The following is a 144,179-nucleotide window of genomic DNA, read 5'->3' as shown; positions in this document are numbered from 1 at the left end:
TTATCCTTTTTGTATACGCTGAAGATATCTCAAGTTCATTCATTACAGTATTTGATATTCTGCAGTGCCATTTCTGCTTCTGTTGCCTTTAACTTTGATCCGTTTTAAATTTCCCTGTAGTCCTTCATTGTTTTTGTTTTAGAGGTTCTTCTCTACTTACTGATTTCTGCTCTAGTTTTACTGACTTCATTCTTTTTTTCGTAATGCTACTCAAGACACCTGTGTTTTTTTTTTTTTTTTTTTTTAATTTCTTCAGGAGACTGAAATAGCTAATTTTCAGGGCTGTCAGGTTTTAACTCTTCATGGTAGTGTTCTTTCTTTGGTACTGCAATTCCCTGTTATTTCCCTGAACAAGTCCACTTAATTTCTTATTTCTTGGGCAACGATGTCTAAACATATTTATATTATCAATAGTTAGGACTTGTATATTCCTGCTGACTCCACTCCATTTTTACAATGGCCAGATTCTCTTCTTCCATGATTAGGTTTTAGTTCAGTTTTGCACATAGCTTTGAGTTTACTTCTGCTTTCAGCAGCTATTTCTCTATTACCTCTCTCTTCTAAGAATAAATCAGTCTACTGCTTAAATCTCTAATTATGAACAGATGGAGTATCTTCAGTTTCCTGACAATTCACTTCTATTAGCTTTTACTGACATCTTTCACACCCTACTTAGAGACATTAAATATTGTATTTCTTGTTACATGGTGTCTGAAGTATGAATCAATGTGGAATCCTGGGAAGAAGGATATGAGAGTGTGCTATGATAACCTGAAAGTGCAGCACCCCTGAAAAAGATGGTTCCTGACTTTTCTGGCTGACAGAGATAACATCTCTACAACATCCTGTCTCAGGTGAAGGATCATGAAGTACTTTCCTATCTTTTGTCATAAGCAATCAAATTGTCCTGCCTTGTAATTTAATTCTTCCACATTTAAGCAATAGGTTATCTACCAGTTTGAGTTTGATGTTTTGTGTGTGTTCTTCTTGTGGCTTCCTAGGGACTTTACAGAGGAGTCAGAATGCTGTTTCAGAGCTAGCTAGCCAATTTGCATTAAAAAAAAAAAAAAAGTAAATGTCTCAAAGTCAGTGAAAAGATAGAGTTGAATATACAGTGTGATTTCATTCACATGAAAATGCACACAAAAAAGGCTAGAACAAAACAGGATGAAGAGTTTTATTCTTGAATCTTTCATGTATTTTATAATGGATATGTATGATATAATAGAAAAAGTAAATACACTTTCATTTTAAATATATAGGCATCCTCCTAAGGATTTCTTCTTGAACCAAATGATTCTTAGTGGGAGTTGGGGGAAACTAGAAATGTTGCTTGGGATTATTTGGGTTTATTTATAGACTTTTCTTCCCCGCAGCATTTATTGGGCTGAATATTAAGCTTTGATTAAAGTTGTTAACTAAGTAAACGTAATTATAAGGTTTCTCATGTGTGATTATTGTGGAGATGAGAATTTTTATCAAATACCTTATAATACTCATGGCATTTATGAGGTTTCTCTCCTATGTGGACTCTTTGATGAATTCGAAGAGCTGAGCTATGACTGAAACCCTTGCCGCACTTAGTGCATTGATAAGGCTTCTCTCCTGTGTGGACTCTCTGATGAATGTGAAGATTAGAGCTGTGACTAAAGCCCTTTCCACAATCATCACATTTATAGGGTTTTTCTCCTGTGTGGACTCGCTGGTGAATGAGAAGGTGGGAACGCTGACTGAATCCCTTACCACACTGTTCACATTTATAGGGTTTCTCTCCAGTATGTACTCTTTGATGAGTATGAAGCTTCGAACTCTTGCTGAAGCCCTTCCCACATTCATGACAAGTATAGGGTTTCTCCCCAGTATGGACCCTCTGATGAATACGAAGATCAGAGCTATGACTAAAGTCCTTGCCACAGTTGTCACATTTATAAGGCTTCTCTCCTGTATGTACTCTCTGATGAATTTGGAGATTTGAGCGCTGGGTAAAGCCCTTACCACAGTTATCACATTTATAGGACTTCTCTCCCGTGTGGACTAACTGATGAATCCGAAGATTTGAGCTCTGACTGAAGCCCTTGCCACACTCATCACACTTATATGGTTTCTCTCCTGTGTGGACTCTCTGATGAACATGAAGTACTGAACTCCGACTAAAAGTCTTACCACACTGATCGCACTTAAAAGGCTTCTCTCCTATGTGAAGTCTCTGGTGAATCTGAAGTAATGAATTTCTACTGAGGTCCTTATTACACTCAAATTTATAAAGTTTCTCTTCTGTGTGGACTCTTTGATGACTGTGAAGACTAGAGATCTGACTGAAGCTCTTACCACACACGTGGCATATGTAAGAGACCTCCCCTGTGTAGGCCCTCTGATGAAAGTGAATACCTAAGCTTTGCCTGAAGTTACTGTCAACTTCATCACATCCATACAGCTTCTTAGCTATGTGAATTCTTGGATGTCTGTATAGGTCTGATCTTTGAGAGAAGCATGCTGTGCTGACAGAGCACTGAAAGAACTTTTCTCCACATTGATTTCTCTTGTGGAGAACACACTGTGAGTTCCAATAATAAATTTCTTTACATTTATTACATCCACAGTTTTCCTCTTCCACAGAGTTTTTCAGTAGGTCATGTTGACATAGTTCCTCAGTGTACTCTGGAAGGGCTTCTACTGTTGGGACATAAGAATGCTGAACTATGAGCTTTTGTTCTTTTTCCACAGAGAGATTTTTCCTAGATATGCCAAGATGCCATCTGCTTTTTTGAAAGCCATGTAAATCATTCATATAGATTTCTCTAGCATAGTCTTCATGGGTATGTTTTGTTTCTAAGGACTGCCAAGGTATAAACTTTGTATGTTTTAAGTTCCTGGGACTGTTGCCTTCAAAAGTTAATTCACAGTTCCCATTCCATGGTACTTGGGTGGAGAGTATTAACCATTCCTGATGGTGGGAAAGATCTTGTTGCTTTAGGTCTTTCAAATCTATTCCTTGGACGGTTTCCACATAGTTTCTATTCTCATATATCTGAGTGCTGGCATTCCTCCAGCCTTGCCAGCAGGGAAGATTTTCATGTTTTAAGTATCTGAATCTTTCTTCTTGGGGTTTGTAGCTCTCTTTCCAGTTTCCTAGAATAAGCAGATAATCCATTGGTGAGATAAATGTGGCTTTTAAAAATTTCCAAGTATCTCAAGCATTGCCTTCCAGAATTACAGGAATAAATGTGTGGGTGGGAATGGGAAAGGATTAATGCTTAGGCTGCTCCATATTTCGTCTGAAATTATGCGTTTGTTCATTCATATATATATATTCATTCATTCACTTATTCAGACATGCTGTCAATGTATCTTGAGCATCTGCTACTTATCAAGTACTGTTAGAAATAAACAAGTAAGGCTGACTGTTTCATGGAAATCATCTTAAAAACAGATTTAATTAGATTACTCTGTTTGGAACATTATTTTAAGAAATAAAATATTCTTTCTATATTTTTGTTCTAGCAGAGTGTGACCAGTTGTGTGAAAAAATGGCTGCATTAACTCTGTACCTCTGGGTGTTCCCCTTTCATGCTGACTTTAGCTTGGCTATACAATTTGTTTTAATGGGACAATAGCAAAAGTGATAGAAACAGAGACTTGAAAGTGTTTGCGTACTTAGAACTTGCCCTCTTTTTGCTAGTTTTGAAAATTCTATGACCACCACCATGAAAACAAGCCTGGGCTAGCCTGCTTGAAGAGTGACATATGGTCAACACATTCCCATTATCCCCACTGCTACCAACCAACTCCCAGACATCTATGTCTGACTGTCCAGCCTCATCACACACCATCCAGCCCCAATCAGATCACTCTATGATAGAAGAGTATTATGATAGAAGATCCATCTAATAATTAGAATCATGAAAAATAATGTTTGAGTCACTAAGTTTGGGGTAGAGTTTGTTATATAGCAAAAGCTAACTTGTATAAATAGTATGAAGAGAGCACAAATTTAGGACCACACAAAATTGATGTGTAGAGGTCTGCATTTTAAGTGTAATCCAGAAAATAAGAATAAAAATCACAAATACCTATTAATTACATAGTCTAGGTGTCTTGGGAGATGTCTTGCTCTATCTTCTGTCATCTGATTTATGACCCATTTTTGAGGGTCATATTCCTTCTATACAATACAATACCTAGACAAAGAACCAAAATACTCAACAAAACTGGTTCCAGAAGATACTAATTCTGTTAGCTAAGAGCTGGGATAACTTTACCTACTGACATGACATTTGTGTAGTTCTCCCACATGACCTCTCTATAGAGCTTTTTTTGAGAAGAATCCAGGAATTTCCATTCCTCCCAAGTAAAAATAACAGTCACATCTTCAAATGTTACTGCCATCTGGTCAAAGATCAGGTTTTCCAAGAAGAGACCTAAGGGAAAAGATGGACAAGGAAACAGCCATTCAGCAGGTAACATAAATGACAAATGAAATCAAAAAAGAAAGAACTTCAGTAATGAAGAAAAATAAGTAAGAGGAGACTTAATAATAGGGATGGCTAAATAATGTATCAAGTCACTGAAGCCCATCACAGTCATAAGAAACATATAATAGCATCTGCCTGCTAACCACTGGGCTAAGGACTTCACATATATTTCATAATCCTCACAGCAACTCTCTATTATAGATACTATTATTATCCCGATTTTTAAAAAATGAGTAAGTAATGGTTGAAAAAGATTAAGTCAATTGATCCCCCAACCCTTTTTATTCTGGAAATGTTCATCTTCCTGCTCCAATCTGGGCTGGCTGTTCTTTAGTGCTCCATTTTCAAGATCATATACTTCTTTTTCCCTTTTGTGATTTACTCCATTAATTTGAAGGTATATGCCCAAATGAGTTGTCAAGCTGATGAATGCTAATTCCATGGCCACTGAAAAGAAAAAGGTGAGAAACAAAGTTTTCTTCAGGACACACATTTGGTTTAAAGGAGAATGTCCAAGCTTGCTTAGTGTCCTTATCATCACTCACAAGTGGCTGGGTATCAAATTCAAGAGTGAAAAGAATTTTTCTCAGAATTGCCTCACTGTTTATATGCCTTCATTGTTGTTTCTAAGACCTTTTTTTCTTTAATTCTCATTCCTTTCTGAGCAACTTTTTCTTTGCTCTCTGTAAATATTTTAGGGTCCTCTTTTGACTGGCTCTCTGCCTCCAATGGTATGGATGCATCTTCAGCTTCTCTGAAGTTCAAAGGGTTAATCAAATCCTTCTTGTGCCATGGAGCATTCCAGGTTGTAAAGTCTTTAGCCCTATGAGGTTCTTACCACTGTTCTGCCTCTTGCTTTCCAAGTTGTGTGTGTGTGTGTGTGTGTGTGTGTTTTAGGAAGTTAGTTATTTTAGTAGTATTTAGTAGTTTATTTATGCATTGAGAGAGTGTACACACAGGGATCTGTGGGGATGCAGAGGAAAAGGGAGAGAAAATAACAAGACTCCAGGCCAAGTGTGGAGCCTGAGGTGAGGCTAGATCCCACCACCCCAAGATCATGACCTGAGCTGAAATCAAGAGCCAGATGCCCAACTGCCTGAGGCACCCAGGCACTCCTTCCAAGTTTTTGTTGAAATTCCTTACTTGCTGATGGCTCCTTACTTCATCACTGAAGATTCTGACAGTTTTTAGTTTCTTATTACCATCATGAAGTTTTAGAAAAAAGAGATAAATATATGTATTCAAACTGCCCCCAAATTATTCTTTTAGTGGAGTGAACACCTCATAAATAGGTTATTTGACTAACTGATTTCATTTTTTGATGACATTCTCAATTCTAAAGTTCAATTAAGAATGTTTAGTAAATACTATGAATAAAGGAAATCAGTAGATTTCATGGAGGAAAACTAGAATATCATGACTAACAAATCATTATAATCATAGCAGTTAAAAATTATCAAGAAGTTATGTGAAAAGGGCTGTTATTTATTATCACAATAATCCTCTAAGGTATAATTATCAATACTAAAGGAATAAGGAAACCAACATTTAGCAAGATTAAGTAACTTGGACAAGGTCATGCATTTACAAAATAGTGGCCTACCTACTAAGTCAAGTCAGAGAAGTCAAAAACAACTTGGTAAAGGATTGTAAATCAAGATTTCCATGTTTATCCCTATTGTGTTAGCAAAAGGACAACAGGAAGATGTACTGAAATATTCAAGGATTCAAAATATACCACCCACATACTGCTTTCCAAATAAACTACATGAAAATCCATGTGTAAACAATGAAGTACTAACCAAAATGACAATTCAAGAAGGAGAAAATTCAATGCTATTTTTAAATGTTTATAAATGTTAAAAATTCAGAATATCATAAGTCTATTTTAACACATACAAATGAAATTATAAATAAAATCAGAAAAGAAAAATGGGATTTTTAGATTCCCAGATGATAAGACTGAAAACTGGAGTCAGAACAGAAAATAAATGAACTCACTGGTTCCTTATTTTGTAAAAAGTACAGAAAAAAATAAAACTCAGCCTGTTGTTATTTTTTAAATATTTAAGAATTTCTTTACAAGTTATACTAGAGGGGCACCTTTGTGGCTCAGTCAGTTAAGTGGCTAACTCTTAATTTTAGCTCAGGTCATGACCCCTGGGTCCTGGGATGAATCCTTACCTCAGGCTTACATGCTCAGTGAGGAGCCAGCTTGAGGATTCTCTCCTCCAACCCTTTCCCTCTCTCTTTCCCTCTACCTGTCCCCTTGCTTGTCTGTGTTCTCTCTCTCTCAAATAAATAAATCTTAAAATATATACTAGAGATTGAGTCCAGTTGCTCTCCCAAAAATAAATTCATAAAATTTTAAAATAATTCTGAAGTAATATAAGTAAAAACTGAAAGCCTACCCTCCCCAAATAACTTGAGAAGTAACCAGGATAGTTTTTACTGTCCTTTCTGACTATTCTTCATGCATACCCACAAACATACATACCCCACTGACATTTTTTTCTTAACTAAGACATGATAATTCTGGTTTGCATTTTTTCACATAATACATAATGTACAACTTCACATTTCAGTACATATGTCTATTTTATTTGTGGTGGTTTTAAAATACATCCACAAATATTTGATTCCCTTCCCTTCAAGAAGTGTAGCCAGTTCCCCACCCTTCAAGCATGGGCTAGACTTAAGGACTTACTTCTAAGGAATTTTTTATAAAAAACAGAAGGGGAAGAAGTAATGCTGTGCAACTTTCAAAACTAGCTCTTAAAGGCACTGCAGCTTCCACCTCGCCCATTTTCTTAGATCACTCTCTTTTGGAGAAACTGCCTTCCATGTGGTAAGAATACTTAGGAGTCCTGTGAAGACACCATGTGGCAAGGAACTGAGGCCTTCTGTCCTCTGAGAAATGAAGCATCCTGCCAACAGTCACATGAGTGAAGCATCTTAGCAGAGGATTCTCCAGCCCCCTGAAGCCTGCCAGTATCTGCAGTCCGGCTGACAGCTTGCCTCATGAGAGACCCTGAGCTAGAACCACACAGCTACACTGCTCCCAGCTTCCTGGGAGATAATGAGATATTATTATGAGTGACATAATAAATTTGTGTTATTTTATTAAACTAAATGTAACTTACTATGCAATAAATATTGTTCTAGCAAACATTCTATTAGAGTTTAATTACTATTACAAATTGTTTTAGAAAACAGAAAGTGAAAGCTGCTAGCTATATGGCTAGTGTAATCTTGACTCCAAGACCAGATAAAGACAATACAAAAAAGTTAGAATCTAATCCCATTTGTGAATTTTATAAATCTATAATAATCCTAAATAAAATATTAGATAATTGAATTCAGAAGTACTTTAAAATATGCATCATGGTCAAGCATCATTATAGGAAGGAAGGACAGTTCAATAAGAGAAAATCTATCAATATTATTTATTAATAGACTACAGAAGAAAACCATAAGAGAAATCAAGTGATAAAGTTCATAATGTTCAACACCTTTATATGGTCTTTTCTTTTTAAGGATTTATCTTTATTTATTTGAGAGAGAGAGAGAGAGCATGAGAGGGGAGAAGGCCAGAGGGAGAAACAAGGAGCTGGGAGCCTGATGCGGGACTCATGACGTGAGCTGAAGGCAGTCACTTAAACAACTAAACCACCCAGGTGCCCCCCTTTATATGGTCTTTAAAAACTTTTAGCAAAGTAGGAATAAAAAACCCTCTTAATTGGTAAAGGTTACATATTAGGAACCTATATCAAACATTAAACTGAATGGACAAACTTTGTGTTTCTTTTATTATGGTAAACAAGTTAAGAGTGATTCCAGTCACCACTGCTTTCAACATAGTATCAAAGGTCTGATAAACACTGTAAGAAAATGAAATGAGGCATAAGGATTAGAAGTAAATCAAAAAATGTAACTATTTGCATATACTATGGCAATCTACCTAGAAAAACCAAGAGTACATAGATAAACCTTAGAGCTCAGTAAAATTACCAGATACAATAAAGCATAACAACCACTAGAAAATGGGGAACACCACTCACCAAAAGCAAAACAAAAACCAAAAAAAACCACTATCTTAACCAAGAATATACAGAACTCTTGGAAGATAATATTTAAATTCGAGTACGCAGAAAGAAGACTTAAATAAAAGGAAAGACGTACTTCCATGTTCTTGGATGGGTTGAATTAAATTCAGTATACCACCCCATCAAATTCCAACTGGATTTTTTTGAGGAACGTAATATACTTTTCCCCTAAAATTTACAGGGAAAGAAAAGAAGAATATAATATAGAGACTTAAGTAAACCAAGCAGGAAGACTTGCGCTGCCAAACAGTGACACACCGCCAAACTACAACAGTAAAATCAGAACTGACAAATAAACCAGTAGAACAGCATGGAAGATTCAGACTGTGCTTGTTTATATACGACACATTAATAATGAAGATGGCATTAAAAATAAAAGTTAAGAATGGATTATTTACTAAATGGTGTTGTGAAAACTTGAGTAACTATATGAGAAAAAATAAAAGTGAATTCCAACTTAGTATCCTATACATTGTAGACACTAAATGGATTAAACACTTAAAGTGGGGGGAACCTGGGTGGCTCAGTTGGTTAGGCATCTGCCTTCAGCTCAGGTCATGATCCTGGAGTCCTGGGGTAGAGCCCCACATCAGGATCCCTGCTCAGCAGGGAGCCTGCTTCTCCCTCTCCCTCTCCCTCTGCCTACTGCTCCCCCTGATTGTGCTGTTTCCCAAATAAATAAAATACTATTTTTAAAAGGGAAAGGTATAGAGTAAACAAAAGAACATGGAGCTGAAAAACATTTACCATTCTGAAATGAATCCAGGTGCCAGTTTGTTGGAAGAAAAATAGATATATTACCAGCTAGCTAACTAATGGAGAAAAAAGGAGTGAGAATAAGTAGAAAAAAAGTTAGAACTGACATTAGGGAAATGGCAACAGGTAAAAATTCAACTGAATGTTACGTGGGCACTTTCCACAGCTCTTTAAAAATAAATCTTAATAGGAAGGTTTTTTTTTTCCCTAGAAAACCATTCAATATGTCATAAAGAGAAAAAACCTGAACTGGTCAGTTTTATGAAAGAAATTATCAAAGAACTATAACCTTCAAAAATAACCAACCCAAAGATTTTCTTACATAAATTCTTTCAAATTTTCAAGGAACAGACTTGGAGTTATTAAATTGTTCCAAACATATAGAAAAACTATCAAAATCTTTAAAACATTCAGGAAAACACTGAGGCAGTAAAAGTCAGAAAACTATATATCTATAACTATATTATTGAATATTGGCACAAACTTCAAGAGCAAATAAAGAAAAATATAAAGCTAATAAAATCCAGCAACACCATTATTTATACTGTCACAGAACTAATTACTCCAAAATGTGGTGGCTTCACACAAAAATAATTATTTTTCACAACTTCTCAGGGTCAGAAATTCAGGAATGGCCTGGGCAGTTCTAACTCAGATCCCTCATGAGATTGTTGAGTAGTGGCTTGAGTGGGCTGGAGGATTCACTTCCAGGGTGGCTCATTCACATGGCTGGTAGGCTGGTTGTGACTGTTGATGGAAGTTATCCATTTCTTTGCACTTGGTTATGTGGCCAGGGCTACCTCTCAACATGGAGGCAAGCAAAAGCTGTATCCTTTCTATGACTTAGCTTTGGAAGTCACATAGCATCACTTACACTGTACTCCACTGGTTGAGGTGATCACAAACCCCAGTCAGATTTGAGAAGTGGGGACATAGATCCTACTTATTGGTGGGAAGATTAAGTCACTTTGTAAGACAAGCATTAAAAGTCAGATATGTTATAGGCATGGCCATCTTTGGAAAATGCAAATGCAATCTGCCATAATACACCAAAGCATATTATAGCATGATGGAGTGGTGGTTTATTCCAAAAAGTAAAGAAAGATCCAAATGAAGAAATCCATTAACTATAAACTATCATAATAATGTCAAATAAGAAAAGCTATATATTTTAATCACTGCCAAAAAAGTACTTCTTAAAATGCAACATGGGTCCTTCATTTAAAACTACAAACAAAGCAAGTTAGCAAAACAAAGACCATGCAACCATATCTCAAATCCAAAAGTAAGACATTAAAAGCATTCCCGTTAAGACTGGAAACTCAACAAAGATACTGCAAATTCACTATTTTTAAACCACGAATGAAAGCACTTGACAATACAAGTAGACAATTATAAAGGGTATGGTTGTACATAGGAAACCCAAGAAAACCAACTGAAAATCATTAGTAATTATAAGCAAAGTCAATGTCCCAGAAATTTTTTTTAAAAGATTTTATTTATTTATTTGACAGACAGAAATCACAAGTAGGCCAGAGAGGCAGATAGAGAGGGAACGGGAAGCAGGCTCCCTACTGAGCAGTGAGCCCGATGCGGGCCTCGATCCCAGGACCCTGAGATCATGACCTGAGCTGAAGGCAGAGGTTTTAAACCATTGAGCCACCCAGGCATCCAATGTCCCAGAAATTTTAATACTAGATTTGTACCCTAGAGAAACTTACACATGTATACCAGAAGATATGTACAATAACATTTTCAGCATAACTGCTGTAATAACGAAACACTAGGGGCGCCTGGGTGGCTCAGTGGGTTAAGGCTCTGCCTTCGGCTCGGGTCATGATCCCAGGGTCCTGGGATCGAGCACCGAATCAGGCTCTCTGCTAGGCAGGGAGCCTGCTTCCCCCCACCCTCTACCTGCCTCTCTGCCTACTTGTGATCTCTGTCTGTCAAATAAATAAATAAAATCTTTAAAAAAAAAATAACAAAACACTAGAAGCAATACAAGAGGCCCAACAACAGGATGGATAAATAAGTTGTTTGTCATTCTGTGAAACAGTACATAGCTGTGAAAAAAGCTATAGGTACATACAAAAAAGCTATAGCTACATTTGTATAGCTACAAATCAAGAAGCCAATCACAGTGATTCCATTTATATAAAACTAAGGAATAATAAACATTTAAGATAGCAGTTGCCTCTTTAGGAAAAGGAGGGAATGAAATTGTGGGGTCAGCAGGAGGGTGCTTTTCAAAATATTTGGTGGTCTAGAGGGTAGGTGCTCATGTTATTTTAAATTATGCATAATATTTTAGTATATTCTTTTGCATGCATGTAATGTATCACAAGTTCAAATTAACTGAGCATGTAAAATACAATTAACGTAATTTAGAAAATTCAGGCATATACTCATTAAAAAGTATTTTAACTGACTGAACCACCCAGGAGCCACTTTTAAAAGGTATTTTTTTTTAAATTTTTTTTTTAAGATTTTATTTATTTATTTGACAGAGAGAAATCACAAGTAGTCGGAGAGGCAGGCAGAGAGAGAGGGAAGCAGGCTCCCTGCTGAGCAGAGAGCCCGATGCAGGACCCGATCCCAGGACCCTGAGATCATGACCCGAGCCGAAGGCAGCGGCTTAACCCACTGAGCCACCCAGGCGCCCTAAAAGGTATTTTTAAAATGACATGTACAGGGGTGCCCATGTGGCTCAGTCAGGGTTAAACGTCTGCCTTTGGCTCGGGTCACGATCTCAGGGTCCTGGGATAGAGCCCTGCATCAGGCTCCCTGCTCAGCGGGGAGTCTGCTTTTCTCTTGACCCCCACCCATGCTTGCTCGCTCTCTCAAATAAATAAAAATAAATAAACTTTTAAAATAACATTTACAATAGCAACTAAAAAATATATATTCTGGGGTGCCTGGGTGGCTCAGATGGTTGCAAGTCTGCCTTCAGCTCAGGTCATGATCTCGAGGTCCCGGGATTGAGCCTCACATTAGGCTCCCAGCTCAGTGGGGTATCTGTTTCTCCCTCCCCCTCTGCCTCTCCTCCTCCTTGTACCTCTCTGCCTTTTTCTCAAATAAATGAATCAATCTTTAAATCTATTTTTAAATCTTTTAAATATTTTTAAATTTTTAAATCTATTTTTAAATCTTTAAATCTTTAAATATATGTGTGTGTACATATATATATAGAGAGAGAGAGAGAGATTCCTACGTACTTAACAAAAACACTTAGAACACAGATAAATGTAGCTTTTGAACTTAGAAAACACTCCTCAATCTTTGGTAGGAAAAATAAACATAATTTTGTTATCACTAAACTTACTTACATTTTCAAAGATACAACAGGTTTGGGGGAGGATATTTTCAAGTACTTTTGTGAGAAAAAGGAAAAGTGTTAAAAAGAAATAACACAAGGAGACTAACCCAATGGTATATTAAAACTCTGTAGCTCTTAAAAAAAAGAACTCTGTAGCTCTAATTATAACACCATGTGGCTGACACATGAAATAGAGAAATAGAGAAGATCAATATAAAGGAATAGAAATCTGAAAGTGGACCTAAATATAGCAGTGAATTCTAAACATGGTAAAGGTAATAGTAAATTTGCGAGGATAAGATAGCTTATATAATTAATGATGCTGGAACATCTGACTAGCCATCGTCCAAAAAAAAAAGGAAAAAAAAAGGGTAGATTCCCTGCCTCAATTCTTATGTCTTAGTTGAACTAGAGAGAGTTATATCAGATATACATTATATTTTAACAATAACTAACATAATAGCAACCATTGTTAGTGATTCTGTTTGTCAGGCACTGTGCTGGTTTTTACATGTTTGCATCTCAACCCTAGAAAGTTCTATTTCCCCACTTCAGAATTGAGAAACTGGTTATGTAATGCAGTCTAGTTCACATAACTCAGAAGTGTAGAAGCAATAAAACAAGGTTAGATAATGGGTCCAGAGCCTGTATTTTGACTATTAAGCTAGACTAAAAAAAATACTGAAAAGTTAATATATTCGGTTCAGTTAATTCAGTTATATTCAGTTAATATAATCTAAAACTTATAAGAAACTTTTAATTTTTTTTCTTCCCACAATGAGCCATCTTCCTTTTCTTTATTCCTAAATGTGGAAAAGGAAAGGCTAAATTCCTCTGCATTGCCCATTAAGCATACTACATATAAAGGAACAAAATTAAATACACTTGGATAGCAGTATAAGAATTGAGAGATGGCCCTCTGCCTGCTGCTCTGCCTACTTGTGCTCTCTAACTCTCTGTCAAATAAATTAAAAAAAAAAAAAGAGAGAGAATTGAGAGATGGGTTCACGAAACAGGACAGCCCCAAAAGTGGTCTGTATATACATTTGTGTATGTGTGTGGGTATGTTAAAAAATTTAGTAATTTGATATATAAATATGTAGCACCACAATCAATGGAGAAAGTAAATGCTACTAGAAAAATAAGTGGGAGGAAAAATGTTTCACTTCTGTCATTTCTCACACCAAAATAAATATATGATAGGTTTCAGAGTTAAACTTTTAAAATATTTGAAACTGTAAAAAACAGCTGAGAAAACAAAAGTCATTATGTAATATGTTTGGGGGTGAAGAAGAGCTCCCAAAGCATAATATTATATAAATAAAAAGAAATAAGATTTCGCTTTATACAAATGTGAAACTCATATAAACAAAGAAGTCCTTAAAAGCAAAAGTCAAGCAACTAGAGAAATACAGCCTTTAATAAATGGTTTATATCTTTTATATACAAGGAAAATCTTTTATCAAATAGAAACAAAAAATTTAGTAGGAAAAAAAGTAATGCATATCAAGAGACATACAATACTTATGTCAAAGAAGGAATGCAAATAACCAGTAAATGTATGTAAAAAATGGTCAACCTTACTAAAGAATAAAGGGATGCAATTCAAGGCAAAATCTTAAAGATAATACTCAAAGGTGGTAAAGGTTCTGAAAGATAGTATCTTTCCTCAAATGGTTATAAAAGTTCATGTGGTATTTCTAAAAAAAAAACTTAAGTTTTTCAAAAGTCTAAAACATGTTTATATTCCTTAACTCTGTTATCCTGTTTCTCAGAGCATACCTTGAGGATATAAAGAGATACACTAAATAAATTATATATAAGAATATTTTTTAAAAATTTTAAAGATTATTTATTTGACAGAGAGAGAGCATAAGCAGGGGGAATGGCAGGCAGAGGGAGAGGGAGAAGTAGGCTCCCTGCTGAGCTAGGAGCCCAGTAAGAGACTCAATCCCATGACCCTGGGATCATGACCTGAGCTGAAGGCAGATGCTTAACTGACTTAACTAAGCCATCCAGGCGCCCTAAAAATATTTAATAGAAAACTTTATGATAGCAAAATATTGAGAATTACTTAAGTTTTTCCCCCCCAAAAGAAGATTAATATAAAGTACATATGGCTGGAATAAAGCCCATATATCTGGAATGGAATGATACATAATTTGAATGGAATACTAAGTAGTCATTAAAACTTGGGCTACTGGGGCACCTGGGTGGCTCAGTGGGTTAAAACCTCAGGTCATGATCCCAGGGTCCTGGGATGGAGCCCGGCATCAGGCTCTCTGCTCAGCAAAGAGCCTGCTTCCTCCTCTCTCTGCCTGCCTCTCTGCCTACTTGTGATTTCTGTCTGTGATATAAATAAAATCTTAAAAAAAAAAAAAAAATTGGGCTACTGGGGCACCTGGGTGGCTCAGTGAGTTAAGCCTCTGCCTTTGGCTCAGGTCATGATCTTAGGGTCCTGGGATCGAGCCCCGCATCTGGCTCTCTGCTTGATGGGGAGCCTGCTTCCCCCACCTCTCTGGGTACTGCTCTGCCTACCTCTGATCTCTCTCTTTGTCAAATAAATAAATAAAATCTTAAAAAGATAAAAATTCAGGCTACCAAAAAATATGTGGAAAAACTGTTAATTATATTTATATATAATATATATTTAACAATGAAAAAATTATACATATAAAAGCTATCCATACATTCAACGAATATTCAATGAGGGCTTACTATATGCTAGGCATAGTTCTATGAACTGGAAATGTTCTCTGCCCTCATGGAGCTTATTTATCATGTTCAATTTTTTTAATATATAATCTCTCTACATGCATATATGTTAGATTACCTATGTGTCTATATTTGTATGTGTACATATATGTATGTATATGTGTCTATACAGATTATGTATGTATATCAAATATTAGATAAAAGACTGTAAGTAAATAGATCCAAACGTTGGTAATGGCTCCCTCTTTTGAAGTGCAGAAGACTGAGTGGTGCACAACAATAAGTAACCAATCAAACATCAAGAGCCTTCCACAATGTGGCCTGACCTTATACATGCATATTTAAATGCTCTACAATTAGTTACAAACTCAGTTTTCTTATTTTCCCCTCAATTCCTGCCTGAGACTAAATGATCATCTTCCAGTCTAGAATATCTTCCTATTCATGATTTTTCAAACCTGAGTTTCTGTTTCTTTTAAATGCCATTCACTGTGACACTATTTAATGTATGATAACTTGAGAAATTATTATTAACCTCATATGGCTTACCTCCCCAATGTTAAGAAAAGACATTCTTATATATTTCTCTATCTCAGAGCATCAAGAACAGTACATATTATACAACAGACCTGGATGACCTGCTGAATAAACGAGTAAATGTTGGAAAAAGAGACTGGGTGGGAGTCGGGGAAATGCTGTGTACGAGGCTTGGAAGCTTCTCAGGCAAGTGAGGAATATTTTCTATTCTGTCTGGTCCATCCATCCCCACTGCTGCTCCCTCTTAACTCCCACCACCCATGGAGAATTCAGGGGGCATTTTATAAATGAGAAAAGGCAATCCTACTCACCTGGGATCAGACTATGAGGAAAGTAGTGAACAATCCTTCCTCTTTCATGTTCCTCTTTTGGGGAAGGGTGGAGTTTTGAGGAGTTTGAGCTGAGAGAAAAGAAAGGATAAAGTCTGGGCATATCCTGCAGTCCCCAAACTCCCTACAATCCCCATATACTGTTCTGTTTCAAGGGCTAGATAGGAGAGTTACGAGAACTGGCACCAAGGACTTTATTTCTGAACCTTTAAAAACTTCAAAGGTACAATTTTAGTTTGGGCATGAAAACAGAATTTGATCTTACCAAGATCCCTCCAGGGATGCAGATGCTCTGCGTGTAATTTAACCCGAGTCCCAAGGCTTTCGTAGTTAATTATTAACAAGTATATAAAATAATAGAAATGCGACACTTAGTTTCTTTCTAAAAGTATTTTTCTTGTTTTGTTCAATCATCATTGTTAAGTAGAAAGATAGTTCCATTGCTTTCCTGTACTAATTACAATAGAAATACTGGATTTACTATCAAGAGTATTAGAACCTTAAAGAAGGGTCCCAGATCCAGCATTCCAAGGACCTGATCAGTCTCAAGTCTATTACTAACCACTTGTAGAACCTGGAAAATGGTTTCTTCTAGACCTCCTAGGGCCTCACTTTCCTCACCTGTAAAATGGGGGCATGAGCCTTTGCTACCCCGGTTCTGCCTTGGTGATCACAGGTCCCTGGGGAAAATGATAAACAGTTAAGAGCCCTCTTTCTCTAGAGAGAAAAAAACAAAACAAAAACAAAAACAAAAAACGATTCATGGACGTTTCAAGAGCAGCACAGGTTCGGGCTCCCCCAAGGCGGGCTGCCCGAGTGTTTTTGCATTCAGACACACAAACCGTGCTCTAGGAGCGGGATCTGCCCATCTGCCCGCGCCAGGGCCACGGGTCTGCGCGGCCTCCGCTTCCGCGGCGAAGACGCGCGCGGCCTCCGTCCCACTTCCAGACCCCCGACCCGAGCTCCGCCCCAACACTTTCCAACCCTGAGCACCCCGGCGCCGAGGTCCAAACTACCTCTGTCCTCCTCTCCCCTTCCCCATATTCGGTTTTAACTTGAGGAGTGCGGCCGTGAAGGACCCACCTACACTGGTGTCTTCGGGATTTCTAAGCCAGAGCCGCTTCTCGGCCCCTCACCCTCCCTTTTCTGCCACTCTTTCTTCAGCCACAGCTCTCCCCGCCCTTGTCCGCTTCTGGCGTGGTGCTCCCGAGAGTCCGCGTCACTTATGGAGCCTCTGAGGGGGATGGGACCGGCCAAAATTGACCGTCTATACAAACAATGGCCGCAGCCCCGCTAGATCGAAATGGAAGCCCCGGGTCTCAGCACACACACTCGGACCGTTTCCATGGAGACGAGAGGGGCGGGGCGGAAAGGAGAGCGCCGGAGAACGTGGCTCCTGATTGGCCGGAAGCCTCCGGGCGCAGTCCGGCTCTCAGCCGCCAGCTTGCCTGCCTAAAGACCTGTACCCTCCGCTATCTGAGAAGAGGCTGGGGTGCAGCCACCCCAATGCTAACGAAGCTTTTAGGTCCCCCTGGGAAAGGGACAGGGCTGGGGATTCTGGCCGGTCTCGGAGAATTATGGGACCCGTAGAACCCGCGAGTGGGGACCCCCCCCCCCACGCACAGGAAACCTGGGGGAAACCATTGCTGTCACTTCGCCTTTGCGGGCGAGGGATGTTTGAGCCCGCTTTCCCACGCCTTTGGCCGAATAGTCCCCCCACTAGCTCTGGTCCTAGCATTGTCCCTAAACTCGAGGTTGGAGTCGCGCCGCCGGTAAGAGGACCTTTCAAATTCCAGGTTGCTGTTTCCCGGGACCCTCTTGGCTCCTGCTGACTCGGTGGCAGGGTCGCGCTTTCCTCCTAGCCCTTTTCTTGCCAAGTACTGGACTTCTCTGGAGACTGCAGGCCGAGAGGAGAAAGACAAGGTGGGATCGAGGCGGCACCATAGGAAAGAGCCCCAGAAAGAGATCCAACCACTTGCTCTTCTATTATCTTGTTCAGTGTTCTCTTAGGAAAACGTTTTCCATTACCTTAAAGCACTTTTTCTCAAACTTAGGCTGGATCAGTAGTATTCGACTCATAGGTAGGGAACACTTTTTTAGAGTAGTCTTTAAAAGCAAGGGACTCCTTGGATTCTATTCTGACAATACCACCCACTTATGATGTGATCTTGTCTGCATGACAGCCTTTTGGTGTAATCTTTAAAATAGGCACAATAATAGTAACTATTTTACAAGTTTGTTGTTAGAATTAACTGAGTTAATGTCCTCGAAATGTTTAAACCGGTCCCTGGCACATAGGAAGTTATATATATTAACTGTGTTTATAGTTCAATGTTTGGCAGAAGTAGGTGGTCCAGAGCCTACCCCTCTGGCTTCCACCAGGAAATGAACACCTGAATTTGTATGACTCCCAAGATCACATTTTGGAAATAACTGTGTGGACCCCTCCCTGGCTTACACATTCAGAGTCTATATATGGACAGTGTTTAAAGAGAGGTTTTGCTTTAAAAAAAAAAAAAAAAGAGGTTTTGCTGTCTAACAGAACTGACTTTAAAAATGGTTGTGTTAGGGGGCGCCTGCGTGGCTCAGTGGGTTAAAGCCTCTGCCTTCAGCTCAGGTCATGATCCCATGGTCCTGGAATCGAGCCCCAAATCAGGGTCTCTGCTCAGCAGGGAGCCTGCTTCCTCCTCTCTCTCTCTGCCTGCCTCTCAGCCTACTTATGATCTCTGCCTGTCAAATAAATAAATAAAATCTTAAAAAAAAAAAAAATGGTTGTGTTGGGGCGCCTGGGTGGCTCAGTGCATTAAGCATCTGCCTTCGGCTCAGGTCATGATCTCAGGGTCCTCGAATCTGGCTCTCTGCTCAGCGGGGAGCCTTCCTCCTTCTCTCTCTCTGTTTGCTTCTCTGCCTACTTGTGATCTCTCTCTCTGTCAAATAAATAAACTCTTAAAAAAAATGGTTGTGTTACCCATTAGGTGATTTGGGGCAAGTTATTTAATGTTTTACCCCCACAGTTTTCTCATCTGTAAGATGAAGATTTTAGTATGGTTAAATTGCTCTAGTTAAGATCCTGAATGCACACATTTTACAGAGAGAGCATGAGCAGGAGGGGCAGAGGGAGAGGGAGAGAGAATATCAAGCCGACTCTGCACTGAACACAGAGCCTGATGTAGGGTTTGAGGTGGGACTCTTCATGGGGCTAGATCTTATGACCCTGAGATCATGATCTGAGTCAAACCAAGAGTCAGATGTTTGCTTAACCCACTTCACCACCCAGACGTCCCTATAGTCTTATTTCTAAAATGTACTTTGAGACTAACAGACTAAACTGTTGTATATCAGAGGATCTCAGAGATGTGACCAGGTCCCCTGGATTTTAAGCTTTTTTTGAACTTACTCTGAGAAGAAAGTGGAACCAGAGTTTTTTTTCAAACAACTGGAATCTTTAAGGCCTTTCATCCAAAACAAATGTCTTCATCATGTTAAGGTTGGCAAATACTGGGGAAAAATCAGAGCTTTTTCATATAAAAGATAGTGAATGGGTCTCCCATTTTATAAGGTCATTCACAGAAAAGTGCAATAAAAAATAAAATAAAAATCAAAACTCTCTACTAAAGTTAGATGTGGATCATGGGGGAGAATTGTAATGAGCTCTTCTATTCCCTATGATTTCTGATGTCTGCTTCTCCTAAACCAGAGAACTGAGACTTACGGAAAGAAGTTCAGAGCACTGGTTTAGAAACCTGATGTTGGATCTCTCTCATCCCCTTCTTCATGGGCTAGATAAGAATGTGGAAAACAACATCAGAGTCTAGGTGTGCAGCCTTGAAAGTGGAGTTTCTTGAAAAGAGCCTAGACTCCAGTTCTATGGAACTCTTAGGAGATCTGTATAAATTTACTGGGGTTCTTTGACTCCCAGGAGGCCAAGAAAAAGCTGAAGCTGACTGTCTCCTGTGCTGAGTCTGAGAGATTGTAAGTAGACTAGAAAGCAAGAGGGTTTTATCCAGGTGCCTCAGTAGGAAAATGGCAGGATTCATGCTTTTTACTCAATAGCCAGCTGCCTTAAAGGTTGCCTTGCCTCTTTGTCTTCCCCTGTCTATGGGAGTACTACCACTTAAAATAGTCCATTAACCAGACTTGAACCTCAATGAAATGACCAAACAAATATACAATACGTGTGTGTATAAATATATTTTCAGGGGCACCTGGGTGGCTCAGTGGGTTAAGGCCTCTGCCTTTGGCTCAGGTCATGATCCCAGGGTCCTGGGATTGAGCCCTAAATCGGGCTCTCTGCTCAGTAAGGAGCCTGCTTCCTCCACTCTCTCTCTCTGCCTGCCTCTCTGCCTACTTGTGATCTCTGTGTGTGTGTCAAATAAATAAATAAAATCTTTAAAATAAATAAAATCTATATATATAAAGATTTAATTAATTTATTTATTTCTTATTTATTTATATATATATACTTTTAAAAATAGAAATTTAAAATTAAAAATGTCTAAATCTGAATCTATTTACTTATATATTCCTAATTCATCAATTTAGCAAGTGAATTGAAATGGTCACTTTTGAGACCCAAGAAGTAGCCTAGATAACTTACATACCCCAAAGCATAGAGGAAAAGAAAGAGATAGAAATAATTTTTTAAAAATGTTAATAGGTTTAAAGGATAGATCTATGAGACCTAATATGCAGACACAGAAGTCCCAGGAGGAAAAAAAAAAAAAAAGAATGGATAGAACTGAAAAAATGAATGAATAACAAAATAATAGAAAAAGTTTCTGGACTGAAAAAAAATTTAAAGGTTTGAGTCTGTAGATCTAAAAAACTCAGTATACTTCCGTCTGGATTAATGAGTAAAGACTCATACTAAGCATATACAGATGTCATTCCTACATGCTAAGAAAAAAAAGAAAATTCATAAGCTTTCAGGCAGAAAGTCCAGTTATCTGAAAAGAAAAAATATTAGACTCCTCATTTGTAATGTTGGAAGCTAGAAAGCAGCAGCTATTGACTGGTAAAATAAAGGGACTGCAGTCCATCAGCTAAAAGATACTCACCTGTCCTCATGAAATAAATATTTGAGGATTTGCAAGAATTCAGAGTCTGTATCATCCAGGTCTCTTCCATCTGAAGAAACAGTTCAAGAAAGGGTTCTAAGCAAATAACAAATAAACTAAAGACAGAGATAAGTCAGAAAAATTATGGGAAAGGAAACAGAGAAATCCATGATGTAAATTTAATGATGAACCCAAAGTAATATAAAGAATGCAATAAATTTTCAGTCCATGTGCTAAAGGTGAATGGACTGAATTTTCTTATATAAAACAGAGATATACTGGGTCAAGCAACAAATCCAGACATGTGCTGATTATAAGAAACACCTGTGAGGTTGATCAGTAAGCTTCCAAGGAAACAAAAAGCAGAAATTGCAAAAAACTAATTCAAAGTTCAGAACTGGCGATGGATTTTATACGTAGAAACAAGGCCAAATTTAGGAACAAGTATCATAGCATCAAATCTGCTAAATACATAGGGCAAAAATGTACAAATCTGAGAAATTGTTAAATACAGTCCTGTGGAGAAAATTCAATACATTTGTGTTGGAATTACATCTAGGAGACAAAAGATAAGGTCCTACAGAAATTGAATAGTATAAAAATCTTGATTTAAGAGTTATATAGAAACTTATATCCTTAGTATAGAGAACATATTTTTGTGTCCGTAGGAAATTAACAAAAATGAATTAGGAGCTTTGCCATCCTCATCCACATATAATATATGTGCTTTCAATTGCCTTTATTATCTCCCCACCCTCTCAGTTTAGTTTTATGAAGAATGGTGTCTCTCCTTCCAGCGGCAATGGCATGAGGAGACATCTTTAAGTTTTTTTTTTTTCTAAGATGCTTTCTTGCTAGCACTTGTTAAATAGACTTGCATTTTCCACTTATTATTGAGCGTTTTAAGACAAAGAAGCCCTGAAAAATTAAATTTTAGCAAAATAGGGAAACAACAAAGGTGAACTTTCTTTAGTGATAATGCAGAAAAGGGCAAGCGATGCTCTTCCTCCCAGAGGTTGCTTTCTGTGGTAAACCAAAAGGGAAAAGAAACAAAAAAGATGGCACTAAGTTGTATAATACGTAAGCGTTTATATAAAATTAAATATGCCAGGCATATGTAAATTAAATGAAAAGGCGGGGGTCTAATTCACTTTATTAAGCCACAGTTAGGGACCCTCAGCTTCTCAAACTGTTTACACTACAGTCTCCTCTATTTTTCATAGAATGAATATGTTCTTTCATGGTTTATAAGCATGTTAGAAATGGTTTTGGAATGCAAACCTTTAATACTCATTGTTTCTATTAAGATGTATGCACTTGTGAATTTCGGATGTTTTATTTCCAGCTAGAGAGGGCCTTGAAGACTGCCAGGCCCGAAGTAGATGCTCAGTAATTACATGGTTTACTGCATGGATGAGTAAGGCGATGCAGCTTATTGGGAATCAGCCTGTCTGGGAAAGGTCCTACGCAGCCAGGTCCAGCTCCCAGACCCTCACCTTCGCACGTGTTCTCCATTAGGGGGAAAGCAAGAAAGCTGTTCGCCCACAGGTGCGCGGAGCTCCGAGAGCTGAGTGCAGGGCGTGCCCGAGAACCCGAAGCCCCGCTCCAGCCAATGGGAAGAGCGGCTCCGGGCCGGCTCAAAGAGGGTCCCTTAGCCAGCGAGTCTGGCGCGGTGCTCGGCGTATTTACTCCTGGCGCTGCGGAGTTGGGAGCTTGGGCGTAAGACCAAGGTGAGGTCGCGTTTCGCCTCAAGCAGCAGGTACTTGTTGAGGCGTTTCTTTCCCTTCCTTTTTGGCTCGTGGCTTTCAGTGCTGGGATTTAACTTTTGTCCTCGGACGCCCTCTGTGACCCACGGTATGGAATGACCCTCTTCTTCTCTGGGGGTGTTTTGCTTGCTCTAAATTAGGTTAGGTCCGGTGACGTTCTCCCCAGCGTCCACATCCTTACGGAGGACGAGGAAGGGAATGGAGACCCTGACCAGAGGTCCAAGAAGAGGAGTTGTGAGGACTCTGGATGGAAAACGCTGCGGGCATGCTGGGGCTGGTGGACACGTGCGAACGTGGGTAGAGAGACCACTTTGGGTTGCGACTTAGGGTGGTCCATAACTCGCGTGCATACCCGCCCTGAAGGCAGGTGGTAGGATTATCCTCACTTTTACCAAACCGCTGAAATTCAGGCACACGTCTCACCTTCCTGCCTGGCACCAGGTGTTTAGTCTTCAGTCTGAGAATGTTCTCCCCACCTGGGCTCAGCCGTCGTTCCTCCACTCTGTGCCTTCTCTCAGCGACTCTTCCTAGAAGACAAACAGCCAAAAACTTTATAGACCCTGTGCTCCACGCTGCCAGTTTCTCTCTGAACTAGCAAAGTTCGAGAAAGAATTGCTCATGTTTGCTTCATGTACTTCATGTCACTTCTACCCACGGTAGTGAGGCTTTAAATAACTCCCAGTCCTGTCCCTAAGCAGCGACCTAAACTTGCCCCCGATACAGTTGTTCCCAGTGAGCTCCCACCTGCAGAATTCAAGTACGGTCAACAGGCATTCATTTCTTAATCTTTTTGGGATTTGACACATTGATAATGCCGCCTTTTTTTTCTTTTTGGTTTTCCACTTAAGGAGTATATTCTAAAATTGTCACAAATTGTCATAAACCCAAAATACAACCAAGGTTAGTATTTTGGTATCTTTTCTTTGTCTGCTTTTATGTAGAGTTTTTTTTTTTAAACTAGTTTTAATCAAGTGTGTGCCATATTTATTAAAAAAATCTTTTAAGTAGGCTCCACACACAGCCTGGAGCCAAACGTGAGGCCTGAACTCTCTATCCTAAGATGGAGACCTGAGCTGAGATCAAGAGATGGTCACTTAACTGACTGAGCCACCCAGGTGCCCTAGCATGTGCCATATTTTTAATGCATCTGTTTCATTAATCAAAGTTGAATTTTAATTTGACAGTTATTTACTATTTTAAAAAATACCTTTATGCAGAAAACTTTATTCTTTTTTCTAAAGATTTTATTTGTTGATTTGACAGAGATCACAAGCAGACAGAGAGGCAGGCAGAGAGAGAGAGAGGGAAGCAGGCTCCCTGCTGAGCAGAGAGCCTGATATGGAACTCGATCCCAGGACTCTGAGATCATGACCTGAGCCAAAGGCAGCGGTTTAACCCACTGAGCCACCCAGGCACCCAGAAAACTTTGTTCTATATTTGGGATTATTTCCATTGGATAGTTTCCCAGAGGGAGAATACTGATCAAAAAGTCATGCATGTTTGTAAAGTTCTTTGTAGGTGGACACGCAGCTTTCCAAGAGTGTCAGTATCTGCTCCACTCCACTCTCATCATCATGTTGTATTGTTTTTTTTACAGCTAAATACTTTTGCCATTTTGATAATTGTGAAGTGATATCATCTGGTTTGTATTAGTTTTGATCTCACCAGATTGAACATTTTCTGAAATACTTGATAGCCATTTACCTCTTTCCTTCTCTGTATGAATAGGCTTTTAGCAATAACTTGCTTTTATTGCTTTTCTAATCTATTTGTATTATGTCTTTCTGAAAATATGAATCTTTTTAAAATCATTTTTTAGTGTGAACTATAATTGATATAGAAGTCTGCATTAAAGAAATGTGCAGCTTAGTGAGTGATTACCAAATGATCATCCATATAAACCAATACAAAGTCAAGGAAAAGAACATTGCCAGTGCCCACGCACCCCAGGGGCATCTCCCTGATCATGAATACCTCCCTCCCTACAGAGGTGCTGTTACTTTTATAGGTAGTTACCTCCGTACTAGCCCATTTAAAAAGTATGGCTTTATCACTTATACATGCATCCATAAAGAGTATAGTTTGGCTTTCTTTTTTCAGTTTTGATCTCTTTATAAAGTTTATTAAGTCACCTCTACACCCAACATGGGGCTCAGACTCATAAGATCAAGAGTTGCATGCTCTTTCAACTGAGCCAGCCAGGTACCCCTAATTTTGATCTTTTTGTAAATGGAATTCTATGGTATATAATTTTCTTGGGTTTCTTTCTTGGCTTCTTTCACTGATAATGTTTGTGAGATTCATCCTAGCAGGTAGCTTCATATCCTCTCTTTTCATTGCTGTGTAGGATTTCATTGTATGAATTTACCACAATTTACTTACTGGTTCTATCATAGGTGGGCTCTTAGGTCTTTTCAAGTACTTGGGAATTACAAACAATGCTGCTATGGCTTTTCTTAGATGTCTCTTAGTATTTGTGCACACATTTCTGTTGGGTGTATTCTGAGGACTGTCATTGTTAGGCTGTAAGGGATGTGTATCTCCAATTAAAATAAGCATTTTAAAAAAGATTTTGTTTATTTATTTGATACAGAGAGAGACACAGCAAGAGAGTGAACACAAGCAGGGGAAGTGGGAAAGGGAGAAGCAGACTCCCTGCAGAGCAGGGAGCCTGACGTGGAGCTTGATCCCAGGACCCTGGGATCATGACCTGATCTAAAGGCAGACGCTTAATGACTGAGCCACCCAGCTGTCTAAAAAATAAGCATTTTATTATAAAATAGTTCTAGATTTGCAGAAAGAGTTCTTATGTACTCCTTACCCAATTTCTCCTAGTTTAACATCTTGTCTTACTGTAGTAGATTTAAAACCACTAAGGCAATTAAGAAAATCAGCTAAGTCACCCTTAATTCACATTTCACTAGTGTTTCCAAGTTCTTTTTCTGTTCTTGGATCTTTTCCAGAATATCTATTACATTTGGTCATCTTGTCTCCTCTGGTCTGTGACAGTTTCTCAGCCCTCCCACTCCCTCCTGCCATTTTTTTTTTCTTTTAAGATTTTATTTGAATTCAAGTTAACATATATTTTTATGTTTTTATTTAGTATTAGTTTCAGAGGGAGAATTTAGTGATTCATCAGGAGCATATAACACCCAGTTTTCATTACATCACTTGCCCTTCTTAATGCCTATTACCAAGTTACCCCATCGCCCACCCACTTCCCCTCCAGCAGCCCTGTTTATTCCCTATACTTGAGTCTCTTATAGTTTACCTCCCTCTCTATATTCTATTTTTCTTTCCCTCCCTATGTTCATCTGTTTTAAGTTTCACATGAGTGAAATCATATGGTATTTGTCTTTCTCTGACTGCACTTAGCATAATACACTCTGGGTCCTTTAGTTCTATCCACATCCTTGCAAATGGCAGGATTTCATTCTTTTTGATGGCTGAGTAATATTCTATTGTATGTGTGTCTGCAGACACACACACACACACACACATCACATCACATCACATCACATCTTCTTTACCCATTCATCCATCAATGAACATTTAGGCTCTTTCCATATTTTGGCTGTTGTGAACATTGCTTCTATAAACATGGGGGTGCATGTACCCCTTTAAATCACTATTTTTTGTCCTTTGGATAAATAATGCAATTTGCTGGGACATAGGGTAGTTCTATTTTAATTTTTTGAGGACCCTCCATACTGTTTTCCAGAGTGGTTAAACCAGTTTGCATTCCTACCCACAGTGTAAGAGAGTTCCCCTTTCTCTGCATCCTCACCAACATCTGTTTTTTCCTGAGTTGTTAATTTTAGCCATTTTGACAGGTGTGTAGTTGTAGCTCATTGTGGTTTTGATTTGTATTTCCCTGATGAGTGATATTGAGCATTTTTTTGTGTGTCTGTTGGACATTTTTTAAAAATTTATTTTTAGATAGAGCATGAAAACATGTGTGTGCTCCACATGTGAGTGAGCAAGGACAGGGGCAGAGGGAGAGGGAAAGGGAGAGAGAATCTGAAGGAGCCTCTCGGCTGAGGGTGGAGCCCAGCCTGGAGCTCAATCTCAGGACCCTGATTTTATGACCTGAACCAAAATTGAGAGTCTGAGGCTTAACTGATGGAGCCACCCAAGTACTCCTCTGTTAGCCTTTTGTATGCTGCTTTGGAAAAGTGTCTGTTCATGTCTTCTGCCCATTTCTTGACTGGGTTTTTTGGGGTTTTTTGGGTGTTGAGTTTTATAAGTTCTTTATAGATTTTGGATATTAGTCCTTTATCTGATATGTCATTGCAAATACCTTCTCCCATTCTGTCGGTTGTCTTTTAGTTTTGTTGTTTCCTTTGCTATGCAGAAGCTTTTTATCTTAATGCAGTCCCAGTAGTTTATTTTTGCCTTTGGAGACCTGTCTAGCCAAAAGTTGCCATGTCCAAGGTCATAAAGGTTGCTGCCTCTGTTCTCTTCTAGGATTTTGATGGATTCTTGTCTCACATTTAGGTCTTTAGTCCATTTTGAGTTTATTTTTGTGTATGGCATAAGTGGTTTCATCCTTCTGCATGTGGCTGTCCAATTTTTCCAACACCATTTGTTGAAGAAACTGTCTTTTCTCCATTGGATGTTTTTTCCTACTTTGTCGAAGATTAGGTAACCATATAGTTGGGGGTCCATTTCTGGGTTCTCTATTCTGTTCCATTGATCTTTGTGTCTGTTTTTGTTCTAGCACCATACTATCTTGATGATTACAGCTTTGTTAAAGTCTGGAATTGTGATATCCAGGTCTCGTTTGGTTTTGTGTTGTTGTTGTTTTTGCTCAACATTCTTTTGGCTGTTTGGGGTCCTTTCTGGTTCCATCAAATTTTAGGATTGTTTGTTGCAGCTCTATGGAAAATGCTGGTGGTATTTTGATAGGGATTGCATTGAATGTATAGACTGCTTTGGGTAGTATAAATATTTTAACAATATTCTCCCAAACCATGAGTGTCAAATGCTTTTCCGTTTCGTTGTGTCTTCCTCAATTTCTTTCATAAGTGTTCTATAGTTTTCAGAATACAGATTTTTTTTTAAAGATTTTATTTATTTATTTGACAGAGAGAAATCACAAGTAGGCAGAGAGGCAGGCAGAGAGAGAGAGAGAGAGGGAAGCAGGCTCCCTGCCGAGCAGAGAGCCCGATGCGGGACTCGATCCCAGGACCCTGAGATCATGACCTGAGCCGAAGGCAGCGGCTTAACCCACTGAGCCACCCAGGCGCCCCCAGAATACAGATTCTTTACCTCTTTGGTTAGTTTGGTTCCTAGATATCTTACCAGTTTTGGTGCAATTGTAAATAGGATTGATTCCTTGATTTCTCTTTGTGCTGCCTCCTGCTTTTTGTTGTTGTTGTTGTTGTTGTTAGATAATCCTAACAATTTTGAGAAGTATGGGTCAGGTATTTTGTAGTATGTCTTTTTGGGTGTGTCTTGATGTCTTCTTTATGTATAGATTGGGATTGGGGTTCAGGGGAGGACTAGGACAGTGGGGACATACCATTCTCATCACATCATTATCATTGGTACATACAATTAACAATGATGTGTGACTGATAACCTTGATCGCCAGGCAGAGACCATATTTATTAGGTCTCCCCACTTAACAGATTGCTAAGCACAGTCCACACTCCTGAGGAGGAGTGGAATAAGGTTAAGATCTACTTCCTGAAAGAGGGAAAATCTATATAACATATTTGGAATTCTTCTGTAAGAGAGAGTTTTCCCTTTCCCCCCATTTATTCATTCAGTTATTTATCTATGTCCTATGAATGTCCTATGTCCTATGAATTTATGAATTTATCTATGTCCCATGAATATTTGCTTTCTGCTTTGGGTTATGATAAAACAGTATGTTATTTTGGCCAGTGGGAACTCTTCCACTTGCCCATGTCTTTTTGACCCACCCTGTCCTTTTTCCTTTCTGGCAGTATAAGTTCTAGCTTATCTGATGTATTCTCAGCTCCAGCCCTAGCATCTGCAGTTTCTCCAATAAGCCCTGATTCCTCTTCTTGTAGAAGAGTATTAGAACAAATACCTGAGTCAGATTGGATATCTACAGTTTTATTAAATGTCAACAGTTCTGAAGTGGTTTTTACTGATTTATATTCCAACTCTATTTGCCAAATTTCCTATAAAATTTTTTGCTATTTTTCTTTTGATTTCCCACTGGTTTTTGATTTCTTATGGACAAAATGTTTTAATTTCAACATTAGGAGATAACACTATCTCCTAACAGCTGTCCAGATTCTCATTTTCCTTATTGTGCCCAAGCTGGAAAATCCCTCCACTCCTAAGGTGTAAATGAATATTCACTATTTTTCCCCATTTGGTTTGAAGTATCAATGGCTTACTGATTTACTCTGAGCTTTACTCTGTAAGGACACTAATTTTTTTCTGAATGACTTACTAGTTATCCTAATAATCTGCACTGAAATATTTCCCTTTTCAATTACAGTATTCCTTCTGTCATACATAAAATCTTATTAGATTGTCTTTTCCTGAGTTATCTATCCTGCTAATTTGCTTGTTTGTTATGGTAGCATCCTAGAGAGGGACTAATTCAGTTACATATTCAGCAATAGAGGGTAAGGCTTTGGAAGTGGTTTCAGCCTGGGACAGTTTGCTGCCCTGGAGACATCTGGCAATTTCTGAAGACACTTTCCCACAGATGTAGGAGATCGAAAGTTCTAATGGCATCTAGTGGGTAGGTGCCAGCAATGCTGCTGCTAAACATTCTGCAGTGCGTAAAAGTGCCCGTCAAAGAATTATCTGGCCTACAATTTTAGTAGTCCTAAGTTTGAAAAACTGTTACAGAAGATTCCATCAGAGCTACCAAGAAAGAAAATCAGGCAATAGTGGATGAAAAGGGTGGGAATATCCCATTTTTTTATATTAAAATGTCACTTCATCTCAGACCTTTTTTCTATCCTTTCTAGAAAAGAAACCCTCCTTCCTTTGTGTTTTAGAGTCCTGCTAGTGCTCAGAAGATTTCCATTACATATTTAGAGATCCTCCTCTTCCCAAAGCCAACTGTTCAGTGCAGAGTTCAGTATCAGAACATGGTCACACAGATTGCATTTAACCCTAAATTCCTTGTGCCTAGAAAAATAAAGTGAAATTAAAAAGCAGTGGTACCTAATAGAAAGAGAATGAATGAGCTTTGTAGTTTGATTGGCTACTTGACAAATCCGTAACCTGGGCAAGTTTCAGGACTATTTTAAGACTACAGAAAATGTTCATAAAGAACCTATATACACTGTGGATCCTTATCAAATGTGGTCATCATTAACATGTGCTGAATGAATATTTTGAACAAATGTGCTTTAATTATAAGGGGCAAACATTTACATCAATAAATTTGCAAATTGAAATAAATTCTCAGGGCGCCTGGGTGGCTCAGTGGGTTAAAGCCTCTGCCTTCCGCTCAGGTCATGATCTCAGGGTCCTGGGATCGAGCCCCGCATTGGGCTTTCTGCTCAGCAGGGAGCCTGCTTCCTCCTCTCTCTCTGCCTGCCTCTCTGCCTACTTGTGATCTCTGTCAAATAAATAAATAAAATTAAAAACAAACAAACATTAAAAAAGAAATAAATTCTCTTAGACCATGGATTCCCATTTTAGTTCAGAACATGTTGGAATTTAGGAATGCCTTCACAGAAGAAGAGCAACACCAGACAGACAGCATCTGTTTTCCTCTTCCCAAAAATATAAACAAAGGAAGACCATAGAACAAAAAGAATAGTTCCTTCCAGAATAGCATAAAACCTTTGGGAAGGAGGCCAGAGTATATGGTACTTTCTGTCAGAATTGTAGACCTCCTGGAGTAGTAGAAACCCAATAGGATTCAAAACCTTACAGATCTTGGCTTACAGAGACACCCAGAAAGGGAAGAGGGAATTTGAAGAAAGTGTGGGTTTATGAAAGCAAAGGGGAAAGAGAACATCAAGAAGTAAGACATTGTGAAAACAACAGTTAGTGTAGTATGGCACCCTGTAAGTTAAGTGTGTACATTAACTTCTAATCTTTGCAGAAGTAGGGACTGTTTTCTTATACATATGACAGTTGAGTCCCAAAATAAATACCTGCTGGGTTTTGCAACAGGGTGGTAATTGGTATCAGTTATCTCCATGGAATTCTGGTTGCAAAAGTGAGATTGCGGTGGACTGTGGAGGATTAATAGGTTATGTATAGAAGACTCTGAAGAAGTTTGAGCATGAAGCAGCAGATGTGGAGTAAAGAACATTTATGTAAGACTAGATTTGCACATGTTTATATGTCAGTGAGAAGGACTGAGTGGTTAGGGAGAAGCCTTTTGGTCCTTGAGAAATTACAATTGAGGTCCTTTGAAGATTCCTCAAATGTATTCCTTTTTGTTTCTTTTAAAAATCTTACTATGGAAGCTGTTTTGGTCACATCCTAATCTAGAATCTAGAATATTTCTGCAATATAGTTAAAACACACACACACACACACACACACACACACGCACAAAACCAAGATCCTAAAATAGCTGATTGCTCCCTAATTACTGTAGGATAAAGTCCTGATTTACTATGTAATTTTGAGACAATTCACTTTCTGCTTAAGAAGTAAAATCCCCCTTCTGTACATTTTTATTTCCTTCCTCTTCCTTCTCCAGGCCCATTAGCAAGATTAGAGGAAGGATTTTGGAGGACAGAAAGATCTCTAGAGTTCTGTCTGTACCACTTACTAGCTCTCTCTAGCCAGTTGCTCAAGAGATGAGACACTTGAGGACACCACTTACACCATGTAAGTGATTAACTGAAAGTGCCTGTGCTGAATAAGAAACTGAGTAAGGCTCTTAAGCGGCTGATAAATAAGAGGAAAACAGGCCTCAAAATAAGAGGATTTGATTGTATTTGAAGAACTGTCGCAGTAGGAGGGAGGGCAAGAAATTGTTATCTGGAAGGTATTAGGAGAGAATATGTTAAAGGTGCCTGCGGGTTAAGTCTGAGTAGTCCTTGCTGATACAGTCAGGAGTGAGAGCATCAGAATGAAAAGTTGGAGTGGAACATGGTCACAGGAGCTGCTGTGAGAGAATGTCAGTGATGTGAGAGAATGCAGTTTTGGGTGAGCTTTAACACAGAACACATCCAGAACGTGTAGTACTGGTGAGTGAGTGTGAAAGGAGCTTGTGACCTGGGAATGCCGACCCTCAGTGGCTGTGTATGGATTTGTGACTAGCGATGACAGGACAGAAAGAGGTAGATGGTGGCATATTCCAGTTGTGCTTCAAAAGTAATGGTGTGTTTGTTGGTGGGGGGGGGGGCATAACAATGTTTTATGGGTTGAGGTATGGGTGAGTTTGGGGAGAGAAGGCATGGGAGGGCTGCCAGTCTGTGCTGGGTGATAGATTAACTCTACCTTGTTTCATCCATACCGCAGTTCTCTGGGGGTGATTCTGATCTCCTCTCTTCAGGAGAGTCAGCTGAGGCTCGGAGAGATGAATTGCCTTCATTTCTTATGGCTCATAAGTGGTGGGACTGGGGGTAACTTTGGGAAAGTGGAAGAAAGCTACACTGATCTGTATTAGAGGAATGTTTTTACGACAGTAGTACAGGGGCCAGTATGTACTGAGCCTAACACTGGGGCTTTCACCGTGTGTTTGCAGAATTCATCTATATTTTTAAAGGCATTTCATTTTCTAATTTTTTCTATCAGTCCTGTTATTCATATTTTTAATGAACTTGCTCTTTATTTTTTAATTACCTTTAGCTCTTTTTTATTAACATACATGTATTATTTCAGGAGTACAGGTCTATGATTTATCAGTCTCACACAACACCCAGTGCTGACCACAACACCTACCCTCCCCAATGTCCATCCAGCCACTCCATCCCCGCCCCCCACAGCAACCCTCTGTTTCCTGAGTTTGAGTCTCTTATGCTTTTTCTTTAAGGATTTATTTTTATTTTAGTGTGCAGGGGTGGGGGAGCAGAGGGAGAGGAACAGAGCCTTAAGCAGACTCTACACTGAGCGTGGAGCCCTACACGGGGCTCCATCTCCCAAACCTGAGATAATTACCTGAGCAGAAACCAAGAGTCAGACCCTCAACTGACTGTACCACTCAGGTGTTCCACTCATATTCTTCTGACTGTTTTTTTCTCACTGAAGCCTGACTATTGATCCATAGCAAGATGACAGATGGGTCGTCATCTTCCTTCTTTCACGATTTTGGACTGCTGTTGTATTTGGAGGAGCTAAACAAAGAGGAATTGAATAAGTTCAAGTTACTTTTAAAGAATGAGACCGTGGAGCCCAGGGGCTGCCAGATACCCTGGGCTGAGGTGAAGAAGGCCAAGCGAAAGGACCTGGCTAGTTTGATGAAAAAATATTATCCGGGGGAGCGAGCCTGGAATGTGGCTCTCAAAATCTTTGGCAAGATGAACCTGAAGGATCTGTGTGAGAGAGCAACAGCAGAGATCAACTCTGAATGATGCTGGGGACTGATCTGGGGCTGGGGGAAGGATGTGCTTCCTGAGGCCCATCAACAAGGTTCTATAAAAGGGACTTGGGGATTACACCATTGTTGGATCATTTGAGAAACCCTGAGGAGACTGGAGGGTTCTGAGTACTATTACTCAGTCTGACTCCTTTAGCTGGGGGTAATTCATCCATCTTGTACCAGTTAGAATGATTAAAGCAATTGAATAATAAGAATTGTCCCATCTAGTGTTCCTTTGCCTGAACTGCAAATAGTCAAAGGCTGCATTAAATTTTAAATAACTTAGAATAGGATTTAAAATCTTTGCTAAAGTATGAGGAATGGGTAAAATATCAAGGGGCATAAGCCATGTTGATTTTTTTTTTTTTTTGCATTCCTAAGTATGAAATATTACAGACCTCAAAAATTTCTTTCTTATATTCTTTACAAGGCCTTACACCTACAAAGTTGTATTCATTATTTCCCAGGAGCCTCACCATATTCCTGGAAGGTCCAGGTAGACAGGAGACAGACTTAGACTAGAGTGACAGGATGGTGGGAGGGCCTGGCAAGAGGTCCTGCTCCAGTGGTGCTGATACCACATCACTTTTCCCTTAGCTAAGCTGTGGAGTCTGAAGCTCTCTTGGTTCCTATTTTCTTAAGCCCAGATGTCATAGAATTGGACCAGCGAGGACCATTCTAGCCCCTGTTCTAGCTGTCACTAAAGCCCCCCTTGTCTTTTGGTAAATCTGATCCTGTTGGAACCTGTCACAGGGACAGCCCAGACCATGGGACCAGATGATGCCAGGACACAAGAGGAACAAGATGGTCAGGAGACAGTGCAGGGTGAGTAGATGCGTCCTCTGTTTTCAGATTTGGAAATAAGTATACTCTGAATCTCCGTCACCTATTCCACCCATCCCCCCTGGTAACCATCAGTTTGTTCTCTATAGCTAAGAGTCTGTTTCTTGGTTTTCCTTTTTTTTTCTTTTTCCATTTATTTTGTTTCTTAAATTCCACATAGGAGTGAAACCATGTGGTATTTGTCTCTCTGACTTATTTCACTTAGCATTATATTCTCTAGATCCATCCATGTTGTTGCAGATGACCAATTTTCATTCTTCTTACGGCTGAGTAATATTCCATAGTACATACACCACTTATTTATCCATTCATCTATCAATAAACATTTGGGAGCTTCTATGTCTGGCAATTGTAAGTACTGTTACAATAAACATAGGGATGCACGTATCTTTTTGAATTAGTGTTTTCTATTCTGTGGCAAATACCCAGTGGTGGAATTACTAGATCATATGTTAATTCTATTTTTAATTTTTGGAGGAACCTGCATGCTGTTTTCCATTGTGGCTGCACCAGTTTGCATTCCCACCAGCAGTGCATGAAGGTTTCTTTTTCTCCGTATCTTCAGCAATATCTGTTGTTTCCTGTGTTGTTAATTTGAGCCATTCTGACTTGTGTGAAGTGATAACGCAGTATAGTTTTGATTTGCATTTCCCTGATGTTGAGTGATATTGAGCATCTTTTCTTGTATCTGTTGGCCATCTGTAGGTGTTCTTTGGAGATTCCATTTTTTAAAAAAGTTGTTTTTAAAGATTTTATTTATTTATTTGACAGAGAGAGCTCACAAGTAGGCAGAGAGGTAGGCATAGAGAGAGGGGGGGAAGCAGGCTCCCCACTGAGCAGAGATCCCGATAGAGGGCTCTACCCCAGGTCCCTGAGACCAGGACCTGAGCGAAAGGCAGAGGCTTCACCCACAGAGCCACCCAGGCGCCCCCCAAATTTTATTATTAACATATAATGTATTATTTGCCCCAGGGGTACAGGTCTATGAATCGTCAGGTTTAAACATTTCACAGTACTCACCATAGCATAACCTCCCCAATGTCCATAACCTAGCCACCCTATCCCTGCCCCCCACCCTCCAGCAAAGCTCAATTTGTTTTGTGAGATTAAGAGTCTTATGATTTTTCTCCCTTCCGATCCTATCTTTTTTCATTTTTTCCATCCCTACTCCTCACAACCCCTGACTTTGCTTCTCAAATTCCTCATATCAGGGAGATCATGTGATAATTGTCTTTCTCTGATTGACTTATTTCACTCAGCTTAATACCCTCTAGTTCCATCCATGTTGTTGCAAATGGCAAGATTTCATTTCTTTTGATGGCTGCGTAGTATTCGTGTGTGTGTGTGTGTGTGTCTGTGTGTACATACACCACATCTTCTTTATCCATTCATCTGTTGATGGACATCTAGATTCGTTCCATAATTTGGCTATTGTGGACATTGTTGCTATAAACATTGGGGTGCATGTGCCTCTTCAGATCACTACATCGGTATCTTTAGGGTAAATACCCAGTAGTGCAATTCCTGGGTCATAGGGTAGCTCTATTTTCAACTGTTTGAGGAACCTCCACGCTGTTTTCCAGAATGGCTGCACCAGCTTGCATTCCCACCAACAGCATAGGAGGGTTCCCCTCTCTCCATGTTCTTGCCAGCATCTGTCATTTCCTGACCTGTTGATTTTAGCCATTCTGACTGGCGTGAGGTAGTATCTAATTGTGGTTTTGATTTGTATTTCCCTGATGCTGAGTGATGTGGAGCACTTTTTCATGTACATGTCTTCCCATTTTTTTAAGATTTTATTTATTTATTTGACAGATAGAGATCACAAGTAGGCAGAGAGGCAGGCAGAGAGAGAGGAGGAAGCAGGTTCCCCGCTGAACAGAGAGCCCAATGTGGGGCTCGATTCCAGGACCCTGAGATCATGACCTGAGCCGAAGGCAGAGGCTTTAACCCACTGAGCCACCCAGGTGCCCCTGTTTTGTTTTTTAAATTTCACATATGAGTGAAATCATATGGTATTTGTATTAAGAGAACATATTTGTAGAGTGAATCTAATTTTTACTTTCTACTCCAAAGTCATCCTTCTGCATGTTCAGTTTTGTTTTTTCAGTTTCTTATGCAGGTTTTCTGTTTGTTTTACTTACATTCTTATCTAAACCAGCTGCACTTGGGGTGCCTAAGTGGTTTAGTCAGTTGAACAACTGCCTTCGGCTCGGGTCATGACCCCTGGTCTTGGGACCAAGGCCCACATCCGGCTCCTTGCTGAGCAGGAAGCCCACTTCTCCCCTGCCTGCCATTCTCCCCTGCTTGTGCTTGCTCTCTCCGTGTATTTCCCTCTCTCTGTGTCAAATAAATTAAAAATTTTATAAAAATATTAAATAAACCAGCTGCACTTTGATTTGAGCCGAGTAGAGTATTCTTAACACTATAATTTTGTAATTCATAGAATTTGCCTTGATCATATATATCTTTGGGTTCTTGTTTTGTTTTTCCCTGCTATATTCTGACTTAGGTGATGGAACAGAATACAGAATCCAAATAAAGGAAAAATTTTGTATCATGTGGGATAAGAAGTCTTTGTTTGGAGAACCTGAAGATTTCCATCTTGGAGTTGCTCAGGAACATCAAGAACTGTTGGAACATCTATTCGACGTGGATGTGAAAACTGGTGAGCAGCCCCAGACTGTCGTGCTCCAGGGGGCTGCTGGAGTTGGGAAAACAACCTTGGTGAGAAAAGCAATAGTAGATTGGGCCCAGGGCAATCTCTATCAGCAGAGGTTTAGCTATGTTTTTTATTTCAATGCAAGAGAAATCAACCAGTTGAGAGAACAAAGCTTTGTTCAAATGGTATCAAAGGACTGGCCCAGCAGGGAAGGTCCTATTGAAAGGATAATGTCTGAGCCAAGTAGTCTCCTTTTTATTATTGATAGTTTTGATGAACTGAACTTTGCCTTTGAGGAACCTGAATTTGTGCTATGTGAAGACTGGACCCAGGTACACCCAGTGTCCTTCCTTATGAGTAGTCTGCTGAGGAAAGTGATGCTCCCTGAGTCATCTTTATTGGTGACAACGAGACCTACAGCTTGTAAGAAACTAAAGCCTTTGTTGAAGAACCAGCGTTCTGTAGAGCTGCTGGGTATGTCCGAGAGTGCAAGAAAGGAGTATATTTATCAGTTTTTTGAAGACAAGAAGAGGGCCTTCCAGGTATTCAACTCACTAAGAAGCAATGAGAAGCTTTTCAGCATGTGCAAAGTCCCCCTGGTGTGCTGCGCCATCTGCACCTATCTGGATCAGCAGATGGAGATGGGTGGTGATGTCTCATTAACCTGCAAAACAACCACCACTCTGTTCACCTGCTATATCTCTAGCTTCTTTGCACCAGTAGATGGAAGCTGTACTAGTCTACCCAACCAATCCCAACTGAGGAGCCTGTGCCACTTGGCTGCCAAAGGAGTGTGGACTCTGACATCTGTGTTCTACAGGGAAGATCTCAGAAAGCATGGGTTAACTAAATCGGATGTGTCGATTTTCCTGGACAGGAATATCCTTCAAAAGGACACGGAGTATGAAAATTGCTATGTGTTTACCCACCTGCATGTTCAGGAGTTTCTTGCAGCTATGTTCTATGTATTGAAAGACAACTGGGAGACCAGGGACCGTTCCCTTCAGTCATTTGAAGATGTGAAGCTATTGCTTGAAGCCAACAGTGGCCAAGATCCCCATTTGACACAGATGAAATGCTTTTTGTTTGGCCTTTTGAATGAAGATCTAGTGAAACAACTGGAGACAACTTTGAACTGTACAATGTCACTGGAGATAAAAGGGAAGATCCTTCAGTGGCTGGAGATCCTGGGGAAGAGTGAACATTTTCCAACACAGTTAGAATTTCTGGAGTTGTTTCTCTGTCTGTATGAGACTCAAGATGAAGCATTTATAAGCCAGGCAATGAAACCTTTCCAAAAGGCTGTTATTGATGTTTGTGAGAAAATCCACTTGCTTGTGTCTTCATTCTGCCTTAAGCACTGCCAATGCTTACGGGCCGTTAAACTGTCTGTAACTGTGTCATGTGAGACAATGTTAAACTCAAGCCGCCCAGCTGCACTTTGGTAAGTGCCCTCTCCTGGGAGTGATGGAAGGAAATTTCACCAGAGAGAGGGGAGGGGACTTGTTTAGCTGAGGTCCCAGAGCCAGGATTACCTTCAGAGTTGCCCCACCTTGAGGCAAGGAGGCCAAACACCAAAACCCATATTGACCAGTTGTGGCTACTGATGGGAAAAGGACAAAAACTTGCCTGAAATGACTGTCTTGGTCTGAGGGCAATCTCAAAAAAGGGGCGTGGCTGACAGCAATTACCTGGCAACCCTCTTAATCTTAACAACTAGAAATAATCTTTAGTCCTCAGGGAGGCATGTGACCTAGCACAGAGTTGGATCCACTGTGGAACATATATTTAACTTTTAAAAGAATGCACTCTAGAAGGACTAGAGACCAGGAATTTCTTGCTGAAGCTAGTTGACACAGGGCATCTGTCTGGGCTCTGTTCCTCTGTAAGCTACCGACCTAGCTCACCTTCCCCATTGCCTAGACAGAGGTCATCCTTTGCTTTGTAGTTCATGAAAGGTCTCAGCCCTTTAACATGTAACAGGAGAGTCTGATTTGGATAAGAAATAGTAGGAGTTGAATGAATATTTTGAAAGAATAAATGAATCATTAGCATTTGAAGCCTATTTTACCTTCTTCCCTTCCATGAGTTCCTTTTCTGACTCTATCCGTCTATGTCTAAGGGAAGAATTGAATTATGGGATTATCTCTAGATTTAACTGAAATTGAGGGCTTACTATGTGACATATAGTTGTATAGCACATGGGATATTTAACCAATTATCCTATTTGATGCTGGTCAAAAGCATATCTCTATTTTTGGGATTACAAAACTGCGATTCACAGTAGTTCACCTATAAAGTAAGTGTACCATTATTGATTCAAGCACACATCAGACAGTAGCTAGCTTCTGCTTGACACATACCCAACAGTGTTCTGAGTCTCAACTCAATGCATCTCAACAATCCCAGGAAGATGCTGTTATTTCCATTTTACTAGTAAAAACCCTGAGGTATCAAGAAGATATCAACTTGACTAGAGGTCAAACTGATTGTTAAGTCCTTGGTTTTCTAACTTGACCCACGTTGCCTCACTACCATTACGTACAGTTGCAGAACCATGTCTCTTATAAGGACCTACATATTTCTTTTCTGCTGTGGGAGTAGAATCATAGGCTGGGATGCTGTGATCTTTACTGTCCTTGGGGTATTGTAAATAATCTTGTCTGTTTTCTCAATTCTGACTTAGTGGTTCTGATCAGAGCTGTGATTTGAACCCAGTGCATTAGAGTGTATTTTATGCCTAATAATATTAGGAAGGCATTCTGGCTATTATATTGCTAGTCCTCATGCTGCCTTCCCCTCACCTGTGTCCTAGTGTAACCTAATATTAGAGCTGGCATTGTTGCTAAATTAAGTCTGAGAACCCAGTGCTTTAAGAGGCACATTACAGGTGGGTTAGTGTCTTCTATAATATAACAATGTTGTAAATTTAACAGCATCTCTCCTGTTCACCATTATATCCTATGGCATTTCTACATAGTAAGCACTTAAATGTTTGAATGATTTATCACCTAGTTTTGTCAAATTTAAGACTTCAGGTGATATAGAGACAGAACCCTGCAATGTTATTCAATCCAAGGTAAGTAAGATAGGAGAGTCAGTATTTATTGAGTAGTGATGGAGATCAGGATATGCCACCCCTAAATATGCCACTTTTCCATAAGAAGTGTTTTTTAAAGAGGTTATTTATTTATTTGTCAGAGAGAGAGAGTGCACAAGCAGGCAGAGTGGCAGACAGAGGCAGAGAGAGAAGCCGGCTCCCCACTGAGCAAGGAGCCTGATGTGGGACTTGATTCCAGGACCCTGGGATCATGACCTGAGCCAAAGGCAGTGGCTTAACCAAATGAGCCACTTAGGCATCCCTATAAGTATTTTGAGCTGAAGGCATATGAGTTCCTGAAATGCCTCACCTGCCTAGAAGCAGAGCCTCCAAAAAGAACTCAACTGTCTTAAATCCCCTCCCTGGAAGCAATTTCTCTACTTTCTTCTTAGAGACAGAAGTTGACCCCATAACCAGACAGACACTGTCATAAACTATCATGTCTCATCTTTTTTCTTTAGGGTACATTTATCTTTCCAACAAGTCATTTGTTTTTCTACAAGTGACTTTTCTCCCCCTGCTTTTTTCCTGCTAAATTAACTATATAAACTCCAAATTCTACCTAACCCTTTAAGTTACTCCTCACAAATTTCACCCATGTGTATCCACAACGCACATGCTAATATAACTGGGATGCTGTTCTCTTATTAATCTGTCATTTGTCAGTCCAATTTACAGGGCCCCTCTAGAAGGTAGGAGGGCACAAGGAAAATGATACTTCTTCCCTCTCCTACAGGAGCTGTTTGTATAAAGCAACATGCTAGATTTTTATATATTTTAATATGAATAAGGGCAGCTATCAGTTGTAAGCATTTACAGCGGAAAACATTTGCCAAGCGTTTTCTATAGATTGTCCTACTGAATCTTCACAGTAATCCTAAGAAATAGATACCATTATCTTCATTGTTCAAAGAGCAGCAGTGGAGACATACTAACATAAGTTAGTAGCACTGCCAGAATCACCCATGTTAGCGAATGGCAGAGTTGGGGCTCAGGACTGTTTTGTTCCAGAGCTTACGCTTATAAGGCGATCTGTTTTGCTCCTTATTAACCTTTGTTTATAACAAGCTTATTGAAAGTATGCCTAATACTTACAAATCTAGAGTGCTTTTGTGTGTGCACTTAACTTGACTATTAGATCCTCACAATCCCATGAAGGGAGACAGAATTCCCATTTCACAGATGAAGAAAGCTCAAAGTTCATAGCACTGATGTGATTTACCTAAAGTCAGGTATCTAGTACACTGGAGAACTGCAGCTCGTAAACTGTGGTTCTTAACCTCCACCCCTGTGTCTGGATCTCTACCCACTACTCCTATACTCACTCTTTGTGGTCTTAGATTATTTTTCTTCTTGATACTGGCTTTTTGGACATTTGAAGACCTCTGTCATCCTTCCTAAGTCTCATCCTCCAAAACAAAGTCTCTCTAGTGTAACTTTGTGTGTTGAAGGGGTGAGGGAGTTTTTGAGCAAACAAAGCCTCTTGGAGTGCCAAGAGGAAGACTGTTGGGGGACTGTGCCCATGCCAGGCTGGCAATGGTGCACTTGCCATTTCCAGAATAGCTTACTTCCACCTGATACCATCTTCTGAGATTTGCATGGGCTGAAAGAGCTACACCTGTCTTTTTTTTTTTCCTTGATTGTTTAGGCAAAGGGATGATGGTCACATTACTCATTGTTGGCAAGATCTCTGTTCTGTGCTTCATACAAATGAGCACTTGAGAGAACTGGAACTGTGTCATAGCAACCTCGGTGAATTAGCCATGAAGACTTTTTATCAAGAACTGAGGCATCCAAACTGTAAACTACAAAAACTATTGTAAGTTCGGCATGAGAACACTTTGTGGAGTTATTTCAACTTCTTTCTTTGGCCCACCTCTTGCTGCTACTTATTAGGTAGATCCAGTAATAAATACTTAAAATCCTCTGTGTAGAATACTCTAAGAACACCACAGTGGAAATCTCTGGGGATGTGGGGGCATAACTAGCTTCTTCTGGGAAAGATTGCATGGAGTGTAGCAGTTGTCGACATCTGGGTTTTGAGGCTTGGTAAGGAATTTCCTAGATGAAGAACAACAAAGAGATAAGGCATTCTAGGCAGTTCAACAGCAATTTCAAAGGTGAGTTCTGGAGCATACTGTTTTATTTTTCTATTGAGTAGTTTACTTTTAATAAAATACACAGATGTATCTCATTTTTGTTTTATTTTGTTTTCTGTTTTTTTTTTTTTGATGATTGTTTACACCTAGTGAGCAGTATTCAAAATAAGATAGAAAACATATCACCTGAAATTTCCTTCTACTCACTTCTGTTCAGTTTTCTTACCCTATCCAGTCTCAGGAGCAACCCCTTTCTAACCTTTTATTGCTATAGGTTAGCTTGTTCTGTTCCTGTAAATGATTGAGATTGTTTCATATGGCCAGTATGTACTTGTTGTGTCAGTATTCTTTTGCTCAACATGTTACTTAAAAAAATTTACCCATGTAGGTAGTTGTATGCTTCAGTAGTTCATTATTGATACACCTGCCATTGTATGATAGACCGACTCCAGCATTCTCTTTTGAATAGACCCCTGGGCTGTTTCCAGTTTGGTGCCATTATGAAATAAGGCTGCTAGGACTATCTTCAGACACATTTTTTTTCTGTGTGACACAGGTTTTCATCTCTTGGGCTAGTATTTCAGAATGGAATTGTTAGTTCACAGATGGGTGTTAACTTGTTGGGAAATTGCCAACTAGCTCTTGAGAGTGGTTATACTATTTTTCAGGTTTACCAGCAGTATAGGAAAGTCCCTGCTGCTCCTCATCCTTGCCAACATTTGCTATTTCAGTCGTTATTATGCCTTAATTTGATTCTACAGACCCTGTCACTTATTTACATGGGCTGGTTTACACATCTTTCCCCTTGTCCACTGACTACTGGGAGCTGGAACTGATCCTACTTATGCCTGTACTCAGTGGCCATCCATTAGTGCTCATAACTTTTGCGTAATCAGTGCTCAGGAATATGTACTGAGTGCTGAATAAATCATTAGTACTGGAAATTGATGTTCTTTTTTGAGGTGGGCAGGCTTCCCCCTAAGTATTTTCCTTGGAACCTCCATGTTTTTAGTGAGATTGTCCTTAGGTTCCAAGTAATCAGATTTGGCCTGGTTTTGCATGTGGATATGTAGGTGACTGTGCAGAAGTCCTGATTAAGGGGTTCCAGGAAATCCTCTTCCTTTGCCCCCAGACATCTCCCCTACATTTCCCTTTCCATGAATGTCACCAGTCTAAACCCCTAACAAGAGCTATTGCTTTCTTTTGGGCTAAATGGATTCCTCTTCTAGAATGTGAGGGCTCCATGGGGGACGACACCATGAAGGCAGCTTAGTCTTTCCCACCATAGAGTGGCCTTCCTTTCTCAAGTCCCTTTTCCTTAACACATGAAATTGCATTTTCAGTTTGCATTTAATAAGTACATTAGGCATTTTAAAAAATATTTTATTTATTTATTTATTTGACAGAGATCACAAGTAGGCAGAGAGACAGAAGGAAGCAGTCTCCCTGCCAAGCAAAGAACCCGATATGGGGCTCGATCCCAGAACTCTGGGAGTCATGACCTGAGCTGAAGGCAGCGGCTTTAACCCACTGAGCCACCCAGGTGCCCCTACATTAGGCATTTTTATCAGATGATGATGGCTAGTGCTGTAAATAGGTGAAAGTTTTGTTTTCTTATGCCTGGCCTGAAGGAGGGTGAGGGTGAGGGGTAGGTGGTAGACAAAAGGGGGGAGAGGTGATATTACAAAGGGATTTTTTGAACAGTTAGCAGTGTGAACATACTGGGCATTGTGGGCTAGCAGAGGCACTTAAAAAAGATCAGATATAGCTAACAGTGCCTGAGTAGCAGATAACTAGGAAGAAAGATGGGTGTATTTAATTTAGCTTTGGGCTATCTCTGTACAGAGTCCATGAGATGACAGCATATTTTGCAATAATATGTTTTGCTAATGATGCACATCAAACACTTGATATTAACTATGAACTCACCTTGGGTTATTTAAAGGATTAAATATTGTGCACTGGGGTGACTGGGTGGCTCAGTGGTTTAAAACCTCTGCCTTCGGCTCAGGTCATGGTCTTAGGGTCCTGGGATGGAGCCCCACATCGGGCTCTCTGCTCAGCGGGGAGCCTGCTTCTTCCTCTCTCTCTGCCTGTTTCTCTGCCTACTTGTGATCTCCATCTGTCAAATAAATAAAATCTTTAAAATAAATATTGTGAACTAATGCTGTAATTGAAATATTTGGAATATCCCCCCATTATTCCAGTAGTTTCTATTGAAATTGAGATCAGAAACTACCCTTCTGCTTTTCCTGATGTTACCACCTTCTTTTTCTCCAAGGTCAAAATAAGTTGAGAATATCAGTTGTCAGGATGTAATGGACATCTAAGTTGTAACCCAGCTGTTTTACTAAGAAACTTTATAACCATCCGTGAAATAAGAGAAACTCCAAGTAAGATAAGAAATAACAGGACTATTTAGATATCAAAGAGTTGGATTTGAAGATCAAGGGAATACTGTAAATAGGACAGAGATAATTTTGTAATTCCTCCTGCATATTTTTCCTCTGAAGGTTGAGATTTCTTTCTTTCCCTGGTGGTTGTCAGGATATTGCTAATTCTTTGATTGACAACCAGAATCTGATGCACCTTGACCTGAAAGGGAGTGATATAGGGGACAATGGAGTAAAGTCATTATGCGAAGCCTTGAAACACCCAGAGTGTAAACTACAGAATCTGAGGTAAGTTGTGAGTTATTTTTGTTGTAACTGAGATTTTTATCCATCCAAACAGACATTTACAGCCCTGATTTGCTGTTCATCAGGCCAGCTTCAATTTATTTTCACAATATGGAATAGCAGAAATCAGTAGATTCAGGGTGATTTCCTCCTGATTGGACTTTTAACTGGTCCCATCCCCATACTGAAGACTGCCCCCCTCCCCGCATTGTACAGTTCCATCTCTCCATTTCCTAAATTTAAAAAACCTAGAATTTATAAGGATTTAAAATTTTTCATATTTAAGTGCAGCCATATGTGTATTCATTGCATCTTTGAATGCTTTCAGGAAAGAATGCACTAATGGTAAGGGGTGGGGGCAGTGATAAGCAGACTCAGTCTAACTTTTTTTTTTAATTTAATTCATGCAAGACAGAGAGGGAGGCAGAGGCAGAAGCAGGCTCCCTGTGGAGCAGGAAGCTCCATGGGATCCCAGGACCCCGGGATCATGACCCAAGACAAAGGCATGCATTTAACCAACTGAGCCACCCAGGTGTTTCCCCTGCCCTCCCCCCACCCCTTTTTATCACTCTATACCACGGACTGGGTGGCTTAAGCAGAAAAATTTATTCCTCGGTTTGGAGCCTGGAAGTTGAAGATCAAGGTGCAGGCAGGATGCATTTCTGGTGAGACTTCTCTCTTAGGCTTGTAGATAGGCCCCTTTCTCACAGTGCCTTCACGTGCCTTTTGTGTGTGTGTGCCCATTCCTGGTGCCTCTCTTGTAAGGACACCAGTCCTGTTGAATCAGGAGTCCCCACTTATGACCTCAGTTAACCTTAATTATCTCCTTAAAGGCCTTGTCTCCAAATACAGTCACATTGGGAGTTCAGCCTTCAACATGAATTTTGGGGAACACAGTTCGGTCCGTAACACTTTTTCAGGGCAAGTTGGGGTTTTCAGCCTTAGGCTGTATCCTAAGTCATCCACTGAGGTCTAATTCGGGACTGAGGAGGGAGCTTCTCTTTCCTACCTATGTACACCCTTATTTTGATGAAGAGAACCAATTCCTGAGGAACTAAGTTGGTAAGTGCTTGATTCAAAGAAGTAACTAGAGCAACTCCCAAGTTCCTAGAACCTGCTGCCCCCTGCCTCCTCTTACTAAGAGCTGGTATCAGGCCCTGCCTTCTCCCAGGACAAGTGGTCTCTAAATATAGGAGTCTCTAAAAGTGTGGACTCTACATGCACTTCTTCCTTTCTTCTTCTCCCCTCCTTTACTTATTTTTTTTTTAAAGTTTGTATTTATTTATTTGACAGAGAGGGACACAGCAGGAGAGGGAGAAGCAGGCTTCCTGCTAAGCAGGGAGTGGGGATGCCGGCTGGATCCCAGGACGCTGGGATCATGATCTGAGCTGAAGGCAGATGCTTAACAACTGAGCCACCTAGGCGCCCCTCCCTACTTTATTTTTGAAACTATTATTTTTTTTTTTTTTGTACAATAGAATGTTTAATTACCAAATTTATAAGCAAGAATATTTTTCAAGAGAAGAATGGCATGTGATACAAAATTTTTGATTCACTTCTTGTTTTTACTCTCAAGGACTGGGTTCCTCATAAAACATGAACTGACTCCCATGTATAAGTAAGTGGTCTGCTACTGTGGGAATCACAACTTGTGCTCCTGACTTCTGCCCATTTGTTTCAGAAGTCAGAGTGGTAGGACACAATGCCCTTCAGTCCACCTTCCATGTTGTATGTAGTTGGAGGAAATGTCTCCTAGTTTAAAAAAAGATTATCATTTAAAAATATTTTTTAGGGGGGCACCTGGGTGGCTTGGTCAGTTAAGTATTCGACTATTGATTTTCCTCAGGTCATGATCTCAGGGTGGTAGGATCAAGCCCTTCAGCAGGGGGTCTTAAGGATTTTTCTCTTTTTCCTCCCCTATATGCATGCTTTTGCTCACTCACAAATAATAAATACATATTTTCATAGGGAATAGGGGAGGTGGGGATAGAAGAGACAAGCCTCCTACCCCTCCACTTCCTGATTATCAGAGCCATGTCCTAGTTAAAGAACTCACTCCAGAGGGAAGCTGGTCTTCAGAATGGGTCACAAAGCCTGGGAGACAACACCCTCTAGCTGGTGAGTGGTGGTCATAGCTCTTCTCTGAGGAGGGTCCTCTGCTCTTCTGCACTGTTTTCCAGCTTGGAATCCTGCAACCTAACTACAGTTTGCTGTCTAAATATCTCTAAGGCTCTCCTCAGAAGCCAGAGCCTGAGATTTCTGAATTTGTCGACCAATCACCTATTGGATGATGGAATCAAGCTGTTGTGTGAGGCCTTAGGACATCCCAAGTGTCACCTAGAGAGACTGTCGTGAGTTTTGCTAATTTGTTTTCCTGGGTTCCTTTGCGCGGTCCTGGTGTGGCTTAGTGAAGAGCTGATAGGGCAAACCGCATGGGCCTTGACACCACTTGGCTCATTTGTCAAGCCTGGATGAACTCTACATGAAGGCTATCTTTGCTTCCTCTTCTATTTGGCTTTTAAATGCTACTTTTCTTCATGACTGCTTATTTTTACTGTTTTCCTCCTTTTCTTCTCTGTACATAGCTGCAGTGGCATTTTGATTCTATGGTAGAAGTATAGGGGGTGTAAATACCAGCTAGTGTCCCTACAAAGGAGAGGAGAAACAGGAACTTTGTGATTTGACTGCTCCCTTCCTGTGTTTCTCCTTCAGCCTAGAAAGCTGTGGCCTCACAGTAGCTGGTTGTGAGGATCTTTCTTTGGCTGTCATCAACAACAAAAGGTTGACACATTTGTGCTTGGCGGACAATATCTTGGGAGATGATGGAATAAAATTTGTGACTGATGCTTTGAAAAACCCACAGTGCAATCTCCAGAGCCTCGTGTAAGAATCTACTAGTGTTCATTCTTCCATGTATATTACATTTTGAAATATATTTTATTTTTTAAAAGATTTTATTATAAAACACGATTGGGGGAGGGGCAGAGGGCAAGGGACAGACTCCCCACTTAGCGGGAAGCCTGATGCAGAGCTCCAATCCCAGGACCCCAATATCATGCCCTAAGTAGAAGGCAGACACTTCACTGACTGAGCCACCCAGGCACCTCCTAGCCACTTGGTTGTCATGGGACATTTCTATCACTGCAGAAAATTCTATTGAACAGTGCTATGTGAGATCTGACAAATGAGGAATTCAGTACTTCACAAATCAAGAACACAATGGCAGTTCAACTGAAAGGTCTCACATTTATTACTAAACCAACTTAGTGAGGTAAAGGCATAGTAACAGAGAAAAATCATTTCCCTCATAAAACATGTCTATTGGCCAGGTAGGAGGGAAGTTAACAGAGTGATAGGATAGGAACATGTGGTGGGGGGAGGAACATGTGAGCTTCATGCTCACGTTAACAGAGTGATAGGATAGGAACATGTGGGGGGGAGGAACATGTGAGCTTCATGCAGCTTCAATACGTGTGCCATCTCATGAAGTGTGATGCCTTACAGACCCAGCTTGGTTCTTCTCCAGTGACGCCTCTTGGAGTTGTACCTTATTTTATTACCAGTTTTCATCTGAATCCACTGGGGAATGGGACGATTCTGCTTTTGTTTCTTGGCCAGGAATCGCTTGATTCTGAAAGTCTTGTGAGAAGACATGGCGAGGAATAGTCAACCACACACCAGGATGGTAGCAAAAAGGAAGAAAAAGCTGAAATATATTTTAAAAGGGAGAATGTTATGAACATATTCTGTCCCTTGCTTTTTCCCATCTGTTATCCATAATGATAAGATGACAAGGATGATAGTTTCAATAACTGCCATTTATTCTGTCCTTACTCTGTGCTGGGCCCTGTGCTAAATTGGTTTAATCTGTACAAAAATACCTGATGGTGTCAAATTGGCCACCTGAGTTCTAAGTGCCTTACTGGACAGTAGGAAATAGGAGGCTTAGAAAGATTATGTAGCTTGCCTAATGCTCACAAGAAGATGATGGATTCAGGACTAAAGTCTGCCTGTCCAGCTCCATATTCTGGACTTAGAAGAGAGATCTATACATATGTATATGAGCACCATTAAAGAGAAATGCAGCATCCCATGGTATGGCTGGATCACAGTGTGATTATTTTCTTCATGGCTCTTAGACAATTTTAGACATGGAACTGATGAGCCAAAATTCTTATTTTGTTAGATACGGTTAAATTTTCTCCATATTATTCATATTTCCTCAGCAGTCTAGAGGCCTACATTTTAAGATCTTCACTGGGTATCTACTTTTTTTTTTTTTTACCAATATTATTTTCTTTAAAGATTTTATGTCTTAGAGCGCACAAGCCAGGGGAAGCGGCAGGTGGAGGGAGGAGAAGCAGACTCTCTGCTTAGCAAGGAGCCCAATGTGGGGATGGCCCAGGACCATTATTTGAATGGATGGCAGATATTTAACTGACTGAGCCACCCAGGAGCCCCTTATCAATATTACTTAGATAATTGAAGATAACTAAAAATAATTTGTTGAGTATCTTTTCAGATGTTTTTGGCCTTTATTATTCTAGGAATTATCTCTTCATGGATTTAATTTTCCTCTAGATGTTTTCTGTTATGTATGTTATATAATATGGTTATTAATAAGCACATAGACCTTATAGTCATTATTTTTTATATGTTGCAAATAATTTACCTAGCATGGTACATCAATTCCTAACTTTCTTATGGTCATTTTTAGAATACAGAAGTTTAAAATTTTTTGAAGTCAAAATCCTCCTCATGACCTCTCAGTTTTGTCATAATTGGAAATACCTTTTTTCAAAAAAAAAAAAAAACTGTCACACACTTTATGGTTTAATTTTTGAAATGTTAAATTATTCCTAATTCGTTATAAGGCTTAAACTTATTTCCCCTATATGTCAGGTCTGCCTTCCCAAGTTATTTATGGTATAATAGATCTTTTCCCTACTGATTAGAAATGCCACTTTTATTATGTACAAAAATACTTTTCTGTGCTTACTCCCATTCTGTTCCAAATGCCTGCTCTTTTGCTCCATGTAGCTACTTCTGCAATTGGGCCCTATATTTGTGCCCAGTGTAAAGAGGCTAACATTTCATTTATAGTAAGAAACATTCTGAAAAACAAGGGTGGAGGGTATTTGATGAGATGAGTGTTGGCAAATAGATATAAGGGACCAGAGCATGAAATCTTCCCAAAGATAAGAACCTCTGGGCAGTAGCAGTGATTCCATCTTCACTCACACTGTCCTTCCTACAGGCTGAGGCGTTGCCACTTCACTTCGCTTAGTGGTGAACATCTCTCATCCGCTCTCCTGTGCAACAGGAGCCTGACACACTTGGATCTGGGGTCAAACTGGCTACAGGATGATGGAGTAAAGCTTCTGTGTGATGCCTTTCAGCATCCAAGCTGTCACCTTCAGGAGCTGGCGTAGGTCTTTTGTGACCTTTCTTTGGGTGCTTTGACTACTGTGAGGGTAGGGGAGATGAGGAAAGAAGGATGAGCTGAGTGTGTGTCAGAGAGAAGAATAAACACCTGATTCCTTCTCTCTCACCCTGCTTGAGACAAGTGGGGAAGTATGTTCATCAGATTTTTCTTAAACAGTTAATACATTAATTCAACCTCCCTCAGGGAAGGAGGACCAGAGACAACAGACTGAACAGCCATTTTATATATTTTTTTGGTTGTACCCCAGTGAGTCTACTGTGTGTCCTCTACCTTACATCCATGAGGCAGAAACTGTGCCCTACTAATTTTTCTTTCAGGTTTATAACTAGGTCAATTTTAAAAAAACAGGAAGGGAATTTTTTTCTTTTTGGAAAGAGTATGTATGCATGATTGGGGAGGCTAGGACAGAGGCAGGGGTAAAGAATCTCAAGCAGACTCCATGCCACAAGCAGAGCCATACATGGGGCTTGATCTCAGGACCCTGAGATGGTAACCTGAGCCAAAATCAAGAGTCGGATGCTTAATGGACTGAGCCACCTAGGTGCCCACTAGGAAGGGAATTTCTAAAAATGTTCAACAAGCCACTCATTAAGCAACTGTTTTTATTACTATGTTCTCTTATTCTGTGGGTGGGTATTTACATGTGTGGTATGTGTATATGTAATTGTTATTACTGTATAGATAGGACTTGGAGGTTTCCTTTTCATAGAATAGTATTTCAGAAATATTTAAATACTTATATGCTGTTAACTTATTGGACAAAGCCAGTTACAACGTATTCCACGTATTCTTATAAGACAAAAGTCTCAAGGAGCAAGGAGCGGGACAGAGGCTACTGAGTTACCTAAGCCTTAAAAGATGAAGAGGATTTTGTGGTGTGCAGATACCCTTGGCAGAAGGTAGGAAGAGAGCAGGGACCTGAAGCTAGGTGTGGCAGATTTGGAAGGAAAAAAAAAAAAAAAAAAGATGGGTATGCTTGATGAGTAGGATGGGGATGAAATATGGAAAGTGAACACTTGAGGGCAGATTCTGCATGCTCTCGAATGCCCTATTGAAAGAAATAACTTCTATGTAGTCTGCTGCTTCTTGGAAAACAGCACTTTAAGATAGATTCTTGGAAAGTATTTTTATTCAAAAATATATTAGAAACTAAAAGCACAGAGATCTGTGGGTTCCTTGGGTAAACTTCTATTTTGTTTGTTTGTTTGTTTGTTTGTTTTGAGAGAAAAAAAGTGTTTATACCCTTGATTTGGAAACTTGGTGTGTATAAGTTATTTGTGGGAGAAAGCAGCTTTACCCACTGTTTTGTTTTCAGCTCGTTAAGAAATCCCATGTGTTTCTGCTGGTAACGTTAGACATTCCTCTATGTGTCCTGGATTGTGGGGAGAAAAGGGTCAGGAAAAAGGCTTAGATACCTCAGCTTCTCTCCTAGGAATAATTTAATTAAGCTTCACAACTGACAGTCTCACCTGTTTTGTATTTCTTGCAGATTGTTGGGCTGTGCTCTTACTAGTACGTGTTGTCTGGATCTGGCTTCTGCTATTCTGAACAACACACACCTGCGGAGCCTGGACCTTGGACACAATGACCTGCAGGATTATGGAGTAAAAGTTCTGTCTGAGGCTTTGAGACATCCAAACTGCAATATTGAGAGACTTGGGTAAGTTCATTTTTCCCTTAGAAAATGATACCTATTTGGTGGCCTGCATGGCTAGAAGAAATTTAGTACATGAGAAAGGATGATAAATGGGACAGAAGGTAAGTTACTCTCAGAAATGAGAATCTGAATTTCAAATATGTGGATCACTGTGTATTATGTGCTGTTAGTATTGCAGCCATAATTCACAATTCATTGTGTCCTCCTTAGTGCCCTGGACAGAGTATGTATTAGTATGTATTAAGTAAATGGTACCTGCTTTAAGGTCTTCCATGTTCTATCATCCTTCAGATATTCCATCTCTCTTTGAATTTTCTAATTAAAGTGAAGATTTGGGGGTACCTGGGTAGCTCAGTTGCTTAACAGCCTGACTCTTGATTTCTGCTCAGGTCATGATCTCAGGGTCTTGACACCAAGCCCACATAAGGCTCCACTCAGGGTGTATGCATGAGCCTGCTTAAGATTCTCTCTATCTCTCCCTCTTCCCTTCCCTTGCCCTCACTTCCCACCCCAGCTTGTGCTAGATCTCACATGTGCACTCTTTCTCGAAAAAAAAGAATTTGCTCATGGTTTTTAATCTGGAGAAATGCTATCTTTGCTGGTTTGTTTGTTTTGTTTTTAAGATTTTATTTATCTTAGAGGGAGAGCATGAGCAGGAGAGGGGCAGATGTGAGAGAGAGGGAGAAGTGGGGGAGAATCCCAAGCAGACTCCAGGCATTGAGCCTGACACAGGGCTTGAGCTCACAACCCTAAGATCATGGCCTGAGCTGAAATCAAGAGTTCGATACTTAACTGAGTCACATAGATACTCCACTATTTATGCTCTTAAGAAGCCTGTGGTCTAATAAAACCTTATCCTATGTTTTGAGTACTTTTTATGTTTAATCATATATTGTTTAGATGTTTTTAAAATCTTGAATGGATATTGTCTAGTATATTTTTACTTAAATAGTGTGATTTATTGATCTCTGGGTCAAGAATTTTGCTCCATATGTGGGAAACCCAAATATTCTATGTATCCCTGATTCTTACAAGAAAATGCTACTTTGCTTTACCTATGTGTCCATTGACTGCTTATATATTTTGATCTCAACAATGATGATACTGTAGCTGTTGGGTCTGGAATTTATTTTTATTTTTATTTTTTTAAAGATTTTATTTATTTATTTGACAGACAGAGACCACAACTAGGCAGAAAGGCAGAAAAAGAGGAGGAAGCTGGCTCCCTGCTGAGCAGAAAGCCCGATGCAGGGCTCCATCCCAGGATTCTGGGATCATGACCTAAGCTGAAAGCAGAGGCTTTAACCCACTGAGCCACCCAGGTGCCCCTGGGTCTGGAATTTAGTTTTATCCTGCTTATAAACCTAGTAAACTAGCCTATCCGTATTTCCTGGATACTGGCAGGAAACACAGAATCCCATCAGAGACTGAGGACTTTATTACTCCTTGCATGGCAGCATAAGCACTAATGTTTCTATGTCCATTTCTTTTGCTACCCAAATCCCACTGGGTGGATGTGGACAGCATGGATGGACACCTGCACATGGTAGTGGGTTGCATCCTAGGAGAGAAACATGGAACTTGGGAGACCCATCATTTTATAGCAGGCACTAAGCAAGCCTGCTCTTTGTCCTGGAGGGAGACATTACCTCATCCTTCAACGCTGCTCACAGCATACACACTCTAGAAATGACCCATATGAAGAATTGTCAGGGTCTTTCAAAAGACCTGAAATATTCATCTCTCCTTTTTCTGCACAGTATAGTCTTGGTTAACTTTCACATGGATATGCCATTCCACTGGCCACTCTCAATCTGACCAACAGAAGCTGGGGCCAAATCTGATTAATTTGTCTCCTACACAGTTTGATTAGGGCCACTATCATTAGCACTCCAAGCATACAATGAGGTCAAATTGCAGTGTTGATTTCAGCTATACCCTCAGCATTCTGTACTCAGCCAACTAAATGAGACTCAGAGAGGACCAATTGGCCTTGTTATCTATTACAACTCATGAAAGGGGGTTTGGGTTGACCTGCTGATCTTGATATCATTGTAATAAAGAGGGGAGCAAAAATTGGCCCAAACCAGTCCCATCCCCAAAAAAGATGGTGGTCCATATCTTCACATAAAACAAACATATAGCTGGAGCAAATAATCCTAAAATTTGTATGGAATCAGAAGAGACCCCGAATCGCTAAGGAAATGTTGAAAAACAAAAATAAAACTGGTGGCATCATGTTACCTGATTTCAAGCTTTACTACAAAGCTGTGATCACCAAGACAGCATGGTACTGGCATTAAAATAGACACATAGACCAGTGGAACAGAGTAGAGAGCCCAGATATGGACCCTCAACTCTATGGTCAATTAATCTTCGACAAAACAGGAAAAAATATACAGTGGGAAAAAGACAGTCTCTTCAATAAATGGTGCTGGGAAAACTGGACAGCTATATGTAGAAGAATGAAATTCAACCATTCTCTTACACTGTACACAAAGATAAACTCAAAATGGATAAAAGACCTCAACGTGAGACAGGAATCCATCAGACTCCTAGAGGAGAACATAGGCAGTAATCTCTTCGATATCAGCCACAGCAAATTCTTTCAAGATATGTCTCCAAAGGCAAAGGAAACAAAAGCAAAAATAAACTTTTGGGACTTCATCAAAATCAAAAGCTTCTGCACAGCCAAGGAAGCAGTCCGGAAAACAAAGAGGCAACCCACGGAATGGGAGAAGATATTTGCAAATGACAGTACGGACAAAAGGTTGATATCCAGGATCTGTAATGAACTCCTCAAACTCAACACACACAAAACAGACAATCATATCACAAAATGGGCAGAAGATATGAACAGACACTTCTCCAATGAAGACATACAAATGGCTATCAGACACATGAAAAAATGTTCATCATCACTAGCCATCGGGGAGATTCAAATTAAAATTACATTGAGATATCACCTTACACCAGTTAGAATGGCCAAAATTAGCAAGACAGGAAACAACATGTGTTGGAGAGGATGTGGAGAAAGGGGAACCCTCTTACACTGTTGGTGGGAATGCAAGTTGGTGCAGCCTCTTTGGAGAACAGTGTGGAGATTTCTCAAGAAATTAAAAATAGAACTTCCCTATGACCCTGTCATTGCACTCCTGGGTATTTACCCCAAAGATACAGATGTAGTGAAAAGAAGGGCCATCTGTACCCCAATGTTTATAGCAGCAATGGCCACGGTCGCCAAACTGTGGAAGAACCAAGATGCCCTTCAACGGATGAATGGATAAGGAAGATGTGGTCCATATACACTATGGAGTATTATGCCTCCATCAGAAAGGATGAATACCCAACTTTTGTAGCAACATGGATGGGACTGGAAGAGATTATGCTGAGTGAAATAAGTCAAGCAGAGAGAGTCAATTATCATATGGTTTACTTATTTGTGTAGTATAACAAATAGCATGGAGGACATGGGGAGTTAGAGAGGAGAAGGGAGTTGGGGGAAATTGGAAGAGGAGGTGAACCATGAGAGACTATGGACTCTGAAAAACAATCTGAGGGTTTTGAAGTTGGGGGGGGTGGGAGGTCGGGGTACCAGGTGGTGGATATTAGAGAGGGCACGGATTGCATGGAGCACTGGGTGTGGTGCAAAAAAAATGAATACTGTTATGCTGAAAATAAAATAAATTAAAAAAATATATAACCTGAAGAAACACAGCTCACTCCAGTGTGGAATCTGTTCTTCTATTGATTTGGGTCACCATTACAGTGGTTTGGTTATGTCAGGTAGGTAGGCAGTGTCACTAAGTAGTTACAGATGCCTTGTTAGCCATACATGGCATAACTCAGAGCTGTACTGGCATCAGGTGAAGCTTGTGAATTTGTACCAGTCAGACTGAAACAAAGTTGTACTGATTATGTTTGTACCCCTGTGATAGGGGTCCAGGTCTAGGGCTGCCATCGATGACATCAGACAGAGCAGAATAGTTAGGACCTGCCATTCCACTTGAGATTTTCTATTTTCATACCATGTGGACAAACTTGGCTACTTAAACAGACCACATCATTTTGCCAGGCAGTAGTGTTGGGTCTAGAGAAGGAAAGGTAGTCATTAATTGTTCTTCCTACTCCCTGCACCTTAAGGTTCTGAGATGTTCCTTCCCTGGGTATTGGGGTCACTGCCCTTCCCCACAGTCATGAAATCAGTGTGTCCCATCCCATTGCCTATAACTTGGCTTTTTCTCCAGTCATCCCCTATAGATCTGCCCTATGTTCATCTGTTTTGTTTCTTAAATTCCACATGAGTGAAATCCTATGGTATTTGTCTGTCTTTGACTGACTTATTTCCCTTAGCATATTACTCTCTAGCTCCATTTACATTGTTGCAAAGGGTTAAATAATATTCTGTGGGGGGAGGGGGATGTGTCTTTATGTATATATGTGTATCACATCTTCATTACCCATTCTTTAGTTGATGGACACTTGGGTTCTTTCCATAATTTCACTATTGTTGATAATGCTGCCATAAACACCAAGGCGCATATATCCCTTTGAATCAGTATTTTGGTGTCTTTCGAGTAAATACCTAGTAGTCCAATTGATGGATTGTGAGATTTAAAAAAAAAAAAAAAGAGAGAGAAAGGCAAATATAAAACAACCCTTAATGATAGAGAACAAACCAAGGAATGATGGAGGGAGGTGGGCTAGATGGGTGATGGGTATTAGGAAGGCACTTGTGATGAGCACTAGGTGTTGTATGCAAGTGATGAATCACTAAATTCTACACTTGAAACAAATACTACACTGTAAGTTAACTGAAATTTAAATAAAAACTTTAAAAAATGGTTATACACAGACAAAAAAATAAAGATCTGCCAAGTTCATATTTTAAACATTTTCACTATGAAATATAAAATACATACAAACAAGCAAATAAAACTGTTTAAAAAAAAAATCATGTGCATAACCTCACCCAAGGTCAATAAATTGAATTCGCCCAGGAAAGTAAATTCCCCTCTCCTCCCTTATAAATTGCTTCTTCCTTTCTCCCCAAGAAGTAAACATTATCCTGATGTTTGTGGCCATCATTTATTTATCCGTACAGGGACTGCAAGTGTATATAGCCCTAAGCAATATGTTGTTGAATTTTGCCAGGTTTTGCATTTTATATACAGGGAATCCTACTCTATATTCTTTTGTGGTTTTTTTTTTTTTTTTGCTCATTGTTATGCGTTTGTCATCCAGTTGTTACATGTAGTTGTAGTTAGTTCATTTTTATCACAGTAAAGTATTCCAGTGAATGACTGTACCACAAACTATGTAATAACCATTCTATTATAGGTGGACTTTTGTATTGTTTTCATTTATTTTTTGACCAGTGCTGTTGATGAATATTTCAGTAATGAATTCTAAGGCACATATGTATACATTTATCTAGGGTAAATAGGGATAGATTTATTATATAATGGGGAAAAGATCTTTAAATTTACCAGATATTATCAAAAAGACTGTACTAATTTATTCTGCCCCGGTGGTGTGTGATAGTTCCTGTTCTCTGTTCTTGCCATTTTGTCTGATTTTATTTTTAAAGTTTAGGTAATTAGGTGTGTGTTTTAGCATCTTTGGTTTCAATATGTGTCTGGTTAGAGGTTTGATACTTTTTCAGATGCTTAAAAGCCATTTGTATTTCCTCTTTTGTCAAGTTATTTTTCCATGTGTTTTGTTCATCTATTTGGTGAGGCATTTTTGGCCTTACTGATTTGTAGGTTTTTTTTTTCCCCTCCAGTATACTCTGGCTATGAGCCCTTGTCACTTACATATGTGACAATAACTTGGGCTTTTCTTTCCACGCTGTATGGTGTCTTTTATGGAACTGAAGAACTTAATTGTTAACATCAGATTATTCTTTTATTGTTAGTGCTTTTTGTAATTGTTCAGGACATTTTTCTGACACTGGGAAATTCTAAATTTGAATTCAGGATTCTGAAGACCTTCTTCTATTTTCTAAATGTAAAAGGCAACTTATGAAGCATTTGAGTTTTTTTTTTTTTAAGATTTTATTTATTTATTTGATAGAGATCAGTAGGCAGAGAGGCAGGCAGAGAGAGATGGAGAAGCAGGCACCTTGCTTGTGGAGCAGAGAGCCCAATGCGGGGCTCAATCCCAGGACCCCGAGATCATGACCTGAGCCGAGGGCAGAGGCCTAACCCACTGAGCTACCCGGGCGCCCCAGCATTTGAGATTTTAAAATATGGTTGGAGGTCAGTCTGGTTTAATATTTTTTCTATGTGGATACATCTTTTCTGGAAAAATTTAATGACTCTCTTTCTTTCCTCACTGTTTGGCAGGGTCACCTTTGTTATAAATCAGTACATTGGTGCATGGGTCTGTTGCTGGGTTCTCCCTTCGCATTTCCAAACAAAAGTTTAAATATTGGCTTACCAACTTACACACACATGCATGTGAGCCTCCCCATGTATCCATGCCTACACATAAAGGTGGCATTTTGATTGGAATTGTATTGAACCTATCAATTATGATAGATCCTTATTTACTTAGCTATATCAATAAAGCTTAGTAATTTTTCCTGTAGTGGCCCTCTATTTTGCTGTTTAACTTTATTTCTAAGTACTTGTTATATTGCAATAGTATTTGGAAAAGGGTATTTTTTTTTTAACGGTTTAATTATTTGACAGAGAGCACAAACAGGAGGAGTGGCAGGCAGAGGCAGAGGGAGAAGCAGTCTCCCCACTGAGCAAGGAGCCCTATGCAGGGCTCCATCCTAGGACCCTGTGATTATGACCTGAGGCAACGGCAGATGCTTAACCCACTGAGCCACCCAGGTTCCCCAGAAATGGGTATTTTTGTTATTTTTTCATTTTATTTATTCCTTACAGATAGAAACACAGTTGGGTTTTTGTATATTAATTTCACATCCAGTAACTTATCACATCCTGCAGTTAATTATAATTGCTTATTCGTATTTGTTTGGATCTTCTAGGTAGAGTCCTCTCTTTTGAGAATAACAGGGTTTTGGTGTTTTTTTCCCCCTTTTCTATTCTTTTCCTTTTTCCTTCTTACTGCCTTAGTATCTTGTAAGACATGTGATAGAATGTCTGGAGATACTGGGCTTCCCTGTGTTATTTTCAGTGTCAAAAGCAAAATTTGTCAAAATTTCAGTGCTTCTCTTTTATTAATTTAAGAAGGTTCCTATCTTTAGTTTGCTAAGAATTTTTTATTTTCTTTCTGAATTATGAATACATGTTGAGATTTATGAAATGTGTCAATTGTGGTAAATCACACTGATGTTTATTATATATATTAGAATGGGGGTGGGAGGCTCAAAACCAACTTGGTCATGGTATCTCATATACTTCGTGCACTTCATTTTGTTGATAGAGGACTATTTTAACATCTGTGTTTATAATGGAGATTAAGTTATAATTTTCTTATGCAGTTCCCATCAAGTTTTGGTATCTAGATTACAGTATTTTCAAAAAATGAGTTTGTGAGTAATCCTTCTTTCTTTTTCTGAGGAGGGTTTGTGTAAGATTAGAATCATTTCTTCCTTGAACTTTGTAGAAATTTCTGATGAAGCTATATGATCTGGAATTTCCTTTGTGTGGAGATTTGACTTGTGATTCAATTTTTAAAATGATCACACATTTATGTAAGTTTCCTCTTACTGAGCAATTTTTGGTAAAATCATTCCTATGATTTTATCCATTTCAGCTAAATTTTTAAATCTCTTGGCAAGTGTCTGATATTTTATTGTCTGCTCGACTTCTGGTCATCTCCAGTGATTTAAACATCTGCTGATATCTCTTTTCCTGATATTGGCAGTTTCAGCTTTTTCTCATTTTACTTTTCAAAGAATACAACATTGATTTTCTCTATGTATATATTTTTTCCTTAATTATTTGATCTTATTTCTCCTTTTGATTTTATTTTACCTTTAAAAAATTTTTTTTACGTATTTACCAGAGAGAGTGCACATGCATGCATGTGCACCCTGGAGAGCACAAGCAGGGGAAATGGCAGGCAGAGGAAGAAGCAGGCCCTCTGCTGAGCAAGGAACCAGGTGTAGGACTTGATCTTAGGACCCTGGGGCTGTGACCCTAGCCAAAGATGCTTAACCAACTGAGCCACCCAAGCATCCCTATTTTACTGTTCTTAAATTCTTGAGCTGGATGCTTAGCTCATAAATATTTCCTCCTTTTCCAACACAAAGGTATGACTTTTCCTTTAAATCACTGCATTAACTCCATCCTGTAATTGATATTAAATGTAGCATTTGTTATTTTTGAGTCTTAAATATGTAACTTCCCTCATGATTTTTTTTCTTCAATCCATTGTTATTTTAAAGTGTATTCCTTAATTTTCAAACATGAAAGGGGTTTCTTGTCATCTTTTCATATTTAATCTCTAGGATTGTGTTCTAAGAACATATTTTGCATGATTACAGTTTTTTAAAAATTGTTATTTGCTTCACAACCCAGTATATAGTCCATTTTTTAGACATGTACCATAACACACTTAATATGAAGAGTTGTTGGTTGCTGTATTGTATGAGTTAAGATTGCTAATTCTGCTATTTAAATCATCTATATTTTTAGTGATTTTTTATAACTGTAGAGTTGTCTTTCAGTTTGTCATTCTGTTAGTTTTAGTTTTCTATATTTTGAGAACATTATAAGTGACTGCAAATATAGAATGATTGTTTCCTGATGAATTCTTGAAATCTTTTATGTCTCATAGTGCTTTTTACCCTATGGTTTATTTTGAGTGATATTTATCTTACGTCATAAATAGTGGGAGTGTTGCTCTACCACATTAATGCCAGTTCTATCTAGGCAGTAATTTAATTTTTTTTAATACTCTGCACCTATATAGGCACTCAGTTGTTGAATGGCTCAATAAACATAGGTGAAAATTAAATTTAGTTGGTTAGGGACATCATCATGTGTAAAAGTTTGAATTTAACATACTTCCTCAGTTCATGGTTTATGCAAGGATCCTCCAATGACTACTGGTTGGCTAGTTGGTTAATTTATCTTCTTTAAACTAGTCTCCTTCCCATGTATAGGCAGCTGGTCTACTGTGTTTGAAATATGCCATAGAATTGTGAGTATCTTTGTAAAAGATGTAATGTTTTTTGGTGTATTCATTTTTACTTGCATAAATGGTGTGGTGCTAAGAGACCTCATTATATACCCTGCTTTTGAAATACTCAATATCATATTTTAAAAGTCCACTTATATATCTATATGTTTTTAAATTTTATTTATTTATTTTACAGAGGGAGAGCAATCACAAGTAGGCAGAGCAGCAGGCACAGAGATGGGGAAGCAGGCTCCCCGCTGAGCAGAAAGGCTGATGCAGGGCTGATCCCAAGACCCTGAGATCATGACCTGGGCAGAAGTCCACCTGAGCCACTCAGGTGCCCCAGTGTATCTATATTTTTAATGAGGATAAAAGATTCAACTGTTTCAGCTTTTCTTAGTCTGCTTCCCTATTTATTCCCTGGACTATAATTATGAACTTGTAATTTATGATTTAGGAAGGAATATATTCAGTCTATAAATATCTAGTAATAATGAATATTGTAAGTATTTAACAGTCTTTGAATCATTTGTCTAATTGTGCCCCCTCTTTTTTTTTTTTTTTTCTTTTTTAAGCTTCTGAAGTCGTCCTACACTCCCAGCTCACAGACGTCTTATGTGCTTGCTGTCTGGAGTAGAATTAATTTTATCTTTAGTCTCTCTTCCCTTCAGGTTGGAATATTGTGGTTTGACCTCCCTGTGTTGTCAGGATCTCTCCTCTGTTCTTAGAAGCAACCAAAACCTGATAAAAATAAACCTGAGACAGAATACTTTAGGGCACGAAGGAGTGATGAAGTTATGTGAAGTCTTGAGGTCTCCTGAATGTAAACTGAAAGTTCTAGGGTAAGTCTTCACTGGCTTCTCAGGGTAAAAGTTTCTTGTAACCAGGGATTGGGGAAGCTACTTATTTATTGCAGGCCTAAGGATCAACCTGATCGTGGATCCCTATGTATTTTGGAGGCCCTTACTTGTTTTTCTCCTATAGGACATTCAATTTTGAGACATACTATAGCAAAGTAGTAATAGCCGAGAACTGTAAAGCCAGACTACCTGAGTTTGAAATCTAGCTGAAACTTAATAGATACTTGAACTTATACTAGTTTCCAATCTGTGTTTTGGTTTCCTTATCTATAAAAATGGGTGAAATAATATCTACCCATGGTTTATTGTGAGGATCGATCAGCCAAGTCAGTAAGGCAGTAGAGGTGTCCCCCTACTATCTGAAGGTAGAGTGTTCCTATGAAACCTTTCACAAGCCAAAATGGTATAAATCTGATGCAGTTACCATTAATTTATATGGAAAAATTTTTGAGCATTCCTGGACCCAAAAAAATAACCTCTTCTAGGCTTTTCTGATACCTTAGGACATATGCACAAAATAAATTGATTTGAAGCACAGATACCCACAGGCACAGTTAAAAGCTATGATGGCTTGGTGCTGAGGTGCACTATAGGTCCCAGGGAAGGAGATTGGAGAGGCTGCTATTGCTGCTTGGGTTCCTGCTGCCTCTGTAATGGCTTGCTGCAACCCAAATGCCAAATGCTATTTTTGCTTTTTACCTATGTGTGTGTGTGTTTAAAGCAAAAATCTTTTAACTTCCTTCAGTTATCAAAAACAGGTGCTAATGTAGCTCTCTCATAAAGGTGATATGGTATAGCCATGACCTTTGCAAAAGCAGAGGTATGGTATCTATATTGAGAACTGTGCATATAACACCTAACAGTGTTATATGTTAGCTATTGTCCTCATTAGTAGTACTGTTTTGCTTGAGTAGAAAAAAGCTCTTGGGGAGGATTCTCTTAAATTTTAACCTATTTCTATTTCTGCTCTATATTCCATTTTCGTTCGCCTGCTATGTTCCCTTGGTATATCACTCACAGGTGATATACCTGTGTATATTCCTTGCCCCATTCCCCATGTTTGTCTCTACATCAACAGTCTTTCTCTGAAAAACAAATTCTTCAGAGAAATTACAGGACTGTGGGAAAACTGAGTACAAGAAGAGATATTCCCTTGTTTTCTCAGGGTGTGCAAAGAGGCGTTTGATGAGGAATCCCGGAAACTTCTGGAAGCTGTGCAAGTTAGCAACCCACACCTTATCATTAAGCATGACTATACTGATCACAATGACGAAGATGGTTCCTGGTGGCGCTGTACCTGATTTAAAGAACCTAATGTTCTTTTAAAAAGTGAAATAAAGGCCTCAGAGTGACAAGGTTTGGGGGCTCTTAGCTTTAGATGCTTTGTGCCCAGTTGGTGTTTGATGTCTGTTAGATGTAGGTGAGTCATTTCTCTGTAAAGTATCTGTTCTACTTCACATGGGGTTTGAGAGGCTAAAATAAAATGAAAAACATAAGCTCTGTGAAAGGTATAACATGTTTTTAATTGAATGTAGAGCTTAAGAATTCAGATGTGAGAAGCCTAGAAATGAGACTGGAGCACCAGGCCAGGGTAGATTATGTCAGAGCATCTGATTTCCTCTCTCTCCCTTGCCCAGATGGCTTCCTTCACAGCCTCACCATCTCTGGCATGTTTTACTGGCAAGTTTTGTGTTCCTGGAACCACTGGGTCTAAATCACTCGGGTGTTTCTTAGAATCCAGATTCTTGGGCCCCACATCAGACTTACTGAATCAAAATACCTGGATGAAGGTCCTAGGAACTGGCATTTTAAATTATTTCCCAGGCAGCTTTTAGGTACATTACTATTTGAGAATGGCTGGTTTTTCAATTGAAATGGGAGTCTACTTCCTCAGTGAACATTATCTGTAGCCTGTTGTGAAGATATAAGTAGATATAGGATTATTGGGATTAGACCTATTCCTCCATTTCACATTTGACAATCCCAAATGTGAAATCTGACACAGTAACATTTTCTGTGAAAGACTGTTTAAACCTTTTCAGAGCATCACCGAGGAAGGTGATTTTACTATTTTCTCTTATAAGGCTATAAAACTTTAATAGTAGAAGATAGCACTGCAAGGAAATTCAGTCATATTATTTATGAATATATATGCATAAATATGAATATTTGAAAATTCCAAAATTGAATTTAAATATATCATGAATTAGGGGGGCCTTCCTGGCTCAACTGATACAGCATGTCACTCTTGATCTCCAGGTTGTGAGTCTGAACCCCATGTTGGGTGTAGAGATAACTTAAATATAACGTTTTAAATATACACTGTAAATATAATATGACTTACAACAGAAGTACAAAAAGACAAATATTAGGAATGTTGTAATTTATGTTATTGATTGATGGAGGAAGGCTAAATAATCACTTCAGCATATGTTGATAAGGCATTTAACAAAACTGTTTTTTGGTCAGGTACTTATTTCAAAACATAAGGAATTTTTACCATGTACTACTAACAGTATACTAGAACCACAGTCATCTGAATTTTGGAAACACACCTGGTGTCACTGCTGTCAGATAATCCATGGGCCAGGATTGGGGAGTGAAGGCAGATGGGGCTGGGGCCAACCTTGTGCAAGTGCAAGGTCAGACACTGTCTTTAAAGTATTTATAGTCATTTATGGATATTTTGCATTAATGTTGACTTAAAAGATATTCCACTAAAATGTTTATCTTGATTCTTGTGTCTTTCCCTATCTCCTTAAAGTTGTGCATCCCCCAAGTTACCCCCCTCATCCTAAATCCAGCCCTGGAGAATAGAGTTTGCAATTTCAAATAGTGTAGTTACAGGGTCAAAAAGGATAGTCAAAGATTGAAATAGGGTGATCAAAATAAACTTTGGCTTTGTTGGATTTTTTTTTTTATTCTTTACATTTTCTTTTTTAAGTAAGTTTATTTCATAAATTCTTATTTGTTATTATTTGAATTTATTCTCACAGTATGCTAACTCCTTAAGTTAGATTCTTACTGATTTCTAGCCTTTTTATTATAAGTATTAAAGTATAAATTTCCCTTTATTTATATTTTAGCTGAATTCCTATGCTTGAATACGGAGTTAATTTCAGTAGCCTTCATGTCCAAATGTTTTCTTACAGTGGGATTTTTTTTCTGTGATCCATATGTCAAATAGAAGTATTTGTAATTTCCAGACTTTAAGGGTTTTTAAAGTTCTATTTGTTGGGGTGCCTGGGTGGCTCATTTAAGTGTCTGCTTTCTGCTCGGGTCATGATCCTGGGGTCCTGGGGTTCTGGGATCTAGCCCGGCATCACAGTGGGTTCCCTGATCAGCAGGAGGCCTGCTTCTCCTTCCCCTCCCCCTTTGGGATTATCTTTTAATCATACGGAATATTTGCACTGCTAGCTCACAAGAATCATTTACATTGCTATCAGTTTTCTACAAAATAATCTCTATACCCTTCGTTGTGAATCTCCTGATCAAATACCAAATCAAGAATCAACTGTTAAATTTTTTAATATGCCTCAGTTTATCTTTTTAAGAGCTTATTTGAGGGGGAAATTAATTTGAACTATGTAGCATCAAACAAAGTGGCTGGAAGGGCTCCACCCAAAAACAGGAGGAAGTCTTTTAATAAAGATGTGAAAGCAAAAATATTATTTGAATGGCAATAACTTAAGCATTATAAGCTTTCTTGGAAAAGGCCAGTTGGCTATTTGTGATTGGTTGTCCTTAGGTTTCAATTCAACCTTGAGACACTTACAGATTTATGTTTTGATTTGCTTGGATATTGTCATGAACATGTTATGAAGGCGCACACAGGAGTCTTTCCACAGTCTTAAAGTTAACATAATTATAAAGCAGGTTCAGGATTCCAAACTCAGTGACATTTCACCATGTGATTAACGGGCCTCCTATAAGGCACACAAAGTAATGCACAAGACAAGTCCTACAACAAACTAAACAGGACAGGGGGTAGGAGGTTAACAAATCAAATGTGAAATCATCACATTGTTAAGTCCTTGGCCCCATGTAAGTGGGTTCTCAGGACTCAGTGCTTATGTTCAAAGGTGAAGGATCCCTGTTCTTTGCAAAGATCAATCAGGCAGAGCCTTCTGTAGTTGCTGCCTTTGAGAAGTAATCAGGCATAAAGCAGTCATTGCTTGGAGAGTCTTAACAGTTTGCTGCAAAAAATCCCACTTTGTTAAAGGATTAACAAAGACAGTCTTGGGCCCCCACTTTTCTGTGGGTTATAAGTTGAGTGTGTCATCAACTGGTGCTGGTCTTGGTGGTATCTGGTCCCTGCTGAAATGCCCTAGGTGTTTGTGTCACTGCTTAACACAAACCACTGCTCAATATGAGTGATGGCATCTTGCTTGCTATAGTAGGCTGCTATGATATCAGAAGCATTATGATTTTCATACTTGAGTAACCTTTGACATGGAGGCTAAAAGATATTTATGTCTCACTATCACCTCTGAATCTTGGTCTAGGAGCTAATGAACTTTAGGGAGGGAGGTGTAGAAAAAGGACAACAGTCTTCACCCAACCATACTACTGTTGTTTATAATATATTTCAGTCTTCAAGCTTCCTGTCTCACAGCTCTAGACATTTCCTAAGAAAACCTTTGGAATTTTCTAAGCGGGAAGATCAATGGGCTTATCTTTTGTCATACTATTTGGTCTTCTGTTCTCAGTTCCTGAAATTGCCTCAGAGCTATAAAAATGAAATGGGTGTCTTGTTATTCATAACGAGCCTCTTCCAATGACAAGTTTATGTTAATGAGGTGACCTTTGGAAATCCCCAGAGGATGAGGGCCAGGCTGCCTGGGGAGCCAACCTTGATTTGAAGGTTAGAATTTTCAGTCACAGCACCTGATGGGGGTGGTGCTGGTGGAGTGGGGGGGCCTGTTGTAGGTTGAATCCCCCCAGTAGCCAGTAATTTAATCAATCATGCCTATGTAACGGAGCCTCCATAAAAACCCAAGAGTGTTTGTAGAACTTTCAGGATGGTGAACCAGCACATTTGAACCCGCTAGTCCCCAAACTCCATGGGACAGAAGCTCCTGCTTTTAGGGACCTTGCCCTACATATATCTTCATCTGGCTATTCATATACTTCTGTTGTATTGTAATAATCCAGTAATAGTGATGTCAAGAACAAAGGTAGAAAAATTAAACTTCCTTACAACTTACAGCCCATTGACAAGTAATTGGTACAGGCAGAGTGATCTTCCTCATTGCTTAGCTGCCTCAATGTTAATACTTTGTAGAGGCAAAAGGCAACCATAGCTTGACGCTTGACATTAGCTTGACCTCCAGGATCCCATAAAAATCCCTTTGGAAACTTCCTTTATCTCTACCTTGTCCCCTCACTCCCAAGATATGTTAGCAGTCATCCTTCAAGCATATGGCCCACTGATAAACTTCTGAAGGGTCTCATGATTAGTTTTACTAAATAGTAATAAATGACCTTTTCCTAACAACAGCTAGCCCTCCAAGGTCCCAGAAACCTTGTTATCACCAATCACCTCCTTACTTGAAAGTATATAATCAGCCATTCCTCACAACCCATTGCTGCTCTTTCTGCCCACAGTTCCTGTCTTTGGGATTTAATAAAAACACCCTTTTTGCACCAAAGATGTGTCAAGAATTCTTTCTTGACTCTTCAGTCCCGAACCCCAGCATTTCATATCCATAAGTATATTAATTTCCTGAGTCTGTGAACCACTCTAGCAAGTTAATCGAACCTAAGGAGGGGGTGTTACCAAATAGTATTTGATGTTACCAAACTATCACAGGCACTAACCCAGAAAAGGAATGAGTGAGACTCGGCCTGCTGCTACACCCAGCTGGTCCCTTACAGGGAATCTCAAGCTGGCTGCACACATCGAAAGCATGGTTCCTGGCTGGGTTTGCCAACACTGTTGCTGAACAAACTCTGATAAACTTGTCCTAAGATAAGTCAGTAACTCAAGAAACAAGGGTTAAGAAGAGAAAGGGAGAAATTTATTTTGGGTGGCAGCACCTGAGGGAGGTGACAGGCTTAAGCTGTAACAACTACCTCTCCAACAGAAAGATAGACACCTAGAGTTTTGCAGACACTTTTGGGGTTGGGGTGTACCTGAAAGAGAGCAGGCAGAGAGCACATGATCAGGGGTGGGGGTCAGTATATGTTCAGCCCATGATCTTGGGCAGTGAAGGGGACATGTGGCATGTGATCCTCTAGGCATGCTATTACTATCGGGTTTTCTGGTCTGGCCATTGGAATGTTCCAGTTATTGTCAGTACCTCAGAAAGTGCAATAAGAAATAATTGTTGGGGTCTGTAGTTGAGGAAGAGGGGTCGCTAACAGACTAATTTATGTTGGAAGTGTAGATTAATAACCTGGACTTCGAATTGGCATCTGATATCGGGGCAGTCTTGTGGGACTCAGTTCTTATTAACCTGTGGAATGTGACGCTATTTCTAGGTAGGTAGTGTCCAAATTGAGTGAATTTATAGGATATTCAGTCAATGTCTCAGGATAATTAATAAGTGGCGTGGGAAAAACACATGGTACCTTAACATGGTCAATATACTTTTTTTTCCTTTATATTTTATTTATTTGATAGAGATAGCAAGAGAGGGAACACAAGCAGAAGGAGTGGGAGAGGGAGAAGCAGGCTTCCCGCTGAGCAGGGATCCTGATGCAGGGCTTGATCCCAGAACTCTTTCCGGGATCATGACCTGAGCCGAAGACAGATGCTTAATGACTAAGCCACCCAGACACCCCAGTATACTTCTTTAGGAGTGAAAGAAAGGGAAAACTAGATTGAAAAGATATGTTCTTTCCAGGCTAATTAGTATATGTCATTTCCTGTCTAGTCTCTCGGCTTCTCCCTTATTGCATTCTACTCTGTCTTCTACACCAAAGTAGCTTTCTTTTTTTTTTTTAAAAAAAGATTTTATTTATTTATTTGACAGACAGAGATCACAAGGAGGCAGAGAGGCAGGCAGAGAGAGAGGAGGAAGCAGGCTCACTGCTGAGCAGAGAGCCCGATGTGGAGCTCGATCCCAGGACCCCGGGATCATGACCCGAGCCGAAGGCAGAGGCTTTAACCCACTGAGCCGCCCAGGCGCCCCCAAAGTAGCTTTCTTTAAAAACAAAACAGAAAACTATTCTCAAGTCTCTTTTCCCTCTCCTTCCACCTCTACTACTTTACATTCAGTTTCAGCTCTTGACCCCCAAATAGTGTAAACCATTGACAATGTTATTTCAAACAGAATACTGTGTTCAGCTTATGATTTTGTCCCCACTGCCTTTTGCACATATCATTCCCGCTAATATTTTTGTCTTCACTCCTTCATTTTTTAAATCATAGGTCCTTTACCAGAAGATAAGTTCTAAGAATAGATTAAAAGGAGGAAACTAGCCGGTTCCATTATACCAATAGAAGGAAGAACTCATATATTGTCAATATTTTTGTCTTTCAGATGTAATTGTTTAATTAAACAGCCTTCTTTCCTATTTGTCTTCACCGCAGAATCTTCGATACCTAGGACAGTGCCTGCCCTATCAGAAGAGCCCAATAAGTATTTGCTGAATAAATGAAAGGGTATGTGAATCATGTGAGGGCTGGATCAAATTATCCTTATTGAAAAGGCAGCATAAAAGGCAGCCACTTGGGTGGCTCAGTCAGTTAAATGTCTGATTCTTGGTTTTGGCTCAAGTCATGATTTCAGGGGTCCTATAATTGAGCCCTGCACTGGGTTCTCAGCTTGAAGATTCCTTCTCTCTGCCTCTCCCCGCCACTCACACACTCATGCACTCTCTCCAAAATAAATTTTTTTTTAAAGATTTTATGTATTTATTTGACAGAGAAGACAAGTAAGCAGAGAGGCAGGCAGAGAGAGAGGAAGGGAAGCAGGCTCCCTGCCAAGCAGAGAGCCCAATGCAGGACTCGATCCCAGGACCCTGAGATCATGACCTGAGCTGAAGGCAGTGGCGTAACCCACTGAGCCACCCAGGCGCCCTCCAAAATAAATTTTTAACAATAACAAAAAACAGTGTTTTTGTTCCACTTTCCAATATGTCATTCTCCCTTCTCACCAAACAACAAAGTGATTTCTTCTCAATTCCCTCAATGTCGCAAGTTTTTCACCACCAGTCCTTTGCACTGGTGATCTGCTCTGTCCCCTCGGCTCTTCCACAGAACTGACTCAAGGATCTTTGCACTGCAGTTTAAATATCCCTTGTCAAGGATTTGGTTAAGTACTGTTATCTGAAATATCACTGCCTGCCCCCTTTTACTAACAGAGCATAGGTGTTTTTTTTCCTACAGCTTCTCAAAGATTTTCTTATTGTCTGTTTTCATTAACACAGTGTAAGTTCAGCAAGAGCAGGAACTATGGCTCTTTCCTTAACTGTTGTATTTCCAGCCCACAGCACAGTGTCACCCAGTGTGGGCTCTGAACGAACAAACGAATGAATGAATGAAAGCAAAAATATCCCACTACTCCTGAAGGCAGCTGTATTACTTGCCAACTTACTAGCAACTCAGTGAAATTGTGACTCCCACAGTTTGGGAATGCCCAGCTTTTTGGAAACTCCTGGATTTGCAGCCCCTGAATTCCAACTCTGGTAGGGAGGAGGGCACTTATTTCCAGTTGGCTTTTGTGAATCACTAAGTGCAGTGAATCTGCCCTCAGGTCCTGGGACAAAGCCTGGAAGGCCCAGGAGATTCCTGCGGAGTGTCTGCTGTTGTGGTGGAGAGGGGAGAAGGCGAGCTCAGCAGGGTAGGGAAGGCAGAGCAGAGTGCACAGATGAGACAGGGGCCTGGTACTGTTGGAGGGCGTAGCTTTTGGTGGTTCAGGGCGCGGGGGCCGTCCTGATCAGGCTTGCAGGGGGCAGGACTTGCAGCCTGTGTAGTCCACTCCTGGAGCTTGTGTCGCTGAGATAGACACCCTCAGAACCTGGCTTGGGGTGCGCAGTTCACAGCATGGATGTTCTTGGAAAGGAAGGACCTCAACCTTGGCCTCCAAAGACCAAGAAAACAGGACCCTGGACAGCGCTTAGAATCCACAAAGGCAGGGCTTGCGTTACTTTGGATCTTTTCCACTGGGGCAATTTTGCCACTCATAATAAAGCTGAGATCCCAATCTGTGGGGCCACTATCCTAAAGTTGGGCAGAAATGGATTTCCCAAAAATGGACACCTGTTATTCACCGAAATAATATAAATTTCTTTGAAACAAAAGGAACATAAAAAAAAACAGTCTTTTGGTCATATTATTTGAATAAATCAGGGGATACTAATAGATATGAAAAGTACAAAGGTGGTAGCCAGGGGCTGGAGGGAATGTGGAGTTAATGGGTACAGTCTCAGTTTTGCTAAGATGAAAATAATTCTAAGATTGGTTTCACAATGTGAATATATTCAATGCTACTGTAAAGAGAAACTCTTTTAAGGTTTTTATTTATTTCTTGGGCAGACAGAGATCACAAGTAGGCAGACACCCAGAAGGGTGGGTGGGGGGGAAGCAGGCTCCCCATTAAGCAGAGAGCCCGATGTGGGGCTTGACCCCAGAACCCTGGGATCATGAGCTGAGCCAAAGGCAGAGGCTTTAACCCACTGAGCCACTGGGCACCCCAAGAGAAACTCTTATTTTCATTTACTTCAAATGCAATATTCTGAATACTACACTACTTCTGACACTTCTGGTCACCACATGGGTACGCATCCAGCAATTCTCCAACACCATTGGGTGTCCTACAATTCAACTCAGTTCTGACACTGTCCACCTGGAGAGAGCCTCAGATCCCACAGGTTAAAAGCTCAGTCCTGTACCACTGCTCCCCACCCCACCAGATTGTGCTTCTGATCCACCAGCTATGAAACAGAGGTTCCCCAGACCCTCTTTTCAGGTGTGATTAACATGTTAGAATGGCTCACAAAACTGAGGAAAACATTTTACATATTAGAGTACCAGTTTGTTACAAAATGATGTAACTCAGAAACAACCAGATGGAAGACATGCTGAGGGCAAGGAATGCGGAAAGGGGGCAGAGCTTACATGCTCTTCCTGAGTAAGATTGCCACTCTCCCTAGCACCCCTCATTCACCAGCCTGGAGGCTCTCCAAACCCAGGATTTTTGTGGAGGCTTCATTATATATGTGTGATTGATTAAATCACTGGCCTTGGTGATTGAACTCAATCTCCAATCTCTATCCTCTCCAGAGAGGTGGGGGTGGGTGGGGCTGGAAGTTCCAACCCTCTAAGCAAGAGGTTGGTTCCCTTGGCAACCAGCTACCATCCTCGGGTGCTTTCCAAAAGTTGCACATTAACATAAACTTAGGTGGGGTTGTATGGGGAGGACACTCCTTTCACCGTTGAGGTCCTGGAGCTATTTCAGGAATCCATGACAAAAGACCAAATTTTAAAAGATGCTCCCATTGTTCTTACTCTCCTGGAAATGCCAAGGATTTTAAGAGCTATGAAAGAGAAATCTTGGACCAACACCAAAATATAGAATAAACCACAATATCACAACTACTCAACTATATACCTAAAAATGTGGCAAATTTTATGTGTTTTTACCACAACATTAAAAATTACCAAGGGGAAAAAAAAACTGGTGCCCAAGCTTCAGAGTGACTGGGAAGCTCCCTCCTCACTGTCAAGGAGCTTGTGGCATAGTATAGAGCCACAGGATCACTCTATGTGTCTGGATGGCTGGCCCAGAAGTCAGTCCCTGGAGAGACTGGAAACAGATTCAGGGTCCTATTCCACAGGCATTGGTGCTGCTTCTAGAGCTAGTCCCCCGACCTTCCCATTAGGAAGGATGGGGATCTCATTCAGTTGACTCTCCTTTCTACCCGGAGAAAATGGGGACATTCATGGCAGTTCCTTTCTGTTCTCCAACTCTTCCTTTGCAGAGATTATTATTGTTACTAGAGAAGAGTGCTTTTCTTTTCCTAGAAATTTCATCTTCATTCCCTGATAGTAGATAGATTTCTTTCTTTTTTTTTTTTTTTTGTTCATCTTAAAGCTTCTCTACCTACTAAATCCCATACTGCAGCCTGTGCGATATTCCATAAGGAATGCCTCTGCACCCCCTTGCCTGGCTCTCCTTACTTTGATGTACCCATCCCTGTCCAGCAGTATTCACATCTTCATTAATTATTAAGATCTGCTATAGTTTGCTGCCAGTAGGTTGTAAAGGAGTGAAAAATAGTATTAGCATTCTTTTTCATTGACACCTGGGGGACAGCTATAAACATAAAATACTCAACCATTACCATTTTGCAATTTCAAATAAAATAATTATTACTTTAAAATATTTCAAAATGAGGGGTACCTGGGTAGCTCAGTCTGTTGAGCATCCAACTCTTGATCTCAGCTTAGGTCTTGATCTCAGGGTTATGCTACACAGTGGGCGTGGAACCTACTTAAAAAAAAAATTCAAAATAAGTATCCCAGACCATGAGTGTCAGAACTTAAAACAACCATGTATGTTAGACCTCTTCATTGTAATTTATCAGGGAAGAAATTCAGTGGCCTGGGGATCCCACGTGCAACCAGCAGTTTTGTTGCGACTGAGCCCTTAAGCTATGGGGTTTGTGCTAACTGGGCAATTAGTGTCAGAAGTTAAGTCAAGTCGTAGGATATCCCATTCATGTGAAAGAATTGAGAACTCGTGTTAGAAAATGACACACCATCTCCCCTTGATTACTACAATAGCCTCCTAGCCAACTACAAATTTAGGAATTCCCACAACCCCCTCAGTTTCCATAATTCAGTAGAAAGACCTACAGAACTCAGTAAAGTGCTTTACTTATGATTCTTTATTATGAAGGATGCAAATAAACAACCAAATGAAGGGGTACATAAGGCATATTCAGGGAGTAGGTCTGCGGCTTCCTTACCCCCTCCAGGCAAGTGACTGTCCCAGCACATCCACGTGTTCACCAAACAGGAAGTTCCCTGAACTCTGTTGTTAAGTGTTTTCATATGAGCTTTCACTGCAGGGGCATAGTTAATTAAATCATTGGCCATGGTGATTGAACCCAATCTTCAGGCCCTTTTCCCCTCTCCAGAGTCACGTTCTAACTCTCTAACCACATGGCTCTTTCATTTAGTGACCAGCCACCATCCTGAAACTATTTAGGGGCCCCTCTAGGATTTACCCCATTAGCATAAACTCAGATATGGTGGAAAGGGTTTATGAGTAACAAAAGATATTTCTATTGCTTAGGAAATTCCAAGGGTTTTAGACAAAGATTAAGTATGTTTTTTATTGTACCCCAGGCCACCCCCTAGTCTTTGATCTCATGGATCCCTTATAGCAAAAAGATCATATCTGTCTGAACGTAAGAGATAACAGCAGCATTTGGAAGAGTCAATGTGGGTAGAGATAAGAGGTTTCTAACACAATTTCCCAATACATCTGACCATCAATATAAGTATTATAATTTTACCAACAATGTAGATATAAGACCGTATTTCATTATGATAAACATAATCTGAAAAATAAAAGTCAAAAGATATCAGCCTATTACTAGAGTTCCATTCAGTCCAGGCCATCATATTGTATGGAAATATATCCCAGGATGAGGCCACTCATGTTCATAGGCTTCCATTTGATCTCTGCAGTTTCCAAAAGCAGGTGTGGCTTCAGCACCATAGCACTACACAGCTTCACTCTTTCAGGCATCTGGTATAACTGAGCTAAGAGATAGTATCATCTCCTGTTTTGAGCCTCTTTCTAAGTGTTAATGAATTCGAGATTCCCTCATTATATAACTTATTTGTTTATTTATTTATTTATTAGTCTAGCAGCTACTCCCCTCAGTCTACTCCCTAGAGTAGGGTTATACAGGTACAGAACGAGTGGGCTATTTTTACTATTACACATAGCTACATTCACTGTTAATCACGGTTTTCACAAATAGGGTAAAGGTATACTCCATCAGGTCCTTAGGAATTCTGACATAAGGATTTAAATACAGTTTCTTATTTAGGAATCATCCCTGCTTCTGGAGCTTATAGCTGCAGCCTTGGTCCTGTGACCATTAGGTAAGAAAAAGAAAATTGAGGTGATAAGGGAAAGAAAGAAAAATTATAGTCATTAGTCATCTTCCCATGGGAAGAGGAATAATCATGCCATCATACTCTTCCAGTACTCTTCCCCAGATCCACCGGGGTGGGGGGGGTAGTCTGTTTAGTGAGGACAATACCTTGTCTTCCTTATGTTGAGTATGAGCACGTACTCATGAAGGTGTGTAAGCCAGCCTTCACATCTTTATCTCTCCCCGTTTCAGATGAACAATGTTTAATGCCCATTCCAATTCTCTATCAGACTATTAGTATGAGGAAGATACTTCCCTACTTGTTTATGTGCTATAAAGCATGTTCCTTGTTCTGAAGAAATATGACTTGGTGATCCAAACCGGTGCAGTTTCTTCTGTCATGGTTATTTTATTGTACTTTGAATATTTCTATCTTCCACTGGGTAAGCAAAGTCTATTTCGAAGTCAATATCTATTCTTATTAAGACCCGTTGGCGGGGCGCCTGGGTGGCTCAGTTGGTTATGCAGCTGCCTTCGGCTCTGGTCATGATTCCTGGGTCGTGGGATAAAGCCTCACATTGGGATCCCTGCTCAGCAGAGAGCCTGCTTCTCTCTCTCCCTCTGCCTGCCACTCTCCTTCTTTACTAAATAAAATCTTTAAAAAAAAGTGTGTGTGTGGGGCGCCTGGGTGGTTCAGTGGGTTAAAGCCTCTGCCTTTGGTTCGGGTTGTGGTTCCAGGGTCCCAGGGTTGAGCCCACATCACATCGGGCTCTCTGCTCGGCGGGAGGCCTGCCTCTCTCTCTCTGCCTGCCTCTCTGCCTACTCATGATGTCTGTCAAATAAATAAGAAAATCTTAAAAAAATAAATAAATAAAGACCTTGGCTACCAGAATCATTTTCACTTGCCAACTGTGTTCTCCCAGGGAATTTGCCATATATCATCTGTAATCTTTTGTTGGCAGAAAGAATGGTTGTTCATGGCATTTTGTACTCCAGAGCTGCAAGAGGAGTATGTCTAGATTCAGGGCATATCTGCAGAGCTCCAGTGTCCGTGTATTTCATACATGCAGGTAGCCTCATCAAACAAGTACACAGGACTACCCATTAGTGAATTCCAAGCACCTTGTGAACCTGCAAATTGGTTCTTCCGATGGGCATCAACATGTTCTACGGTAATGCATCCCTCAAATTCTCAGTCATTTCAATAGGGCCATGCCTCATAAGGGCATCTCTCTTATTTTACAATTTTTTTTTATTTATTAGGTAATCTCTACCCCAACATGGAGTTCAAACTCATGACTCCAAGATCAAGAGTTACATGCTCTACCTACTGAGCCAACCAGGTGCTAGATACCCTTGGTAAATCTTCCATTGCTTTTTCACCTGACCATATGGCCAGGCCAATGGACACCATCCATGAGTCAGTATCATTGTTCAGTTCTTCAATCACCGCTGAAAAAGCAGCATGTAATTCAGCCAACCACACTGATTTGTTTTTACCCTCCTCAAAAACAATTTTTAGTCTTCTAAAGAGGATGCTGTCCATTTACCTTGGAACTGCCATCCAAAAACCAAGCAGCTCCTTTTTGGTCAGTTGAGAACTGTTTACAGGGCACTGTTAATAGAAGAGAATCTTGCAGCTCCTCATGTGGTCCCAAAATCAGTCCCAGGGGGAAAAGTCTGCTTGTCTTGCTTGTGAATCTACTGGGTAACTTGCTGCATTCCTCTGATGGCATATTCCTCTACAAACCATTTCCATTTTGTTATAGAAGTCTTCTGGGCACTGCCCCTCCCTATTAGTGTGTTTCTGTGACCTCACCCTATTATCAGTGTTATTTCTGGTTGAAAGATTATTTTTCATTTAAAAAATTTAAAATTATGGTTAAATGCACTTAATGTGAAGTCTACCATCTTAACCATTTTTAAGTGTACCGTTCAGTAGTGTTAAGTATAATTGTGCAACCAATCCCTGGAATTTTTTCATCTTGCAAAATTGAAGCTCTGTACCAATTAAACAACAACTCATTTTCCCCTCCCTCCAGTCCCTAGCAACCACTGCTCTACTTTCTCTTCCTATGAACTTGACCATTCTAGATACCTCGCATAAGTGGAATCATTACTCAGTACTTATCTCTTTTGTGACTGGCGTGTTTCACATAGCATAATGTCCTCAGGCTTCATCCATGTTGTAGGTAGTGTCAGAATTTCCTTCCTTTTTCAGGCTAATATTACATGTACGTATATACTACATTTTGTTTATCCACTCATCTGTGCATGGATAGTTGAGTTGCTTCTACCTCTTGGCTATTTTGTGAATGTTGCTACGAACATGGGTGTACAAATATCAGAGACCCCACTTTCAATTCTTTTGGATATATACCCAGAAGTAGATTGGAGATCATATGATAATTCTTTTTTTTTTTTCCCCTGAAGAACCACCATACTGCTTCCCTAGTGGCTGCACCATTTTACATTACTACCAGCAGTATACAAGTGTTCCAATTTCCCCATGTCCCTGGCAACATCTGTTCTTTTCTGGGCGTTTGTTTGTTTTGGTTCTTAGATAGTAAGCATCCTAATGGGTGTGAGGTTATATGAGTATTTATATACTTCAGTCACAGCGGCAGTTTCAATCAATGTCTAAGAGCAAGCTAGTAACTGCCCCTCAAATGAAACTCTCTAGTCCAAAGTCCCAGTAGTCATTACTGCGGGGCATTCACAGAGTTTGCCATAAGCTCCAGTTTACATTCCACATGGGTCTCTGGTATAGAAAATTCGCCATACCAGCACTCCAGTTTTTATTTTATATTGTGTGGGCTTGGGCAGTCTTACTTGTTGCCATTTAGCATGTCCAACTAATACTGCTTGAAGGGTGGATTTACATGCCTGGAGTTTCACAAAACTAGTTAGGGGAAACTTTGCCATATGCAATATCCACCCACCTAATACACTCAGGTAAAAGAGAAATACAGACCCAGTCACTTCATGTAAACATTCTAGTTTTCACCCAAATCTCTACTTTAATCCTATCAACACTTAACATTTCTGTATTCTCTCGATCTGATTACAGCTCCTGTTAGGGATGCACCAGTGGGTTTTGATACCGCAGTGCACAAGGTTCCCTTGTCTAGGAGTCCCAGAAACTACTCTTCTCCACTCCGGCCCATATGTGAAATTTAATCAGGCACCAAATGTATGATTGTATAGATAAACTTATAAACTCAGCATTTATAGGTTAGCCCTAAATAAAAACATTCAAGGTAAGCATTCAAAGAATAGAAATTGAAGTCAAAACTTCCATGTTAGTAGAGAAAAAAGAAAGGAATAAAGACAAATCATTTGATACAAGAGAATGCAAGAAAATTGGGAAAAAAGAGGCAAGAAAGGTGTGGTTAACAAGACACAATAAGCTGGCAGAAAGAAATCTGAAAAATATTGAGCTAAATAAGTATTAGATAAAACAGTAAGATAAAAATTTTATAGATAATGAGGATCATTACATAATAAACATGTTTATCAGAAATACATAGAAGTTCTCAATTTATATATCCAATGTAATCTTAAATTACATGAAGCTAAAAATGTGCATAAAGATAAAGGGAGATTGCCAAATCCACAATTATGGGAAATTTAAGAAACCATTCTCAGTGATAGATAATTCTATCAGATATAAATAGGACAAGCTAGATTTAAACATCTAGGGAAAGAATTCTACCCCCAGTATTTAGAGAATATATTTTCCTCTCAAGCATAAATGGAACATTACGCGCACGCGCACACACACGTGCACACACACAGGTCACAAAGCAAATCTCAGTAAACCCAAAGAATGGAGATCATACAAAGCATTTTAAGAAATAACCTCCAGGGACACCTGGCTGGCTCAGTGGGTTAAAGCCTCTGCCTTCGGCTCAGGTCATGATCCCAGGGTCCTGGGATAGAGCCCCTCGTCAGGCTCTCTGCTCAGTGGGGAGCCTGCTTCCTCTGTCTCTGCCTTCCTCTGCCTACCTGTGACCTCTGTCAAATAAATAAATAAAATCTATGAAAAAAAAAAAGAAATAACCTCCAAAATCTGTATGTTTGAAAATTTGAAAACATACTTCTTTGTAATTTATGAGTCAAGAAAGGAAGAAATGAAAGTGAGACAATGTTGGGACCTGAACAACAGTGAAAACACACCATGTATCACAGCTCAGGACAAGGTGTTAACTAGTACATAGAGAACAAGTTTCCGAAGGCAGCTGCTTAACCAACTGAGCCACCCAGGCGTCCCCATAGAGAACAAGTTTTAAACTTAGATACAGTAATTAGAAGAAACATTTTTTAAAACTCTTAAAGCACTGTCTTATCTAAAAATTTAGAACAAAAAAATACAAACTGTAAATCCAAAGAATGTGGAAAGCAGAAAAGAAAGACAATAGTAGCAAATAAAATCAAGACAGAGTATCAATGAAGAAAAAAGGCTGCTTCTCAGAAAAGATAAAAAACCTCTGGTGAGACTGGTTACAAAACAGAAAGCAAAACAGAACACCACTATCCATAAAATAAAATTTCAAATTAAAGAAAAATTAGTAACTTAGAAAAGTGTATCCTACAAAAACCAAGTCACGAACAAAATTTTTTAAAATCTGAATAGATTCAAAACTAGAAAAAACTTAGGCAAAAATCTTCCCAGCTCAATAAGGGAATGAAGATTTTAAACCAATGCCTTTTATGCTGAGAACTGTAAAATTTCTAAGTGTGAGCAAACAAAAATAAATTTATTTAAAAATAAATACATTCTGACCAGGTAGGCTTACCTCAGAAGTATAATGAGAATAAAATCTGTTAGTGCAACTCATTTCATGAATTGATGTGATGCATTTAACTTATATTTATACACATTAAAATAATCTTAAAACCTTCCAAATATATGCATTAAAGTCGGAAATATCATAAAAATTCCTGTTTTCACCACCTCTTTAAACATTATGTAGCTGTTGAAGTAAACCAATGGAACACATATGCACATGTATATGTACACATATTACATACACAAATACTTCTCATGACTATTCAGTTAACTTTTCACATAGCAGCCTTTGAAAAGCTAAATTGTTATTTTAAAAAGCCCCCAAATACACTACAGGTTTTTTTAGAAAGTAGTTTTAGATGTCAGAATCTCAGGCAAAGCTATGTTCACCCAGTTACTCTTCACACATTCAGAGAATACTGTAAGGAGCAAATCTGAATTGTGTAATTTGTGTGAACCCAAAATGTTCTGTTTCCCTGAGATGTACCTCCTCTTCAGAGAGGAAGAGGCAAGGGCTTTAGCTTGTTCTGCTTGCTCAGGGGTGAGGAATGTCCCAGAGCTCTGTCCCCTTATTTTCCCTAAAGGTGACTTTCCGTGCAGTGTCTTTATATTAAAGGGCAGTACTACATAAAACTATGAGGCCTTTGAAGGCTGGCCGACTGAAGAAAATGGCGCAGAACAGGAAAATGGTGCGTCCAAAGAACGGCTCCCTCTTTTTCCTAGTCCGCTAACCGACTCCCCCCACCCCCCGCCCCAACCAGGTCTTCTCTTCCCCACTGATAAGTACAAAATTCTGAATACATTTTACGTATAAACCGCGTTTTTAAACTTTAAAATTGTTATTTCATTTTTCAGTGGATTTTTTTTCCTGTTTGAAAATTGTTTAGGTTACTTGAATCAGAATGCACAATAATTTTCCTCATTAAGACTAATGAATCTTTTTTCTAAAATTTTTTTTTTTTTTTTTTTTTTTTTTTTTAACTAACAGCTTTTCATTTCGCAACTGACCTTTCAGGAGTGAATTAAAAGACAGTAAGCCAGGGACAGGTCAAGAAGCCCAAGTTGAAAGACTTTCCCGGAAGGTGGCCCCCCGGGACCACCAGCCAATCAGGATTAGAAAGAGCCCCGCCAGGTTGCGCTCCCAGACCCAAAGGCACACACCCCAGCGTTCCGCTTGCGCAGCGGGGCCGCACACCGCGGTTCCGGGGCTCCGCGACGACGCGCTGCCTGACCGGTAGGAGCCGCCGTCGACGAGCGACGGGTGCCGTCCAGGCCACGCCGGGTGCCGTCCCCTCGCCTCCCCCCACCCCCGCCACCGATCCCTCAACCGGCGGACATGGTTGAGGCAGATCGCCCCGGGAAGCTTTTCATTGGGGGTCTCAACCCCGAAACCGATGAAAAAGGCCTAGAGGCCGCATTTGGCAAGTATGGCCGCATCAGCGAGGTTCTCTTGATGAAAGATCGAGAAACCAGCAAGTCCAGGGGCTTCGCGTTTGTCACCTTCGAAAGCCCCGCGGACGCCAAGGCCGCCGCCAGAGACATGAACGGCAAGTCCCTGGATGGTAAGGCCATCAAGGTGGCCCAGGCCACCAAGCCGGCGTTTGAGAGCGGGCGGCGGGGCGCGCCGCCGCCGTCCCGCAGCCGCGGTCGCCCGAGGGGCCTGCGCGGGAGCCGCGGGGGCGGTGGAGGCCCGCGGCGACCCCCGTCCCGGGGCGGGCCGGCGGACGACGGCAGCTACGCGGGGGATTTCGATCCGCGGCCCTCTAGGGCCCCGCTGCCCATGAAGCGCGGGCCGCCACCGCGCAGGGCCGGGCCGCCCCCCAAGAGGGCCGCACCGTCGGGCCCGGCTCGCAGCGGCGGCGGCGGCGGCGGCATGCGCGGGCGGGCTACGGCCGCACGGGGGCGAGACGGCTATGCGGGCCCGCCGCGCCGGGACCCGCCGCCTCTGCGCCGCGACCCCTACCTAGGCCCCCGGGAGGAGGGCTACTCGCCCAGAGACGGCTACTCGAGCCGAGACTACCCCCGCGAGTTTGCTCCCTCGCCCCGAGAGTACACCTACCGCGATTACGGCCACGCCAGTGCCCGGGACGACTGCCCGTCGAGAGGCTACGGCGACCGAGACGGCTATGGGGGGCGCGACCGTGACTACGCGGACCACCCGAGTGGAGGCTCCTACCGAGACCCCTTCGAGAGCTACGGAGACCCGCGCAGTGCCGCCACAGCGCGGGGGCCCCCGCCTTCTTACGGCGGAGGAGGCCGCTACGACGACTACCGCGGCTGCTCACCTGACGTCTACGGCGGCGGCCGCGACGGTTACGGCGGCGGCCGCAGCGACCGCTACTCGAGGGGCCGCGACCGGGTAGGCAGAGCCGACCGCGGGCTCTCCCCGTCCTTGGAAAGAGGGTGCCCTCCCCCGCGCGATTCTTACAGCCGCTCTGGCCGCAGGATCCCCAGGGGCGGAGGCCGCCTGGGAAGTCGCCCCGAGAGAGGGGGAGGCCGCAGCAGATACTAAGTACCAACAGACTTGGGACCAAAATGCCGTTTTCACAGAAACTAACGAAAAGAAGAGTCTGTGCCCTGGTCAACTACCCAAGGACTAGTACAAGGAAGAGTTGTTTTTACCTTTTAAGAATTTTCTGTTAACCTCCTCTCCATGATTTTTGTGCTTTTGGGAGGAAAAAGTTAAAACTCGTTTAATTGCGTTTTGGAATTGTTAACGTTTCTTTCAACAAGCTCATGTTAAAAGTGTAAGACTTGAACCTGCGTACTAGTCTTCTTATATTTTCAAGTAAAAATTCTTCTAAAGGCTTCCTCCCTTCTAAATTTTCTAAAAATGAGACAAACAGTTCTAAGATCTTTTACAAACGTCTCAAAAAATGGAAAAACGGATCATTCTGTTCATTCAAACCAACTAGATTTTTGGGGGAAGAGTGGGAGGGAATTAGTGTATGCTACTCTTTAAGATTTCAGGGTGTATCTTTCAAACCCAGGCTCAGTGTTCCCAATATTTTGAAAGAAAAATGACCAGCAACAACAACAAAAATTACTTAAATGTTTATTTAAAGGAAGTTCTATACACTCTGTAAGTCTTAAAAAAAAAAAAAAGCAAGTGGACAATACTGGCCATATTTTTGGGGTTTTTTGCCTTTACATTGGGAATCTGCAGGAATTCCTGATCCCTTTGTCCCCAAAATACTGTTCATATGTGTTGAACAAGAATGGAATACCAAATTAAAGATTTGGCCAGCCAACCACAGGGATGCGAAAATCCCAGAAAAACATCAATTAATAGCATTTATTTTCACCACCAACAAATTACTAAGAAATAAGTAGAAAATACACCACTAGTGGATTTGGGGATCATATGGCTTCCATTTCTAACTCCAAGCTACTTGCTCTTGGCTCTAGAGCCAGCTGCTGGCTCCTGTGGAGAGAAATAGGATTCTGCCCCCAGGGGTGGAGGAATCAAATGCGAGCAACATCAGAGCTCAGAAGCTCAGAGAGTTCTAAGAGAGCTTGGTATTTCAACATCTGAGGATTTCATCCTGGTATGAGGGACTTGGGTCTGCCTGTTCCCAAAAGGCAAAGGGATGGGTTGAGTGTACTGTTAACGTGGGTGGAAGGGCTTGAGCAGACAGAAATCAGAGAGGCTTCCTCCAGAGTGCCTCAGGAGGGATGTAACAACCTCCTCTTTCCACCCCAAGCTCAGGGCAAGAAACACCTTTTCCAGTCAGCACCTGTGGAATTTCCCATTTATTTGAGAGAGAGGTAATTGCACAGTCAAGGAGTTCCGGTAGCCGCCAGAGAAAAAGGACCAGGTTAAAATAGTAGGATTCATGTTCTGCGTAATAATTGCTGGAGGAAATAGATGGGAATTTGAACAACAAAGTACTTAAAGAGATCTGAATGTACCACACTCACATACACAACTCTAAAAATATGGTTTTTGACAAAAAAATAAAGTAGGTGAATTACAGCAAAGGCTGCATTAGTGGCCCAGAAGATCAAATGCAGGAAATAGCTTAAAAATGAAGTCCAGAAATCAATCTGGCAAAAATGTGTAACAGCTTTAAGGAAAAGTTGTTAATGTTTATTAAAGGACCTGAAAGAAGACTAAATAAATGGGAGGTTTATATCATGTCGTGGTTGGGAACAGTTTTTATTGTAACTCTTCTCAATCTCACCAAATTAATTTGGAAAATCAATACAACTTCAAAGGAAGTTACAACATGACTTTTCCACACAGCTCTCTTCTCTTTCTCGATAATACCTATTTGTTGGTGTGATCAACGATGGAATACTGAATAAAATATTTGGTCAACTGGCCACAAAATGAAAAAAAAAAAAAAACTTCAATTCACTACAAACAAATGATTAAGAAACAGGTAAGAAAAAGACACTATTGGGAGATTTAGCTAACAATTCTAAAAGTTATATGGTGGAATAAAGAGCAAGAAGAGCCAAAGCAATTCTGAAAAAAACAATTAGAAAAGACTTGCCTTACCAGATACCAAAAACTAACTTGTTACAAAGTTAGAGTAATTTAAGCTGCGTGATATCAACAGACATGGATAGCCAGACCAACAGAGCCAAACAGTGAGCCTAGAAACTGGCCCACTTGCATATGAAAACATGATATATGACAGGTAGCTTTGAAAGTCACTGATGAAAGGATGGACTTTTTTGTTGTTGTTTTTGATGGCTGTCTCTTTGCAAAAATATAAAATGAGAATCCCTAACCCAGCATACACAAAAATACATTCTAGATGATTTGAAGATTTAATTCTGAAGAGGAAATTTTCTTAAAACTTAGAAGAAAATAAAGAAGAAATGTATCACACTGGGGTAGAGAACTTTTTAAGACATAAAACACAATCCTAGAAGGAAAATGTTGATAGAATTTTCCACCTTATTAAGATATTTTTTATGATAGGATACTTAACAGTGAAATAGCAAACCATAGATTGGAAGAATTTATTTGCATTGAAATAAGTTCCAAAAGAATGCTTAGGAACCAGTTAGAAAGAAAAACACCAAGAAAAAAAGAGGGGAGCAAAAGGACAGATACCTTTTTGATAGAGGTATAAATTGACATAATCACTGGAAATAATTTTGGCAATGCCTAGTAAAGTTGAAGGGGGTACGTACCTTATGACCCAGAAATTTCACTTCAAGGAGAGGACCTAGAGAAACTTGCACATGTAAACAGGAGGTTTGCTTGAGATTGGGCCTTACTGCACTCTTTGAATGTTAAATTAGAACCAGTCTGCCTGGAGTGGATCAGTGGTGAGGTTTATTCTTACAATGAAGTTCAATGTAGAAGCCACCGTCAATCAACCAGATCCACATGTAACAACATAGGTAAATATCTCAATATTTGTTGGGTGAAAAAGGCAAATTGCATAAATACAGGTGTACTAAAAATATGTGATCAGAGATAAACGAGAAATTGGAAAGTTTACTGTGAGATAAGGAAGGTGGATGAGGAATGGGCTTTAGCTGAACCTGCAGTATTGTTTCTTTAACAGATGAATTTTGAGCAAAAATGGCAATGTTAATAACTTAAATTTCTGTGTCTATACATTAGCATCTCTTTGGTATTCCATAATTTTGATACACATCATACTATAAACTTTAACATGAAAAACAGAGCTTAGCACAGCACCATCATATAATGGCTATTCAAAAATGTTAACTATTACACTGAAATTGTCTTTCAGTTCACTCTTAACAATGACTGTCTCTCTTGGCTATGTTTATGGGTGATACTTTATTCTATTTGACTGCATATAGAACCTCCTGTCCTAGACTGCTCACAGCTAGGTCACCATAACCTTCAGGGTGGAACTTGCATATCTGAGAACCAAATCTTAGAGGAAAGTGTAGTTTTTCCCTTTGATATTCTTTCTGAAGCATAATGGTGATGAAAACCTTTTTCCCTTTAACAAAATGCCAATTTCTGAGGAGTAATCTCCTGAATATTGAATATTAATAACTTTTTAAAAAGTGTAGTGTAAACATTTGGAAATAAAGTCTCCTGCAGAGCTTAGATGAGTTCAAGACGTCATAGCATTCAAAGGCTATAGATTTCTCATGTACATATACAGTAGAGCAGTCTCAATGCTTCTTTACTGGAAATTAATGTATAAAGCTATTCTTGTAGGAAAATATGTAAGAGAGCAATTGAGAACTCTCATAATTGCTTTCATAATGATGAGAGAAAAAGCATACCTGGTATTTTGCAGGACTTACCCACTGGGTCTAATTTAAAGAATGTGCATCTCATAACCAAAACCTTTGTGTTCTCTATCTTGAGCTCAGTCAATTCCTGAGACCCTATCTCCACATTCCTTCTGTCCAAAACAGGGTTCCAGGATCATCGAAAGTATCCATGTGGTAGCTGACAGCATTCCTGAGTGTTTCCCCACCAGGTGAGGCCTGAACATCTTCCATCTTTGATGGCAGCCTGAATCCTGTTGTGGGTCCTAGGGCTCCTAGAGTGCTGGATGTAGACTGCTACGGCAGTGGCTCCCCTTTTTCTTTTGCCTCAGGCCTGGTAAGATGGGGAAGAATTTTCTGCGTATATTCCTTCCATCTGGGACCCCTAATATTCCAGCCTTTAGATTATTGGGGTTCATGCTGCCACCTTTTTAGTCTCTACCTTAAAAAAGGTGATGGGATTTCTCTTTTCTTCTTCACAGAAATTTCCTTTTTGGAGACAGTTACTCTTTCTTTCTTTCTTTTTTTTTTTTTTTTTTAAAGATTTCATTTATTTATTTGACAGACAGAGATCACAAGCAGGCGGAGAGGCAGGCAGAGAGAGAGAGAGAGAGAGGAAGGGAAGCAGGTTCCCCACGGAGCAGAGAGACCCATGCAGGGCTCTGTCCCAGGAACCTGGGACCATGACCTGAGCCAAAGGCAGACGCTTTAACCCATTGAGCTACCCAGGCAACCTCAGTCACTCTGTTCTTGACTTGAGCGGAGTTAAGAACTCACCAAGCAGAATCGGATTGTGTTGCTTTTGCTCTGAACATATAGGATCCAGTGATAGTGGGAATTCTTTTCAGAATTCAGATATTCTGTTTGTGGTGATGTTGTTTCTGATGCTAATTTCTCTTACAGTATGGGACATCTAAAAACTCTTTAAAAATTGTTCTGAGTATAAATATTTTGAGGGTGACATTTAATATGGGTATCAAGCGCAAAAAATAAACTGTAGCAACCACAAAGCAGTGATGATTCTGGAATGCATTCCACTATCATATTTACTAAAATGCTCAAGGAGTAAGAAAAATATCTGAGGATGTATTTTGAAATTCTTAGGGAGAGCATTAGGAAAACATAGTGAAGCTTTCTTGTTATGTATGGAGGCTGCTTGTTATAGTAAAAAGGTAATCTTGGTCTTGTGTATGAGTCTTCGTTCTGTTGTGACTTGGGCAACTTTCTTCTTCTTCTTCTTCTTCTTCTTCTTCTTCTTCTTCTTCTTCTCCTTCTCCTTCTCCTTCTCCTTCTCCTTCTCCTTCTCCTTCTCCTTCTTCTTCTTCTTCTTTTTCTTTTTTTAAGATTTTATTTACCTGAGAGAGAGACAGCACAAACTGAGGGGGAGCAGGAGATAGGGAGGAACAAGCAAACTCCCTGCTGAGTGCGGATTCCCCACATGGGCTTCAATCCCGGGGTCCCAAGATCATAACCTGAACTGCAGTGAGACTGAAGTCAGATGCTAAAACGACTGAGCCACCCAGGCACCCTGGGCCATTCTCTTAAAAATTTTGACCTTTAGGGGCACCTGGGTGGCTCAGTGGGTTAAGCCTCTGCCTTCGGCTCAGGTCATGATCCCAGGGTCCTGGGATCGAGCCCCACATCGGGCTCTCTGCTCTGCAGGGAGCCTGCTTCCTCCTCTCTCTCTGCCTGCCTCTCTGCCTACTTGTGATCTCTGTCAGATAAATAAAAAAAAAAAATCTTAAAAAAAAAATTTTGACCTTTAGTTTTTTTCATGTGCAAACAATGATGATAGAATTATTTTGATAGTTTAAAATAAGATCATGCCTGTTAAGCAAACAGCACAGTGAGTGGACTTACGGTGGGGGGGGGGGGGTCTCATTACATAGTAGTGCCACGGAGCTCTGCACAGAGCTGTAGCAGACACTTTCCTTTACAATTTATCATTCCATTGACAAGTTAAACAGCTAATTTACAAAAAGTCTTCAGAAAGTTCAGAAAGTTGAGAGTTTTATTGTATTTATGTTCCAGGTGTACTCACCCAGCTTGAAATCTTGGGAACATCTTTGACTCTTTGCTGTTCTCACTCTGCCTCTGCCTTCTGTACTTCTTGATAGCTAGGGTGACCAAAAACAACTAATGGCAGACTGTGTCTCATTCCTAACCAGTCTGAAGGGATGGATGTTATCATGACCTTTTTTTCCTTCAAATTTAGTAGGGTTTGGAATTCTTACTCTCTGGTATTAGATTTCACTTAGATTTCTCTTTACCTCGTAAATAAAACAGCTAATACTGTGCCTGTATTTTAAAAGGCATGGCTGTTGTTATTACCTACGGTTGACCCAGGGCCCAGTGTGCCTCGGGAAGTCCCCGAGTTGCCATACAGTGTAATGATAAGTATTGCAGAATCTGGTAGACCTGAATGCAGATCCTGTATCCACCACTTACTAACCTTGTGATCTTGGTCAGGCTACTTCCTCTTTCTCTGCTCTGCTTCCTGTACCTAAGAAACAGAGGCAAGAGCTTACCTCATGAGGTGGTTTATCTGTTTACTCATTAAAATCCAGTGATGAACAGATACTTATGTAGTATCCACTGTAGGTCAAGCAGCGTGTTAATATGGGAACAAGGTGGACACCACAGTGGCACAAATACTTGGCTGATGAATTCATGTTCATCAAGGAAGAATCATAGAACATCAGCTGTTGGTGGTTGCCCACATGCGTGCTAGGGGAGTGCACAGGGAGCTAACAGGATTAGACATCAGGTTCCTCCCATATAGTTTTATTTTTACTTTTCTGCTTTTTTTTTTTTTGAGTGTAGTTGACATACAATGTTACATTAGTTTTAGGTGTACAACTTAATGATTTGACAGATTTATGCATTATGTGGTGTTCACTACAAGTGTAGCCACCATCTGTCACCATACAATGCTCTTAAGATATCATTGACTATATTCCTTTTTTTTTTCTTAAGATTTTATTTATTTATTTGACAGGCAGAGATCACAAGTAGGCAGAGAGGCAAGCAGAGAGAGGAGGAAGCAGGCTCCTTGCTGAGCAGAGAACTCGATGCAGAGCTCATCGCAGGACCCTGGGATCATGACCTGAGCTGAAGGCAGAGGCTTTAACCCACTGAGCCACCCAGGCACCCTTCATTGACTATATTCTTTATGCTGTGACTTTTATTCCTGTGACTTACTCATTCCATAACTGGAAATCTTTATCTCCCCTTCCCCTTCACTTATTTTGCCCAACAACCCCCCTTCCCTCTAGAAACCATCTGTTCTCTGTATTTATAGGTCTGATTCTGCTTTCTGTTTGTTTATTCGTTTTTTTGTTTTTTGTTTTTTGTTTTTTTAGATTCCACTTATGAGTGGGATCATATGGTATTTGTCTTTCTCAGGCTAACTTGTTTCAGTAAATATAATATTCTCTAGGTCTATCCATGTTGTTTCAAATAGCACAGTCTTTTTTATGGCTGTGTGGTGTTCCTGTGTGCTCATGTGTGTGTGTGTGTGTGTGTGTGTGTGTGTGTGTGTGTGTGTATTCCTTATCCATTTGCCTGTTGATGAACACTTAGATTGCTTCCATGTCTTCACTATAAACATAGGGGTATGTATATCTCTTTGAATTATTATTTTTATTTTCTCAGGGTAAATGATAGTGGAATTTTCAGATCACATGGTATAAATATTTTCAGGAAAAAAATTTTTTAAGATTTTATTTGAGAGAGAGAGAAAGAATGCACAGGCAAGAGGAGGTGCAATCAGAGAGGGAGAAGCAGACTCCCTACAGAGCAGGGAGCCCATGCGGGACTGGATCCCAGGACCCCAGGATCATGATCTTAGCTGAAGGCAGCCACTTAGCCAACTCAGCCACACAGGTGGCCTATTTTCAGAAATCTTGACACTCTTTTCTATAGTGGCTATACCAATTTACATTCTCACTGACATTTCATATATGTTCTTTTTTCTCACATCCTCACCAACATTTGTTTCTTGTTATTTTGATTTTAGCCATTCTAACTGGTATAAGGTGATATCTCATTATGGTTTTGATTTGCATTTCCCTGAGGATTAGTGATATTGAGCATCTTTTCATGTGTTTGCTGGTCATCTGGATGTCTCCTTTGGAAAAATGTCTGTTCAAGTCCTGTGCCTATATTTTATTCAAATTGGTTTTTTGGGTCAAGTCATAGAAGTTCTTTATATATTTTAGATATTAAGACCTTACTGGGGGTGCCTGGGTGGCTCAGTGGGTTAAGCCTCTGCCTTCGGCTCAGGTCATGATCTCAGGGTCCTGGGATCGAGTTCCGCATTAGGCTCTCTGCTCAGCAGGGAGCTGCTTCCTTCTCTCTCTCTCTCTGTGCCTACTTGTGATCTCTCTCTGTCAAATAAATAAATTAAAATCTTTAATAAGAAAAAAAAAAGACCTTACTGGATATATCATTTGCATGTATCTTCTCCCATTCAGTACATTGTCTTTTAGTTTTGTTAATGATTTCCTTTGATGTGCAAAATCTTCTTATTTTAATGTAGTTCTGATAGTTTATTTTTGTTTTTGTTTCTCTCGTCTGGGGAAACATATCTAGAAAAATGTGGTGATGGCTGATAGAGAAATTACTGTCTATGCTCTCTTTTAGGATTTTTATGGTTTCAGGTCTCACATATAGCTCTTTAGTCTGTTTTGAGTTTATTTTTGTGTATGATGTTAGAAAATGGTCCAGTTTTCATTCTTTTACATATAGCTGTCCAGTTTTCCCAGCACCATTTATTATGAGACTGTCTTTTCCCCATTGTATAAAAATTAATTGACCATAAATTGTTGGTTTATTTTTGGAGTCTCTATGCTGTTCCATTGATCTGTGTGTCTGTTCCTGTGCCGGTTCCATACTGTTTAGACTACTACAGCTTTGTGATATATCTAGAAATCTGGGATTATGGTACCCACCATTTTGTTCTTTCTCAGGAATGCTTTGGCTATTCAGGGGCTTCTCTGGTTCCCTACAAACTTATTGTCTGTTCTAGTTTTCTGAAAAATGCAGTTGATATTTTGATTTTTTTTTAAGGATTTTATTTATTTAATTGACAGAGAGAGACAGCAAGAGAGGGAACACAAGCATGGGGAGTGGGAGAGAGAGAAGCAGGCTTCCAGGAGAGCAGGGAGCCCAATGCAGGGTCCATCCCTGGACCCTGGGATCATGACCTGAGCTGAAGATAGATGCTCAACGACTGAGTGACCCATGTGCCCTTGTGTTTGATATTTTGATAGGGACTGCATTGAATCTATAGATTGCTTTGGGTAGTATGGGCATTTTTTTTTAAGATTTTATTTATTTATTTGACACAGAGAGAGAGAGAGATCACAAGTAGACAGAGAGGGAGGGAGAAGCAGGCTCCCCGCTGAGCAGAGAGCCCAATGTGGGGCTCGATCCCAGAACTCTGAGATCATGACCTGAGCCGAAGGCAGAAGCTTAAGCCACTGAGCCACCCAGGTGCCCCGGGTAGTATGGGCATTTTAACAATATCAGTTCCTCCAATTAGACATCAGCTTTGGGAGAAGAACTTCTACGTTTGGGTTCTGGGGCTTTTGAGTTGCATAATAGAGTAAGTGCCAGATGGAATAATCCAGGATTAAGGTACAGTGGCCTTGTGTCATGACAGAACTTTAGCTCTAACCTCGCCCTCACTCATTGTTTGTGGATGGGGTTTGAAGGAGTCAAGGTCTTGGTAACAAAACCTATCTGCCTCCTTCAGACTGATTACAAAATGGGGCACTCAGACTTGTGATAATGGTTTTTGACCAGTCCAGATGTCAGGAACTGGAGAAGGCAGGGATAGTGGAATATAAATGGTACTATAATATAATGGCTGTGAAGGCATTACTCTGTATGACACCTGTTCTGAGATGCTGAGGTGATGTGACCAAAGTCTTGCAACTGAAGCCATGTGATATAGCTAACTAGCAGTAAGATTTGCTATATCAGCATTCATGATTGTGAAAGGATTACCTTTCCTAACACCATAGCTGACCATGATTGACTGCCTTGAAAACTAGGTCTTTCCAGTTTCCACTGATACCCTGCATAAGGCCAGTCTCTTTTGGGGAGGCCAGTCTGCTGGGATTAGTTTTGGACAAGTTAATCCTTATCTCTTGACTAAGCAGTGGAGACACTGTGTGAACAAAAGTAGACATCATTAATCCTCAAAGGGGTTAATGTTCAAAAGAGATAGACTTTGGTTAAAAAAATGTAACATTTTAACTGTGATAAGCATTATGAGAGAGCTGCCTAGTGCTATGAGATACTATAGTAATAAAGGTTTCATGTAGCACAAAATGTTGGAGAATGCATCCTTAAGGAAGTGATGATTGAATTCTGATGTGAATGATGAATAAGAGCTACATTGCTGGAAAAATTAAATGAGACAATATGTTAAAACATGTAACACACAGGAAGCTCTCCTTAAATGAGCCCCTGGTTTTTTTATTGCTGTTCTTTTTTGACTTCGAGATAGTTTTTGCTGGAAGTTTAAGCTATATGGATAAGGGTGAAGGAACACAGATAAATGCTTAACTTACTAATTTAAGAAGACATACCTTGAGGTTGATTACCAGGACTGCACAGAAGAATGCCAAGATTCGAATCAACAGAGGCAGAAGGTATGAGATCAGTTTGAAGTCAAACTAATAAGAAAAAATTAACAGGAAAATGTAGAAACTGGTAAACAGGCATGGACTATTGGGATTAATGCCCTGGTGAACTGCATTTGTGGTGACTACCATTTAATGTCTTATCATCTTCCTGGAGAAAGTCTCCCCATCCTTGCTCTCCTCCTCCTCCCCCCCTTCTCCTCTTCCTATTTATTAGAGAGCATGAGGGGGACAGTAGGAAAAGGAGATGCAGAGTCCCCACTGAGCATGGAGCCCAACACAGGGCTGGAGCCCAGGAGGATCAGGTCTTGAGTCAACCTGAGCCAAAGACAAACACCCTACCAACTAAGCCATCCAGGTGCCCCTGAATTTTTTTTATTAAAATTTTTTATTTATTCATTTGAGAGAGAGAACATGAGAGAGCCAGAGCAGGAGCAGGGGGGAGGGTCAGAGGGAGAGGCAGACTCTACACTGAGCAGGGAACCAGACTCAGGTCTTGATACCAAGACCCAGGGATCATGACTTGAGCCAAAAGTGGATACTTAACTGACAGAGCCACCCAGGGACCCCAGAAAGTCACTCTTCTTAAAAGTGTCAAGGCTGTTTGAATCTGGGATGAATCAGATCCTGCCTTTATCCTTACCATTTAATGTCTTATCATTAAATGGACTGCAATCACAGTCCAGTGTGGTTGGCAGGTTGTTCTGCATCAAATTATCTTCAGTGCAAAGTAGAGAGTAAGTGCTGTGAGATAGGTGTGGGCAGTGTGCTAAGGGAGGAAGGGAATTCTGAGGAGAGGAAAGGATTTCCAGAGGATGTGAATTTCATGGTTTGCCCTGATCTTCCTCAGTGTGTGTGTACTTTACATTTTAGAGACAGCTGGGCCCATTTTTTCTATTTGAACTTAATTTTAGGATTGTTCTCATCTTTGTTGATTTTATTTCCATCTCTACTAATTTACATCTACTTAATTTCATTGCCAATTGGAAGCCATTGAAACTTCCGAAGACAGAAGTAGTGATCTGAGCTTCACTTGACTATTGTATCCCTGGCGTCTCAAAGATGGACCACAGAGAAAGGTTGGAAGCAGAGGGCCAGCTTTTACATGATGAGGCTTACAGTTTTTATATGAAAATTGCCCTAGTGGATTAAGAAACTAAGTGGTGGAAAGTGTTTCCAGACTCTGAACAGAGTTTGACCCATGAAAACAGCCCACTAGATGGCACCAAAAGCTTGAGGATTGTGGCTTCATGGGTCCTTGAACTTGCCTCCTAGAACTTGAATTTCAGGGCCAGCCTTTGTGAGGCTGAGTGGTGCCTGTATCTTCCTTCTAGGTATGATGAAAATGACATAGGTACAACTGGAAATCTTCACTGACTCAGATACTGAGAATTGGGTACATTTGGAAAGACCAAAAATACATCCAAGTGTATCCAAGTATTCAAGCTGGTAGGGAAAGACAAAAACGCAGTAAGTATTTATTGGATAAGTACTTTGAGGGGGAAATACAATTTTTTTTAAAGATTTTATTTATTTGACAGAGATCACAAGTAGGCGGAGAGAGAGAAGTGGAAGCAGGCTCCCTGCTAAGCAGAGAGCCTGATGCAGGGCTCGATCCCAGGACCGTGGGATCATGACCTGAGACGAAGGCAGGGGCTTTAACCCCTGAGCCACCCAGGTGCCCCCCAAAAATACAATTTTAAACTCCAAAATAAATTCCAGGTGGATTAACTTGTATTTTAGGTAAGGTTTTTTTTACTAAAAAAACCATTTTCAGTTTTCTTGAGGTATAATTGATATATATCACTATATAAATTCAAGGTGTGCAGAATAATGGTTTGACTTACATGTTGTGGAATGTTCGCCAAAATAAGTTTAGTTAGCATCCTTCATCTCCTATAGATACAATTAAAAAAACAAAAAAGAGAAAACATTTTTTCCCTTGTTTTGAGAACTCTCAGGGTGTCCTCCCTCCGCAGCTCTCCTGTATGGTCATACCGTGGTGTTAGCTGCGCTCTGACTGGAAATTTATACCTTTGACTACCTTCCTTCCATCTTCCCCTCCTCTCGTCCCCCACTTCTGGTAACCACAACTCTGATATCTTTCTCTAGGGTCTAGAATCATTTTAATTGTGGTTAAATACACAGACAAGTTACCATCTTAACCATTTTTAAGTGTACAGCTCAGGGGCATGAAGTCCACTCACACTCTGTGTTGGCATCACGATCTCCCAGCCACAGAACTCTCTTCATCTTGTAAAATGGTAAATTCACTTTTCAAGTATTAAAACCAGATGCTACAAAAAGCGTAGGAGATATAAGTGTGTTTTCTATAGCCTTGAGTTTGGGAAGATTTTTCAAAGCCCAAACAGCAGAAATATCAAAAGTTATATATTGATACATTGGATGGCATAAAAATTAAAATTTAGTTTCCATATAGATAAGCCACAAAATTTATGAATTTATCATGTGTATTTATTCTGTTCACAGAATGCATCTTTATATGGTTAGAGGACTGTGAGACTGAGGTCCCTCTTTCTCGCTGGCTTTAGTCAGGTGCTGCTCTCCGTTCCTAGAGGCTACCCTGCCCCCCCCCATTCCTTGCCACGGAACGCTCACACAGGCCTTTTCAGAACACAGCAGCGTATTTCTTCAAAGCCTGCAAGAGAGAGTCTCATATATAACAACAGAACAAAGCGTTAGTCTTACATGACATCTGTGCAGTGTCTCCATAATCACAGGAGTGACATCCCATCTCCTACGTCATATAGTGTAAGCTCATCAGAGTTGCCCCCCCATGTATGCTTATCACATGGAGGAAACATGAAAGATGAGTTTTAAGAAGATACTAAAATATCAAATGAGAATAGGGGTTTTAATAAATTTAAAGTCTAAATTCATATTGGAGCTTATAGCTGTAAAGAAACTAAAGAAAAGACGTTTATGTACTTAGGATAAGTATCAGATATTAATGGAATGTATAGTGATTTAGTCCATTTAGCCTTAGTCTTCAAATTCAAAAATAGGGAATGGAAAGAGGTCAAGATAATTTTGACCTATATTATCTCTTAGTTTTCTTGTTGACTCTAATGATAACAGAAACAACTAATATTTTTGAGTGATTCCTCTGAATAGGCACCGAAATAATTTACCTCACTCTTCACAGTGATCCTAGGAAGTAGATACCTTTTTTTTTTTTAAAGATTTTATTTATTTATTTGTCAGAAAGAGAGAGAGAGAGAAAGAGAGTGTGCACAAGCACGGGAACGAGAAAGAGGAAGGGAGAGGGAGAAGCAGACTCCATGTTGAGCAGGGAGCCCGATGTGGGGCTCAATCCCAGGACCCTGGGATCATGACCCGAGGCGAAGGCAGGCGCTTAACCAATTGAGCCACCCAGGTGTCCCAGTAGAGTCCTTTATATACCCATTTTACAGATAAGGAAAGTAAGATCTAGAGAAGGTGGTAGGTTTCTATGATGTTAATCCAAGTGACTCCTTTTTCAGCTTGAAGTTCTATAAAAAGTTACTAAGTCGGGAAAGTTCTTTTTTTTTTTAATTAAATTTATTTATTTTCAGCATAACAGTGTTCATTATTTTTGCACCACACCCAGTGCTCCATGCAATCTGTGCCCTCTATAATACCCACCACCTGGTACCCCGACCTCCCAATCTCTGCCCCTTCAAAACCCTCAGATTGTTTTTCAAAGTCCATAGTCTCTCATGATTTACCTCCCCTTCCAATTTCCCCCAACTCCCTTCACCTCTCTAACTCCCCATGTCCTCCATGTTGTTATGCTCCACAAATAAGTGAAACCATATGATAATTGACTCTCTCTGCTTGACTTATTTCACTCAGCATAATCTCTTCCAGTCCCGTCTATCTTGCTACAAAAGTTGGGTATTCATTCTTTCTGATGGAGGCATAATACTCCATAGTGTATATGGACCACATCTTCCTTATCCATTCGTCCGTTGAAGGGCATCTTGGTTCTTCCCACAGTTTGGCGACCGTGGCCATTGCTGCTATAAACTTTGGGGTACAGGTGGTCCTTCTTTTCACTACATCTGTATCTTTGGGGTAAATACCCAGGAGTGCAATGGCAGGGTCATAGGGAAGCTCTATTTTTAATTTCTTGAGGAATCTCCACACTGGTCTCCAAATAGGCTGCACCAACCTGCATTCCCACCAACAGTGTAAGAGGGTTCCCCTTTCTCCACATCCCCTCCAACACATGTTGTTTCCTGTCTTGCTAATTTTGGCCATTCTAACTGGTGTAAGGTGATATCTCAATGTAATTTTAATTTGAATCTCCCTGATGGCTAGTGATGATGAACATTTTTTCATGTGTCTGATAGCCATTTGTATGTCTTCATTGGAGAAGTGTCTGTTCATATCTTCTGCCCATTTTGTGATATGATTGCCTGTTTTGTGTGTGTTGAGTGTGAGGAGTTCATTATAGATCCTGGATATCAACCTTTTGTCTGTACTTTCATTTGCAAATATCTTCTCCCATTCCGTGGGTTGCCTCTTTGTTTTCTGGACTGTTTCCTTTGCTGTGCAGAAGCTTTTGATTTTGATGAAGTCCCAAAAGTTTATTTTTGCTTTTGTTTCCTTTGCCTTTGGAGACATATCTTGAAAGAAGTTGCTGTGGCTGATATCAAAGAGATTACTGCCTATGATCTCCTCTAGGAGTCTGATGGATTTCTGTCTCACGTTGAGGTCTTTTATCCATTTTGAGTTTATGTTTGTGTACGGTATAAGAGAATAGTTGAATTTCATTCTTCTACATATAGCTGTCCAGTTTTCTCAGCACCATTTATTGAAGAGACTGTCTTTTTTTCCACTGTATATTTTTTCCTGTTTTATCGAAGCATAATTGACCATAGAGTTGAGGGTCCATATCTGGGCTCTCTACTCTGTTCCACTGGTCTATGTGTCTGTTTTGATGCCAGTACCATACTGTCTTGGTGATCACAGCTTTGTAGTAAAGCTTCAAATCAGGTAACGTGATGCCCTCAGTTTTATTTTCGTTTTTCAACATTTCCTTAGTGAATCGGGGTCTCTTCTGATTCCATACAAATTTCTGGATTATTTGCTCCAGCTCGGTGAAGAATACCGTTGGAATTTTGATCGGAATAGCATTAAAAGTATAGATTGCTCTAGGCAGTATAGACATTTTAACAATGTTTATTCTTCCAATCCAAGAGCATGGAATGGTCTTCCATCTTTTTGTGTCTTCTTCAATTTCTTTCATGAGAGTTCTGCAGTTCCTTGAGTACAGATCCTTTACCTGTTTGGTTAGGTTTATTCCCAGGTATCTTATGGTTCTTGGTGCTATAGTAAATGGAATCTATTCTCTAATTTCCCTTTCTGTATTTTCATTGTTAGTGTATAAGAAAGCCACTGATTTCTGCACATTGACTTTGTATCCTGCCACGTTGCTGAATTGCTGTATGAGTTCTAGTAGTTTGGGGGTGGAGTCTTTTGGGTTTTCCATACAAAAATCATGTCATCTAGGCGCCTGGGTGGCTCAGTGGGTTAAGCCTCTGCCTTCGGCTCAGGTCATGATCTCAGAGTTCTGGGATCAAGTCCCGCATGGGGCTCTCTGCTCAGCAGGGAGCCTGCTTCCCTCTCTCTCTCTCTCTCCTCTCTCTTTCTGTCTCTCTGTGCCTACTTGTCATCTCTCTCTGTTAAATAAACAAAATCTAAAAAAAAAAAAATCATGTCATCTGCAAAGAGAGAGAGTTTGATGTCTTCATTGCCAATTTGGATACATTTTATTTCTCTTTGTTGTCTGATTGCTGTTGCGAGGACTTCTAATACTATGTTGTACAAGAGTGGTGAAAGTGGGCATCCTTGTCTTGTTCCTGATCTCAACGGGAAGGCTGCAAGCTTTTTCCCACTGAGGATGATATTTGCTGTGGGTCTTTCATAGATAGATTTGATGAAATTCAGGAATGTTCCCTCTATCCCTATATTTTGAAGCATTTTAATCAGGAACGGATGCTGGATTTTGTCAAATGCTTTTTCTGTATCAATTGAGAGGACCATGTGGTTCTTCTCTCTTCTCATATTAATGTGTTGTATCACATTGATTGATTTACGATTGTTGAACCATCCTTGTAGCCCAGGGATGAATCCCACCTGCTCATGGTGGATAATCTTTTTAATGTGCTGTTGGATCCTGTTGGTTAGGATCTTGTTGAGAATCTTAGCATCCATATTCATCAGTGATATTGGTCAGAAATTCTTCTTTTTGGTAGGGTCTTTGCTTGGTTTGGGGATCAGGGTAATTCTGGCTTCATAGAAAGAGTCTGCTTCAATTTTTTGAAAAGCTTCAGGAGAATAGGTGTTATTTCTTCTTTGAAAGTTTGGTAGCATTCCCCAGGGAATCCGTCAGGTCCTGGGCTCTTGTTTTGGGGGAGGTTTTTGATCACTGCTTCAATCTCGTTACTAGATATTGGTCTATTCAGGTTGTCGATTTCTTCCTGGTTCAATTTTGGGAGTTTATAGTTTTCCAGGAATGCATCCATTTCATCAAGGTTGCTAAGCTTATTGGCATATAACTGTTGATAATAACTTCTGATGATTGTTTCTACTTCCTTGGTGTTAGTTGTGATCTCTCCCTTTTCATTCATAATTTTATGAATTTGGGCTTTCTCTCTTTTCTTTTGGATTAGTGTGGCCAGTGGCTTATCGATCTTATTGATTCTTTCAAAAAACCAACTTCTAGTTTCATTGATACGTTCTACTGTATCTTTGGTTTCTACCTCATTGATCTCAGCTCTAATCTTGATGATTTCCCTTCTTATATGTGGAATTGGATTGATTTGTTGTTGATTCTCCAGTTCTTTAAGGTGTAGAGAAAGCTGCTGTGTTCTGGGTTTTTCGTTTTTTTTTTTTTTTTTTTTTTTTTTTTTTTTTTTTTTGAGGGAGGCTTGGATGGTTATGTATTTCCCCCTTAGGACTGCCTTTGCTGTATCCCATAGGTTTTGGACCGAAGTGTCTTCATTCTCATTGGTTTCCATGAATTGTTTCAGTTCTTCTTTGATCTCCTGGTTGATCCAAGCATTCTTAAGCAAGGTGGCCTTTAGCTTCCAGGTGTGAGTTCCTTCTGAACTTTTCCTTGTGATTGAGCTCCAGTTTCAAAGCATTGTGATCTGAGAATATGCAGGGAATAATCTCAGTCTTTTGGTATCGGTTGAGTCCTTATTTGTGACCCAGTATGTGGTCTATTCTTGAGAAGGTTCCCTGTGCACTTGAGAAGAATGAGTATTCTGTTGTTTTCGGGTGGAATGTTCTGTATATATCTATGAGGTCCATCTGTTCCAATGTGGCATTCAATGCTCTTGTTTCTTTATTGATTTTCTGCTTCGATGATATGTCCATTTCTGAGAGAGGCATGTTAAGATCTCCTACAATTAGTGTATTCATATCAATATGACTCTTTATCTTGATTAACAGTTTTCTTATGTAATTGGCTGCTCCCATATTGGGGGCATAGATATTTAAAATTGTTAGATCATCTTGGTGGATAGTCCCTTTAAGGATTATGTAGTGTCCTTGTGTATCTCTGACAACAGTCTTTAGTTTAAAATCAAATTTATCTGATATGAGAATCTCTACCCCAGCCTTCTTTTGAGGCCCATTGGCATGAAAAATGCTTCTCCATCCCTTCACTTTCAGTCTGGGTGTATTTTTAGGTTCAAAATGGGTCTCTTGTAGACAACGTATGGATGGGTCCTGTCGTTTTATCCAATCCGCAACCCTGTGCCATTTTATGGGCGCATTTACGCCATTCACATTGAGGGTGATTATTGATAGATACGTTTTTATTGACATCGAGTTGCCTTTGAAGTCTTTCTTTCTGTAGATTGTCTCTATATTCCTGTTCACTGCTATTCTTAAGATTTTTCCTCTTTTATAGAACCCCCCCTTAATATTTCCTGCAGTGTTGGCTTGGTGGTTGCATAGTCTTTTAAGCCTTGCTGGTCTTGGAAACTCTTTATATCTCCATCCCTTTTGAATCTCAGTCTTGCTGGATAAAGTATTCTTGGCTGCATGTTCTTCTCATTTAGTGCCCTGAATATATCTTGCCAGCCTTTTCTGGCTTGCCAGGTCTCTGTGGACAGGTCTGATGTTATTCTGATGGGCTTTCCTCTGTAAGTAAGGAGCCTCTTTGCCCTAGCGGCTTTCAAGAGATTATACCTACAATTATAATTCCTCAATTTGACTATCAGGTGTTGTGATGTTTTTTTGGAATGTATAATCTTGGGTGGAGACCGTTCAGCCTCTAGTACATGAACGCTGGTTCCATTCACGAGATTGGGAAAATTTTCATGAAGGACTTGTTCCACTCTATCTTCTAGACTTCTTTCTTTCTCCTCCCCTTCAGGGATTCCAATAATTCTGACGTTGGAACGTTTCATGGCATCATTGATTTCCCTGATTCTGTTTTCGTGGTTTCTAAGCTGTTTGTTCCAGGCTTCCTCCTGATCCTTTCTCTCTATCTGTTTGTCCTCCAGATCACTAATTCTATCTTCTGTCTCAGTTACCCTAGCTTTGAGAGAGTTTAGATTAGATTGGAACTCATTGAGAGCATTGTGAACCTCCTCCCTGGTAGCTTTAAGCTCCGCCCTAACATTGTGAACATCCTGTCTGGTCGCTTTCAGCTAGGCCCTTATCAATTCTGTTTGGTCATCCATGGCTTTCTCCAACCAGCTATTGCCTGGATAATTGTTAGCCTCAATTCTCTTTCCAACATATTGTGTATGTTGATATCCGTTAGCTCTGTTGCAGCAGGTCCATCCTCTGTATTTTTCTTCTGTTGGGCATTCCTCCTCCTTTGGTGGGAGATGACTGAACAGATGTAGCTGGATGTATTAACCGTGGTGCAGTCAAGGTGCACCCTGGAACACTTCTGAGCAATCAGGATTCCCCACCCAAATGAGAGACAAAAGAAAAGAAAAAGAAAAAGAAAAAAAAAGAGATAGAGAGACAGGAAAGAAAGGGAAGATGAAAGAGAAGGTTCAGCCCAAATGGGCCCCAAGGTAAGATTTATGAAGTAGACAAACAAAAACAGACAAACAAAAAGACTGATAAAAGTATATGACAAGAGAAAAAAATATATATATGCAAATAAAGGCAGAACCTCGTCAAAAAGAACCCCAAGTGTAAGATTTATATACTATCAGGACAAACACAAAAACACAGAAACACTTGTGGAAGAAAAAGATGGGAGAGTTGTTATAAATTCTCATTGTGTGCGAGGAAGGTTGTTTTGATTCTTCCTGGATGTATCTTGATATCTTTGTTAAAGGACTCAACTTTCCTAAGATAAAGGGGGATTATAAATTAGTTTACCTATAGAGGTAGTATTGATTGGGGGAAGGGGATTACATTGAAGTTTAACTCTATATGAATATTAGAAGATAAAAATAAAAAGGAATAAACTAGACTAAAATAAACTAAAATTTAAAAAAAAAAGAAGGAATTCAAAAAATGGAAATGCAAAAGAAAAACATAGGTTGGGACGCCTGAGTGGCTCAGTTGGTTAAGCAGCTGCCTTTGGCTCAGGTCATGATCCCAGCGTCCTGGGATCGAGTCCCACATCGGGCTACTTGCTCGGCAGGGAGCCTGCTTCTCCCTCTGCCTCTGCCTGCCATTCTGTCTGCCTGTGCTTGCTCTCTCCCCTTCTCTCTCTCTGATAAATAAATAAAAATCTTAAAAAAAAAAAAAAAAAAAAAAAAGAAAAACATAGGTTTATGTATTAAAAAGTTCAGGTTAGAAGGTTATTATGGAATTTGATGTACTGGACAGCTCGCTGTGATGGTTATTAGGTTAAAAAAATTACCTATATATAAAAAAAATGAACCAGAATAATGGGAATGAATGAAAAATAAGTTTTCTTATGAAGTAGTGGTTGTTCTCTTGTAGTCCTTTTTTTTTTCCTCTTTTTTTTTTTTTTTCTTGGTTTGTTTTCTGGGGGAGGGGCCTGCCACGTGGGTTTTCAGTCAGTGATGCTCCCTGACTTAAGTCCTCCTGCCCCCCTCAAGGGGGTGGGCTCTGAGGAAACTGTTTTTTTTTTTTTTTTTTCAGGCTTTTGTTCTCTGGCGGTTTTTATGTTTGTTCACTTTTTTTTTTTTCTCACTTTGACCGCTTTCGATGGTTTTTGTAGTTTTAGAGGAAAACAAACCGCACCCTGATCTCCCTCTCAGAGAGAAGCCTCATTCTGGCTGCAGAGCCTAAATAAGTTCCCCCTTGGCCGCTGGCAGAGCAGGTTCCAAGTCATGGTCCCTGGAGATACAGGATCTTTTGCTTGTACCCAAAGCCAAGGCAGTGGTGGCTATCTAGGCAGCTCCAGACCACCAGAGAGGTTCCAAGCAGGGATTGCACACTGAGATTTTCCTGTTGGCCCAGGCTAGGAGTGCCTGGTCTTTTTGGGTCTAAGAGCGCCTGGCTTGTGCACACCAATTTCAGGGGAGGCTGAGGTTCACGCGCGGGTCTCAGGCTCTGAGAACGGGGCACAGGTCGGAGAGCACCAGGCTGGGCCTTCGTGCACCTGGGGGGGGGGGTTGGTGCAGGCTCTGAAACAATGCTGCGTATCAAAGGGCACCGGCTGGGCCTTTATACCTCTCTCAGGGGAGTATCTCAGGCTCTATAGCACTGCTCGGTGTTCTGCCATGCGGCGTGGCTCCCAACCCCTCACAGGAAATGGACCCCACTCGTTCTCGGGCTCGGGCGTGCTGGTGGCTTAGGGACCAAGAGCTGGTTTCTCCGCCGCACTCTCACTGCCTCAGCGCCAGGGGAGGCTGTCCTGGGACTGGGGACTTAAGCCCCTGTCCCTAGCCATCTCTATTCCCACAATTTACCTCCGCGATCCTTTGCTCTTTTGGAGTGCTTTCAACCAGTCTCCAAGTTAATGCTGGTCCCCAGACGCAGGGCACTCTCACTCGTATTGGGGTATTACTTTCCAACCGGTCGCCTCTGGTGGCTCCCTCCCCCTTTTGTTTATCTTCTGATATCAGTCGCTGTTCCCACTCTGCTTTACCTGCCCACTGGCGTCTTCTGCTCTGGTAGAGATCCAGACGTGTATAATTCTGATCTCAGGCTGATTTCATGGGCAAATGGAGTTCTTTTGTAGGTAATCAGCTCACTTTGGGGCACAGGCTGAAAAGGCGCCTCCTTCTACTTCCCTGCCATCTTGTCCACCGGGAATGTTCTTTTCCTACCTAAAAAGCCTTCATTTTTCAAAATTATAGAAAATATTTAAGGAGAAGAAATATATTAAAAATGAGCATATAGATTACTTGACAGAGAGAAAGCTCCACTGACTCCTAGTTTTACCGAAAAATTTTAAAACATTTTATTTATTTATTTGACAGAGTGAGATCACAAGCAGGCAGAGAGGCAGGCAGCAAGAAAGGAGGGAGCAAGAGAGGAGGAAGAAGGCTCCCTGCTGAGCAGAGAGCCTGAAGCAGGATTTGATCCCAGGACCCTAAAATCATGACCTGAGCTGAAGGCAGAGGCTTAATCCACTGAGCCACCCAGGCACCCCTATTAGTATCTTTTTATAACTCACACTTCACACTTCCTCCAAGGACAAGCTAATAAGAATAGAGCAGGAGGACTCCTTGGGTGGCTGCAGCGGCATTCTGCTGGCTACTGCTTAGTCTTAATTATTTTAATCATTAATTTCTTTACAGTTAGCATCTTATCCCTCCATCGTGTCTTGAGCTAAGAAATCTCACAGTGAATCTTGAATCATAATTGATAATGTATGTTTTTTAAAGATCCTATAGTGATTTTTGGTATCACACCCAGAGTAGCTCAGCTTTGTCAGAATCTTGGGGCATCCGCTCCCTTCAAATCGACTGCTCTTTTGTGGCAGTTGTCTATTGTAAATTGAAATCACTTCTTATCAGTGTTTGATTCCCTGTCCTGTCTAAGTTCAATCGTGTCCTCACCTGAATCCTTCACAGGCAGCATTGACTCTTGTCTGGTTTGAGACTGCAAACTCATAGATGTCCTACTTTTGCCATTATATTATGATGCCATTTCCTTTTATTTTTCCAATAACATCAAGATACATAATAAGATTCAGTCTCCAGACTTGAATTTGTGCCAGAGAACTCAATCACTACAACATTCTTATTTTCCTTTGTGTTTTACTTCATTATTGAGTCCACATGTAGCAGTGTATGGGTTTAGCCTTCCTTTAGAGCCTGGAGATTTAATTATTACAAGCTTTTTCCTGCAGACCCCATTCTGGTTTTGGGTGAGATTCTAAACCTTCTAAAGTTGATATTATGATGGGTGTTTCTACCAAAATTAGAGGAAAGGTGAACCATTTGTATATTTAATTATGGGGGAACTGTTCCTGGGGTAGTAATCAGTCTGGGCATTTAGACAGGTTGGACATGTAGTTCCACTTTCCAGATGCTCAGTGATTTCCAAGATAATGTCCAGCCTGCAAGTTAGGAACAAAGGGGCATGGAGCATGTGAAAAGGAGTCTCCTTGGGGTGCCTGGGTGGCTCAGATGGTTAGGCCTATCTGCGTTCAACTCAGGTCATGATCCCAGGATCCTGGGATTGGCCACACATCGGGCTCCCTGCTTGGTGGGGAGTCTGCTTCTACCTCTCTTTCACCCTACTGTTCCCCCTGCCTGTGCTCTCTCACTCTCTCTGACAAATAAATAAACTCTTTGGGGGGGGGGGGGAGGAACCTCTTCATGCTTGCAGTTGTCCTAAGCCTTCTATTCATTCATTTGGTAAAGATTAATTCAACACTTAAGACTGGCCGAGCACGATTCTGAAAAGTGGATGTGTAGACAGTGACACCAGTGACAATCTCTTCCTTTGAATACTTACCGCTCAGTCCAGGAGGGGAGAAAAATGCAAACTAGCAGTTGTAACCCAACTCCTATAGTAAGAGTAGAAATGAAAATATTTCACCTCAGGAGCAGAAAACAGACTTTTGCTTTAGAATAGAAGGAAAATTGAAGACCAGAAATGAAGCTAAATAAAAGGCCGAAGTGGGGGGCTGGGTGGGTCAGTGGGTTAATCCTCTGCTCAGGTCATGATCTCAGGGTCCTGGGATCGAGCCCCACATCGGGCTCTCTGCTCGGCGGGGGGCCTGCTTCCTCCTCTCTGCCTGTGTCTCTGCCTACTTCTGATCTCTGTCTGTCAAGTAAATGAATAAAATCTTTAAAAAAAAAAAGGCCGAAGTGAAGCAGGGTCTGGATAAAGCTATTGTGTGCTTCCTCTTTTATATCCAGTGAAATATTTTTGACACTAAAACTCCAAAAATACTACATAACAAAGTGAATTGAAAAATTGCTTTCTAGAAGCTTTGAGGATGCATCATTACTCTGATATAAGGGAGCCATAAATACTATGAACATTTTGATATACTAAAATAGCAAAATAAGAAGATTAGCTTTTACCAAATGGATTTTATGGCCTCAATAATAACACTGCTTCATTTATTTTCATTATTTCCAGTGGAGTAAAGACTCCACATGTAACTAATATATTTGGATTAACTCCTCTGTGCTTCGTTTTTTCTGGGAAGGATTAGCAACAAAGCTAGCTTTATGAACCATGGGGGAGGGATGTACTTTGTTGAACCCCTCATCTGATTTTATACACGTTTCTAAACTCCCATGTTCAGAGGCCTCAAATGGTGCCCAGGAGAGACGAAATTATCTAGGCCTTAGCTCCTTCAGGGTGTAACTGCTGGCTGACCGGGACAACTACATAATTAGGGGTAGCTGTGGAATAGCACTCGGGCTGGGGCTAATCCACTCCTGGGGGGGAGGGGGGACGCGATTCCTGGCCTGGTGTGTGTGCTGGGTACTGTTCCTTCCTAATCCTTTTGGATGGTGCTTTCTCAGCCTCAGACTGTTTCCTCAGACACAGGCACCCATCAGGAAGCAGCTAACGCCCCAAGTGGCTCCTCTGCAAATGTCTGGAGTTCTGTCTCTGTGCCGCATGGCTCTCTGGTCCTTGGGTCTGTGTGTGGTGAAGTCCTTGCTCCCCTCTGGGCTCCTGTCCCTGGCTCTTCAACTAAGGCCTTCTTACTCAGGCCTGGGGTTCCCTCCCTGCTCTCAGTAAAAGTGGGCATTTAAGAGGAAAATACGAATTATAGAAATAGATCCAAGAATACATGGAATATATAAATAGGATAATGATCATGGAAGTAATCTAAAATGTGAAAGAATTCTCTAAAACCACACTTGTTCAGATTTTAAAGAAAGAATTTCCATGTTATATAAATTATTGAAGAACATTTTAAAAGCTAGTGTCTAAGTTCATTTTACAAACCAGTATAAACTTGCTACAAAAACCTGACAAAAATATAAAAATAAGAAATTTATAGGCACCTTTCACCTGTAAATATAAAAACATATTCTCAATAATATAATAGTAATGAGTCACATAACATTGAAATTCTAGAATAACATACCATGAATAAATAGGAATGTAGCTTTATAAAATCTAATATATTTTATACAGTAGACCAAAAGAAAAAAAAAGTCACCACTGTCTCTGTAGTTCCCAATGAAGCATTAATAAAAATTCAATATCCATTTTTGATACAGACTCTCAGGAAACCGAAAGTATAACATGATAAAATGTATCAATTTTAAGGTATCAACTGACAATTTTTTAAAAGATTTTATTTTTTTATTATTTATTTGAAAGAGATCACAAGTAGGCAGAGAGGCAGGCAGAGAGAGAAGAGAAAGCAGGCTCCCGGCTGAGCAGAGAGCCGGATGTGGGACTTGATCCCAGGACCCTGAGATCGTGACCTGAGCCGAAGGCAGAGGCTTAACCCACCCAGGCACCGCAAAATTATTATTTTTTTAATTTAAAGATTTATCTATTTTAGAGCATGAGTGCTTACAGGGAGGGGTAGAGGGAGAAAGAGAAACAGACTCCTTGCTGACGAATTAGTTTAAAACTCAGGGCTCCATCCAAGCCCCTGAGATCCTGACCAGAGCCAAATCAAGAGTCGGAGTCTTAACCAACTGAGCCACCCAGATGTCCCTCAACTGATACCATTCTTAATCCTAAAAGCAGAAGGAATCTGATTGAAGTAAGAAATAAGACAGAGATACTGCCATCAGAATTATTTAGTATTGCTCTGTAGTGTCAGCATATGAAAAAAAGGCAAAAGGAGTTAAATGAGGAGGTGAAATACAATTATGTGCTGATAACATGATTATTTGCTTTAATTGCTTATAGGTGAGGAAGGAGCTATGTTTTCAATGTCAAGAATGAAACCATATTTTTCACCATCCCCGTTAATTTTTCAAAAAGAGAAGAATGTTTCTACACTCTAATTTCTTCCCATCGCCCTTCAGAGTTTAGAATCACTGGGATTTTAGATATTAATTATTTCATGTAGTTTCTCTGGCAAAAATAATTAGTGACCTGAAACTGTTAATTATATTTCAATTAAAAAGGAAAAAATTAATGACAAGTATTTAATTCCTTTAGTTTATTTTTAAATTATGTAGTATAAGTTTTGTTTATTTTTAATACTTACTGCCAGTTTTTTAATACCATCTTCCTTTTTGTTAAGTTAAAAAATTTATATTACAGGGGTGCCTGGGTGGCTCAGTGGGTTATGCGGCTGCCTTTGGCTTGGGTCATGATCTCAGGGTCCTGGGATGGAGCCACACATCAAGACTCTCTGCTCAGCAGGGAGTCTACTTTCCCTTCTCTCTCTGCCTACTTGTGATCTCTCTCTCTCTGTTAAATAAATAAATAAAATCTTTAAAAAAATTTATATTATAATCAGCAAATTAGAATCTGGAATAGCTTTTAAGGGCAGAACTGTGGTTGTTAGATTTTAAGCTTTTCTGTGGTTGGGAATGTTTTTCCCATAGGTCAAATGGATGCTTGCAAGACCACATAGAAAATGTTGGTGTATCTGTTGTTTCCAAAGTTCTGTAGTTAATGCTAAACTCTTTTCTGGCATTTACTATTATAGAGCAGACATCTAGGGCCAACAGGACTCTATTTTTCCTTTGTGGTTTGTCTTTTCTTTTTGCTTGAATGCTGGGTTGAATTTGTTTTTTCATCGTTAGAATTATAGGTTTTATGATGTTTTACCCCCACCCCCATAACATTCGCTGTGAATGAAGTGAGACATTTCTACCTAAAAATCCAGCCAGTTCTTTAGTTCAAGGCATGTTCTTCTTTTACTTAACTGATTTTGAACCACACAACATATTTAAAGAATAATATGCCATGAACAAATAGGAATGTGGTTTTTAAAATCTATTAATATAGTCTTTTATATCAGTAGACCAGGAGAAAAAAGATTACATGATCATACCCATAGATCCCAATTTACTTAATGAAAATTCAATATCCTTTTGATACAAGCTCTTAGTAAACCAGAAATAGATCACGTTTCTATTTCACTTTTAAGAATGTTTCTTCTATACTTATTTCATGTGCTTGCTTTGTCTTCCATGTCTCTAGTATTTTCTTCTGTCAGTTCTGTCCATATAGGGTCATTTGTTTTGAGGTTTAAGAGTTTTTCTTGAGGGGCACCTGGGTGGCTCAGTGGGTTAAAGCCTCTGCCTTCAGCTCAGGTCATGATCTCAGGGTCCTGGGATCAAGCCCCCCATCGGGCTCTCTGCTCATCAGGGAGCCTGCTTCCCTTCCTCTCTCTCTCTGCCTGCCTCTCTGCCTACTTTGATCTCTCTCTCTGTCAAATAAATAAGTAAAATCCCTTAAAAAAGAGAGAGAGAGTTTTTCTTGAGCATTTGAGTATTTACTTTGTTATCTCATTTTTTTTTTTCTCATGGCAAATCTCCATTTAAAAAGTTTACCCATCTGAGACACCTGGGTGGCTCATTTGGTTAAGTGGCTGCCTTCGGCTCAGGTCATGATCCCAGCGTCTCACATTGGGCTCCTTGCTCGGTGGGGAGCCTGCTTCTCTGTCTGCCTCTGCCTGCACGCTCTCTCTCTCCCTCCCTCTCTCTCTGACAAAAAATATAAATAAAATCTTTAAAAAAAAGAGTTTACCCATCATGCTTTTTCAAACCCTGAAAAATATCTCCTAATCTCATACTGTGCTTTTCTTGTAATTTTGTATTCTAGTTTCATAAATCATAATGTACTCTCAAATCCTGTTAAGTGGGTGAATTGTAGATTTTCTAATGCTTTTTCTTTTTAGGGCAAGAAATCAGTTTACTTGGGGTGGCCAGGGATTGGGACATGCTTAGATTTGTCAGCTTTGTTCTTCTTTTACACTGCTGACTGTTTCCATAGTCAAATTATCTTTGTTCTTTTTCATTTTATCTGCTAAGGGGTGTCTGTCTTTTAGCAGAGGGGAAGCAAGGTAGCCTTAGAGACCCTGTTGGTCCTTTTCAGATACTTAAAGCACCAGCACATATAAGGAGGCATTCTAGATTTTACAAGTTTTACTTTGCCATTGTAAAGTTGCAAAGACCTATAAGGAAAATTAAAACTGTAGAGCTAGGCATGGCCAAAGCCAGAGGCATTGTCTTCATTCTCAAAAGATAGGTTTCATGTTTGTTGTGACAATCCCAAGTTAGAGAGTTCTGTGCCTTCAGGTTTTCCTCCTCTTCTTCCTGAACATCTGTTACCATCCTCCTCCTCTTTGTTTTGTTTGTTTTGGTCCTGGTTTCCTTTTTAATGTTAATTGCAAAATATATGTGCAGAAGAGAATGGGAATTTCCACATATAGTTTAGAGGAAAATTATAAAGTTAATTATGCTGTATTATTTCTTTTTGACTTTCCTCTTTCACTCAATATTTTATTTGTGAGATGCATCCATGTCCTTGAATGAAGTAGTAGTTGTTAATGTTCATTGCTGTGTTGAATTTCATTAAATGGTATGAGTATACCGTAATTATTTGCCCATTTTTTGTTTGTAAATATCAGCATCTTTTCCAGCTTGGGACCATTTTGAACAATGCCTCTCCAACATCCTTGTGTCTCTCTGTGTCTAGAATATATACTAAATAGTGTTAAGTTGTTTTTCCAGTGTTGTGGTCTCAACATATAGTTCATCTAGTCATCTTTGTGAATACCTGTTGTCCTACTTCTTTCCAGCTCATAATGTCAACACACATTCATTTACCAGTCCATGTGATGGGAGCTCAGCTCAGTATGAAAACAATCCTCTGGGTATATAGGGTAGGGGAATCGGCTTGATGTTTGTCTTGCCCTTATCTTTAGGGTACAGCTCTTGGGAGGGAAGCTCTCCTTCTGGAATCCTCTCCTCAATGTACCCTGGATTTGGCCTTTTGTCTCCCAGTCCAAAGCAAGCCTTGGAAACTATTGTTAAAGTTCCAAGGACTTGGCAAATGTTCTCCTAGCCAAAGGTTCTTCATTTACATTTTGGACTGATAATTTTTTTTTTTTTTACTTTGGGCAGATCTTTGATGCATTCAGGATTTATTTTTGTTCTATATACCTTGTCCAAAAGTTTAGTTCTTAAGTTTTTTTTTTTTTTTTTTTTTTTTTATCTCCCCAGAGAAGATCAGGTTGGTTCACATAGCCTTCAGTCTATATACTCTTTTTCTTTTATAATTGACATGATTGCCTGTTTTAGAGATCACCACAGCAGGGCCTTCACCTTTATTAGCTGATAATCTGGGCTATGGGGCTGGATTCTTTCTTTGGACAATGTCATTTTCACTTAGGTGCCAGTAGGAATTAAATCAGGCTCCTCTCTTGTAAGGGCTCAAGTTCGCCCTTCTTTTAGCACCAAGTGAAGGTTCAGGGAAGGTGACTGGTAGACTAACTCTGATTAATTAGGAGTTGACTTGGCATTACTTTCCACTTATTCCCAGACAAGTTTTTCAGTCTCTTGCAGGAAAATATAATTTAGTATTCCTTTTTCCTATTTTATATCTGTTATATCTTTAAATATATTTTCAATGTAACTGACATAAAATTCAACATTCCATAGCCCCTTCATTGACTGATTTTTTTCCCCCTTCATTATATCCTTTTAGTCCTTTCAGTGAAATTTGGAAAGGATTGGAGGTAGGACTTTAGCTAATATGTTCATGATGCCACCAGAGCAAGAATTCTGTTTTGTGCATTCTGAAATGGTGCTATTCAGTGTGTAAATGTTCATTTTGTTATGACTTTTGGGAATATACTGTACCCCTCAGCTATTTAGGAAACTTATATTAACATTTTTTTTTTTTTCAATTTCAGGTTCTTCCTCTCTACTGGCTTTTAAATGTGCTCAAGCCTCTCAAAAACTCTCTTGATCACCGAACCCTTTCTAGATATTAGCGTATGACTCTCCTTTCCTTCGCAGCCATGTCTCTATGTTTCCTTATCCTCAGACTTGAGGGGTTCTTCCCTGAATGAGAACATTGGAAATCAAACTATTTAGCTCTTTAAAGTTTTATTTTATATTTAAATGGGAATACATATAAATTATAGATAAATTTTGTATAAATTAGTATTTCTAAAATACTGAGTTTCCTTATTTAAGAATACAGTTTGCTTTTCTATTTAATAGAATTTTTCCAGAACCTTAGATAAAGTTGTCATCTTTGTTATATAGACTTCATTAGGTTTATTGCAATGTATTTAACAATTTTTCTTTGTACAACGAATGCTTTTCCTTCTCTGCTCTAATTATTACTGCTGGTTATTGTAGGGGGCTGTTGATCTTTGTAGAACTCTCTCATACAGTGCCAACTTAATACTTGTAACTGTGGATAGTTATGTAGTTGATTTTATTGTATAGTCTAAGGATGCAATTTGCGAAATAGCATTTTCTGTCTCTTTTTTCTTATATTCATATCTCTGTGTTTTTCTTGTCTTACTGAAATGGGTACAACTCTCAATGAAGTTTTTATTAGTAGCAGGGATAATGAGAATCCTCATTAACTGTATTTTGTGGTATTCCTTCTAGTATTTAAATGAGGCCTGGTATTTGCTGTGGATTTTGTTAAAGGACTTTTTCTTTTTCCTAGTTTGCTACAAGTAATGAGGTTTTGGTTTGTTTGTTTTAGAATAAGAAAAGTTGTGTAACATTAACAACTGCTTATGTGATATCTGTCAATCAGGTTATATGTTTTTCTTTGAACTGATAGTGTAGAAATAGCTTTGGATAAACCCTACATAACATGATGTCACATTTTTTAATCCCCTGATGGATTCAATTTTCTAATATTGATTTATAATTTTTTAAACTATACTCATAATGGAGTCTAGTCTGTAGTCTGTGTTTATGTTTGTTTTTCTTTTCTTAAAGTTTAGATATTAGGGTTAGGTTGACCTGATGGAATTCTACTATTTTACTCTAAGTCTGTGTATTACTTCCAGATAATATGATGATTTCCATACAGAGAATGGAAAGACTCAGTAGATATATTATTAGAACAATTAAGCAAGTAAGCAAGATTACTGGGTATCAACTTACAAAAATAAGTACCATTCCTCTACATGGACAGTTACCATTTCTAGAAAACAGAAAATGAGATAACATTAGAATAATGGCAAAAAGTACAAATTTTCTGGAAACAAGCCTAACAAAGTCCTCACAAGCCCTTTAAGTAGAAAAATATTAAAAGATATATAAGAACCTAAAGAAAACTTGACATGCCATACTTTAAGGCAAATTGACTTAACACTGTGGAGGTTAAAATTCTTTACATGTTAATATATAAATAAAATAAGATTTGAACAAATATTCTAATATATTTTTTTGAGGAACTCAACACATAATGCCTATATAACATATATTAATATTTTCTAAATTTTAGATATAAATATCTTCTTCCAGATGATAGTTCATCTATTGTCTTTGCTTGTGGAAATCTTCACCAAAAAAAATTTGTTATTTTTGATGTTGACAAAGCCATCAAATGCCTTTTTTATCTAAAAAATTATTTTTCCTGGGCGCCTGGGTGGCTCAGTGGGTTAAGCCGCTGTCTTCGGCTCAGGTCATGATCTCAGGGTCCTGGGATAGAGTCCCACATCGGGCTCTCTGCTCAGCAGGGAGCCTGCTTCCTCCTCTCTCTCTGCCTGCCTCTCTGCCTACTTGGGATCTCTGTCAAATAAATAAATAAAATCTTCAAATAAATAAATAAATAAATAATTATTTTTCCTGTTTCAAGTTATAAGATATTCTCCTACATATTTTCTATTAGAAAATAGAATATGTATAAAATTTATGATAAAATAAATGAGATAATAAAGATTCACAATTAGCTAAGAAATTTTTGAAAAAGAACAAAAGAGGAGACTCACCATACCAGAATTTAAGACATTATGTAGTCAAGTAAGGTGAGAATGGCAAAGAACAATGGAACAGAATAGGAAGGCCAGAATTAGTTATAGATTTGTGTATGTATGACTCCATATATAATAAGGGTAGCAGTGAGCAAAAGAAGGACTGTTCAGGAGATGTTAGCTGGATATGGGCTCATTCTATTGAGGAAAATAGAATGAGATCATTGCCTTACGTCATAAACATGTATAGATTTAAGATCAGATAAATTAAGGCTAACATGTAAATAATAATATAGTAGACCCTAATGGGCAAGGGATCAATATCTTTAAAAGAATAGCCACTGACTCTTGGCCAACTGGCATTTGTGAATGTGAGCCTAGTGTTGCTAGATTATCTCTATTTTTCAAAATAAGGCAGAAATACAACTTTTAAGTGAAATCTCCCAATTTTAATTATTTACAATTTAATTTATAAAGTCAGAATTATTTTGTGAGTCCTTATTTGGCTCACAGACCAATGATTTAATACATCTGAACAGATGTGAAGCCTACCAGTTGCTAATTTCCACCCAATGTATAGAGCTTCCAGTCAGTCTTATTCCCTTATTATTCAATATAAATGGACAACTATGAATCACCACATATTTAAGGGATGCCTAGAACACAACCGAGGTGGACATACTGAAAACCGATCCCTTGGGAAACAGAGATAATTCTGAAAACAGAAGACAAACTTAACTACATCACACATATTAATCTCCTCCACAAGTTCAATAACTATTTTTAAGCCATAAGTCCTAGAGGGTCAGAAATTAGCATCCTTGTTGGCTTGTGCTTATGGGGAATTCGATATCTATTCTAGAATGTAATCCACATTGCAAAATCCTACTGTGTTGTTAGATTGGTCACCTCTGACTCTTTCTCCACACTATTTGCAGAATGAGAGAAATGTCATCACACTACCGCAGAGTGCTCAGGTTGCTGACAGAATGATGACAAATTTAATTCGTGTGAGAAACACTGCCATGTCAGTGCCATGCAGCATCGTTTTTGAGATGCATCAGGCTCTGCAGGCCTAGGACAGGATTTGATGACAGGACTTTCTTTGTGGCTTTTACATTATGTTATCTTGGGATATTTTTAGAACTACGTAAGAAGAAAGTGTCAATTCCTTCATATCTTCTATCTTTTTCTATAAGACAGAATAAGGCCAAGAGCAAATATTTTAGTATAATAGGCTATATGCTTTTAAGGAATAATTAGAGCAAATCATAGACTTCCTTAGTTTGAATTCCAGTTTTACCATGAATTTGTACTTTAAGATTGGTGAATTATGAATTTTTAGTGGAAGAGTTGAACAGAAGAACTTACTTGAATATCTTTACCATTTATCCCTTAAATAAAATTCTCTGCCTTTTAATGATTCTGTTAGTGACTGAAGTCCACCTTTCTTCATTCAAAGGTACTTGCCACTTACTAACTATAGAGTTCTTGTTCTCTTTTTCTTATACTGAGCAACTACCAAAACATAAAGCTGGGGTGTTATGGGGGGAGATAAATCAGATGTAAGCTCTGCCCTCAAGATAGTCATGTTCACTATGCTGAAAATCTCTGGTCATTTGCATTAGGTCCAAAAAGGATGTCATATTATCCTTTGCCAGAAATAGAATAATCTAGTGGTTTAAAACTGCAGGCTCTGGAGTCAGACTGCCTGAATTCAAAACAGATCCACAATTTAATAGCTGTATGACCTTGGATAAATTCCTAAACCTTTCTGTACCTCTGTTTTCTCAACTATAAAGTTGTAGTAAGAAGTAGTACCACATAGACTGTGTGAAGATTTAATGAAGTACCATTTGTAAAGACTTGGGGGGCTGTGTCCCAGAGTATAGTCTGTTAACTATATTTCCCATAATCCTCACTGCCTCTTTATGAATGACTGGGATTTTTAAGTCTCAATCCCCAGAAAGTGTTTAGAGAAGGGGAAGTTTGAAAAAAAGGGGCAACACCTTCCTTTTTAATTTTTTTTAAGATTTTATTTATTTATTTGACAGAGAGAGATACAGTGAGAGAGAAAATGCAAGCAAGGGAAGCAGGAGAGGGAGAAGCAGGCTTTCTGCAGAGCAGGGGGCCCAATGTGGGGCTTGATATCAGGACGCTGGGATCATGACCTGAGCTGAAGGCAGACGTTTAACAACTGAACCAACTGGGTATCCCCCTACCTTTTTTTTTTTTTTTTTTTAATAGACTCTACACCCAGCATGGAGCCCAGTGTGGGGCTTGAACTAATGGCCCTGAGTTCAAGACCTGAGCTGAGATCAAGAGTCAGACAGTTAATCAACTGAGCCACCCAGGTGCCCCAATACCCCTGTATTTCAGAGAAAGTTCTGGGGTGTTGGAAGACCATAGTCTTGTATCTTTCTTTCAGCCCACAGGCCTGGTCTTGCACAGTGATGCTATTTGGTGTGATTTAAGGAAAACCTCACTGCATTCAACTTCTTTCTTGAGAGTTTGGATGAACAGACACCCCAGAGAGACATAGATTGTCTCGCAGAAACTAACATCCTTGTATGGTTTGATTTAATGAGCTTGCTTTCCTCATGGAAAGTTGAGCCCAGATGAAGGAAAAAATAGAAATTTTGTTGGGATAAGAATAAAGTGAGGAAGACAATATTATTATAGAATGCCAACATAAAAGTTACAATGGATAGTGGCTCAGATGAAAGGAAGAGAGAACATAGTGAGGTTGAAAGAGGCGGCAATAGGGAAGCAAAAGGGATAGAGATTAAGGAAGAGTATATAGGGAGTTGTTTTACATACAGATGGAGATAGGGGAGAAGACATAGAGTACTCTACACCCTTGCTACTCACATGTGGTCCTCTGATCAGTAGATCAGTTTCAGCATGTCACCTGAGAGCTTGTTAGAAATGCAACATCTCAGATCCACCCACAAATAGAATCGGCACTTTAGCAAGATCCCCAAGTGATTTGAATGCACATTAGACTTTGAGAAGGGAGCATCAAAGACACAAGCCCCCTTCTCACTGTGAGAAGAGAAACACACAGGTGTATAGTTGAAGGGAGCAGCCTAATGGATGAGATGAAGATGCATATAAGGATCTAAAAATCTTACAGAAGTGAGTGGTTAAGCTGACTGTGATTTATATTTTAGTCTCCACTCTATCAGAGCATCAGTATATGAGAAAAGTCTGGACGTTTTTAAGGATTAAAATTGCTGGAGATTCCTAAAATATTCTGATATTATTAAGTATTGGTTTAAATTTTCAGCATTTGGTGCTAAATGTACATTTTTGTTCTCTTTTTGTTGAGTTATTTAGTTGGGGAAGGGGGCTGTATTATGGGGAGTTATGCAGAGGTGATTTTAGGCAAGCAGTCATTCCCATCACTTGGCTTCCAAACATTTTTGTCTCCAAACACAGCCTCATTCTCAAACCATTCCTTCAAAGGGCTTTTGCAAAGGAGCATCTCTTGGATGTTTTTATTTCCAGGTTGTGTCATTGACTATCTCTTCTCTTTCTTCACAGAACAAACTGATATAGGTTGTATCATTTATTATTATGAATTCCACTTCCACCAACAAATCATGTCTCAGATTTATCTTCAGTCTTGCTCAGTCTTCAGAGCCCTAGGACTACTGCTCAGTATTTTACTGAATTTTCAGTAGGCAACACAGACGCAACAGATCACAACTTGAATTCATCTTTTTAAAATTTTTTTTTAAAGACTTTATTTATTTGATAGAGACACAGCGAGAGAGGGAACACAAGCAGGATGAGTTGGGGAGGGAGAAGAAGACGTCTTGCTGAGCAAGGAGCCTGATGCGGGGCTCCATCCCAGGACCCTGAGATCATGACCTGAGTTGAAGGCAGATGCTTAATGACTGAGCCACTTAGGGGCCCCCTGAATTCATCTTTTTAAAACAAATTTTTTTTAAATTAAAAAAAAAATACTTTATTCTCAGTGAATGTCACCCACATGAACTCATTCCTGTGTGCCTGAGGTTGGGGCAGGAAAAGTACAAGATGAGCCCAAAATATCTTGATTTTAGCAAAGATTTGATAAAAATTTAGAGGACTTGTCAAAAAGACACATTAGCCAACATGAAGAACAACTGGGACAATTTAATAAAATAAATTGTAATAAGTAATGACTGAAACAGATTACAACCTATGGATTAATATAAGGATTAATGAGTCTATAAATGAATGAATGAATAAATGATTATATGAAAAGGGAAGGTTCTTTCTTATGTTACAGTATTAACAAATAAATGATAGAGTTACAAAGTCATTATTAGCAAATATCACAGTAATTATTTAGTCAAGGATCATCAGTAAAGTATAAAAAACTGTTGGATAAAAGTTTGATGATAAATAAGATAACAATGTAATTTCAAAGTGCTTCTTAATTACAAAGGGAAAACTGTAGCTTTATAGAGAAGAATTTTGATAGGTACCACCTTAATGCAATGATGAAAATTACCCTCACTGGGAATGGTACAAATCAACATTGTGTCCTTGATAAGATGCCCTGAGAAGAACACAGCATCACTTCTGTGACATCCCTGCCAAAAATACAAAACCCGAATCTAATATTGGAGAGACAGGAGTAAAATCAAATTGAGGGGAACTCTACAAAATAACTACTTTTTACTGTTCAAAAATGTCAAGATCAGGAACCAAGAAAGACTGAGTAGCTGTTCCAGACTGAAAAAAATAAAATAAAAAGACACAACAGTGAAATGTCACACTTGATCCCCAAATGGATCTTGAACAAGAAGAAGCTCCTTGTAATTTTCTTTGCTCTGAAATACATTATTGGGGCAATTTGTGATACTTGAATGGGGTTTGTGGATTATATGGTCTCTATTAATTTTCTCAATTTTGTAGTTGTGTAAAAGAGTTCCCTTTTCTCTAGGAAACAGCAGTAATGGGTCATCATGCCTGCAATCTGTACTTCACTAATTTGGAAAAGAATGTGTGGTGGCCGGGGTGGGAAGTGAGAGAGAGAGGGAAGGAGTGATGCAGAAAAGGTGTCAAATATTAACAATCGGGAAACTTGGGGGAAGGCTGACAGGAGTTTTTGTTGTTATTTGCTATTCTTGCAGACTTTCTGTAGCTTTGGTAATTACTGAAAAGTTAAAAAAAAGTTTTGGGAAAAAAAATCACTATTTCTCTGACACTTTCTTTACTTCATTTTATTTCCTTACCACAGCTTCCTTCTAATGCCCCAGTGCACATGGAAACAGATTAGTAAACTATAGAAGTAAATTCGTTAGGTGAAGAAGTAGTTAAACATGATGGTTAAGCTTCTGGGCACTTCATCAGACTGCATGAGTTCAAATCTCATCCCTGTGTAATTTTGAGACAAGCCCCTTAACCCCTCCATGTCTCTTTTCTCATCAGTAGAATGAGAACGATAATAATGCTTACTTCATGATGGTTTAGAGAGAAATTGATTTATGGGTACATTTAAAACAGTTAGCACAGGGCACAGCATGTGGTAAATAGCTAAATTAATGTATACTCCGTTTTTCCCAAAGGACTTGTTGAGAGAGATTCCTGTTGAAGCATAACTGGTTTGTGTGGCATTTGTTTACTGGGTCCATAGAGAGCCCTTGTGTGACTGATAGTGCTATCCACCCAATAATGAAATAATTCAATGTCTTCAAGCCATGAAAATGCAATCTGTTTTGGTATCACAGGCTGAGGAATCACCCCCTTGTGAGATTATCATGAGTGGGGTGTTTTTTTTTTTGTTGTTGTTGTTAATATAACTTAGGAGTGGACTGCTACCACTGTCCAGAATCATCACAGAATAGGGAGGATGGAGAGAAGGATGAGGCAGCTACTTTTAGTGAGAGAGTCAGAAGAACAGAACAAACTCAGTGCTGCAGGCAATCCTGAGAATGCTTCCATGAGCTATTTAGAAACTTATTTTAAGAAATATTGGATTTTATCAGGTCAGTCAGTGAGGCAGAAAAAGCTCAGCTTGCTTGTGATGCTTCTGGAATACAAGAAATGTATCTGCACTGAAGCTTAGAGGAGCAGTGTAGGAGAGGAGATAATAAAGAAAAACGACTGGATGAGGGAAAAACAATTAAAACCTCATGCTCCTAACCCTCAATCCGAAATAAGGTCCTGCCCGAGTGCTACTCAACATAGATTGTCTTTGAAGGGTATCACGGTGGCGAAGAGCACCAGTGTCAAAGCCAGACAAGTCTGCAGGTGAATCCTGACTCTATAATAACCTAACACTGGGATCTTTGCAAGTTATTTAACTTCTCTAAGCCTGAGATTCTGCAAATAGAAAATGGAGATAATATTACTTGCTTCACAGTGTTATGTGAGCATTAAATGAAGTACTATTAGAATGCTTGTCACAAACAGGTTCAGTAAATATTGCTCCTATTCTGATAGGAAGCATAAAGCAAGACAAAATTTGGAAGAAAAATTTCTACTCGTCTTTGAAGATGAAACTAATCTTGTTTTAATTTTTTTAACTTCTTATTTTGAGCTAAGTATAGACTCATATGACATTGTAAGAAATAATACAGCGAGATCCCAGGTTACAGTATCTTGACTCAGTTTACACAATTTAGAGTACACTTTCCTTGACCTCTGGTAACCACTAGACAGTTCTCCACTTCTATGATTTGGTAATTTTAGGAATGTTATATAAATGGAATCATACGGTTTACAACAATTTGGTATTGGTTTTTTTTTTTTTTACACATCGTAATTTTGTGGATATTCATCTAGATTTTTTTTTTGTATCAATATTTCGTTCCTTCAGTGGTACTGAATACTTTGCTTAGTAGTTTCTGAGTAGTACTTCAAGATATGGGTGTACCCCAGTTAGTAACTGTTCACCCATTGAAGAATTTCAGGGTTGTTTTGGCTGTTATGAATAAAGCCCTGTACACATTTGCTCACAGGCTTTTGTGTTAATCTGGGATAAATGCCCAGGAGTGCAGTTGCTATATCATATGGTAGTTGTATGTTAGTTTTTAAAAATACTGCCAAATTGTTTTCCACAGGGGCTGTACTGTTTTACATTTTCACAGCAATGTATGAGTGATTTGGTTTCTTTGCAACTTTGTTGTCTATTTTTAATTTTAGCCATTCTAATAGGTGTGTGATGACATCTCTTTTATTTTCATTTGCATTTCCAAAATGGCTAATGACGTTGAACATCTTTCCATGTGTTTATTTGCCATCTGCTTATCCTCTTTGGTAAAATGTCTTTTTATGCCCTTTTTCCATTTTTAAAAAATTTGGGTTGTTGGTTTTATTACTGGTGAGTTTTGAAAATTCTTTATATATTCTAGATACGAGTACTTTGTCAAATAGGTGGTTTGCAAATATTTTCTTCTTCTCTAACATACACTTTCATTCTCTTAACAGCTTGTATAGAGAAAAAGAATTTGACTTTGATGAAGGTCTAACATCAGTTTTTCCTTTTATGGATCATGGTGACAGGTCTAAGTAATTCTTGCCTTGCCATGATTCCCTAAGATTTTCTTCTGGGTTTTTAATAAAATACTTCACTTTACATTTTACATTTTTTAAAAAAATTTTATCTATTTACCTAACAGACAGAAACCACAAGTAGGCAGAGAGACAGGCAGAGAGAGAGGAAGGGAAGTAGGCTCCCCACCGAGCAGAGAGCCTGACAAGGGGCTCCATCCCAGGACCGTGGGACCATGACCCTAGCCAAAGGCAGAAGCCCCAACCCACCGAGCCACCCAGGCGCCCTACATTTTACATTTAAATCCATGACCCATTTAAGTTAATTATGGGCCAATTGTTTCAGCATCATTTGTTGAAAAGTTTATCTTTCCTCTATTGAATTACCTATATTACCTTTGAACTTTTGTCCACAATCTATGAGGCATACATATTTGGGTTCCAGTTCCTTGGAACCCAGGCATTTCTGGGTTCTCTCTTGTTTTCCATTGCTCTATTTGCCAATATTACACAGTCTTGATTACTATAGCCATGTAATAGGTCTTAAAATTGAGTAGACTAGTGGGATTATGGACATTGGGGAGGGTATGTGCTTTGGTGAGTGCTGTGAAGTGTGTAAACCTGGTGATTCACAGACCTGTACCCCTGGGGATAAAAATATATGTTTATAAAAAATAAAAAAGTAATTAATTTAAAAAAAAGTGTAAAAAAAATTGAGTAGACTATTTGCTCCTCATTCTTGTTTTTCAAAATTATTCTAGCTCCTTTGCCTTTCCATATAAATTGTAAAATAGTCTTGTCTCCTCTGGATCTACAGAAGTCTTTCTGGGACTTTCGTAGAAGCTGTATTAAACCTACACATCAATGTGGGGAAGAACTGATATCTTCACTGTGTTGAGTCTTAGAATTCACGAACCCAACCAATATGTCTCTCAATTTATTTTGATCTCTGATTTCTTTCATCAGCATTCTGTAATTTTTAGCATTTAAGTCCTGTATATGTTTTGTTAGATTTATACTTTACTGTGTCGTTTTTCTAATGATCATATATGGTGTCATATTTTAAATTTAATTCCATGTCATCATTGCTAGTGTAATAATATTTGTGTGTTTATCCTGTAGCCAGTTACCTCACTGAACCTATTTACTAGTTCTAGGAGAATTTTGTAGATTCCTTGGTATTTTCTACCTAGACAATCAAGTCATCTGCATATAGGGTCTTAAATTTGCCTTTTCTGTGTATATGTCTTTTATTTCTTTGTCTTGCCTTACTGCACTAGCTGGAACTTCCAGCACTATATTCAATGCGAGTGGTGAATGTTTTGTCCCAGTTTGGGGGAAAGTGTTTAGGTTTTTTTCCATTAACTGTAAGGTTGTTGTAGGGTTCTTTGTAGATGCTCTATCAAGTTGAGGAAGCTCCCCTCTATTCCTGTTTTTCTGAAATTTTTACCATAAATTGATTATGAATTTTGGCCAATTCCCTTTCTTTATTGATTATTATGTTCATTTGATTTTTTCCCTTTAATCTGTTAAAATGGTGATTATATTGATTTTTAAAGATTTTATTAATTAACTTATTTATTTGAGAGAGGGGGGATAAGAGGGAGAGAGAATCTTGAGCAGACTCTGCATTGAGCATGGAGCCTAATGCAAGGCTTGGTCTCATGACTCTGAGATCATGACCTGAGCCAAAACTAAGAGTCAGAGGCTTAACCAACTGAGCCATCCTGGTGCCCCATATTGATGATTTTTGAATATTGAATCAGCCTTCCATCTCTGGAATAATCCTAACTTGGTCATAGTATATATAATTCTTTTTATAGATTGTTAATTGTATTTGTAAATATTTCATTAAGGATTTTTTTCATTTGTATTCCTGAAGGATATAGATCTTTAGTTTTATAATTAAAATATACTCTATTTTGTTTTGGTATGGGGGTAATATTGCTTCGTAAAATAAATTGGGAAGTGATTCCTTCATCTTCTGTTTTCTGGAAGAGATTATGTATAATTGATCCTAATTATTCTTTAAATATCTGGTAGAATTCTCTGGTTAAACCATCTGAGTCTGGAGATTTTCTTTTTTGGGGTGAGTTTTAAGAATTATGAATTCAATTTCCTTAATAGTCACAGAGTTATTAAAATTATCTTTTATATTGGGTGAGTTATAGTAGTTTATATATTTTTTGAGGAATGACTTATTTCATCTAAGTTGATAAATTTATGGGTACAGAGTTAATCATAGTATTCCTCTACTAACCTTTTGATGTCTGCAGGGTCTGATTGATATCCCTTGCTTATTCTTGATATTACTAATTTGTGTCTTCTTTTTTTTAATTTCTCAGTATTGCTAAATTTTTGTTGATTTTATTGATTTTTCCATTTTTCCTTCATTTTTTAATTCTTTTTCTGTTTTCATTTTCACTAATTTCTCTTTTATTATTTCTTCTTGCTTTGGTTTTATTTTGCTTTTCTTAAGTTTTTGAGACGGTAGCTTAGATTATTGATTTGAGACTTTACCTGTTTTCTAGTGTATAAACTATTAAGGAATATATTTATAAATATTATATTTATCCACATTTTTGCTTATAATCTGCTTTCTTCTTTCCTAATGTTCCTTTTTTATCATTTGCTTTCTTTTTAGAGATCTTCTTTTAGACATTGTTTTAGGGTAGATTTGTTGGCAACAAATTCTTCATTTTCCCTCATTTGAGAATGTCTTGATTTCCTCTTTATTCCTGAAGGGTATTTTCACTGGGCCTAGGATTCTGGGTTGGCAGTTTTTTTTTAGCACTTGAACAATTATATATATATATATATATATATATATATATATATATATATATGCCTCAGTGGTTTCTGAAGAGAAATATGTCATTTAAAGTAATTTTTCCCTTAGTGGCTGCTTTCAAGAATTTTCCTTTATCTTTAGACTTCAGAAGCATAGTTAACTTAAGTTTGGGTGCATTTCTTTGAGTTAATCCTATTTGAAATTTGCTCAGCCTCTTAAACCTTTAGATTAATATCTTTTGCTAAATTTGGGAAGATCGTATCCATTATTTTTTGAGTTCTTTTTCAGTCCCTCTTTCTTTTCTCTTCCTGGGACTCTAGATTTTGTTTTGTTTTAATCTATTTTTTTCTTTGTAGTTCCAATTAGGTAATTACTGTAGCTCTTTCTTCATGTTTACTAATTCTTTCCTCTCTCTTCTCCAGCAGGGAGGGAGAGAAGCATCATTTTAGTCAAGTGGGGGTAGAGTTCCAGTCTCCCCATGTAAATTATTGCAGTTTTATGCAAAGTCACTTAGAGAGAAGTCTGGCATCCTCTTTGGAACTTGGCTGGTCATCCAGACAGATCCTTCAGTTTGGCATTTCCTTGGCAAATTCATGACAGGCCTGAGCATGGCTCTCAAGCCATCCGCTTGAGAATGTGATTGTCAACATGATGAGAAGTTGTTCTGTTTCTCAGAGTGGACACAAATTAAACAAACTCATGGAGGCCAATGACTAAATCCTACAGTACCAATTAATTTAAAATAAGAAGTTTCGCCATTATATAGGCTTAAAAATCAATGCTTTCTCTGAGGACAAATGAAAACAGGAAGCTTTATTATTAGAAGGCTGCTTAGTGAAGCTGCAACTAGAAGAAGAGCAGTCAGTTGGAGATTTTAATGCCTGTGTCATGAAGTCCTGAAAATTGCCAGGTGTACTTCTCCCATAGGGTCAAACCTGCCACACCTCCAGTTGGTCATCCTAGTGGACTGAACATTGTCTTCTAAGAAATAAAATAATATCAATGTTTGGCTTTCCTTTTTCTAAACTTCCTTTGATGACTAAATCTCTTAGAGACTGTCATATTATTTGTGTTAGTACATTTAACATAGTTTTGTTCAAGTCTTGGCCAACTTATTCTGTCTCTGAGTACATTATCTCTAGTTTATTTTACATTATCTCTAATGAAAACCATCATTCAAAACATTGTTTAAAACCCCAGCTGAAGCTTCTTTTTAGACTCTTGAAGGGAATCTTATTGGTGTCCTTGTGAATCCTACTAACATTGGAAACATAATTTGACAATGAAGACTAAGACTAAGTGCAAGTTTTCTTTTCACAAAAAAAGCTTTATCTTAAAGGAGTAAGAGCTGGCAAGAGTATGTCTCCTCTGTATGTCAACTTTAGGAAATAGAAAGAGAGACCAGAGATCTCAGAAGGTAGTACAGAGCAAGTTTGGTTCCGTGCTGTATGCCTAATTTGGGGGATTTTGGAAGAAAACTGTGGAGGACACAATGGTAGGCTGTGAGGTATGACCTTGGCCCCCATACAGACATTCACCTGCAGCTGCTGTCTTTGAAGAATGGTGGACTGCCTTTTCCAGACCTGAAAGTTTTCCTTTAGTGTGTGCAGGGTGAATTGGTTTCTCTGTTCAGATAGTTAACATGCTTATTTAGAATACAACAAATTGATTTCTTATTATCTCATAACTTAGCTCCAATTTAGGAGCCATTTAATGAGAGAATTGAATTTGTTCATATTTAGGGAGAAAATTCAAATTCTCTACTGTTTAATAATAACTTGTTCAGTTGTTCAATAACAAGTTGAATGATGACTTGTTGAGCTGGTGATTAATCTGTTAACTATAAGTCAGTTTCTATTGTAAAAAAGCAATACTGAGTAAAATTTTAAAATTACATCAAATATGTTACTCCATTGTTCACAGGAGAGTGCTCATGGGATCAAATTAAGATTCCCTAGCCTAACATACAAGTCCTTATGATATAGCCCTTGCTTAACTTCCAAGCCTCATTTCTTCCAATTCCCTCTGCTCTTCATAGAGTTCTTGACCTTATGGAGCATGTGTTTAGTGCAGATGACAGACATTATTCAAACAATCACTCAAATAGAAGAAATACCACAACTGGAGCAAGTGTTAAAAGGGAGTAGAGAATGCTATTATAGGAACATAAAACGTAAGATTTTTTTTTTTTTTAATGTTATCAAGGACATAGGCAGGTCAGGAAGGATTTCTCTGAGGAAATGATGATGGAGTTGGGATTTGGAGAGAGGTGGGGTTAAAAAAGCAAAAAGGGGAAGGGAAAATATTGAAGTCAGGAGGAAATGATATGTTCAAAAACCTGTAGCCAGCTGGGATGCAGACTGTAGTCGGCAAAAGACCAGTGCAGCTTGGGTTGAGTGAGTGATGGAGGAGCATTTTCAGTTCAGATGTTACTAGAAAGATAGGTATGGGATGAGTCATATTAAGGAATTTATCTTTAATAAGTAAATAAAATCTATATATATGTATATATATGTATATACACAGTCATGCAATGGAATATTACTTTTTATTTCATAAAAAGAATGAAATTTTGCCATTCACAATGACGTGGATGGAGCTAGAGAGTATTATGCTAAGTGAAATAAGTCAATCAGAGAAAGACAAATACCATACAATCTCACTTATGTGTGGGATTTAAGAAACAAAACGAATGAACAAAAGGGGAAAAAGAAAGACAAACCCAAAACAGACTCTTTTTTTTTTTGAGTTTTTAAAACTTAAATTAATTTTTATTCAATTTTTACTCAAGTATAATTAATATACAGTATTCAAGTATAATTAATGTGCTAACTTTAGGGGTACAATATAATCATTCAGCCCTTCCATGTATTACTCAGTGCTCATCACGATAAATATATTATTTTTTTAAATTTATTTTCAGCATAACAGTATTCATTATTTTTGTACCACACCCAGTGCTCCATGCAATCCGTGCCCTCTCTAATACCCACCACCTGGTTACCCCAACCTCCCACCCCCCAGCCACTTAAAACCCCTCAGATTGTTTTTCAGAGTCCATATTCTCTCATGGTTCACCTCCCCTTCTAATTTCCCCCAACTCCCTTCTTCTCTCTAACTCCCCATGTCCTCCAGGCTATTTGTTATGTTCCACAAATAGTGAAGCCATATGATAATTGACTGTCTCTCTGCTTGACTTATTTCACTCAGCATAATCTCTTCCAGTCCCGTCCATGTTGCTACAAAAGTTCAGCATCCTTTCTGATGGAGGCATAATACTCCATAGTGTATATGGACCACATCTTCCTTATCCATTCGTTTGTTGAAGGGCATCTTGGTTCTTTCCACAGTTTGGCGACCATGGCCATTGCTGCTATAAACATTGGGGTACAGATGGCCCTTCTTTTCACTACATCTGTATCTTTGGGGTAAATACCTAGTAGTGCAATGGCAGGGTCATAGGGAAGCTCTATTTTTGATTTCTTGAGGAATCTCCACACTATTCTCCAAACAGACTCTTAACTATAGAGAACAAACCGATGGTCACCAGAGGAGAGGTGGGTGGGAAGATGGGGTAAGTAAGTGAAGGGGATCAAGAGGACACTTACCATGTGTAACACTGAGAAATGTATAGAATTGTTAAATCACTATATTGTACACCTGAAACTTATATAACACTGTATGCTAACTATATTAGAATTAAAGTTTAAAGAAAAGAGCAATGGGAAAGCACTGACATATTTTAAATAGTAAAGTGGCCTGATAGAATGTGTGTTTTCACCATAACACCCTGGCTGCTGTGTGGGAAACAGATGGCAAAGGGACAAAGGTAGATTCAGGAAGATCATTTTTTTTTATCAATATTTATCAGACTACTTGAATAGTTTAAATAATTGATGATGTTGGGAGGTGGGAAAAATTTACTTCTTTCCCTGAGCTCTTCTAGCTGGCTTAAGAATTAAATTAGTATGAGACAGATTAATAGGAGAAACAAACAACAATTTGTTGCAAGAAGATCCAATAATGAAATTGAGACCCAAAGATATTACCCAAGCAGGCAGTTTTTATACATTTTAGAGGAAGAGAAAATAAATTTGTAAGGAATTGACAGGATAATGAAAACAGGTGTTTGGGAGCTTTAGTTAGTGAGGAATTCTAAGCAGAATTTAGGCTGAGGTAGTAGATTAGAAAAAAAAAATAACAAGATTTCTTTCTACAACTTTATTCACTTTAAAGCCCCTGTCTTTGGTGATAAGGATGTCTTTATACTTCTTGTACAGGGAGATTTGTTTCTCACTTTCAGGGAAACAGAGGAGGGTTTGAGTGTTCTTGTACTGGCTGTTTCCCAAGTAACTTGAATTCAAAATGATCAGTATGCCACGTGGAACATTTTGGGGCCAGTTTCCCTGGGCCCCTTCAATGATAGTAGTCTGGCATAGCCACACAGTGTGGTAGGAATGAAGCTGGGATAGATCTTAGAGATATTTAGGAAACAAAGTCAAATAGAGGGGAATGTGGGAGTTAGGAAACCCTTCTTGACTGCATATTCCCAAGGTCTGGGCTAAGAGCTCTTCCTGTATATATTTATAACTTCTTGTACTTTCCACCTACAAGGCTTTTTAATAAAATAGTGAAAATTGCGTACTTATTCTGTATGTTGTAAGCTCCATGTCTTTGCTTGTGATTCTATCCGCAGCACCTAGTGCCACGCCTAGTACATATTAGCTTTTGGAATTTGTACAAAGAAAGAGTAGAAATAGAGAGACTTTGAAGTGGAGTTCAAATGTTAATAGGTTTTCAGAAAAAGGAATAGCAGCTTCAATCTGAAAAGCAGTAAGATATCTTCAATGTTTAACTCTTGGTTGTGTAATATATATTTAGAAGTTCAGAAAGGAAGCAAACATGGTTTTGTACTCCGATAATACCCACATCCAATGAAAGCAAAACGAACAACCTGTTTTAATTGCAGTTTTTCAGGACCTCCAGGAAGAGGCTTAGAACAATCACCTTCAGACATAAACACTAATTCTAAGACACAAAAAGCCAGCCTCTCTTACACTGTCATCCAGCAGTTAAGCTCAGAGCTCTAGTCCATTTTTTGAGCTCGGTCAGTGGTGTCCCACTCTCCAGGCCACCTTGAAATAGAAAGAGCACCTGTATGTACCTTCATCTAATGCAATGCTATCTTTGAAATCCTTTTCTTTCGTGCCATCCTCTGTCTTCTTTTGGCCCATCACCCCTTCTTACTGCTTGTGAAACATATATAAGGATACTGATCCATGTTTTGAAAAACTTGTTTCTTTCTTTTCTTTTCTTTTTTTTAAGAGTTTTCTTATTTATTTGACAGAGGCACAGTGAGAGAGGGAACACAAGCAGGGGGAGTGGGAGAGGGAGAGGCAGGCCTCCTGCTGAGCAGGGAGCCTGATGCAGGGCTCAATCCCAGGACCCCGGGATCTTGACCTGAGCTAAAGGCAGACGCTTACTGACTGAGCCACCCAGGCGCCCCTCTGACAACCTGTTTCTTTTGCTCTGTTTTTAAGAGCTCATGAGCTTATCTGGAGTCATATTTTACATTGGATTACCCTGGACCTTTTCTTTCATGCCACAGGGTTTTTCTACATGTCCAATAATCCTTTTTAAAAAAATTTTTTATAAACATATAATATATTTATCCCCAGGGGTACAGGTCTGTGAATCGCCAGGTTTACACACTTCACAGCACTCACCATAGCACATACCTTCCCCAATGTCCATAACCCCACCCCCTTTCTCCCAATCCCAATCTCCCCAGCAACCCTCAGTTTGTTTTGTGAGATTAAGAGTCACTTATCGTTTGTCTCCCTCCCAATCCCATCTTGTTTCATTTATTCTTCTCCAAAACCCCCTTAACCCCCCATGTTGCATCTCCACTTCCTCATATCAGGGAGATCATATGATAGTTGCCTTTCTCCGATTGACTTATTTCGCTAAGCATGATATGCTCTAGTTCCATTCACGTCGTCGCAAATGGCAAGATTTCATTTCTTTTGATGGCTGCATAGTATTCCATTGTGTGTATATACCACATCTTCTTTATCCATTCATCTGTTGATGGACATCTAGGTTCTTTCCATAGTTTGGCTATTGTAGACATTGCTGCTATAAACATTTGGGTGCATATGCCCCTTCGGATCACTACGTTCCAATAATCCTTTTTTGCCTACATGGGCAGCCAGCCTCCAAGACAGTCTCCTGTGGTGTCACCTTCTGATATTCTTGTCCTTGTTCCCTCTCCCCCTGCATCAAGATTGGTCTGTGTGACCCATAAAATATGGCTGACATGGTTGTATACAATCTCACTGTTTGGGGCTTGGAAAATGCTGTGACTTCCTACATCCTGTTTTGCCCTTTCTCTTGGATTACTTCCTCTGGAGGAGGCTAACTACAATAACACAAGGAGAGGTCCACATAACAAGAAACCAAGGCCTCTTGACAACAGCTGTACCAGCGAGCTTGGGAGTGGGTCCTGGAGTCTCCATCAAGCCTTCAGATAACTATAGCCCCAGCCAAAATCTGGACTGCAATCTCATGAGAGACCCTGAGCCAGAATGACCCAGCAAAGCCACATATGAATTCCTGACACTCAGAAACTAAGTGAAGCAAAATATTAGTTATTTTAAGGTACTAAGTACTGGAATAACTTGTAACACAGCAGTAGATAAAAACTATTGATGTTTAAGAACTGAAGGAGTAGAAGGACTCAAGTAGGAGTTCTCTTCATGTGGGTTGGCTTATTTTCCTTAAAATGAATTCTTAGAAAACTTTGTGAGAAATAAGGCCTATCTGCTGTGTGGCAGCAGTCTCATTAGGCACCCCACCTCTCCCTTAGTAGTTCAATTAACTTCTTTTTTTTTTTCCAATTAACTTTGTAGAGTGTTTTCCAGTAACAAATGCTGGGCTGCTTAAGCTCTTCCCAAGGCTGGAATAGTCTGCCCTGTACATAGATCTTCGACTGATCTTTTTGTTTCCCACCTCACTTCTAACCTTCACCTTATTCTTTAAATTAATTAATTAATTTATTTTTATTTTTAATTCCAGTATAGTTAACATACAGTGTTATATTAGTTTCAGGTATACAATATAGTGATTAAACAATTCTATACATTACTCCGTGCTCACCATGCTAAGTCTACTCTTAATTCTCTTTACCTATTTCCCGTCCCCCACCCACTGCCCCTTTGGTAACCAGCTATTTGTTCTGTATAGTTAAGAGTCTGTTTTTTGGTTTGTCTCTTCTTTTTTGTTGTTTCTATTTGCAAATTCCACATATAAGTGAGATCATCTGGTATTTGTCTTTCTCTGGCTGGGTTATTTCACTTAGCATTATACCCTCTAGATCCAACTAATTTGTTGCATTCTTATTTAAAAAAAAAAAAGATTTATTTATTTAATTGAGAGAGAGAGAGAAAGAGAATGTGGGGGGAGGAGCAGGAGAGGGAAAGAGAATCTCAAGCAGATTCCCCATGAGTACGAAGCCTGACACAGGGCTCTATCTCATGACCCTGAGATCATGACCTGAGCCAAAATCAAGAGTCAGATGCTTAACCAGCTGAGTTAAGGCACTTTCCATTCTTTATTAAGGCTGAATAATATTTCATTTTATATATATGTACCAACTCTTTGTCTATTCATCTGTTGATGGACACTGGGGCTTTTTACATAATTTGCCCATTGTAATTAATGTTGCAATAAACATAGAGGTACATATATTTTTTTGAATTAGTGTTTTTATATTCTTCGAGTAAATACCCAGTAGTGGAATTACGGGAACCCATGGTAATTCTGTTTTTAATTATTTAGGAACCTCCATTGTGTTTTTCCCATGGCTGCACCAGCTTGCATTCCCCTCAATAGTACATGAGGGTTCCTTTTTTCTTCAAATGCTTACCAACAATGCTTCACTGCTTTCCCTGATGATGAGTGATAGTGAGCCTCTTTTCATATGTCTGTGGGCCAACTATATGTCTTCTTTAGAGAAATGTCTGTTCATGTCTTCTGCCCATATTTTAATAGAATGGTATGGTTTTTTGGTGTTGAGTTATGTTAGATCTTTATATATTTTGGATACAAATCCTTTACCAGATAGGTCATTTGCAAATATCTTCTCCCATTCAGTATGTTGTCTTTTACTCTTGTTGGTTGTTTTCTTTGCTGTGCAAAGGCTCTTTATTTTAATGTAGTCCTATTAGTTTTATTTTTTTGCCTCACAAAACATACCTAGAAAAATGATGATATTAGGGAAATTACCGCCTGTGCTGTCTTTAAGAATTTTTATGGTTTCAGTTCTCACATTTTAAGTCCTTAATCCATTTGTGTTTTATTTTCGTGTATGGTATAAGAAAGTGGTCCAGTTTCATTCTTTTGTGTGTAGCTATCCGGTTTTCCCAACACCACTTGTTGAAGAGACTGTCTTTTTTCCATTGTATATTCTTGCCTCCTTTGTTGAAGATTAATTGACCATATTACTTTTAGGTTTATTTCCAGGGTCTCTATTCTGTCACATTAATCTATGTGTCTGTATTGTTTTGATTACCACAATTTTAATATAACTTGAAATCTGGGATTTTGACACCCATAGTTTTGTTCTTTTCCAAATTGCTTTGACTCTTCATGGTCTTTTATGGTTGCATAGAAACTTTAGGACTATTTGTGCTAGTTCTGTGAAAAATGCTGTTGGTATTTTGATAGAAATTGCATTAAATCTATAGTTTGCTTTGGGTAGTATGGACATTTTAACAGTAATTGTTCTTCCAATTCTGTTAAACAGTATTTGTCCTCCAACCCATGAGCATGGAATCTTTTTCCATTTGTTTGTGTTGTCTTCAAATTCTTTCATCAGGGTCTTATAGTTTTCAGAGTATAGGTCTTTTCACCTCTTTGGCTAAGTCTTTTGCTAGGTATTTTATTTCTTCTGCTAGAATTGTAAATAGGATTGTTTTCCTAATTTCCCTTTCTTCTACTTCATTATTAGTGTATAGAAATACAATGGTTTTCTATATATTGATTATGTATCCTGCAGCCTTACTAAATTCATTTATCAGTTCTAGTAGTTTTTTGGTGGGGTCTTTAGGACTTTTCTGTATAAAGTATCATGTCATCTGAAGATAGAGTTTAATTTCTTCCTTTCTGATTTGGATGACTTTTATTTCTTTTTCTTGTCTCATTGCTGTGGTTAGGACTTCCAGTGATATGTTGAATAAAAGGGATGAAAGTGGACATCCTTGTCTTGTTCTTGATCTTAAGAGAAAAGTTGTCAGTTTTTCACCGTTGAGTATGATGGTCACTGTGTGTTTTTCATAAATGGTCTTTATTATGTTGAAGTGTGCTCTCTCTAAACCTACTTTATTGAAGATTTTATTCTGAATAAATAATAGCTTTTTCTGCATCTATTGAAATGATCATAGTGTTTTTATCTTTTCTCTTGTTGATGGGATATTAATCGATTTGCAAATGTTGAATTGTCCATGCATCCCAGGAATAAATCATACTTGATTGTGGTGAACGATTTTTTAATGTATTGTTGGATTCAGTTTGCTAATATTTTGTTAAAGATTTTTGCCTCTATGTTCATTAGAGAGATTGGCCTGCAGTTCTCTTTTTCGGTAATGTCCTTATCTGATTTTGGTAATGGGTAATTCAGGCTTCATAGAATGAATTGGAAGCTTTCCTTCCTCTTCTGTTTTTTGAAATAATTTGAAAAGAATAGGTAATAACTCTTCTTTAAATGTCTGATATAATAAACCTATGAAGTCATCTGGTCCCACCCTTTTTTTTGTTGGGAATTTTGTTTTTATCGATGTTGTTGGGAGTTTTTTTCTATTACTTTTACAATTTCATTGCTGGTAATCAATCTGTTCGAATTTTCTATTTATTCCTAATTTAGTTTTTGTAGGTTATATGCTCCTAAGAATTTATCCATTTCTTCTAGGTTTTCCAGTTTGTTGGCATATAATTTTTCATATTATGCTTTCATAATCCTTTGTATTTCTGTTGTATTGGTTGCTTATCTCTCCTCTTTCATTTCTGATTTCATTTATTTGAGTGCTTTTCCTCTCTCTTTCTCTGATGAGTCTGCCTAAAGGTTTATTAATATTATTGATCTTTAAAAAAAAAAAAACCAGTTCCTGATTTCATTGATCTGTTTTATTGTTTCTTTAGTTTGTATTTTGTTTATTTCTGTTCTAATCTTTTTATATCCTTTCTTCTACTGGGTTTGGGTTTTGTTTGTTCTTTTTCTGACTCCTTAAAATATAAGATTAGTTGGTTTATTTGACAGGTTTCTTGCTTCTGGAGGTAGGCCTGTATTGCTGTAAACTTCCTTTTTAGAACAGCTTTTGCTATATCCCAAAGATTTTAGACCTTTGTGTTTTCATTTTATTTTCTACCCATATATTTTTAAATTTCTTCTTTAATTTCCTAGTTGACCCATTGATTGTTTAGTAATATGTTCTTCCCAGAGCTTTTTTGCAGTTAATTTTTAGTTTCATAGTGTTGTGATCAGAAAAGATGCACGGTCTTGTTAATTTTGGCCATTCTAACTGGTGTAAGGTGATATCTCAATGTGGTTTTAATTTGAATCTCCCTGAGGGCTAGTGATGATGAACATTTTTTCATGTGTCTGATAGCCATTTGTATGTCTTCATTGGAGAAGTGTCTGTTCATATCTTTTGCCCATTTTTTAATATGATTGCCTGTTTTGTGTGTGTTGAGTTTGAGGAGTTCATTATAGATCCTGGATATCAACCTTTTGTCTGTACTGTCATTTGCAAATATTTTCTCCCATTCCATGGGTTGCCTCTGTGTTTTTTTTTTTTTTTTGACTTGTTTCCTTTGCTGTGCAGAAGCTTTTGATTTTGATGAAGTCCCAAAAGTTTATTTTGGCTTTTGTTTCCTTTGCCTTTGGAGACATATCTTGAAAGAAGTTGCTGTGGCTGATATCGAAGAGATTACTGCCTATGTTCTCCTCTAGGATTCTGATGGATTCTTGTCTCAAGTTGAGGTCTTTTATCCATTTTGAGTTTATCTTTGTGTACAGTGTAGGAGAATGGTTGAGTTTCATTCTTCTACATATAGCTGTCCAGTTTTCCCAGCACCATTTATTGAAGAGACTGTCTTTTTTCCACTGTATATTTTTTCCTGTTTTGTCGAAGATTAATTGACTATAGATTTGAGGGTCCATATCTGGGCTCTCTACTCTGTTCCACTGGTCTATGTGTCTGTTTTGTGTTGGAGGGGATGTGGAGAAAGGGGAACCCTCTTACACTGTTGGTGGAAATGCAGGTTGGTGCAGCCTCTTTGGAGAACAGTGTGGAGATTCCTCAAGAAATTAAAAATAGAACTTCCCTATGACCCTGCAATTGCACTCCAGGGTATTTACCCCAAAGATACAGATGTCGTGAAAAGAAGGGCCATCTGTACCCCAATGTTTATAGCAGCAATGGCCACAGTCGCCAAACTGTGGAAAGAACCAAGATGCCCTTCAATGGACAAATGGATAAGGAAGATGTGGTCCATATACACTATGGAGTATTATGCCTCCATCAGAAATGATGAATACTCACCTTTTGTAGCAACATGGACGGGACTGGAAGAGATCATGCTGAGTGAAATAGGTCAAGCAGAGAGAGTCAATTATCATATGGTTTCACTTATTTGTGGAGCATAACAAATAGCATGGAGGACATGGGGAGTTAGAGAGGAGAAGGGAGTTGGGAGAAATTGGAAGGGGAGGTGAATCATGAGAGACTATGGACTCTGAAAAACAATCTGAGGGATTTGAAGTGGCAGGGGGGTGCGAGGTTGGGGTACCGAGTGGTGGGTATTATAGAGGGCACGGATTGCATGGAACACTGGGTGTGGTGAAAAAATAATGAATACTGTTATGCTGAAAATAAATTAATTAATTAAAAAAAAAGAAAAGATGCACGGTATATCTTCAGTGTTTTTGAATTTGTTGAGATTTGTTTTGTGGTATATTCTGAACGAGAGCCTTGCTGGATAGAGTACCTAGTAATCTTGGGTGCAGGTTTTGGTGGGTTTTTTTTTTTTTTTCATACTTTAAATAAATCATTCCCCTGTCTTCTGGCCTACAAAGTTTTTGCTGAAAAATCAATGTATAACCTTATTGGGTTTCCCTTGTAACTGTTTTCTTTTTTTCTTGCTGCTTTTAAAATGTTCTCTTCATTCCTTCTCTTTGCCATTTTAATTATTATGTGTCCTCTTATGGACTTTCTCGGGTTGATTTTATTGGTGCTCCCTGTGCCTCCTGGATCTGGATTTGTTTCCTTCCCAGATTTGGTACGTTTTAAGTTATTATTTCTTCAAATAAAATTTCTGCCCCCCTTTACTCTCTTCTCCTTCTGGGATCCCTAGGATGTGAATGTTATGCTTGTTGAATTCCTTAAGTCTATTTTCACTCATTATTATTTTTTTCTCTCTCCTGTTCACCTTGATTGTTCTCCATTATTTTGTCTTCTAAGTTGATGATCCATTATTCTGCTTCCTCTAGTCTACTAGGTATGCCATCTAATATATTTTTCATATTAGTGAAAAATGTTTTGAATGTATATTTCAGTTATTGTTTTAGGCTCCATGCTGGAGCCTGCTTAAGATTCTCTTTCTCTTTTTGTCTCTCTCTCTCTGGCCTCCTCTCCCAACTTTTACATGTGTGCATGCACACTCTCCCTCTCTCTTTCTAAAACAAGAACAAAACCAGAAGAAGTCCTGTATTGCCCTGCATTGCGGTGTCCCCTGTTCACCAGAACCTGGCACTTCCAGAGTGTCTCCTATGTGAGTTATGTATATCCTGCTCTTGTAGCTGAGCTGTTTTTGCCTTTAATCCAGGTGTCTGCAGTAGCTCTCTTTGCCTGTTGTGGGCAGGGGTTGGTCCCTGTGTTATTAGTGCCAGTCTGGGACTGCTTTGGGTTTAATGTGAGTCAGAACAGACATTTGCCAGAGATTCATCACCAAACTGCAGGTCCTTTCCCTGTGTTGTCCCCAGAGAAGTTTTGCTGATGGACAGGGCCTGCAGGTAAACCAGATGTCTGACCCCAGCACACTACTGGGGCTACAGTTGGACTGGCACATGTGGTTATCTTTTCCTTTTCCCAGGGTGGGAGTCATTTTGGGTGGTGCTGGCCCTTGTCAGGGCTGCTTGCACCCTGTCAGGCTATGGCATGACTTTGGATGGACTCTACTCAAGGGCTTATTGGAGGGGGCAGGTGCACAGAGGAGTGTAGGAAGGGATGAGGGGGTTGAGGCATGTGGTATTAAAAAGGTTTACCTGGATCTTCTGTGGGAGGGGACCTGGGGCCAAAGCCTGGCTGGAAGGGGTATCTCCACAGGAGAACAGTGGGGTGGGGCATGGTGTTTGGAAGTTAAGAGGAGAATGTTAGCTGCTGCACTGGTTCCTGCAGGAAATTATGTGTGTAGTGGGGGCTGGTTCCTGCAGGGAGCTGTGTGTCTATTGGGGGGCGGGAGAGGGAAATCGTACCTGCCATCTCAGTTGTCCCTGGACAAGTCCCCTGAAGAGCCCTACTCCTCTAGTAAACACTCTGAGATTAGAAGATAAATCTTCCCATATACTTGAATCATTTTTCAAAGTACTGCTTCTATGCTGTATTTCTGTGGGATTGTTTGATATAAAGTCTCTAAGGTGGCAACTCAGTTTCCTGTCACCTTCCCAGCTCTCTCGGAGATGACCTTGCTGATTTTAAATTTTAAATTTTTAAAATTAAGTACTGCTGGTTTTAAGAACTCACAAAATTCAGCCCCTCTGGTTTTCAAAGCCAAAGGTTATGGGGATTTGTCTTCCCCATGCAGGTTCACTGTGTCTGGATGCCTGGTGTAGGGGTCTGATCCTCTCCCCTCTCTGTGCCTATGACATCCTTCCCTCCTGTGACAATCCCACATGTCTGCTTAGCTCCCAACCATGTCTCTGCCCTTCCTACCCTATTTGATGTGCCCTTTTCTCTATATTTAGCTTTGGAGAGTCTGTTCTGACAGTCTCAGGTCATTTTTTGTATTATTTACACTGATATGGGTGTTATCTAGTTCTATCTGTGGGACAAGGTGAGTTTAGGATCTTCTTACTCTGCTGTCTTCAGTAGAAACCCCTTCACCTTCTGATTATAGAGTTTTTCCAGGTGTATGATTTCCTCTACCTCACAGTACCTTACAACTCTTTTTAGGCTATGACTACTTCTGGGTTATTGCATTTGTCAGCATTTCTTCAATCTGCTTCTAGAAATATTTTGAAATATTTTGTTTGCTGGGACTGCATCCTCACACCTCTCTACCTTCTGTTGTTGTCTTTGCTGTTTTTTAAACAAGTGTTTTTGAAAAGTGTTTTTGTTATTATTTTAGTGGGATTTAGGAATTGGGAAAGGCAAAGTATGCTCAGTCTGCCATCTTGTACCAGAAGTCCTCTGTGTGGAATCTTCTATTCCATTCATTCATTACACAACACTACACTTTGAAAAGATCTCTTATTATTATCTCTTATTTCCTGAGAGGTCTCTGAAACCATTGTACCCCCTTCATTTACTCTTTGTCTAGTCCTGCCAGTGAGGTCACTGTTTTCAGGTTATCTCTGTTCTCTCCAACATTTCCCCTCACCCTCCACCCCAATTCCCAACAACTACAGCTATTTTATGAATCCCAGTCTTACAAACAAATGATCCTCTCTTGTCTGGTGTCATACAGACCTCTAGGAAAGTCCTGATTAGGAACGATCTGGTGACACAGAACTCTAGTAAGCTGTACCAAATGGGGCTGGAGAGAACAGTCTCTGCCAAGGTTAGCAGAGAAAGAGTGAGTATGACGAGAGACGAAGGCTCCATTCACATTTCTTATGCTGCAACTGTCCACAATCTTCCTGGGCCACAGGGTACTCCTTCCCATAAATGATTATATCATAAGAAACCCTGGAGTATAGAAAAAGACAGCACAGTTCTTGGAATAAAAAAAACTCCTGCTTCTGCCTCTTTTTCACATGTAGAATATTGATAAATAACAGTCATAGCTTAAAAGTTTCAATCCGTTAATTAAAGTCTGAAGTTTTAGTTATTACAATATTGAGCCCAAAAATGTGTATTTCATGTGAGCAGTCAGGGACAAATCCAAGAAAGTGGTGCATCTTAACATGCTGACAAAGTATAGTGGGAAGAATACAATGCAAATGCTATTTGGAAGAATCTTGGCATGTGTTTTCAACATTGGAAGGTCCAGTCACAGAGGTAGGTTCCCAGCCTAGGGATTCATTTAAGGAAGTAAGCCCAGTATTGAGCTTATCAAGACTGTGACAGAGCCTCAGTTCCAGAAAAGAAATGGAGGATGAGGCAGGTCACAGGTCAGGAACTCAGGAACTGAAGGACTTCAGTTTCACCAGAGACCTGGGAAAATGTCAAAATCCATGTAATGCTTTTCTTTTCTTCCTGTTTGAACTAAATTTCAAAGAATTCAACCTCATTAAATGGAACAAAATCCAGACTTAGTAGGGCTTATCTCTGGAAGAAGAATTACTAGGAATGTAGGAGCTGCTTAAAGATAGTATTGACCCTGTGCCCCGAGTGTCATCCACTATTTGGAGGCACTCTTATCCAACTTCCTACCACAGTGGGCCTGGGGATCACCAGGGCTTTGCTTTTAGCAGGTCTAAGACAGATGGAAAATCCCAAAGTCTTTGTTAGATATGAAGGAAAAGCACAGGAAATAATCAGCAGAGGATAGAATGTCAAAACACTTCAATAAAACCCAGGGATCTAATCCCATTGTATCTCTTCATTAAGATTTCTCTATTTGGCCCTACTTCAATGAAATCTGTGTCCCTTCCTTTCTGTATCAGTTTTAATTTTGACTACCTTCTTCCCACCCATCACTGGTGAACCCCATAAAAATATTGTCGCTTTTCAGTGCAGTCTAAAAGAGAGACTTTGCGGCTCTGTTGTCTACTTTTTCAATTCTGATTTTCAGTCTGTTTCATTTATTTATTCTTCTCCTACCCACTTAAGCCCCCATGTTGCATCACCACTTCCTCAAAAAATGGACTTCTTCCTCATATGATTGACACCAGGAATGACTTCAGGTGAGATTCTGACCCAGCTCCCTGTCTACAGACCCATGGATTTATATTGGAGGCTGCAAAGTTTAATTAACACTTTCATGATCATGCAAGTGGCAGACACACTCTCCTTACAACTGGGTTACCCACAAATGGTAACAGGTGAGTTTTTCCCTCAGGTAAGGGCCAGTTTTTATGTATCAGTATCAAAATGGTCCCTGTTTCATGGAAGCAAAGGGGTTTTAAGAAAAGCACCTCTACTCTCTTATTTATGGGGAGGAGGAAGAGTTCTTAGAGAGAATGGATACCGCAAATAATAAATCTGAAAGTAGAGGATTCTAATGACCTGAGGAAGAATTAAAGCCTGATCATGAGTTAAGAGAGTGGACATAGGGGCCTAAAGGTGGTAATGATGCAGGACAAACTATGTACAACTGAAGATACACAATTAGGATGATCCCCATGAAAAGAAAGACAGATTCTGGGGGAGAAAACTCAGAATAAGTAATGTATCCTTGTCAGAAAAAAAAATGGTAACATCTGGTGAACTATAAGTATTACTGTTTTCAGGGGACCTTGGAATCATTGAATTGTGCACCAGACAATTACTTCATATCCTTGTGAAATATCTGCTTACAGGAAGAATGAAAAAATAGGAAGCAGAATAGACTTGCTTCCTAGGCTTGTGCCCTAAGCCCTACTATTGGGAGTTTTTGTAAACAGCGCTGGAGGACACAGTTTAAGGGGTGTCTGTTTCATGCTCCTTCTTAAAAGCCCAAAGTCTCAACCTCAGAATTGTCCCTGTACCAGAACAGAGTGGCCCTAAGGCCACTTACTGTTCTGCTGAAGTAGCAGAAAAGAGAAGAGAGAAAACCAATATATGGGCACTCTCTAAACATATAGTGTCCCTTTATCACTATTAAATGTGGCCCCAACTAATGAAAATCATGTTCTTCCTTAAGCACTCCTGGGTATTTACCTCAAAGATACAGTTCTAGTGAAAAGAAGGGCCATCTGTACCCCAATGTTTATAGCAGCAATGGCCACAGTCGCCAAACTATGGAAAGAACCAAGATGCCCTTCAAAAGATGAATGGATAAGGAAGATGTGGTCCATATACACTATGGAGTATTATGCTTCCATCAGAAATGATGAATACTCACCTTTTGTAGCAACATGGACGGGACTGGAAGAGATTATGCTGAGTGAAATAAGTCAAGCAGAGAGAGTCAATTATCATATGGTTTCACTTATTTGTGGAGCATAACAAATAGCATGGAGGACATGGGGAGTTAGAGAGGAGAAGGGAGTTGGGAGAAATTGGAAGGGGAGGTGAATCATGAGAGACTATGGACTCTGAAAAACAATCTGAGAGGTTTGAAGTGGTGGGGGCTGGGAGGTTGGGGTACCAGGTGGTGGGTATTATAGAGGGCACAGATTGCATGGAGCACTGGGTGTGGTGAAAAAATAATGAATACTGTTATGCTGAAAATAAATAAATTTAATTTAAAAAAGGGAACACTTAAGTTTAAAGCAGGAGTAGCATGAGAAAAGTTTTTGAAAATTTTATAATTGTCTTTAGGGTTCTACTCCCAGTCTAGCAAGAGGCATGGATACAAAGGATATTCCGATGAATATCCTAAACCATGTCATTATTCTAATAATACTTTACTCAACTGTGCACCTGTTTCTCCTTATTACTTATGAAACTTATGCTTGTTTCTGCCTCTTCTATAATTATTGATTTTTCCCCCTGCTTAATCTATTATCTTAATAGGGTTGGATTAAAATCTCCCTTGTGATTGTGAACTTGTTTTTTTTCCTTGTAGTTTACTTCTGCTTCATATGTTTTAAAGTTATGTCATTAAGTACCTACAATTTAAATTTTTTATGTCTTCCCAGTGCATTGTAAATTTTATTAATAAATTGTGGTAAGTCACAACGAAAGTGAAAGATCTCTAGTTACATGCATCCACATGGGTCAATGTCAAAGACAATGCTAAGAAAAACATGCAAATTACAGAGGAGTACTGGCATGCAATTGTTTCCATGTGCATACGCTTCAGAACCCTGAAAGACAGAGACATACATGTTGAGACATACATGGTACAGATGGAGGAAGGGACAGGGTTAATATTAAGGAAGATTACATAGAGGGGTTTGAAGATTCTTAGTGCTCTGTATCTTATGCTGGTTGGTAGCCTAGGTGCATGTTTTATTATTATTATTTAGTATATATATATATATGTATATATATATATATGCTACATATTCTTTAGTATATGATATATGAAAATAACCAAATCATTGATAGAGAAAAGATTGAATACATTTCAGGATTGTCCTGTGTGAGTCCCCAAGATGGGGCTATTCCCTCTGCCTAGAGATGCTGAGACATTTGCTCATGAAGTTGGGCTTATTTAGAAGGCCAAGCTGGTAGCTCAACAAGGCCTTCCAGGCCTGCGCCAAGTGTAGCAAGGCGGCTTTTTCACTCCCACATTTATAACCATGGCAATCTCCTATTCTGATTTGAACGTTCTTTACTAAATCTTCGAACCTGAACGCACTTTCAATTCTTACCCACATTTACTTGCTGTAATTTGGCTTCTGCCTTAGCTCCTGTTTAGACAATGTATAAAATAACAACTAAATGCTTACTTTATGCTCAGTTTACATATTCTCATTTACATATACTCACATAAAGTTCACTGTAGTCCTGTTAGCTTTTCTACTTACTAGCTGAAGGGACCAAAGTAAAGAGATTAATTAACTTATCCAAGATTTCTCAACTGCAAAGTAGGTATAAAATGAGATATTCTGGCTTTGAAGTTTGTGCTGTAAACCACCAAGTTCAGGCCTTGTTCTTGCCAACTCTCTTTCCATACACTTTAGTTTTGTCTCTGAACTTCAGTGCAGCAGTGAATGACTGTCTTGGCTGCCGGCAGCCTCTCTGCCATCTTTCAGCAGACTGTAGACTCTCCGTCATTGCACTCCACCTTCCACTGGCCTGGCTGCTCTTTCAATTCTGTCTTCTTGCCCAGAGTTCAGTATTGCTCAGATACCATTAATTGTGGACATGGCTTGACAACTGCTATGAGCCAGGACGGTCTCTTAGTCCCTTTCCAGGTGGATGAATCTATGGCCGGGTTATGACTTTGTTTCCTCCCTCCATTTATCTTACTGTGAGTCAGCCACTAACTTCGTCTATGAATTGTAAAACATAACAGAGGTGCAAAGTAATAAATAAATAAATAAATAGATAAATAATCTGACATGAAGTGAATTATATATGAAGAAGGTATGTGCCCGCAGAAAACATGGAGACTGAACATGGACCCTCTCCATAGACCACGCCAGTGAGAAAGGGGACCTAGAGTCAAATTATCATGGACAGCCCTAGGCCACTGGGCAAGATGAAGTGAGCACGTGATTCCTGGCACAATACTCGATGCCTAATGAGTGATCAGGACAAAATGTTTGTTTTTGGGTAAGTGACTGAATGATACATACTTTCCGCAAAGCATGAACCTGGCAGAGACAGGACATTGTCATGAAAGGGAATAAGAATCCACTAGTTATCTGGAGGAAAGCTCTGGCTGAAAGAATCTGAAAAGACCTTGATTCCTCTCTGAAATTTAAATTTTCTGAAAGTAGAGAAAGAACTAGCCAACCTGGCAACAAAGGGCCTGGGATGGTTAATTTTATGTATCAACTTCTCTGGGCCAGAGGACGTGCTCTGTAGGATATTTGATCCAGCATTTTTCTGGGTGTGTCTGTGAGGCTGTTTTGGATGGGATTAACATTTTAGTCACGAATCACCAGACTGAATAAA

General features: G+C 39.4%; 4 protein-coding genes across 5 annotated transcripts; 2 read left to right on the top strand and 2 right to left on the bottom strand.

Annotated features, from left to right (window-relative positions):
* Positions 1-1,086: 1,086 nt before the first annotated feature.
* On the bottom strand, positions 1,087-17,563 carry ZNF214 (zinc finger protein 214). Of its 2 annotated transcripts, XM_059389170.1 has the most exons (5): positions 17,315-17,563; positions 16,853-16,911; positions 16,214-16,302; positions 4,260-4,418; positions 1,088-3,129 (listed from the first exon to the last, which is right to left on the bottom strand). In XM_059389170.1, the coding sequence occupies exons 2-5, from the start codon at positions 16,867-16,869 to the stop codon at positions 1,445-1,447; spliced, it is 1,950 nt and encodes a 649-aa protein (XP_059245153.1). In that variant the 5' UTR covers positions 16,870-16,911; positions 17,315-17,563; the 3' UTR covers positions 1,088-1,444. The 2 variants fall into 2 exon arrangements, with proteins under 2 accessions (XP_059245164.1, XP_059245153.1); XM_059389181.1 differs by lacking the exon at positions 16,853-16,911 and having other exon boundaries at positions 1,087-3,129.
* Positions 17,564-33,235: 15,672 nt separating this feature from the next.
* Positions 33,236-81,082, top strand: NLRP14 (NLR family pyrin domain containing 14). Its single transcript, XM_059392192.1, is given in 12 exon segments — positions 33,236-33,536; positions 34,297-34,368; positions 36,899-38,492; positions 41,803-41,967; positions 44,761-44,928; positions 47,106-47,276; positions 47,638-47,808; positions 50,183-50,353; positions 51,861-52,031; positions 61,802-61,972; positions 63,156-63,275; positions 80,860-81,082. Coding segments are annotated over 12 exon segments (3,498 nt in total).
* LOC132011048 (large ribosomal subunit protein eL39-like) lies at positions 48,424-48,579 on the bottom strand. Its single transcript, XM_059389156.1, has one exon. It carries the CDS (start codon positions 48,577-48,579, stop codon positions 48,424-48,426), a length of 156 nt encoding a protein of 51 aa, XP_059245139.1.
* Positions 81,083-81,180: 98 nt separating the features above from the next.
* Positions 81,181-82,356, top strand: RBMXL2 (RBMX like 2). The gene has a single exon (XM_059389142.1). It carries the CDS (start codon positions 81,181-81,183, stop codon positions 82,354-82,356), a length of 1,176 nt encoding a protein of 391 aa, XP_059245125.1.
* The last annotated feature ends 61,823 nt before the right edge of the window (positions 82,357-144,179 follow it).

This window comes from Mustela nigripes, chromosome 1 (genome assembly GCF_022355385.1).
Source record: "Mustela nigripes isolate SB6536 chromosome 1, MUSNIG.SB6536, whole genome shotgun sequence".
NCBI classification, from domain to species: domain Eukaryota; kingdom Metazoa; phylum Chordata; class Mammalia; order Carnivora; family Mustelidae; genus Mustela; species Mustela nigripes.
Note: the sequence above shows the minus strand (reverse complement) of the source record. Positions and strands in the feature narration are given on the sequence as shown.

Excerpts from the sequence above, each read along its gene's own strand:
- RBMXL2 (XM_059389142.1), top strand. The coding sequence starts at position 81,181 with ATGGTTGAGGCAGATCGCCCCGGGAAGCTTTTCATTGGGGGTCTCAAC.
- LOC132011048 (XM_059389156.1), bottom strand. The coding sequence starts at position 48,579 with ATGTCTTCTCACAAGACTTTCAGAATCAAGCGATTCCTGGCCAAGAAA.
- ZNF214 (XM_059389170.1), bottom strand. Across the intron at positions 4,419-16,213 it reads TCCTCATAGTCTGATCCCAG|GTCTCTTCTTGGAAAACCTG; the intron begins GTGAGTAGGATT and ends CTTTTCCCTTAG. Across the intron at positions 3,130-4,259 it reads CACAAATGTCATGTCAGTAG|GAAACTGGAAAGAGAGCTAC; the intron begins GTAAAGTTATCC and ends TGCTTATTCTAG.